The following is a 144,179-nucleotide window of genomic DNA, read 5'->3' as shown; positions in this document are numbered from 1 at the left end:
TCAGTTTATATCATTAAACATTCTGTGATGACAGTTATGAATCTAAAATAGGAGGTAAGGTTATATAAGTTTGTGCTGAGAAGGTCATAGCCATTAAAGAGTTATTTTATAACAATTTTTGTAAGTGAATGTTTTAAATTCTATTACAGTATTTTATCTTTTTGTTTGATTTAAAATTACTTATGACTTTTCTGTTTGCTTACCAAAAAATCTTTTTAGGTGATCTGTGAAGCTCTAAAATGTGAAATGAATGTTATGATTAAAAGTTCTCCGGCTGATTTGGTAACTGCTACAGACCAAAAAGTTGAAAAAATGCTTATCTCTTCCATAAAGGAAAAGTATCCATCTCACAGGTATTTCTTATATCAATTTCCAATGATAATAAGAAGCCTAGGTTGGAGTTAATATATTAGACAAAAATTTTAATTCTAGACACAGAACCTGACTTTAGTTAATTTAATCTGAAAAGGAATTTATCTTGAGGGTTTTGGGCAGCTCAGGCCAGGACTGTGGAGAGGGAAGAAGGCATATTTACAGATAACACAGCAACCATTGTTTAGGGTATCTCTGGTGGCCTTACCCTTGATTGATGGTTTTGAATACTTTCTACCCAGTCTTATGTCTTTACCTCATTGGTTTAAGATTATAAATTCTGGGCAGCAGCATGTGATTATTAAGCTTAGGTTGTTTGTGCTCGAAGTGCTAGAGATCAGGGAAAAGGGAAGAAAATTTGGATTCTTTCAGAATAAGAGGAACATTTGAATGTTAGGAGGCAAAAATCTGCTATAGGCATGATTTTAAAGCTCAGTTATATTTTCTATATTGTAAACTTCTTTATATGTTATAGTAGTGGTAGCTTGTGGGAGCTTAAAAGAAAATCCTAAAATCAGGGCTTTCAGGTACAGAAATATAGTAGAGACATTTTCATCATTTTTAAGTTATAGCACTGTATTTACTTTAAAGTCCACTGTGCTTCTGTACTTTTTCCTAGTCATGCCATTGGCCTTTCCTGGTCTCTTAAACATTAAAGCTGTGGCTGAAGATAATGTCTCCAGTAAAAAGGTTTACAGTTAACAGAAAAAGATTGAAAAAGAAAACATGACAGACAAGTGATTGTTAGGATACTGAAGGATCCATTCATTTCTGTGGTTGTTGGCAGACTTCAGCGCCTTGTGGTTTGTTGTCTAGCAGCTTCCCTCAGGTCCTCACTATGTGGGCCTCTTCTCTAAGCAGCTTATAACACAATAGGTTTGTCCTCAAAGATGGAAATCACAGGGCCATGTTGTGAGAAGTCTTCAAAGTTTTTCACTGTCACTTTTACTTTATTCTGTTAGTTAGAAACAAGTCACTGTGTCCAGCTCACACTCAAAAAAATGAGTAGAGAATTTATGGACTTAATTGTAAAATTATATTTCCTGATGATTTCTCATTTGCAATAAATGTCCTTTTTAGGTGCTTGTGTGTGTGTACAGGTGTGTGCCATTACATACCCTTCAATTTTATTTTAGAATTTTGAATCTGTAACTTGTTTTCTTTTTTAAAATTTGTTCTTTATAGATGTACATGGCAGTAGAGTATTGTTGGACATATTATACACACATGGTGTATGTCTTCTCGTGGTTGTAAATGATGTGGAGTTACAGTGGTTGTGTATTCATATATGAACCATAGGAAAGTTATGTCTGATTCATTCTACTGTCTTTACTATTCCTATCCCCCCTTTCTTCCCTTCATTCCCTTTTGTCTAATCCAGTGAACTTCTATTGAATCTGTAACTTCATATGCCTTTGCTCTGGGAGAAATAAAGCTTTATCACTTTTATCAGGTTTCACAGAAAGAACAAAGAAGCAACAGTGGAAAAATAATGTACAGATTTTGGTTATGTTTTATAGTCCATTCTTGTGCTAAAGAAATATTCTTGTTTGATAACTGTTGGAAACAATGTAGAGATTAGAAGTTTGTTTTTCTTGCTTTTAGTTTCATTGGTGAGGAATCTGTGGCAGCTGGGGAAAAAAGTATCTTGACTGATAACCCCACATGGATCATTGACCCTATTGATGGAACAACTAACTTTGTACATAGGTATGTTTTTAATTTTTTAATATAATTACTGTTTGTATATTAACTGGGTGGAACTTCAGAATATTCCAAGAAACATACATATTTTAGGGAGTTGTGTAATTTGTTTATGCTTCTTTATTCTAAAGAAATGTATATGTTAATAGTAGAGCAAAACGTATTATGTGGACTTTTAATCATATATAGAGGAGGTGAAGAAGCAGTAAAAATGTTGTAGACTTGTAGAAAGTGCAATGTAAAAAACTAATGAAAGGTCATTAATGGAGTGTTGTCCGTATAGAATGAATTCAGTTCAAGAGGGAAAACAGTGTTAAAAGTGCACAAATTTTAGAATCAACAGACTTGGACTTGAATTCTGGTGCTTCTTAAATTCTTTTTATGACCATAGGCAAGTTAGTTAATCTTTGTAGGCCTCAGTTTTTAAAAGATTTCTTTTAAATCTTTCTTAATCTTTGTAAGCCTATTTTTTAAGATTTCCTTTTTTATATTAATGGCACCTCTTTGTTGTTGGGATTCACTGAGTAGCTCATTTATATAAGAATTTAGTAAATATGTTGCAGCTTAGTGTATTATCATTAGAAGAAAGCCTGATGAAATTGGAGAGTTAAAGTTAGTACCTAGTTTGATGGGATTGCACATAAATGTTGTATTTGAACTTGTCTTGTAGCTGCTGTATGTGTCTGTACCACATACAGAATCTTCTTAAATATAAAGTAAAGGCCTAGAATCTAAATGTGATAGAATGTTGTAGCTTTAAAATGTGGAAAGCAGCTCATAATATATTGTAACATAAGAAGATAATACAGTGCTTACAGTGGGATTCAAGTATTTAATACTTGAGAGTTTTTATTTTCAGTAGTTACATTAAACCTATTTTGTTATTAATTCTGATTCTCTTATGAATAAGATATTAGAACCCCTCTGTTCAAACTGTTGGCAGCCATAAGTAACCATTGTGGCCAGCAGTTTATTTTTTAAATGTGAAGCTCTGAGCTTGGCATTGGATTACAGATAAGCAACAACTATTTATTCTGTAGAGTTGGTTTTTATCACAGGTTCAGGCTGTGAGGGAAATGAACAAAAAAAAAGGGCTGAGCATACAGCCCCTTCTTTTAGCCAGGATCAATTTAAACTTTTTTCCAATTTATTTTTATTTTATGAAAATAATATTTTACATACTTACTATATTCATGATATTTGACCTTCATCAAATGGAAAATGGCATGCGGTACAAAGTGTACTTCACACTTTATTCCCTGGTTTCTCAACATCTGTTTCTGGAAATGACAGTTATTATCAGTTTCTTGTGAATCCTTACAGATATGTTTCATGCCTGTAGAGGCTTTCTGTATGTATGAATATAAATATATGTGTATATACTGCTTCTTCCCTTCCTCCTATTTACATACTCTATAAACTTAATTGGGGAAAGAGGGATGAGCCTTTGTATGAAAAACTTTGTAAGCACTTATGAAAAAGGTGGATTTTATTAAAATTAAATTCTGTCTTGGTAAATTTGTGGGTTTTGTCTCTTTTTTTAAGATTTCCTTTTGTAGCTGTTTCGATTGGCTTTGTTGTAAATAAAAAGGTATGTTGTTTTAAATGTACCATTCATAAAATGCCTTGCTATCATATTCTGAGGAAGAGTAAATGTATCTCTTTAATAGTTCAGATTTGTCTCTAGATTCAGTTCATGTAATTGTTTAACTTTGAATGTAAACTATAGAACTATTAAAATTTTCATAATCCATTTCCAGTGAAGAAAATTTAATGTTTTCTGAGAAGCAGGAATTGTAAGGAGAAAATGGACACAAGTAAATGAAATTCAATTTAGTATCTAATCACCATTATATATGTGATAGAATCAGATAATGATAGCAGTTGATGTGATCTTAAATGCTGCCTGGAAGAGGTGAGGTTTGGGAGCTAGGAATACTTTAGTAGGTACTAGTGAATAGAGATATTCAAAGTCTAGAAAGGAGCAAGAGCCAAAGCATGGTTGGAAAATGTGGACCTAAACATCATTGAATACCTACATCCAGAACTCAATTGAGTAAAATCCATAACTATAGCCTTTCTTTGCTGATTGACTTCTTAACTATCCAAACAGTAAAGGATGTGTACTGACATCTGTCTTCAAGGAGCTTGTATATTATATCAGCTTGTATAAAACAGTTAAGAAATTTCTGAAAATAAAAACACAAATTAGTTGAAATCTTAGCTACAGGATTGTATTAAAAAGTGAGAACATCCCAAAGGAACTATTTGAGCATTGAGCATATAATTAGCTTTGGGGCTGTATGCTGACCCTGCTATTGAACTCATACTTCAGGGCAGTGGGACACACAAGAAGATATGAACAATTCTGCATATTGTGGGTTGGGGAAATATTTCTACCAGAAGGGGTCTTAGAAGTTAGTCATTGAGTTGCTACTTAGAAAATTAAAAATTTGCCAAATAAAAAAGAAAAGGAAAGCATTTCAATCAGAAACAATAGTTTGGAGAGGTTGAAGAAGCGATTTTTAAGTGATTTTTGACCCCTGCGGAAGCATATGCTCTCAGTCTGTAGTGATGGGTTGATGGGAACCAAAGTTTTTAGTGGTAGCTGAATTTGTCAATTGAAATGGACCAGTCTATAAGAATACGGAGAGCTAAAAGGGCAAAGGAAGTAATGGAAGATGGGGAAATACCCTAGGTATGGAAACACCCCAGTTACACAGCTTTTAGAGAGAAGATTATAAAATCATGACACTGGGATGGATTTGTGAGTGAGGTACAAACGAGAGCCAGGAGCACACAGGTGTCAGACTAAGTATCGAAGTATTGATGATAGCAGCCTCCAATTCTGTAGATAAGGCATTTGGTCAGTAAAAATAAGATTAGGGATCAGTTGATTAAGCAGTTTTTCAGAGAATGGACAAGAAAGTGGAAACACAGGAGAGCATTTTCACCCTAGCAAATTGGAAAGAGCTGTCTGCATTTAAAACTAAGGGAGAGAGGGAAAGTAGGGGCTCTGTCTAGACTTGGGTGGAAGGAGAGTTGAGGATTTCAGGCTTGATAACCTCTTTTTCTATCTAGACTGGAAATGAGCATTTTAAGTATTCCACAGTTTTGTCATTTGAATACATTGTTACACTATACTACAATTTTTCAGTTCCTTTTTTTAGAAAAAAAATACTGATTTAATAAAGAAAAATACTCAGGTTGATAAAACTGTTTTTTCCTCCACAGATGGAATTTGGAGTTGTGTACAGTTGTGTAGAAGATAAGATGTACACTGGCAGAAAAGGAAAAGGTGCCTTTTGTAATGGCCAAAAACTGCAGGTTTCAAAACAAGAAGGTAGATTTGTCTTCTAATTTTTGGTGGAATTGATTTTGTGTACTTATATTTTTTAAATGTTTATTTCAGACCCATATGTAAACTGGTTATATTCTATACATTTTAGGTAATAGTCTAAGAAATTAGATTCTGTACTTATTAAAATCATCACTTGAAGATAAGTATATCAGTATTTTAACATTTAAGGCTTAGAAAGACATTTGATAAAGCTAGGAAGAGGTATTAAAATGTCCTATTATAGTTTGGATTGCAAATGTCACATTTTTGCTAGAATTCTAATATTAAAATCTAGTGATTATCTGAAACATTTCCTTTTCAGATATTACCAAATCACTCTTGGTGACTGAGTTGGGCTCTTCTAGAACACCAGAGACTGTACGAATTATTCTTTCTAACATGGAAAAGCTTTTTTCCATTCCCATTCATGGGTAAGCTCTTTTCATTTTCCAGACAATGTAGTATTTTTTTAAATAGTGCTTTTCTTTAGAAATTAATAATTTTTATTAAAACACAGAATCAGTACCATAATTCTAATTTTGTAATGCAATTAAAAAAAATTGTAGTTCTAGATGAACAGCATGTCTTTATTTTATTTATTTTCCTGTGGTGCTGAGTATCAAGCCCAGTGTCTCACACATGCTAAGCAAGTGCTCTGCCACTGAGTTACTGCCTCAGCCCTTTGTAATACAATTTTGAAAGCTTTTTGTAATATAATTTTGAAATTCTTTTGAATAATTTAAACTTACCAAAAAATAGTAGAAGTAAGATGGTACAAAGAAAAATAGTATACTTTTTACCCAGATTCACCTGTTAACACTTTATCCCTCTTGCCTTACATTTTATCCTGAGAGAGAGAGAGAGAGAGAGTGTGTGTTTCCTTGAAACATTTCAGAGTAAGTTACATACATTGTGGCTTTTTACTCCTAAATTTTTCAGTTTATTTCCTAGGAATAGGTATAGTTACTTTCTTAATAAATACATTTTTATCTAACTAGGGATCCAACCTAAGGCTGCTTAACCACATCCCCCCAGCCTTTTTCTTTTTCATTTTGAGGCAGGGTCTTGCTAAGTGACTGAGGCTGGTTTTGAACTTGTAATCCTCCTGCCTCAGGCTCCAGAGATGCTGGGTGTACCAACCACCTGGCATGGAGTTATATTGTTAAATGTCCATAAGGAGAAGGTTTTTTTAATCATTTTTAATCTGTAGCTTTATTGAACTGTAATAATTTTTCATTAAAGAACCCACTAGAGTTCTCTGTGCCCTAAATCTGTGATCAGTTTTTGTGAAGATTCCATATATACTTTTAAAAAAAGTATATTCTCTATTTTCAGGGTATAATATTTAATACATAGCCAAAGGTCTATCTTAATCATATTATTTATATTTTTGTCTATTGTCTTATATTGAGAGTATTGTGTTAAAGCCTTCTGTTAGTGTGTGTCTGTATTTCTCATGACTCTTGTGGCTTTTATATAGTTGGAAGATGTTATTTGATGCCTGTTTGTAATGGTTATACCTTCATTTTATAATTTTAATATTGTATTCTTTGTCTTATTTTATGCTTTTTAGCTTGAAGTCTACTTTGACATCAGAATTGCCATCCCTGCCTTTTTACAGTTCCCATTTGCCTTTTAAATCTTTGTAAACCACCCCCATTTCTTTTTAGCCCTTTTAAATTCCTGCATTTTAAATGTATCTCTTCTATACAACATAAGTGGAGCTTTTATTTATAAGTCAATTTTAAAATCTTTTGAATAGACAAGTGAGTACTATTGGTGAATTGATAGGACTATTTTGTTTGACCTCAATTCTACTGTATTATCTAATGTTGTAATTACTGTGTATATTATTTATAGTTACAATGTTTATTTGGTAAGTTCTCTCTCCTTTTTTTTTTTAACTCTCTTTTTGTATTTGTATAAAATTAAATTTTATTCTAGTGAACTTCTTGGTCATTAAAACTTTTTATGGTGACTTTAATATTCTTTTTTTCACTTATCCACTAACTATCTGTATAGGTCCCAAGATTTTTTTACTTCCATTTGTTACATATATAACAGAAATTTATTTTCTTTTCCCATTTTCTCAGTTTCTTCCCATTTTTAAGTTGGAATTCTTTCTACTTTGTCAAAACATCAATTTTATGTATTCTTCAATTCACAGTTCCATAAAACTTGGTAAAGTTTTCCAGTCACCTTTTGATTGGATGAAGTGCATCCTGTAGTAGATTCCTTGGAGAGGGCATGTATGCAGAGTATTTCTTGAATTTTGACATTTTCCGAACTCTTTTTCTGTGGCCTTGAAACATCAAAGGCAGCTTGGCTGGATATGAAAGTATGAACTAAGTTATTTCTTGAAAATGCTATTTCACTGTTGCCTTGCTTTTTTATTGTTTTTGAATAAGATGTCAATCTAATTTTCTTGGTTTTTAAGTTATTTCATCTCACTGGAGGCTCTGAGAATCACCCTTTCCAGGCCCCCCCCCCCAAAAAAAAAAACCCTTGAAGGCTAATATTTTTGCAAGGATTTATCTTAGAATAGCTCATTCTGGATTAGTTTTCTGTTTCAGTGTGTAGATTTATGTCAATTGCTGTGAAATGTCTATTGAAGTGAAATGCTATTTCACTTCTGCTGTTCCCATTTTTTTTTTTCCAAGACACCAGTTAGGAATGTTACATCCTTTGTGTCTTACATTTCACCATTTTCTCTGTCCTTTTTTAATTCTTTCTTATTTTACTCGCTAAGTTTTTCTTTGGGAACCTTGTAATTTATTATTTGGTTCTTATATAATTTGTGATCACCCCACTTTTTTTCTAAGTTTAATCATCTGGATTTAAAAAAAAAATTTATTTATTTGGGTCCATTTCTGTTCTTAGTTTCTGTTTTTATGATTTTCTTTCATATTTATAAGTATTTGAAGATATTGATAGGATATTTAATTCAAATTGAATTGATGTTTTAGTTTTCTAAGATATTTATTTTTATATTTTTTCTTAATATTTTGGGAAGATCTAGAGGTTTGACGTTCTTTAACTTATTATAGGTTATGACTATATTAAGTAGCATTTCTCTGACATTTATTGTAGTTGGCTTTTTACACATGATTTTTCATTCAAACTATGGAATAATAGTATGTTTTTATGATTTTATTTTACTGCCAACTGTTCCTACCTTCTACCTTTTTTCCAAGAAAATATTGTTACTAACTTATAAAACTCTTGGCACTAGTCAAAAAGATCATTAAATAAGCCATTATTTTGTAGGTCTAGTTGACTGAGGCACAGTGAGATGAAGTGGTTTTCTGAGATCATACAGCTAGATGGAGATAAGACTACAACCCTAGCCTCTAGATCCTTTCTTTCTCCAAAATTTGACTTCTCTTTTAGGAGTCTAGACATTAAAAGTATAGTTTGACCATGGTACAAACTGTGATTGTAGGCTGTAAATCTGTGGTCCATAATTGTAATGAGTAAAGTAAAAGAACACTGTCATGTGGCTGTAGAATCTCCCAGAATGTTTTCCTTCAGGCAGGAACACTGTGATTTTAAAAATCTATTGCCACAGCTCTTTTGAAGGAAGCACTTTAACATTGTACACTAAAATGTCTATGTTAGCCACGAAAGAGCCGCAAGTGTTTATAACTTTGACCATTTATTTTGCCATTGGCTTAAGTAAAATACAATTTTCACTTTAGGATGTTTTCAATAGTTTAACCAGGATATATATTGATTTACCAGGGATATATATTGATTTCTTTATTTTTATTTTTATATTTTTAATGGTCTGTGGATTCAGCTGATAATCTTAAGTTTTTGAATGTGACTTCAGAATTACTAATACAAAACAAAATGAGACCAGGAGAATCATAATCTGGTTGAATGTCTTAAACAAAAAGAATAGTCTAATAGGTCGCTAACTAGAGAATACTGTTTATGAGAAATAAAGTAAAATGACTGTGCGCCAATTGCCTTTATTTAATTTTGAGGAATTCATTTACTGTGTCTCTTGTAGATTGTGTTTGACAATGGTTTGGGGAAAGTTTCTTCATAAACATAACTATTTTTCACTAGACCTTTTCTGTGCTAGGCACTCTGTGAGAGCTTAACTTAGGTTATTTGTAGTCATTACAGTAGTCATCCAAGATAAATTGGTATTGTTGTTTTGATATCCAGAAAGCTAAAATCAGACTTTTTCACAATTTTAGTTTTTAAGCAGCTGGGCATGAGAGCAAACTCAAATCTTTGTGATACCATAGACAGTCCTTACTCTTTGCCATAATACCTCTACCGGAGGGTCAGACTAAGGATTCAGACACAAAATTAAGAATTGGGGTCATGGCCTTATTATTTGATAATCATGTAACCTTTTTGGTAATCCTTTGAAAATATTTGTCCATAGAAGAATATGCTCTTCTTGACTCTTAAACTCCTTTCTTGAGAACTCAGATGTTCACTAGAAGAGGATCCAAGATTTACTAGTAGCCATCATAGCTGTTCTTCTAACTTAGGGTCAGTCCCTCAATGGAATATCAAAGGATTATTTGTAAAAGATCTTGGTGTGTTCTTTTCAGAGCATGAGATAAGAATACCTTTACTATGAATTATATCCCATGTGAGAAGGGGGAAAAAACACCTTTATGAATTTTTTTTAAATTAATATTTATTTTTTAGTTTTCGGCGGACACAACATCTTTGTTTGTATGTAGCACTGAGGATCGAACCTGGGCCGCCCACATGCCAGGCGAGCACACTACCGCTTGAGCCACATCCCCACCCCTATGAATTTTTTTAAAAAAGTTTTTTTTGAAAGATTTTGGTGAATAGAACTCACTGCCTTATTTCCAGATGTTAAATGATTAAAAAAGAGTTTTCAGTAAAAAAATTTGAAAGTAATTTGCAGACATGATGAATCTTTTTCTAAATACACACAAACATATCCATTTCTTTAATAATAAAAGGAACATTCTGTAACATAAAAATGGTATTTTTATAAGAATCAGGGAATTTGGCTGGGTGTGGTGGTACACAACCTGTAATCCCAGTGGTCTAGGAAGGTGAGGCAGGTGAGGATTACAAGTTCAAAACCAGCCTCAGCAACTTATGGAAGACCTAAGCAACTTAGCAAGACCCTGACTCAAAATAAAAAAAATAAAATGGGCTAGGGATGTGGCTTAGTGGTTAAGCATTCCGGGGTTCACCAGTACACTCCCCGCCCACCTCAAAAAAATCAGTGAATTAACTTTGATACATAACCTAATATAGAAGTCTTATTCAAAATTTGAAACAATTCAAAACCAAGGTCCATTTCAGGAGCATGCATTGCATTTAGTTGTCCTTTCTCTTCAGTTTTCTTTAGTGTAGAACATTTGCATAGTCTTTGTCTTTTTGATCTTGAATATTTTTAGAATTATAGGCCACATGTTTTGTAGTTTGTCTCCTTGCTTGGGTGGGTTTGATTTCCTCTTGTTTAGATTCTGCATTTTTTGGCAAGAATGCCACAGAAGTTTTATGTTCTTTTCTTCTCAAGGCATCTTATCAGGAGGTACATGGTCCTGTTTTCCATTATGAATGATAACATTGATACCTTGGGAACTGTAGAACATTATAAAAATGATATTTTTTCCTGTTGCAATTATTATGTGTCTTGTGGGAAAATACTTTGATACTACATAAACAACAAACTTGCCCGTTAATTTTGGCATAGTTATTCTTTTGTTTAAATTTAATTTTTTTTTTTGTACTGGGGACTGAACCCAGGAGCACTCTACACTGAGCTATATCTCCAACCCTTTTTATTTTTTATTTTGAGACAGGGTTTCACTATGTTACTCAGGCTGGGCTCAAACTTGTAATCCTCTTGCCTCAGTCTCCTAAGTCATTAGGATTATAGGTGTGCTCCACTGCTCCTGGCATTAATTTTAGCTTTTTTTGATTCTGTCATGACTCAGTTAATACTACAGTGGCTATCAAGTAGTACCAGTACTTATCTTAACTTGGTATATTTCTAAGGAAGAGTTACTGTGAGAAGACAAACCCAAAGTAATCTTCCATGACAGGCCGAGGTCTCTGCAGATCCCAGACAAGGCTAATATTATTCCTTCAGATACATGTGTGATGCACACCCAGTTGGGATGACCAATAGCATGATGTTTTATATCTCCTAAGGACTATTTACACTATAGAGCAAGTGTGTATATGTGTGTGTGTGTGTGTGTGTGTGTGTGTGTGTGTAGACTTTCAGTATATTCTTCAGTATTTTTTTTTCTGAAAAAAATTCTTGTTTTTATCTTTGTCTTATTAAATGATTGCTTTGTGAGGATTAGTTTTTTGATTTATATAGTATACCAAGATAATTAAATTTTATGTCTTTTATTTCAAAATCAGAGACCACTGTTTTTTACTTGTATCCTCTAGATTGGTTCAGGTTGTCTGTCAACACTTAAAGTAAACTGAAAGTAAGGAGGAATACATTATTTGAGAGGACGATTTTTCCAATCTTATTTTCAAATGTTAGAATCCGGAGCGTTGGAACGGCAGCTATTAATATGTGCCTTGTGGCAACTGGAGGAGCAGATGCATATTATGAAATGGGAATTCACTGCTGGGATATGGCAGGAGCTGGCATCATTGTTAGTGAAGCTGGTGGAGTGCTAATGGATGTAACAGGTAAAATTATGGGACAATAAAGCATTTTTCTGTGTAGACTTTCCTCTCCATATAGGGTTTTTAAAAAATGTTTGATACATGTTAAATTTTCAGCTTTTAAGGCAAAAAAAAAAAGCTATACAATTTGATGCAAAGTCTAAAAAACAGTAGATAGAAGCAAGGATAAGAAATAATGGTAATGTTCGACTAACAGTGACAAATGGCTACACCCCTTCAAGTGTATCAGGAATTCTTGAGAGGCTGTAGAGAAAGTCTAGGCAGTCATTGGATTTGAGGCTCTACCAAGAGCTTTCTGAATGGTGACCATGGTGGTAGTTGACAGTAGACTTCCTTCATTATCATTTTCTACTTTGGGCCTAAAGAGGTTTAATAATACCTCCTTTGAGCTGACAGCAAAATGTTTAAGGAATGAATTTGGGTTTAAGGAGTTCCCCAGTGACCTGGGGAAAAAAGCAGCAAAGAAATAGGAAATGAGAAAGGACAATAGTATGAAAATGTATTGAAGTCAGATTCTTTTCCATAGATCTCAAACAATGAAAAGGTAATAAGCATGCACAAAAGAGAAAAAGAGAAAAGGACATTTTTCAGATTGGTCTGAATTGAGATCCACCTTTACCCTGGTATTTACTCAAAATGTTTAGAGATTCAGTCATATACTGTTAAGTTTAAACATTATAATTATCTGATAGTAGATTTTTTTTAAGAAAACTGAACATATTAAAATGTTAAGGTTGTTCATGACACATATAGCTATACTTGTTTTTTTTCTGAATTATTTTTATACAGGATATAACTGTTTTCTCAATCTGATTTTAGGTGGACCATTTGATTTGATGTCACGAAGAATAATTGCTGCAAATAGTAAAGCATTAGCAGAAAGGATAGCCAAAGAAATTCAGATAATACCTTTACAAAGAGATGATGAAGATTGATTACAATAGCCTTGTATTCAGTCACAATTGCTTTCCCCAGATTTGCTGGTGCACTGATGGATATCTGTTTCGGATATAGGAGGATATGATTGATTAAATTGTCTTTGATGTTCTGATTTAAAAATGGAAACTTTTTCCATAGAATAAGTATGCAAAAATAGATGTAATATTTGTTTCATTGTTTTGAACAATTTTGCCTGTAAGAATATACTTTGGGAAAAATAAACAGGATTTTAGTTCATGAACTATCAATTAAAATTGTCAATTAATAGTGTTGTTTCTAACTATGATCCTCTTGTTACTTAGACTGACCTCAAACTTGCAATCCTCCTGCCTCACCTTCCTTAGTCACTGGGATTACAGGTGTGTGCCATCATGCCTAGTTTGAATTACTATTTGTATATATAAACACTCAATTTAAAAGTTACCTTTTTGGAAAAAATTCTATTTGTTTCAAAAGCCATACCTTAAGAATATAACAACTACTTAGATTAAGGTTTTGTTTCTTTCTTGGCAGAAAACCTTGTTTTATCATCACTGTACCTGTAGTACTTAGCAAAGTACCGGTCAAATATTAGCATATCCAAAATAAACATCGTAAAACGTATATTTAACTTTTTTGGTTGGTACTGGGGAATTAATCCAGGGATGTTTTACCTCTGAGCTATATTCCCTGTCCTTTTTACTTTTTATTTTGAGATGAGGTCTCATTAATTTGGTGAGGGTCTTACTAAGATGCTGAGGCTGGCCTCAAATTTGTGATCATCCTGCCTTAGCCTCCCAAGTCACTGGAATTTACAGTAGTGCTCCACCATGCCCAGCAAGAATGAATGTTTTTAAGCAGCATTTCCTTGTTATAATAGATACATAAGTAATGAGCTGATTGTTTATTTTTGCTTCAAGTTGGAGTAAAAATTATTATCCTGTTTTATATTTCGTATTACTACATCAAGAAACTTTAGAAAGCTCTCATCAGGTATCCGAGTAGATATAGTATAACATTTTACTATATTTAATATTCTTATAAAGATGTAGACACCAATTTGATTGTGCCAACAAATACACTGTTGATACTTAATTATTTGATTCCTTCCCAAACTCTGTATTTAATTTCATTGCTTCTAAATATTTAATAGCCTTTAGCCTATCAAACTCAACGAGAAAATTATATTGGTTCATAGACATATTTAAAGGATTAATTTATTGTTTAGTTTTTTTTTCCCTTGACATTTAACAGATTGTTACGTTTTGTTACAGGTGCATATGAACCTTGTAATTGATAAAATGAGAAGTGCTTGTATACAATTTTCAAGATAGGGCCTAATCTCATTGTTGGGTACATATGATACATTAAATCTGTATGCTACTAACATTTGGGTATTATAATTACTGTATTTGTACTGTTAGTTACATGCACTTAAAACATCTCATACTATGTAATTCTGAGACAGGTTGTTTTTTCAATTATTTTAATTAAAATGACTTATAATAAAACTTTAAAGATGTAGTTGATATTAACATTATTAAAGTTTATAGTTTAAACTAATTTTAGGAGTTCTGTGGTAAATTACAATTATTTGAAATTTGCCATTATGAATGAATGTATACTCTTAGTGACTAGAAGTTTTTAGATATTGAAAATGGATTGTTTGCAAGTGGATTATCCAATAATAATTGGAAGATGTTTTTGAGTAGCAGAACTTCTTTGATGGACCTGACATCTATGTTACAAGCAGGGTATATTACCTATCTGTATTTTTATCTTCCAATGCATCCATTAATTTTTTTAGGTACTTTGTTCTTATTCACTGATTGAATGTTATTCTTCATAGTATTTTTTTATAATATAAATATTTTGTCCTCTCCTTTTTCCTTTTCAAATTACTCATTTTCAGATGTTTTTAATGTATGTTTCTTTTCTTGGTCTCTTACCTTTTTGGGGGTGGGGGAGGGATACCACAATTGAACTCAGGGGCACTCGACCACTGAGCCATGTCCCAACTTTATTTTGTGTTTTGTTTAGAGACAGGGTCTCGCTGAGTTGCTTAGCACCTCTCTAAATTGCTGAGGCTGGCTTTAAACTCACAATCTTCCTGCCTCAGCCTCCCAAGCCGCTGGGATTAACACGCCTGGCATTCTCTTATATTTTTGAGCCATCTTCAACTTTCTGATGATGGTCCCTTGTCTTGAAATATATATTCAAATGAGTGGGATGCATGTAAGTTTTATTTATAAGGAGATCTATAGCCTTAAGTTCAAGGCAGGGAAACTAAGTAAAATTGATTGGTAGAAATAAAATTACTATGTAGTCATTTTTAGTCTATGTAACTAGAAAATCCAAAAGAATCTACAAGCAATCCCTTAGAATAAGTAATGTCAATATAGATAAGGTTACTACAACTGCATTTGTGTAACTAGCAAAACATAAGAGAATTTAATGTAGACACCATTTACAGTAATATAAAAAGAAGCCATCAGATACTTAGCAGTGGTGCACATTTCAGGTCTGCACAGAAAAACTAGCAAACATTACTGAGAAGAAAAATTTAAACATATTAAAAATAATATGTTTATGGTTTGAAAAACTCCACATTGCTCAAATATCAATTCTTGCTAAATTGATCTAAAGATTCAGTACATTCCCAATCAAATTCTCAATAATGTTTGAGGGAGTTAGGTATGTTAGGCATCTTTCAGTCACTAAAACAAAATAATCTGAGATAATTAGCATCAAAAGAAAAGGTTAATTTTGGCTCGCAGTTTTATATGTTCAATCTATGAATGGTTGTCTCCACTGCTTTGGGCCTGTGGCAAAGCAGCACATGAGGGAAAAGGATATGTTGGAGCAAAACTGCTCACTTCTGTGGCCAGAAAAAAAAGGAAAGGGGAGAGTCCAGGCTTCCAAAATCCCCTTTGAGAACACATCTCCAGTGGTAGAAAGACCTTCCACTAGGCCTCACCTCTTGAAGGTTCCTCCACTTCCCAATAATGCAATCCTGAGGACCAAGTGTCTAACATGGACCTTTGGGAGACAGTCAACATTCAAACTAGCAGGAGATAAAATAAGACTGTTAGGGCTCGGTTGTGGCTCAGAAGGAAAGCACTTGCTTGGCATGCGTGGGGCACTGGGTTCGATCCTCAGCACCACGTAAAAATAAAATAAAGGTATTGTGTCTACCTACAACTAAAAAAAAAAAAAAAAGTAAATACTTTTAAAAAAATGAGAATAACTGAAAGCAAAAGAGCAAAGTGAGAAGACTGTTACATCTTATACAAAAACACCATTTCATTCTAGAAATGTTATGACTGCTGTTTTTATGTTTGCTTTTCAAGACTCAGAACTCTAATTAAAATAGTGACACTAGCACAAATCTAGATAAGCATGTCAATAAAATACAGAAAAATAGACCCAAGCATACACAGCTACCTAGTTTATAAAAAGTGGCCCCACGGTGCAGTAAAGAAAAGGCTAATATTTTCAATACATGGTGTGGATGTCCATATTAAAGGAGGAAAAATATTGATCCTACTGCACCATGTATGCACATCAATTCTAGATGGATCATAAAACCTAAATATCAAAGAGGGAAAAAGCTACGTACAGTAGTGTGTGCCTGTAATCTCAGCTTTGCAAGTTTGAAGCCAGCCTGGACAACTTGGTGAGACACTGTCTCAAAATATTAAAAAGACTGGGGATGTAGCTTAGAGGTACAATGCTTGCATACTGTGCCCAAGGCCCAGGGTTCAATCCCCAGTGCCAGTTAAAGATAAAAACAATACTTCTAAAAATGTTTTTATTTCCAAAATATTTATTTACCCCTAAAGGACTCCTAAAGCTTCCTGACCTTGGTAGGCAAAGAATTGGTAAACAGTAAACACAAAAACATGAAAGGAGGATTAAGATGGGTATGGTGGTCCACACCTGTAAGCCCGGTGATTCAGGGCTTAGCAAGAGGATCTGAAGTTTGGGGCCAGCCTTGGCAATTTAGGGATACTGAAAAAATAAAAGGAGGGAGAGAAGGAGGGTTGATGATTTGAGCTACATTAATAATTCTGTCATCAAAATAACACCATTTAGAGAGAGATTCAGAAGCATAACCCACAGAGTTTGCAATATAGAGACAAACTACTGAATGTATGACCTCCACATTATTAACAAAGATAATCCAATTCCAGAGCAAATATGTATTTGATACATAAAATACATATAGAGTATGTATTCATACTCTATAAAACAATATATTAAAATAATATTATCAGTCATAAAATCAAAATAATAAAGTTATATGACTACATACACAAGAATGGCTAAACTAGACAAAATCCCAGCAGCAGCACATAACCCCCTGATGACATCAAAATCAAGGCGCTTCACCACATGAATAGAGGTGATCTTGCCCCATGATGCAGTATCTTCACTTCTTGGTACATACCTAACATATACATACTTTTGTCCACCAGCTATATTCATGCAGCATTATTTGTAATGGCCCCAAACAGAAAACAATCCAAAAGTCCATCAACAACAAAATGGATTTAAAAGGGTATGGAATAGTCACATAATGAATGCTATACAGCATTGGAAGATGATGACAGCTACACAATAATGTGAATGAATTCCAAACTGGTTCAACCTCTTTCTCCAATGGTTCTACTCTTTTTGAAGTCATCAGTGATGTCTTTGTTTACAGAAGCCAAATCTTTTCTGCCTTTAATTTAATTGACCTTCTGCAGTTTTTCCCATTTGCTTGTCTCTTTGTTTTTTAATTCTTTTTTAAAAAATGTATTCAAATTTGTTATATATGACAGCAGAATTCAATTCACTTCATATTACACAAATGAGCACATTTTTTCATGTCTCTAATGTACACAAAGTAGAGTCACACCATTCATGTTTTCATACACTGTACTTAGGGTAATGATGTCCCTCTCATTACACTGTCTTTCCTACCCCATGACCTCTCTCTTCCCCTCCCTCCCCTTTTCTATATCTAAAGTTCTTCTATTCCTCCCATGCTCCCCACCCCCATCCCCATTATGAATCAGCATTCATATTATCAGAGAAAACATCAGCATTTGTTTTTTGGGGATTGGCTTACTTCACTTAGCATGACATTCTCCAACTCCATCCATTTACCTAAAAATGTCATGATTTTATTCTCTTTTATTGCTGAGTATGTATGTATATATGTATGTGTATGTATGTGTGTGTGTGTGTGTGTATGTATGTGTGTATATATATATATATATATATATATATATATATATCACATTTTCTTTATCCATTCATCTACTGAAGGGTATCTAGGTTGGTTCCACAATTTAGCTATTATGCATTGTGCTGCTATAAACATTGATATGGCTGTGTCCCTGTAGTATGCCGTTTTTAAGTCTTTGGGTTATAAACCAAGGAGTGGGATAGCTGGGTCAAATGGTGGTTCCATTCCCAGTTTTCCAAGGAATCTCCATACTGTTTTCCAGATTGGTTGCACCAGTCTGCAGTCCCACCAGCAATGTAGGAGTGTACCTTTTCCCCCACTTCCTCACCAACACTTATTATTGTTTGTATTCTTAATAGCTGCCATACTGACTGGAGTGAGATAAAATCTTAGAGTAGTTTTGATTTGCATTTCTCTAATTGCTGGCGATGGTGAACATTTTTTCATATATTTGTTGATTGTATATCATGTTCTGAGAAGTGTCTGTTCAGTTGTTTGGCTCATTTATTGATTGGGTTATTTGTTTTTTTGGTGTTAAGATCTTTGAAATTTCCCCCTTTGTCCTCTTGTCCATCTCCTTTGTTGACTTTTCTTCCTCTGGCAGTACCATTCATAGTCTTCATCTCCAACTATCTGGTCATTCTGGAGAAACTCACTCATGCCCATGTGCTGGGAGCCATCAGCCAAGTAGGTATGACAAATTCCTTGCCAGCTTACTCCCATGCTGTCTAGTGGAAGGACTTCTGAAAGGTGACCTTGCTCAAGGACCAGGGCAGGATCCGTGTTTAGGGTGTTCCCCCTTTAGAATAGGGCAGTTTAGCATAATAGGAGAGTAGGGTGTTTCCCCTTTAGAATAGGGTGGTTTAGTAATAGGAGATTAGGGTGTTCCTCTTTTGGAATAGGGCGTATCCTGCTGCTGAGTTCCTCTTGAGTGCTTAGGGTCAGACAGTATTTTTTGAGAGACAGAAGCCCATGCGGTGTGGATTTAGGCAGGAGAGGATTTGGGCAGAGAACGGAGTGGATTTGGGAAGAGAACGTGGATTCCCCCAGAACGTGTTTGTAGACGGCCGGTGTGAGTTCGGGAATAAAGAATTGCTGTTTGAATCTACAAGCTGTGTGGAGACTCGTGATTTGTGCCCAGCAAAAGACTGCGGCACCCATGACTTTGACCATCACATCCTCTCTTTTGACTCAAATTTCAACCCTACTGTCCTTGTTTACCTTCTGAATTTTTGCTCTCAATCTCTAGCTCTTTCCTGGCTGCCCTTTCTGAAAGTTCTCTATTTTATCAGTCAACATGTCTGACATCAAACTACTTTAATTTTCTACTAAGAATTTTCTCCTTCTCTTGTGTATCCATTCCCCCCATAGGAACCTGTCATATTTGATATTTACCTTTCTCTATTCCCCCACATCCAATTTGTTTTAGCCAAGTAGTTTTTGTTGTTGTTGTTTATAATATGACTCCAACTAACATTGAAAAACCAGGTCTTCACCAAACTTCTCTGAGCATTTACAGACAATTTGCCTGCCCAAAACAGATTGCATAATACTAGCTTTTTTTTTTAATGACTGTAAAGAAAATTGTAAGTCATAATGGTTCTTTTCCTCTTGAACTGCCCGGGGCTGTGTCTACTGTCACCACATTTGTAGATTGTATTCTTCTGTCCCTGATTAATTTAGGAGAGTACATCACACCCAAACAAGAAATTTTCTAAGGAATTGGGAATTTTAAACCCATGATTCATCACTGCGAATAACTTGGGAATAACTTACTGTGTTATAAAGTGATTTAGGTCAGTATTGGATAAGAAATACTGTCCTCTTAGGAGTGGCAGTCCTCAGATTGAGCAGGCATTCAGTCCTATATGTTTTACCTGTTTAAAAGGAATAAAAATATGCCACAGAAAATGCCAGGTACTGTGTTCTAATATCTAATACAGTCTGTGTAATAAGCTCATATCTTTTAAAGTTTATTTTTTTTAGATAGCTCATAAAATATTTTCCTTAATAATAACTAGTTATTCAATAATGTTTATCATTTATTGAGAACAATGTGCCACTTATGCTAAGCACTTGATATTCATTATCATATTTAATTCTCACATAAATCCCTAGAGAAGTTGTCATCCTCATTTTACAGAGGCACACAAGTGTTATGTAATTAGCCCCATTTCCCTGCATGAGGTAATGTGCTAAGTGATGAACTCCTGTAGAGACAAAGCTCAGTAGAGTCCACAGTCTGAATCCACTACTCAGTGGCCCTGAACCTGGCTACACATTAGAATTGCCTGGGAGCTTTTAAAACATCCCATTGATGGGGTCCCATCTGAGCCAATCTGATTTCCTAGGTCTGGAGTATGGCCAAACTCTCTATATATTTCTAAGTTTCTCAGAAGTTTTATCATTACTGTGACCAAAAGACCTGACAAAGACAATTTTAGAGGAGGAAAAGTTTATTTAGAGTTTCCTGTTTTAGAGTCTCAGTCCATAAACAGCCAACACCATAGCTTTGGGTTCAAGATGAGGCAGAATATCATGGCAGAAGGGCATGGTGGAAAAAAGCAGCTCAGGGCATGACAACAAAGAAGTAGGGAGAGCTCTGCTCATTAGGGACAAATATAAACCCCAAAGACTGCCCCCCAATGGCTCAGTCCCTCCAGCCACTTCCCACCTGCCTACAGTTGCTGCCCTGTTTGTTCATATCAGTGGATCAATCCACTGATTAAATTTCTCACAACTCAATTAGTTCACTTCTAAACTTTCTTGCATTATCTTACATATGAGTTTTTTGAGGGACCTTATATCTAAACCATTACGCCAGGTAAAGTGATCAGGTAGCCAGGATTGAGAAGCATTTTGTTTCCCAGAAATAACTCATTTCTTAAAAGTAGCCCACTCGCCCATCCACCCACTCATCCACATCCTCAGATCAGAGCGTTTTGTGGTACAGTTTGATATCTTAAAATCGAATATGACTTTGAGTGGGCCCTTTGCCACTTGGTAATCCTGCTTGGGAAATTATTGTTATTAGTCTTTTTTAGTTCCCAAAATTAACACTAGATGGCAAACGGCACATAGGAAATAATTTTATGTTCAGCATTTTCATTTTCAAAACATTTTATGTTCCTCTCAAATAACCTCATGACTAAATACTTAGTTTAATAATATTGAGTGCTGGGGGTATAGCTCAGTGATTGTATGTGCTTAGAATGGGCAGGATCCTAGGTTCAATCCTACTCACTGCAAAAAAAAAAATTAAAAATTAAAATCAAGGTAACTCTTTTTAAATTGTATTGTGGATCGACTCACATTCCCCTAAGCAGAGCTATATGTACCCTGAATGTGTTATGGCCTGGGTTTTGTCTCCTAGATTCAGTTAGTAAAAGTGGTTCATTAATCATAATGAAATGAAACATATATATAAAATGAAATATTTGTCTTTTTCTATTATACTTGAGGATATTTTTCCTCTAACATACTTCAACATTCCTGCTAAATAATTGATCCACTAAAAATAACATTAACCCAATATCTTGCTTACCTCTCAGGAAGTCTGTGGCATTTCTAGCAGTTTAAGGCAGGGGGCACCAAGACACTACCATGTGTCTGGGTTTCCTTTTCCTTTTCCTTAGAAGCTTCTTGAATGATGGAGAGCTAGAGGTGGGGTATGTGAGGAACAAAATAAGTATACAACATACTACTCATGTTGAGGGAAAGTATAGCAACATTATTAGATTTAGTCTCATAACCCACAAGGTGCCTTCATATTTCAGACCTCCAGGTGGCCACAGCTTGTCCAGCCACCCACGTTGGCATGCTCTGGCAGGCAGGACCAGGTGCACCTGTGCAGCTGCTTGGGCTTTTCCAGGCTGCAACAGCACTCTCTGTTCTACATGTCTTTGATGTCCTTAGGTTTTCGAGTATTAAATCCTTCACAGCATGTATTCAACTTTACACAAGATGACAGATAAGGTCTGAGAACACAGGTGCTCAAGGCATGCAGACAAATATCACCAGTTTGCTAGCTGCTCCATTTTCTTAGAGTCCAGCCTCAATTTCTTCCTATGGATTACAAGGCCATTCAAGATTTGGTCCCCTCTCCAGCTCTGTCAGCACCTTCACCTAAGCCTCACATATTCTACCCAGAGTTCAGGCTTTCCTTGAGCTTCGTCAGTGCAACCTCTCCCCCACCCCCAATTCTTTATTGGTGCATTATAGTTGTACACAGTGGTGGGATTTGTTGTTACATGTAAGCACATGCACACAATATAACAATATAATTTGGCCAATATCACTCTCCAGCACTTGCCCCTCCTTCTCCTCCCAACTCCTGATCCCTTTCCTCTATTCTACTGATCTGTCTTCTTTTTTCATGACATCCCCCAACTTTTCCATTTTCTTTTCTAGTTTCCACACATGAGAAAAAAAAATGTGTGCCTTATTTAACAACTTAATGGTCTCAAGTTCCATCTGTTTTCCTGAAAAAATGACATAATTTTATTTTTTTCTTTATAGTTGAATAAAACCTCATGTGTGTACGTACCACATTTTCTTTATCCATTCATCCATTGATGGACACCTAGGCTGGTTCCATAGTTTACATTTCTGAATTGAGTGCACCTTCTTCTATAATCGTTCATGGCAATCGGTCTTTGGTTTGTTACTCTCTCCCACTTTCCATTGTGAACTCCATCCAAACTCAGGCTCAATCCACCTTCACATGTTTAACTTCTGCTTGTATATTTTCTACATATTTGATTTTAATTCATGTGCAACTTCATCCAAATAAGCCTTTCCTTGACACTCAAGTGTGGGTTTATTTCCTCTCCTGAGGGTTCTGTGGTTTCTTCAGAATACAGTAACTAGCCCTGGGTTCCATACACAGTCTGCGCGCACAGACACACACACACACACACACACACGGGCTCCAACACTTGGCATGCAGTGTCATATCTGGAAGGATGTGACCATAAACTCACGATGGCAGTTGTTACTTATTACTGCACTCTCATCTGGCACAATGCTTGGCAAATACAAAATATTCTGTAAGTGTTGGTTAAATAAGTGAATGAAAGCTGAATATCCAATAGCACCTTAAGCAATTTTGTACTCGAGTTTGAGAGCAGTAACTACATACCTGCACATAACAGATTGTCTAGAACATTGCAAACTGTTCCTTTCTCAGTAAAGCAAAGGGCCAGCCATCTAGTAATTGATTTGCTAAAAAGCAAAAACAGCAAACACTAGGGAACACCAAGATCTGATAGATTTAATTCAGATTCAAAGTGGAAAGATAGATGGAAAAAGAAATCATGTTGAAATTTAAGTTTCTTCTGCCACAAAAGTGAAATGAATGAAACTTATGTGATCATGCAAAGTTTGTGTATATTGAGAAAGTACTTCACCAAACTGAGAACTTCAGATGATTTGAGCCCACTGAAAACAGATTTAGACCTTCCCAGAGAGCAATTTCCAGGGTGAGGATGAGTCTCCTTCCATTCCTGCTCCCTGTGCCTTCTCCCTCTATCAAAAGTGAAGCCTGGGAGAAGAATAAACTTTACAGATAAGATTAAGTAGATTACATTTCCTCAAAACCACATTAGAGTTGTAGATAAACCTCGGTACTTGTGAGACCCTGAATCTTGTATACTCTGCTCATCTATTTACTATGGGGCTTTTACTTTTTTCTTGGTTTAAAAATATTGAAAGACTAGAAGTATAGCTCAGTGATGGAGTGCTTGCCTAGCATGTGTGAAACCTGAGCTTGATCCCCACCACTGGGGAAAAAAGAAAAAAGAAAAAAGAAAGAAAGAAAAAGCAAAAATCCCAAACAAAACAAAAAACATGGAATTGAATAGAATTCTTTTTAATTCCTATCCTAGGTCAAGCCAAATTGGCAAAAATGAGTTCCTGAAGAATACTGTTATTATATTATTATTATCAGTTTTTTGACCCTTCCCAAATTTTTTACTGAATCTCATAACAACATAATATATAAGTCTGTAAAAACCTATTTTGAAGTTAATAAAAGCAACCGCCTGCAGACCTTTGAAACATCTTACGTCTCTGTGAGAATGTTTATTGTATGAGGTTTTAGCTGTCACTTCCTAGAATGTCTGATTTTAATATCAAAATTAACTGTTCTTGCAGGCATGGTGGCACACACCTGTAATCCCAGATGCTCAGGAGGCTGAGGCAAGAGGATCACAGGTTCAAAGCCAGTCTTAGCAATTTAGCAAGGCCCTAAACAACTTAGTGAGATCAGTCTCAAAGAATAAAATGGGCTGGGGATGTGGCTCAGTGGTTAAGCATCCTTGGGTTCAATGCCTGGAATCACACACACACACACACACACACACACACACAAATTGTTCTTAACCTGAATATTTCCTTAGATTTTTGACTGAGGGAATCAGTGGGAACAGGAATGTGTTAACATGATCTCACCTTATATTTATATAAAGAACCTCACTTTTACATTTTACAAAATTTGAAAAAGCGATTCTAGTTTCATAAACTCTTCAGATGATTCAGATGCATACGAAAGTTTGGGAATCCCTCCTATCGACAGTAATTAAGTAATTGACAAGTTTTCTCATCAAACTTGGCTACTTACAAAGCTTAGAGGCAAATCTGTGGTTCAAGGAAGCAGTCATGTAGACCATTATGTTTTTCGTTCTTTTACTATCTCCTGTGTTTTTATCTTTGGTTTGTTTTGGCTTCTTTGACCTCACTTCCAATTTAAATTCTTGTCATATTACATATCCACATCTTTTTTGCCACATAGCAAGGAGCAAGTAGATAACCACACAAATATGTAAGTAATTATTACACACACACATTCTGTAGAGAAAAAAATTCTTGGCAATTGGTACAGAGTAAATACCTTTGGCTTACCAGAAGAAGGCTGTGTGTGTGTGTGTGTGTGTGTGTGTGTGTGTGTGTGTGTGTATGAGAGAGAGAGAGAGAGAGAGAGAGAGAGAAAGGGAGGAAGAAGTCACGCATGTGAATTAGAGAACCATTGCACTTATTTCTCAGTGAGTGACTTTTTATATCAAACAGTAATGGTACCAAACTGGGAGTGAGGCACACACACAGATACTTAGGAGGCTGAGGGAGGAAGATCTCAAGTTTGTGGCCAGCATGGGCAACTTAGCAAGGGCCTATTTCAAAATAAAAAATAAAAAGATCTGGGGATGTAGCTCAGGGATAAAGTCCCCCTGGGTTCAATCCCCAGAACCACCACCACCAAAAAAAAAAAAAAAAAAGTAATGCTACTTCTCTATTTCTCTTTATTGTACTCAGGGTACATGTACCAAGTGTAAAAATCTCATCTAGATAGTGATGTGGATGCTTCAATGGGCTGTTATGGTTTGAATCTGGATGTTTCCCTGCCGCAGTCCAGTTGGGCCAAATAACCCGGAGGTGACAAGCAACTTGAAGGTTGAAGTGGGAACTACTTTATTGCAAGTGAACTCAGCGAGAACTCAAAGTAGTGAGCTTCTAAGGTAGCGAGCTCCTAAGGTAGGGGAACCGCCTCTCCGGGGACAGCAGAGGTATATATACCTAACTAATTACACACAGCTTGACTCAATTAACATCATCTAGATACAGCAGTCAGCCAATAAGGAATCCTCATCATCTTAATGGCTCGCTGGCTTGCTTCACAAACCACTCCTCCTGGCAAACTGCCAGGCGCCATCTTGACTTGATTTGCATCCCCAACATTTCCCAAAGGCTCATGTGTTGAAGGCTTGGTCCCCAGTGTACCAATGTTCAGATGTGGGGCTTTTGGGAAGTGAGTTGGTCAGGAGAGATCTGACGTCATCAATGGATTAACCCATTGAAGGATTCATAGCTAAATGAACTGTTTGGAGGTGCTAGAAGCTGTAGGAGGTGGAACCTAGTTAGAGGGGGTGGATTCTTACTGGCATGCCCTGGAGGATATTTTGTCCCCAGACACTCCCTCCTTCATCCCCCTCTCTACTTCCAGGTGACCATGAAGTGAGCAACTCTGCTCAACCACACCATCTCTGATGCCATGATGCTCTGCACCACTACAGGCCCATAGCAATGAAGCCAGCTGATCAGGAACTGAAATTTCTGAAACCATGAACCAAAATAAAATTTTTCTCCCTTAAATTGTCTTTCTCGGTTATTTTGTCATAGTGATATTAAGCTGACTAACACAACTGGATGCTACTTTTCTTCTTTTGTTTCCTTTCTTGCTTAGCTCCAACATTTCCACTTACTCCTTCTTTGGTTGACCATTGCTTACTGGCCAATTCCCACAAAGTCATTCATTTTTAAGAGCTTTAGAACATGATCGTGTGAATTACTGGGAGTCAAGAGGACCTGGAGTTTCTTTCAAATGCTTCCCTAAAAGGAAATTCACTCTCTGTCCTCTATCCATATTACAGCCACTCTGCCTGTGAAAAATCCCTCCAAATGGATTTAAGCCTGAGAATACACCACAAAGGGACTATTTGTTTTCTTTATCTGATGACTGTCATATGTTATGCTGAGAATTCCATACTTTTCTGGCTTGTTTTACCCTTTCCAGTCTTTTTTTTTTAGGAAGCTCCAGTGAGATCAGTTTGAGATTTCTCAACTAAATGACCTCAGGGACCCATCATAGTGTGTAACCTGAGGCCATTTTCCTCATAGAAAACAGGATTGAGACTTTGAGCATCAAGGCATATGTTGGGTTTTGACTGTGTGGATACTTACTTGTTACGCAACTGTTCTTCACCTGAAACATAAGCAATGTTTGGACTTCATCATACCAGAGGCAACTTTATAATAATTATATAAGAATCAGGCCAACCTGCACCTCAGATAGAGCATTAATCTCCAGGATATATAAAGAACTCAAAAAATTTAACACCAAAGAATATTAAATAACCCAATCAATAAATGGGCAAAGGAACTGAATAGACACTGCACAGAAGAAATACAATCTGCCAAGAAATATATGAAAAAAAATGTTCAACATCTCTAGCAGTTAGAGAAATATAAGTTAAAACTACACTGAGATTTCATCTCACTCCAGTCAAATGGCAATTATCAAGATTACTGGTAACAATAAATGTTGGTGAGGTGTCGGGGGGAAGGTACATCCATACATTGCTGGTGGGACTGCAAATTGGTGCAACCACTCTGGAAAGCGGTATGGAGATTACTCAGAAAACTTGGAATGGAAGCACCATTTGACCCAGTTATCCCACTCCTCAGTATATACCCAAAGGACTTAAAATAAGCATATTATAGTGACACGTGCACAACAATGTTTATAGATGCTCAATTCACAATAGCTAAACTATGGACCCAACCTAGGTACCCTTCAACAGATGAATGGATGAAGAAAATGTGGTATAAAAATACACAATGAAATATTACTTAACCATAAAGAATAATGAAATTATTGCATTTTCCAATAAGTGGATGGTACAGAGTACTATCATGCTAAGTGAAATAAGCCAATCCCTCCAAAAAACAAAGGTCCAATGTTCTTTTTGATATGCAGATGCTAACACACAATAAGGGGGCAGGTAGGGAACAACAGAAGTACTTTAGATTAGACAAAGGTGAATGAAGGGAAGGGAGGGGGAATAAAAATAAGAAAGACAGTAGAATGAACCAGACATTACTTTCCTATGTTTATATATGAATACCTGAGCAGCGTAACCCCATATCATGTACAACCACAAGAATGGGAAGTTATATTCCATGTATGTATGATATGCCAAAATACATTCTACTTCATGTATAACTAAAAAGAACAAATAAAAAATTTCTTTAAAAAGAAATCAGGCCATTTTGATCCAGCTGAGAACCCAGGTGCCTGATAAATCCAGCTGGGAAATATTCTTCAGTGCTCTGTAACTGAACACAGTGTTCAATCATTACTCAATTTTGAGGTATTAATAGGAGGGATCCACTTATAGACAAGGGAGGTCCTCAGTTTATCTGTAAGTACGGGCAGTTCATTACTAGAATTTGGGGATGGGAACACTTGCTCGTCCTCCTGATAATTATAGCAAAGAGGAGCTAGCATTTAGTGAGTACCTGGTAGTTAATGTCCATCATTTAATTTAATTTGAAAAGGTTGTGTATTACTCCCTTCTTACAAATAAGGGTTCTAAATCAAGAGTGGATAAGGACACAAGTGGCTGTACACATTCAAAGCAAATGCCTTCTCCTAACTACTGTGCCATCCTCTAACATGGATTGGAGTGTGTGTGTGTGTGTGTGTGTGTGTGTTTGAAGGGAAAATAAGAAATGTATATTAACAACTATATGCCAAGAATATGAAGATAAGGAAAGTATATTGGAAATGTGACCAATAATGTGCTATGGAGATTTGTAGGGAAAACTCTCTGGAGGAACTGAAAAGCCATTGTTTAACTCCAACACTTGAGATCAAGTATTGGGCTATGACTCAGACCCTGGGAAACAGATTGGGAATCCCAGTGCGTGAAGAAAGATGGGAGCACAGTTGGGATAGCAGACATGCTTTATTCAGAGGTGGCAGCAGCCCCCCATCCAGTACCCACTCCCCAGTCCTTCCATAGGCTGATTTTATATGCAGGTCACACACAAAAAAGACACATTGCCAACACATCACATAAGGGAACTCATGCTCATAGGCAAATGTCTATGACCTTGAGTACCTATGCTGAATCAGGATGTTCATGACCTGGACTGCATTCTGAAAACATAGCTGGCTGGAAGCCTGGGCAAGGGAGCCTAACTCTAGCTATCTTGGGCCTGCCCTACACCAAGGGGTCTCTGAAATAAAAGAGGTTAGTACAGATGCATTAAAAGAGAAAGCCAGAAAGAAAGAACCGGTCCTGGGACAAATTTACACAAACAACCAGCAACCAGGTAGCAGTTAGATAAACGTCTACCAGACATCAAGCTAAGAGTATTTTTATAAACTTTGGGGATGGAAAGCATTAGTTGTTTACGTTGAACCTATACTGTCTACGGGCTGGGACACGATAACAATAAAAGGGAGGGGAATTTTGGGACAGCCCATGAGGGGTAGTTGTTGCTTCTGACTGGCTGGGGTAAACTGTCCAACCAGAAAGGGCTTAGTGGCCCTGGGGGAGGAGATGCTCCTGGCAGGATCTTTTAAAAGTAGATCCATCCTCTCTAAGACAAGTTTATCAAGGAAGTTGCTATGCATAAAATAAAATAGTAACAAAACATTTTACCCCTATCGGAAACTGATATCTTGACCTCTCAAAATAGGCTGTTGGTTATCAGTTATAAGTAAGTACAACTGGTGGAGAAAAAAAATATCTGGGTGCAGTGCAGAACTGCTTAGAATCAATTGGCAAACATCTTATGGAATCCATCACACACAAAAGACTTAAGGAGGGAGAACCACCATGTGATTTTAACAAAAATTGGATAAACACAGGTTAGGCTTCTCAATTTGTGATCATCAGGATTCCCCTGTTATATAATTCCCCTTTAAAATGAGTTAATTGAACAACAACTGGAGCTAATGACCAATCCCGTGTATTTGAGTGTTATATAACAGGGGAATCCTGATTTTTCACAAATTGAGAAGTCTAACCTGTGTTTATCCAATCTTTGTTAAAATATATACGGAAGGTGGAAGGTGACCCCACCTCATTACCTAGTAATTACCTGGGCAGTGCTACAACCTGAACAAACATTTATTCCAGCCAGAAGCAGTTCAAATGGCAAGATGACTCTTTCAATATTTACTATTCGGCAATCGGCAGCTTAGGCCAGAACACTGCTAATGACTTTCAAACACACAGAGAAATGTTAATAGATGTGAATGATGGCTATCACACTCCTGAGTCACTTGGTTAGTGGCAAATAACAGTAGAGAGAATATAATGACTGAAGAAATAGGTACTACAAAAATAAATAACGAAATAATACTGTGGAACTTGACCCCTTTTTACTGCCATTAGATTCTACTCAGCAGGTTCTGCCACACAAAAGACAGCTCACCTAGGTCCATCCCCACCCTTCACTCCCAAAGCACAAGTGGCCCCTGGAGAGGAATCTGCATTCAGTGGAGGCTGCTTTGACGTCTCCCTGTATCCTCCAGTAGTGAAATTCAGGAGAGATGGCAAATAAGAAACTTTTGAAAGATTTTGAATCTTCTAACCAATCAGATTTCATTCATTTCAGGTTTGTTTTTTCACCTATGCGTTAAGAAAACCAAGAAGACCAGTGGCTCCAAAGTAATTCAATTAAGCCCACCAGTGCGGACTTGCTTCTTATTTTCTGGACCCTCATGGGGGCGGTAGAGTACACCAGGGAGGACTTTGGTGTCAGATGGTCCTGTGTACAGTTCTCTGCTTACTTACTTCATTTGGCCAAGTGTTTCTGGAGCCCCAACTTTAGGTGCTAGCTGCTGGGGTTATGGAGGTGAACAAGCAAATCCAGTCCCAGTTCTCATGAAATCAACACTTGGGTTTCAGGGGACAATTGAAAAAAAAAATATATCACGATGAAAATCAAAACAGGCCATGAGGTTCAGGGTCATTGCAGGGTCTGACTGACTGTGTGGTCTGGCTCAGTGAAGGGTTCTCTCATCTCTCACTACCTATGATCCTGGGCAAGTTTCTTCGTTTCCACAGAGTTGTTGGGACAATCCAGTTAAATAATAATTGCCTATCACTAAACTCATAGTCTGGCATGTAGGAGGCACACAAAGAATGGTGACTGGCAATGTTTCAATTTTCCCATTGACAGGAATGGTTTTGTTCACTCACTGCTGTATTCCTGGTGCCCAGAGCCATGCCTGACACAAGGCAGACTCTCAATACATATTTGTTGGATGGAAGATTTTAATGATAAAAAGATTCATGATAGGAAAAGCATTTTGTAAAAAGACAACAGCCAAAATAAAACTATACTTCAGGCGGGTGCGATAGCACATGCCTGTAATTCCAGTTACTCAGGAGGCTGAGGCAGGAGGATCACAAATCTGAGGCCAGCTTCACCAACTTAGGGAGATACTGTCTCACATTAAAAAAAAATATATAAAAACAGGTTATGAATGTAGATCATTGGTAAAGGACAACTGAGTTCAATCCCCAATACCAGAAAAAAAAAGAAAAAAATTAAACTATAAAGAAAACTTATACACTGTTTGATAGCACCTTTGTAAATTAAATATATGGAAGTGTAACATTGCGGAGGAAGAATAGAGTTAGTTAATGCTCAGAAATTGTACTCAACTCATCTTCAAATAGAGTCAAGTACTTCTGTCTTTATCCACTAGAGGGAGTATAGTACTGAACATGTCAGACTTTGCCAAGCACATGTGACTCTCACTCAGCCCCTTTAAAATGAGTTGATTGATCAACAACTGGAGCTAATGACCAATCCCGTGTATTTGAGTGGGTTAAAAAAATGGTCTCAGATCAAAATAGGTGGTGGGCAAAAGAAGTGGATCAAAACGTGATTCCTATAGTCTTTCAAACTTTGTACCAGAAGAATAAAAATCAAAGGAACAAAATCATTTTTATTTCATTAACAGCAAAAAGAACAAAATTTAGTACAAACAAGGAAAATATCTGCTTGTTTTGGAAATCTTTCTGCATTCACACTATGGAAACGTTATCACTTAATTGTTTCAAAATCAAAGTGTGCCAATTTGCATTTTTTTGGCAATGTTTTCTTGCATACTTGATTGAGACAGTTGGAAGATCACAATAGTTTGCTTTTCATTAAAGCCCATTTTTTTCTGTCTTATATTCTTGGGCATATTTTGTAAAATATAAATGGTCACAATAAACCCTGGGTGGAACATATGTTGAAACAAGGAGACAGGAGATATAAATAGATCAGTAATCTTCTCATAGAGCCTGAAAATCCTTTAACCTCAGGGGATTCTTGGTAAGTACTGCCTCTGCATAATGTGCGGGTAAAAATCTGGGATTCCTTCCTTAGGTGACTTTAATGAGACTTCCTGGAATTCTCAGGTACGATACACTATAGCTTAAATGCAGGTGGTTTTTATCATAATTAGACCAATTTTAGAAATGCCTTTGGAATTTATTTTATGGGAATAACATCACGTTGCATGGAACTGTTCATGTTTGGGGTTTCAGAGGCTCTCGATGCTATGCACAAAAGTCATGCTATGGTTCAAATAGTAAATTTGAGGAGGCACCTGTGTTTCAAGCCTCCTGCCTCCCAAAAGACTAATTAGAGAAGACCAGTGAGAGCTAGCCCTCTCCTGGGGCACATGACTGTCTGCAGAGAGGAGAGAAGGCAGTCCGTCTTAGAAAGTACAGTTTGCAGAGAGAGAAGGGATGCTTTGCTCCCAAGCAACCCAAAGAACCAGAGGGGCCAAGAAATCTTCCTAAGGCCTGGTGCTGCCCCCAGGAAAGGGAAACAAGGTCCTTTTCCCCTTAGATGTCTGCTTGGTCAGGGGCTTCTTGATTGTCCCACTCTCTGTAGCAGGGGAAAGCTAGCTGGACAACCTGGCATCTCAGAGGCTGCCAGGGAAGGAGGGTCAGGGCTGTTTGTGGTTTCTGGAAGACCAAGGGCAACAGATCCCTTGTGTCCTTGTCAGCCCAAGAGCTCTCTGCAAAGGAGAGGTGAGATTGAGAGCTATGAGTTTGCTGGGAATACCACAGCAAAGGGAGCAGAGGGATCCAGGCATCCGATGAAGGTCACATGAGGGTGCCAGCCGGGGAATGGTCGTGGAGGTGACCTTAGTTCACTTCAGAAGATGCAGCCCAAATGTAAAATGGAAAGGAGAGGCCAAATTCCTCATCCATAGACTAAATATGGCTGGGTCTCAGGTAAGGAAAGGGTGCATAGGAGAGAGGTGGGTATGGAGCCCAAAGGAGAACCTTCCACGGGAGAATTAGAAGCAAAGCCAAAGAAACATGGAGAGTGAATTGTCCTTAAATCTAAATCCCCATTGCTATGGACAAGCAGTTGAAGACTTTTGTAAGCCCTCTCTCCCCAGAGAGACAGTGTGGGTCTAACGCACCCTGGGTGAGGACGGAGGCATGAAAGAAGTAATGATCCCTGGACAAGGGAGATCTGAACAGCCCCTCTTGGGAATTTACATCTGAGCTGGGACAGAGGTGGACATTTTTCATAATCACATAAGTAAATGTAAACATTTCTGAGATATGTACTTAAAAGAGGCATAAAAGATATAACAGGCTCCACGTGGGAAATCACTAGATAACAAGAATGCTGATAAAGCAACAGTGATACTTCTCTGTACCCCTGGACCCAGCTCCTCTGTGGGGCACACTCTGATCAGCCCACAAATGGTCTCTCCTCTCTGGATTTCTCTTGCCAACATGTGTTCGGACCACACAATTTTTCTCTCTAATACCTTCATGTACATTGTTTACGATGTCGCTCGGGCAAAGGCTTCAACTTATGTGCCTTTTGCTTTTTTTTTTTTTTTTTTAATATCCCATTATTTGGGGGAAGATACTAGTATGTGCTAGTATCTTACTATGTGCTTAATAAATCCTTATTATTGATTATACTTGTCATCTGATTTCCACTGGTAACTTCTCTATAGACACCATTTTGATAGGGGAAGTAGAATCTGATTCCTATTGTGAATTCCTGGTTCATTCAGTTCAGGGTTTGGCACCAAGTAAATACTTATGTTGAGGGGCCTGGAAAGGTTCTAACGGCTCCATAAACATCTACTTCATTCTTTGAGAATGACTAAGGCATGTGAGGAGAAGAGTTGACTAGGTGGTCCTGATAGTTAGCAGCAGTTTCTAATCACACTAGACATACAAAACTGTTCACTGATGGGAGTGGTAGCTCTGGTCAAGGACACTAGCGAAGGCTTCATGGAGGAATTTAAAAAAAAAACACACACAAAACAGTAACAATTGGAGGTATAAAGAAAAGGTAGATAGAGACAAAGAGCAGAACTCTTGGTGTGGGAAGCGAGCCAGTCTGGAGATTTGATGAATGACAGGTGGTAGTAAAGAGAAAGGAAGGAAGGTGAGCAGGTAATAGATGGATAAGGACTTTACAATCCGAGATTTTATACTTACATTTGAACGTGATTCCTTTGGAATCTGAGAAAACACACAAAGGGACTCAGGAAACAGAGAAACAGTTTACTAACTTGGGAAACTAAGTAAACAAGGTAAAATGTGTGTGTAGGGGGGCACACAGGAATTCACTTAATTCGATAAAACTAGCATTGTAGTAGGTGATTCAAGTGGAGAGGATCTCCTGAAAACATTCTAATCATGATAAAAAGCAACTATAGATCAATAGAGATTGTTCTGTGGGTCAGTATAGTCCGAGGAATTATAAACATTCTAATTTGGCCCTCACACTCACTGTTCTTGGAGGAAACAAAGCAACCAGAGGTAAAAGCCTAGAGAGGGGGTCAGAGGCCAGGTTTAAGGGCAGCTCTTGGAAATGTGATCCACATGTTCAACGAAAAGGATGTAAGAACGGATATGCAAACTTGGCAAAACTCTCAGATTTCCTCCCATCTGATAAAACCCTTAGTAATCTTAATTATAGTACAGATGACGAGAAGGAATAATTTAAAATGGACAGTTTTACACACAGACTAAAGTGCTGTGCTCGGGGAAGGTCCTGATTTATTTAAAAGTTATTAATAGGAAATGAAGCATGTTGGATCAACCTGCAATTCCCCGTTACTTAGGAGGCTGAGGCAGGAGGATTTCAAGTTCAAGGTTAGCTTGAGAAACTTAGAGAGACCCTCTCTTAAAATTAAAAAATAAAAGGTCTGGAGACATAATTAGTGGAAAAGTGCCCCAGGGTTCAATCCCAGTATTGAAAAAAATCATATATATATGTACATATGTATGTACATATATATACATATCCCTCTTCAAAGGGATATATAGATGTAGATATAGATATAGATACACACACACATACACACACACACACACACACACACACACAAATATTTTACCAGAGAATGAAGAGGGCAAAAACAGTAAGAAAATACCAGGTGAAAGTGGCTTTATGCCTTTGAAGAGGGTTATTTTAATAGAATTTATACAGCACAGCTAACTTACCTTTGCTCCTTTATAATGTCCATTTAAAAATTTTTTTTTAGTTGTAGATGGACACAATATCTTTATTTATTTATTTTTATGTGGTGCTGAGGATCAAACCCAGGGCCTCAAACATGCAAGGCAAGTGCTCTACCACTGAGCTATAACCCAAGCCCTAAATTGTCCATATTTTGATACTGGGGATTGAACCCAGGGGAGCTTTACTACTGAGCTATATTCCCAGCCCTTTTTATTGTTTTATTTTGAGACAGGGTCTTGTCATGTTACTGAGAGTCTCACAAAGTTGCTGAGGCTGGTCTTGAATTTAAGAACCTCCTGCCTCAGCCTTCCAATTTGCTGGGATTACAGGTGTGCACCATCTATTTCAGACGATGGGGAAGGTGTCTTTTTAAAGAACTGCTCTCAAACAAACTTGGTCAGCACTAGAACAGTCCCAGATGTGGTTTTTTGGACCAATTTTTTCCCTAAATTCTGAGTGTATGGGAGTAACATATGTGTGTGTAGATAAATGTATTTGTTTAAGATAATAATATGTATTAATGTCTCCTGGTCTTCTCTGTGATGTGAAAATCTCCCTCTGCCTTTCTCTTATGAAGAGACATAGGATGGCCTTCAGCATCCACACAGATCAACCAGGAACATCCCCTCACCTCAAGATCCTTCATTTAATCACACCTGCAAAGACCCTTTCTCCTGAACCATGGTGTTTGTGTGTGTGTGTGTGTGTGTGTGTGTGTGTGTGTGTGTGTGTGTTTAAGTAATCTTTTGCCATTCAGTTTGAAGAGATCCACTTCCTAGAAGTAGAAAAGAGCAACCCCCAGCTGTCATACCGTCTGGTGACTGCTGACCGTCTGGGTGCCTCAGTCCATCACCTTGGGCTTGTCCCTCATCCCTCTTGCTGTGCTGTCAGCATCTGTTTGGTGACCTGAAGCCATAACTCTCATTGCTAACTCTTAGATCAGCAACCAAACCAGAAAACATCAGCTTGCAAATTTCAAACTCCACAGCAGCCCAGAGCCCCGCCCCAAAGGTCCTTTAATGTTATGAGTGGATTTCTGTGGGTGCTGGACTCTTGACCTCTGAGACTTTCTACTGCCGGAAAGTCTGCAGAGACAGGATTTCAGGAATCTTCCCCAAGGAGAAGCCAGCTCTCCTTCTTTGGTAAACAATTGTTCTTATCTTCTGCCGTGGATGGCTATTTACCAAGCAGGATTTTCACTAACCTCACTCAGAGGAAACAGGAGTTCATCTGCCAGAACCTATGAAAATAAACTTTGTCAATATTGCAAAATTCAATATGTGAACTCCGTAGCCTGGTCTTGGGATTATTATGATGATGAAAGACTCAACCTCCATTGAAGTCAATTGTGGAGTGAGTTCCATCATAAACATGCTCAGTCCAAAGTAAAGTTCAGGTAATAGAAGGGCTGGACTGCATTTGACATATCTATCTATAGAGAGCCCAGATGCACTCAGCTTCTGGAAGCTCCAAAGACTAAGTCTAACTAAGATTACTCCCTTCTAGCAATGTGTATCTCACACGAATGGCCTGAAATGATGCTATATCAACATACAACTGTGGCATTGAAAGTTTATATATTGAAAAATATCTATACAGTGGGTATTTGCACGTGAATAATTTTAACAAGATGATAGATTTCTTAGGCTAATTTTTTTTTTTTTTTAATCAGAGTACACAGATTTTATTTTGGCTTGCTCACATAGTCTCCAGTTTAGTTCATCATTTCAAACTAAACACCATTTACTTTGCTATTTGGCAAAATATGGTAGCGTATGCTCTGGATTGAAAGTAAAGTCACTTGTTTTATTGTCTCACCTTTAGAGAGTAATTCCCAACTCCAGAAAATTCACAAACTTTCGTTCTTTTTTTTTTTTTCCTGCAAATGGGAAAAATCATGGCTACATCAAGTGCATAGAATTATTTGAAAGAAAAGAGCAATTTTGTTCTGAAAAGAGCAAGGATTTGATTCAAGATATTACTGTTTTTCAAACTACAGTATTCTAAATAAAAGATAATGAAATAATATATTTTCACTGTATGGATAAGGAAATGTCCACCTATGGGAGAAAACATATGGAAAATTTTATAGTCTTCAAAATAATTTAACAATACTTTTTCCAAGAACTTCTAACCTCATGTTAGGAAAAATTAATAAGCAAAAGGAATTTATTTGCTTTTGAAAGTAAAACACTTTTGGTTGGTCCATTTTTCTCCTCCTAATCCCATGTTAAGTAAAAGGATCAAGAGTCTTTATTGCTCCCTAGTCTCTGCTCCCTCCCCTCCACATTCAATTTCATCTCTTTCCCCTTCATTCTACACTGACAAGTTATTTGTATTTCAGAGGAGAGTTTAAGAACTTGATTCTGGGGTAGTGTCTGAACTTACCCTTCTTAATTAGAGGCCCTCAGGACATCTCCTAATCTCCCTTTTTTTTTTTTTTTTCTGTGTTCTGCTCTATAGAGAGAAACAGAAGTGAATAACCCTATAGGGTTGAAGTGTGGATTAGTGTTTGATTCATTGAAAGCTCTCAATAAATCTTAGCTGGTAATATTATTTTCTTTTAATATATGACAGATTTTCTTGCATTAGACCAATTTGTATTTGTCTTCTCTTTCCTATTAAATTTTGAGCTCCTGAAGATGGATTCTTTTTTTATATCTCTTTTTAAAATATTCTCTTTTATATCTCTCCCAAGTATCTAGCACAGTGCATTGTGCATGGTAGATACCTAATAAGAATTTAAGGAATCAAATTATCTCAGGCTTTTGACATATCTGTGAACATAATCCTATGAGGTGTTAAATAAATATTATATGAGGCCATTGTTTTAGACTCTGCTCCTGGACTGGGCCCCAGGCTAAAAGTCAAAATGGAGTCACTCACTCATGCTAAGTTGTCACCAGCCTGAAACTAAGGTTATTGATCTGAGTTTTGAGAAAACAAGATTAGAGGAATAACAGCCAAATTTCCCAGACAGGACAGTTTCAATTGGCATGATAATAACAGTCCCTCTGCTTTCATCCTCACTCAGAAGTAACTGTAATGTTAACCAGTCAGTTATTTTTCAATAGTTCTGTCTCCTTTGAAACGACCAATGTGTCTTTTGTTCTTTTGTTTCTGCCTTCTTACCCTTTCTCTCTAAAACAAACTCACTCAGTCCATTAGAACACTTGGTCTATTTTGTGGAATGAAATGTTGCCTGATACTCCAATTGAAAATAAAGCCCATTAAGATTTTTAAATGGTTGTGATTTTGTCCTTCACCAGAGATTTCAAAGTACTAATCAGACATTCGGTATATTGCAAAAAGCTGTTGAAACATTATCTTACAGATCACACTTGAATAATTTCTTCCCTCTTGTTTGCAGGCTCAACCCTAATCCTGGCTCAACCTTAATCACTTCTCTGGTATTTAGGTTCTGGTTTCCAGACACAGCCCATGAGCTCAGCAATCTTGCCCATCCCACTGACAACAGAGCTGATCTCCCCTTGGGGCTTACACTGGGCCCTGTCTTCCTATGTTCTTCACACATTTATGAAATACTCCAAACCATCCTTCTGCTTTGATTCATATAGATGAACAATTATAACGTCTCAACTTTCTGAGAACCTTGTTTCTGCCCAAAGTTCAGGGGGAAGTACAAAGTTTAAATCCGATGAGTCCCATTCTATGTATCAACATAAGCAAGGAATAATAATGCTGTTAAACAAGATTGAAAGTTCTCTTAGCTTCCCATTTTAAATAGTAACCTTTGCTTAAAAACTTTATTTTTTAAATGTTCTCCTCTGGAAACATCTAACTGAAAACTTGGAACAGCTGGAGCAGTTGAGGCAGATCATGTGTTATAACAATGGATTTTCTGAGAGACCCTTGGGTCTAAGAACTATAAATTCCCTTATTTTAAGATCAAGCTAAGTCTGGTTCTGAGTTTTATTTCCTCAGGGTACTAAGAAATTCAAACTCAGTCAAATTGTAGGAAATTCCTTCCCCTTCATGTGGCTCACATAAGACTCTTGAAAGTGGGAGGGTGTTTCCATAATTAAGGATGTTAGGAGATAGGCACTAGTGATCATGGTCAAAGTCCTTCCTGTCTCAGTCTTGTGGGTGGCCCACATTGGCCTCTGTGCACTAAGCAAAGGCTTCTGAGCCTTTCAGAGTTGACTCCACTTTCTGCCTGAATTCAGCCTTCATTGCTTTCCTGTGGACTCCTGTTAGAGCTCAGCATTTCTACCTGTCCAGACTCCAGACCTTTCTCACTCTTGAAAACCCCTTCTCCCACCTGTTCCCTTTCCCGAATTCATCCTCTTGCCTTGGTCCTAGAGGTTTGCTCCAAGATATCTGCCAGGTCCCCCCCAAAAACCCTGCTCTTTCCCCAGGAAGTAAGAGAAGGCTCCATTACAAAACTACTTGGATCAAAATATTACAGAGAACAACAACAACAAAAAAAATGTTTCCAGTCTGTGCTGAGCCTTACACAGTAGGAAGAATAGGATAGGATGTAACATCTTTATCAGCTGTCCTGTAGCACAATTCATGAACGTCCCTAACCTCAGCACACCTTCTCTTACTGGACAAACTGGGAAATATGGACAGGAATGCTGTCTCAAGGGGACAGCTGGAAAGGATGGGCAGAAGCCAGGCTTATGCTGATGTGCTTCCGAGAAGCTGATAGCATTTTGCTTTTGGGAGGACAATGGAAACCTCTGAGAGGCTGTGGCCAATAACTGAGTTCTCAAACAGAAAGTATGTGCTTCCTTCATTCAGTGTGTCTGAAAACATGCAGGAAGACTTGATGCTAGTCTCTCTTTACTTTTGTGTGTATGTATGTAATTATGTGTAATGTATGTAATTTAACTGACACATTGAATTATTTGTCTACTTTGTATTGCTGAGAACCAAAAAAATCCCATAAATAGATAACCGGCCTCTTGAATGGAAAGAACAGTTCCCCTTAATGGACTGACTTTGTTGACAGTGTTTTCAGAGCAAAGATCTTATATACAATATAACTTCACTATTTTGTCTAGTGTTCAGGAATTTCTATAAATGAAACCAGAGATTTTCTAAACATACATAATTAAATTAGTTTTTTCATTTTTTAAAAATTTTAGTTTTTAATTTATTCTAATGAGTTGTACATGACAGTAGAATGCATTTTGACACATTGTGCATCAGTTTTAATTTTGATTAACAGTAATGCATTTGACAAAGGAGCACCAAACTTCAGGTTCTTAAATTTTTTTTTCTTTAAAAAAGAAAGTATATATAATGACAGATATTAAGCATATTTATCATTAGAAACTGAAAATTTGCCAATGTATTAAATGTCTCACCCTAATGTAAATATTACTGGGGATTTGAGTTAATTCAGTTAATTAATGGAAATAAAATAGAGGCTTCTAGATTTTTCATTAGGAATGGAAACCCATTTTTAGTCCCTTGCTGGTAGAAATGTTAAAAGCTTTGACTTCAAATCATCAAAGAAATTTTCCAAGAAATTCCTCTTCCAAACTTTTGTCAAAGTCATTTTAGTTATATTTAAACTAAAGATAATTCAACCAAAATGTATTTATGAATACCACCATTAATAATATTAATAACATGCTTAAAGTCATTATAGTAGTAACATGAGAAAAAAAAAGAGAGAGAGAATCTTTTTTGTAGATGGAAACAACACAATGCCTTTATTTATTTATTTTTTTATTGTGATGCTGAGAATCGTACCCAGGTTGCGCCTGAGCTACTCGAACTGTCAACTGCTGAGCCACAATCCCAGCCCACAAGAATATAATTTTGTGTATGAAATAAGCTTAGCATGTGCCAAAGAGGAATCAAGTAATTTTTTCATCCAAATTACATTTGCTTCTTAAAATTTAATTGTCCCTAATATTTGAACATATTTATGCTTTTAGAGAATTTTTATTTTGTGATTTATCTCAGAGCAGATTTTTCAATCTAACTATTTTATATCATGGCTGAAAAACTTAGGAAATTTTAAAAGTCAAAAATATTTACATACTTTTCATTGGAAACTTTTCCCTAGAGATTGTTCCCCTCTTCTCTGTTTAGTAAAGGGTCTTCAATTGTGTGAACCATAGAATACAATCTATTTACAACTTATTTTGCTCGTTGCTAAAAGAGGAATCTAGAAACAGTAAAATAAGCCTATGAATCTGCTGAGATAACATTTATTTTCTTAGAGTTTCACTGAAGAACAATTTAGACTGAAAAAAGGTATTCTTTATGCTACATATTGTTAAAAATAAAATGGTGATTGGACACCCAAACAGAAACCTGAACGGAATAAGAGTGTCAGACACTAAATTGAAAATCAGATAAATCTTTTGTCTTAGTGATAGGGGACAGACAAACGAGAGTGGTGGGAATATGAAGTTAAGGGAATAATTTTATAAAATGGGGCCATTGTGCTGACCCCCACAGGCTTTCTTTTCCAAGAAGCAATTTACCTGCAGCCCTGCCTGGCTTAAGTGGACAGGATATGTCACATTGCTCAGCCAACTACCTGTTATCTGCAGGAGAAATGCAGGCCTGAAATAATGTTGGTAAGAGGAACCCAAGTTACCCTGAAGGGGAAGACTTTTGTGTGAACCTTTTCACAGACCAGATCCCAGAATCCAGGGAGAAAAGGATAACTATAAAATCTACACAAACAGGTTCTAATTAGAACCAGTCAGCATGGGCCAAAGTAACCTGGAATGGTCATGGCCCTGGGGACTTGAAAATCTGATGTCATCTGCTGTCAGTCAAAAGTCAAGGGGTGGACCTGGGTGGGACTCTCTGGAAAATTCCCTGGGACACCAATAAAACTGGAGTGCAGGAGAGGCACGCTGTCCCTCTTCTCTCTGAGAGGACCCACTCTTTCCCCCGAGAGTGTCCCTTTTCTCTTTTCCTATCCATTCAATAAACTCCAAGAGACAAGTCTGAAATCTTTCTAACTTGATGACAAGAATTGGGGCTTCGTGTTGCCTCAGTTTCTTAGAAAGTTCCAGCTCTGTAACATTGGAAAAATGTTTATTTATATTCTGTGTAAATTGCTTATTTATATTCTATGTAAATTTCTTTTTTTCCCCTTCTATTATTTCCAAAAAGTCTGCAGACTCCTTGAAATGAGGACTTTAGCTCACTTTATGTAATCACAAAATAATTAACATGGAGTGAGCATGTAATTCATGCTTAATAATTATTGTTGATTCATGGTTTTAATGCCGTAAGCCTATATTTCCCTATCTTCTGTTGAGAATTAGGCTTTCTAGAAGGAATCTCACAAGGTAATAGCTCATAAACAAATACCTTTGAAAATTTATCTAGTATATTCTTTTATTGGGAATTTATAGTTTCTTTGACTATATTAAATTAGGGCTGAAAAGTCCCATGTTTAAAAAGTTAGCTTTGTTTAACCTGATGTTTCCCAAACTAATTTTTATTATAAAACCATGATTTTGTATAACAATTCAACCTGCCATGGGGCTATTGGGAAATCTAGTAAAATAAATAACTAAGGGCTTCCAGCTTCTAAACCAAGTCGGCAGTGCAACACCCCAGACTGTGATTCTGACTTGATCAAAATTTAAAAGTAATTCATGCAAATGCTGAGACTTAGAATTAAAACAGAATTTTGTAGTTATTCCTGTTTACTGTTCTAGCTCAAAGAATGTAATTAAGACCTATAGTACACTTGGAAGATTTCTAAAAGAAAATACTTATAGTAACTAAATCTACTAATGTACCTAAAGGCCAAGATGTATTTCTTTATCTAATGCATTTAGTCAAAATTATACAACCTATTTTGGGGATATTTGAGGGAATACCTCCATTGAAATATCTCTTTGCTTTCGCCTCCCAGTCCAAAAATGAAATCGTAGTTCTCTGCTCATCAGTATCATTACAGTTCCCAGATGATTCCGTTCCTTTTGGACCATGTCAGGCCTTAGCTGGTCAGTTTGTCTATCATTCCTTATCCAACATTCCCTATTCCTTTTTCTATTCGTCTGGCATGGAAATTTTTGAGTGTGTGCATTTTTTTACCTTCTTCTCAGATATAATTAAATTTGCTTAGAATAGGTAATTCTGTGATGTAATTAGGGTCACCTAATGTTTTACAAACATCATCCCAAGCATATTGAGTTTAGAGCAAGGTATAATTTGAGGTATTAGCCAACACTTAGACACATCTGAGGTCAAGGGCTCCTACAGGCACTCCAGTGCTCTCTGACACACATGAGCTAACTGGACCAGTCCTCAGCCCAGTGTCCTCGCCCGCCTCCCCACCAGGTGTCCCCGAATAACCCTATGCTTATAAAACTTATGTTTCCAGTCAAGAGATAGCACATATACCTGTAACTAATTTTTGAAATTATTAAACAACATTGGTCATACAGAATTTTTTTTTAAATCACTATAGTGAGCAGACTTTTGAAAATATGACAGGTTTAAGAATTTTTACAGGAAAATAGGAAGTGAGCTTTCAAATTGAGGCGATCTCATCAAATCTAGAATAAATGCTTTCTGTAAACTAACCATGTTGCCTTGTATTTGTTAGCTGTTTCACTGAATCCGAAGCAGTGACTCTAAATAACCACAGCATTTTGCCAGTGATATTTACAAGGACCAAACATAAAAAAACACAGATGAACCTTTGAAAAAGGTTTAGATTCAAGTTTAGCCTCTACCAGTTACTAGTTATGGACTTTTGTCTCTCCAAAAGTAAGTTTCTTCATCTCTAAAAAGGAAGTAACCCTTTCTCTCTCACACATACACACACAAAACCACAGGATAGATATTTAAGAGCACTTTGTAATAGTAAAAAGAAACTGATTATTACCTGGATGGAATGTTTCTTAGGCTAACAGGCATTGCTAGGTTTTTGTTTCACTTTTTAAGTCAAGGGTCAAAAAAGCCATTTTAATTCCACAAACTCCTGGAAACAAATTGAGGCCTCTGTATGAGCCTAGTTTAGAACTGCCTATTCAGTTTGGGGCAGGCATGGGCTGTATTTCGGCCCCTTGGTGGGGGAAATAGAGTCTGAGGGAGGTGTAACCATCGATCTTCATTCTTTTTTTACATCAAAGAGAAAATGAACTACTAAGCAGAACTACTAGGTCACCTACTTTCTCCAGAACCCTGCATGCCACTCCTCTTCTGGATGCTAGCTCCTGTGGCCTCAGGGTTTATGGCTATGCATCTCTCTTTGACTTCATCATTGCTTAATCTGGCTACACCAGAGACTCACCATAAACCACAAAAACCTGTTTGACAACTATCTTGGTTTTTACCCAAAATCTCTTTGTTAAATCAGTATTTTATATGGATTTTGTGTACAGTACATACCAACAGGGGAACAAAGTCCTTTCTGCAACCACAATTTTTGCCCATGGCTTCAGGGTGATTAATACCGATTTAACTTCTGGAACTTAAACTTGGGTCAGTATAGCCCTTAGATTATTGTCCCAGTTATGAAATATTTTCATATCCACTATCATCCCTTGATTTTTCTCAGGAAGAGTGGGAAGCAATCACTCTACTTGAAAGACCTGGAACAGAGAACAGCCAAGACTTGCTTAAGATTTCACAAGGACTGAAAGAAGACTGGGATGGGGAAGAAAAAAAAATTCTGGAAATTTCCACCAAACTTCATTACTTGGGAAGGAGAATGAAATGTTCTTAGAAAAGACATAGGTCCAAATGTGGAGCAAGATGAGGAAACTTGTGTATTGGGAAGGCGACCAAGGCTCTGTTCCTGCCTCAGCTCAGTGACACCCACAGCAATGTGGCTCTTCCAAACCACAATGACACCCTGCGTGGGTTCATCAAGGAGAGCTGCTATTGTTTCTCTCCTTAAGGCCTTGAAGCAGCACAGCACAAGGATTAGGAGTACCGACTTTAATGTCACAGTGTCCTGTCCTAGCTTTGCCCCCTCTTGGGAAACTCACCTAAGTCTGTGTTTCCATAAAGTCGAGGCAATGATATCTCAATTATTTTATTACATTATTATTTGTTATTAGATTGCTGAAGAGAATAAATGAAATGATGACCTTAAAAATGGACACAGGGTTTCATGAGGAACAAGGAAAAAATGGAAGATGGGACAGAAGGAATTTATAAGGTACTACATGGGTGGTTTGGACTCGAAAGGCCACATCCTCTAGCTGAATACAGTTCACAGAGGTCCTTTGCTTGGTTGATGGGGAAGTATCTAAGATATAAAAACCACTTATCTGAGGCATATGAAGCAGGGCTAGGAGTGCCCTGAATATGGTTTAAAGGTGGACTTGTTTTTGTTGGGGCTTCATTCCTTCTCATGAGCTTGGAGGTAGAGTGGGTCACTCTAAATCCTGTCCCCTCAACATAGGTGAGGTACCAGGACTGTGGAGAAGAGGAGTGAGTGAGTGCTGGGTGGGGAGAGAGTGGGGAACTGATGTCCAGTTGGTTATTTTGTTCATTTCGTTGCATTGACATTCTTTATTGCCTTTGTTTCATAGGACCAGGAAACACTGCTAAAGCCAGAGGTAAATACAGCTGAGGGTGTGATGAGAAACAGTGTGACTGGGAAAATGTTTTTTATGAATATTTTTTCTCAAAGTTAATTCAAGAATAAAAGTCTGTCTTGGTTGGGGAGGAAGAGAGGGGGAAAAAACAAAGATTTGCTGTTTTCCCGTATAGTGATGCCTGAATCTTACATTCCATCCAAGAATTGTTTGAAACATGTGGGAGTCCTCTCGCTTGTGAATTAAGGTTTGGTAGTTCAGAAATTAAGTGCTTCCTCCTGGACTAGACTGCAGAGGTTAATCACTTCTCCTACATACATTTTAGAGTACTTAGGGGCTTAAGCCTCTCCAAAGTTCAGGGAGCAATAATGTTGCAATGTCCACCCAGACCCTTCCAGAACTCCCAAGAAGAGAGCAACAGACACTGAAATGTCTGCAAAGTATAGCCTCTGGTACCAGGGAAGACTTGCCTTGTAAGTCTCAGAAAAGGGGGAAAGAGTCAAGGGTCCCCCATATTTATTTATTACATTTATTATAGTTGAAGAAAGTAAGGCACATGGCAAGGGAATAGGGCTACATGGCAAGAGCACTCCATAGCCAGGCACGGTCCTGCACACCTAAAATCCCAGACATTCTGTAGGCTGAAACAGGAGGATTGCAAGTTTGAGGCTAGACTGGCAAGTTAGCAAGAACCTGTCTAAAAAAAAAAGAAAAAAAAATTTAAAGACTGATAATGTAGCTCAGTGGCAATGTGTTCCTGGGTTCAAAATCCAGTAATGATGGGGCCAGGGGGTGGGGAGCTCCATTTCATTACCTCACTTTTGACTTCATTTGAACCAGACCCCTTATTATTGCCTAGGAAAGGAAGTAGGGTCTAGATTCACATGAAAAGAACCTAGAGGCTATGGTTTATGGATCCCATATTTGGTCAGCAGCCAGCAGGGCATTTCCCAGGACACTAGTTTCCAAGGTCATAAAACATCAGTGAGAGTGCAACAGGATGGAGAGAATTCCTTTGGGGGGCGGGAGTACTAAGTACTAAAAGGAATATTTTGATAAACTGCTTTCATAGATAGAATTTGGGGGTAAGACTCCAAAAGGGAATGCTCAAAGAAAAAGATAAAGTGGCTAACCTGGTGGTTTCCAAGGAGAAAGGCCTTTGCAAGCCAAGTTTGTGTTTGGTTGAGAAAAGTCTGCAAGTTTGCAGTCAGAGCAACATGGTCAAGACTTTAGAGAGCCGCCCCTTCCACTACAGGCCAGAAGTACCTTGGCACGTGATTGCTGAGGGCAGCTGAGGCTTGGCCAACACTGCCTTCATCTGGAGCAGGCTCAAGGCACAGCTGACCTGAAGGGAGAGAGGGCAGGCCCCAGCCCACGTGGTACACAAAAAGTGGAAGAGTTGGGTCCTGCAGATGTTGACCCCTTCCTAATGTCTGCCTTTATCTTCCTAGAGCAGCAAATAGCACCAATGCAAGTTACTAAAGGACAAATTGGCAGAATTCTTATTCTAATCACTGTGCAGGCTCTCAGGTAGGCACGGGAGAGGCCTCCCTCTGTGTATCCCATCCAGCCTCAGTGTGTGAGGAGGGCAGGGAGAGATGTGTCTTTATATGATTTTATGGCTATTTATTCTCTTTCCCTCTTCTGGGGCAGAATTCTAGCATTCTCCCTCCTTTCAGAGCTCAAGATAGAATAGAAAGGGCACACCATAGGAACTGGTTCTCTATTTGCCAATAATAATGTTCATGCAATCCTCGTATCCATTTGGCCTAGATGGAAACTTGGGCGATTTCATTCCACTGTGGTCCAGTGGCCTCTTACCTAGCTGGCTTCTCAGACTCCCCTCACCAAGTGCCTTGTGCTGACCTGGAGCCTCCCCAAGCCTCCTGCCCAGGGGGGCCCAAGGCCAGGAGCACCAGGGTATGCTTACAGGGCTCAGCCCCACCACAGAGAATAATGAGTGTTTATCTGACGAGGCCTGTGTAGGACTTCAAAACCTAAATAGCTTTAAAAAAACTTTGTTCTTATAATAAATGCTTCATTTTTAATCCTTTGGCTAATAAAAAAAAGACAAGGTGCTCAATTAGTTCTGGTTTTTGCCCCAGCAAACTCAAGAGAAGGTAGGTAGCCATAGTAATGAGTTTTTAGTCACTGCAGCTAGACAGGTCAGCCAATCAAATTATTTTTAATCTAAGCTTTCTTTTCATACTCATTACCTTTCACTTCACTTTTGGTTTATTTGTACATTTAAGAACATCCCTTCCATATCTTCATTCAAATCAGTGGAGGAACTGTTAAGGAGAATAGGAATCCGTGCCAGGATTTCCTGCTGGCTTTCCATCCAACCATTAATCAGTTACTGTGGAAACTTTCTAATTGTAGTGATACACATGAAATTTAAAATCTTGTAGATAGATATTATGAAAGATTTTAGGAATTTACTTTCAAATATCAAGGAACTATGTTTGTAACATGCTTTGTTTTGCACATTGAAAAAGTATTATTTATTATTAAGGCACCCATTTGCATTTCCTACATTCTCATAAACTGTACTGAAGAATTCATTCTAGCATTTTTTCACAACCCAAACTAACTTTTAAGAACTTAGCACATCTTCTAGAGTCCTTAGTCATTTATTTTATTTTATTTTTCTTTATGACACTGGGAATTGAACCCAGGAGTACTTTACCACTGAGTTATATCCTCAGCCTTTTTTATTTTTTTGAGATAGGATCTTACTAAGTTGCCCAGACTGCCCTTGAACTTGCTATCCTCCTACCTCAGCTTCTGATATCATTGGGATTACAGGCAAGGACAACCATGTCTGGCTTGAATTCATTTCACTTTAGAAATTAATTTTCATTTTCAAAGGATATTGTTAATTTAAAAAGAAAAGAAAAAAATTAAAATTAGAGCCACTTATCTAGCATTAAGGTTTGGATTTTTAAAATTTCCAAAATTATTAAAATCAAGTTTTGTGAACTCTAGGATAAATGTTCAACATTTATGTTTATTCCCTCTTGTCCCACATATATGGGAATACTATGTTTCTGGGGGGATGGGACTTTATCTTTCCCTCCTGTGCCCAAATGAGACCTAAAAGAACGTCTGAGTTTTTAGTTACTACAGCTAGACAAGTCATCCAATCAACAGAATTGGGGATAATATTTTGCCTAAATGACTCAAAACTTTATTCTCTGACTACTTAAAAGTTAAGTCAGAATTAAACTTGAAATAGCAGTTTTGCTCTTTTTAAATATTTTTCTTTGTAAAAAATGTTTTAAACCTTTATTTTATTTATTAATTTTTAATGTGGTGCTGAGGATCGAACCCAGGACCTCGCACGTGCTAGGCAAGCACTCTACTGCTGAGTCACAACCCTAACCCCTACTTTTTAAATATTTTGAGAGAGAAATTTGTCACCCAAGCAAGTCATAGAAAGAAAACACGAACAGTGTTTGCCTTGACCTTGCTCCATCTCAAACTCCTGGGAGAGAAAGTTAAGACTATGGGCCAAAGTTGGTATAACGAGACAGAGGTGGGTGGTTATTTTATCATCCCTGAACAAATAGAAAGTGGTTCCTTGGAAAATATAATGTTTTACATCCTATGACTGAGAGATCAGCATGAAATTCAATGTCAGTTATTTCAATTTATCATCCTGAGAAGAGAGCTGGTTTTGAAATCAGACAGATTTGAGTTCAAGTCTGCCATTTATGGACTATGCACTCTTAGGAAGATGACCCCTAATCTCTGATTTGTGGCTTCTCCACCTCACAGTCTTTGTGAGGATTGAAATAAGGTTGGAGGTTAAGCCAAGTGGATCACAAGTTCAACGTCAGCCTTGGCAATTTAGTGAGATTCTGTCTCAAAATAAAATTTAAAGAAAAGGCTGAGGATGTAGCTCAGTGATACAGTACCCCTGGGTTCCATTCCCAGTACCATGCCCTAAATCCCTCCCCACAAAAATACATCTAGTACCAAAGAAATTTAACCACCTGCAGCTTTGACACCAAAGCTATACACTTGAAGGAAATGTGCGGTTGTAAGGGAGTTGTCCATTTTGAACAATTACCTGGGGCCTTCAAAACATTGGCCCCAGGGCTCGTTGTCTTCCCTACATCCTGAGCACAGGGAGATCAGGAAAAAATACAACAGAAATGTGATCTCTGCCTTTGAGAGATTGCACAGAACTGAAAAATGTAAAAGTTCGAGGCATGGAGTGGACTGGTGGAATTAACATGGACCGAGAACTAGAAAAATCTGTGATCAAGCCTCTATTTTGCTTCTAGAGTTCTGGGTAAGTCACAAAATCCCTTTGTAAAATAATAGATATTTTCAGAGGGTTCCTCCCTTTCTAAATTTTATAATTAGGCTCTATAGAAAAAGTAATAACAATTAAACTGAATAATTATGAAAATCTGTAGTGTGAAATATCATTACCCTGTCAGATGACAATATAGCATAAATTGGTTAATTAGAGCTAAACTTTTGTTGGGTGTACTGAACTAAGGTAGAGTTTTAGAAACTATAGAGGTACCCTCTCTCCCTTCTTATGTCAAAGTCAATCACACAAGAGTTCCCAGAACAAGTTTAGTGGCATATTGTGAAGAAGAAAGAAAATAGGTTTTGAGAGAGAGAGAGAGAGAGAGAGAGAGATCCCTGAGATCCCTTCTTCTCTAGGTCACTCACCTCTTAGTGTACTCAGGTGTACTCTAGACATTCCCTGTGGTCACTGTACATTCCTCACGTGATCATCTCAGCCATGATCATACTAAATATTATATTGATCATTCTAAATCCCTGAAATTCATGTGAAAGACTCACAGATCCCCAATCCAGAATTCTCCTGAGTTTTCACTATCTACCTTGCATTTCTACTTGGATGTCTCAATATCAAACAAAACCTATAGAACATGACCAGTCCCCTCACTCCTCCTCAGCTTGCTCACCATGGCTTATCTCTGTAAACAGCACCAGTACTTTCCAAGTTTCTCAAAATAAAATTGGGGCAATATTTTTAACTCATTCAAAGCTGGGCCTCTTTATCCATGGGCTTCACATCCACAGATTATTTGAAAAAAATTAGCATTTATACTGATCACAGGACTTTTTTCCTTGTCATGATTCCCTGAACAACATAGTTAACAACTATTTACATAGCACTTACATTGTATTATATTGTAAGAAATCTAGAGATTTAAAGTATACAGGAGGATAGGCTTTAGTAATATGCAAATATTACATTTATTTGTTTACAGTACAGGGATTGAAGTAAGTAGAGAAGCAAGGCAAACACTCTTTATCACAGAGATACATTCCCAGATCTTTTTTTTTTTTTTTAAATTTTTGAGATAGGTTCTTACTAAGTTGCCCAGGCTGGCCTTGAACTTGTGATCCTCCTACCTCAGTTTCTCCAGTAGCTGGGCTTATAGATGTGTGCCACTGCCCTCGGCAAATATTATCTTTTATATAAGAAACTTGAGCTTATGAGGATTGGGGTATCTGCAGAGAGACCTGAAATCAATCCCCTGTGGATATTAAGGGACAAATATCCAATCAATTCACACATGGGTCTTCTTCTGTATGCCAGGCACTATTGAAAGCATTTGATATGCACCAGTAAACAAAATAGACCAAAAAGTTCTCCTGTCCTTTGTGGAACTTCGAAGCATTAGTTTCCTCAATTCTTTAGTTTCTCACAAACCCATCCAGTTTTCATTACCTCACTATTACTACCTTATTTCCAAATTTTATCCACTCAAAATTCCTCCAACAAGCTAACAAACATCCTTTCATCCATCTTCCAACTCCCTCTTCACTCAGAAGTGAACGTCTTGAAGTTCAAGTCTGATCAAATCACTCCCCAGTTTAATCTCTTCAACAACTTCCCATGCCTGAGGGTACCACCTAATCTCTTTCAAACCACACCTGTGGGCTGACCCTCCTCATTTCTGGTCTGTTGGAACACTCCCGCCTTGGCACTGACTGTCCCTATTACACTGAACTTCTTCCAACTGCCCTAAAGGACCTGGCTCTCTTTCTCACACCCAGAGATGTAATTGTTCTCTCTGCCTGGAATACACTTGCCCACTCCCTCCTTTTCTCTTGCCATTTTCCCGGTTACTGCTTAAATGTCATTTTCTCAGGGAAGACTTTTTCTGAATCCCACAGATTGTTTCAGAGGCTGTGTTGAGATTTCCTGGCAACCCCCTTCAGATCTGACCTTGCCTTTATCTCAGATTGTTGTTATTGCTTATTTGCTTGTCTGTGCTCCAAACTGGATTACAAAAGTTATATCACAGGGCACTTTTTAAATTTATTCTCTACTGTATCTTAAGACATTTCACAGTGCAGGATCCAGAGTCCTGCATGAATATGTCCACATACATACAAAAATAATTGAATGTAGTGGATATTTGGAGGATCAGTACCCAGACACCAACATGACAAGTAGGAAACTTTATGGACATTAAAATGATTTAGTGAGATGAAAAATGTGTTTTTCCCCCTCCTCCATTCAAAATAATTAGAATAATTATAGGAATAAAAAGTAATTTAGTTGCATAATGTATTTCTTCATCTCATGTGATTCCTAGGGCACAAATGTTAGATTCATTTCTTCTACCTTTTTTGGAAGAGGAAGAAAATGTCCTTATCGTGAAACATACCTCTCAGAAATATTTCAACTTAACTTTTTGGTTCTAAATATTGGATGTCTCCAAAAGAGTAATCATTAGAGAGTACACTGAAGTAAGTAAGTTATGAAGTAAATTGTGTCCCCTAAAATTCATATATTGAAGTCCTATGCTCGGTACCTCAGAATGTGACTGTATTTGGAGACAGAACTTTTAAAGAGGTAATTAAGGTTCAGTAAGGTCACAAGGGTGGGCCCTAATGCAATATGACAGGCATCCTATGAAAGGAGGAGAGACTCCATAGATGCTCAGGCACAGAGGAAAAGCCACATCAGGACACAGAAGGAAGATGTCACCTGCAAGGCAAGGAAAGCAGTCTCAGGGGAACTTTGATCTTGGACCTCCAACTTATGAACAGTGCAAAAATAAATTTTGGTTGTCTAAGCCACCCAGTCTGTGATATTTTCTTATGGAGCCCTACCAAACAAATACGATGACCTCTTCATTTATATAAGAGACAAATTCTTCCACAACTTGTCATTCTCCTAGTTGAGATATATGGTATGAGGAGAGCACTACATTCTTGTCATGACATATTTTGCCTGAAAAAAAAATTGCAGTGTTAGTTCTAAGGAAGTGTAGAAACACTCACTCTGAGTTTTATGAAATATTTAGAAGAGTGTGTTAAGATCTTTTTCCAGGGACAACTATAAGAATTGATTATTTATTATCTTCATATTATAGAACAGGCTCTCCACAAAATTTTCAATGCTTCACGTTGTCTAAATATCTCGGGCTTAAAACCTGCGAGTAATTTTGACTCATCTCTCTTTTCTTTACCACCTACATATATAAGTCACTAACAAATTCTTATTGATTCTTATTGCAAAATGCTTCTTTCATACATCCTTATCATTATTTTTCTTTGTCCAGTCATCAGGAAAGCTTGTCATAAACTTACAGGTAAGTTATGACCAAATCTTACTACATAGTCCTCCTTCCTCCAGTCTTTCCCTTCCATTCTGCAACTACCAGCAAGTTAATACTCACAAAGCCACCTTATTGATGTTCTGCTTAGGACTTTGGAGCCTTCTTACAGTTTAGGAATTTGAGTATTAAAAGCACATCTTAACAAGGACTATAGTATATTATCTTCTCTTTGTGTGCATTGACATCCAACTTGAATATGGCTTCCCCATATGGCAATGGATCCCATTGTATTAACCTCGCTTGCTTTCCCAGGGTTCCACACCATCTCATCTAAATTTCAGCTGGCCCGCTTCCTCACTGTTTCTTGAACCCCAGTGCTCACTCCCCACTCTGCAACATTTGATTGTGCTCTTCTCTTTTTGTCACATTGCCCACCTTTCCTGGCCCTTTCTCTCTATTGCACCACACTGTGCTTACCTGTTAGGGTCAGCCTAACCTCCTCGGTCATCCTAATGACAAGCATGTAGTGATGTTCCCATACCATACCTCAGTTTGGAGAATTACAAGTTCAGGAGTAGTTTTCAATAGTATAAATGAAGAGGTCACCATATTAGCTTGCGAGGGCTCCTCTTAGATCAATTCCCATGGCTTATGTAATTTGCATTGCTCATTTGTGTATTTTCACACTGGATAGTTATGTGTGTGTGTTTGTGTGTGCAGTTGTAAGATAAAGACACTTCTTTTTATTTCTTTAAAACTTAATGGTTTTTGAGGATTCTTGAGTTTTAGTATACCTAAAGAATTACATACATATTTCTTATACTTAAGAATTACATAGCTTTAAGGATCATAACCATAGTTTAGATATAGTTGACTAGAAATTTAAATTCTCATTATTCTAGTCTAAATTTAGAGTTGCTTAAATTACAAATTTTGTTTTACTCTAAGTGTCTATTGACCTAAATGTGCTTTTCCTATATAATTCACCCCCAGACTGTGTCAGAGAGCCCCACCTTTAGGTACATTTAAAATTCAAGCAGTATTTCATTGTATATCCCTAAATATTCTCTCTAAACGTTTCATAAAACAAGTTTTTAATCTCTGAAACTAGTTTTTAATCATGATCAATCACATGCAATTGGCATCAAAGACTTTGGATTCTGAGACCTCCCCTGATAAACTCTAAAAAGTGCAAAGTGAACTCTAGAAGTGCAAAGTGAAGTCCAACACTTGCAGACTGCAAAACTCTTGAGAATAACCAGAAAGACCACTCAAAACATCTTAAAATATGGACAGATTTGGAATAACAGTTACATTAGCATTGAGCACTGTTCCCCAGTGGTTGGCAAGTCACAGATTCACATCAGGATCTTTGGAGATCTTTTTAAATCCCAATTAAGTCAGATCCTCTAGCGATGGGACTCAGGCTCAGTATTTAAGTTCCCTAGGTGATCTCAATGAGAGCCACTTCTGTAACCCACAAGATGAACATGAAATGGCTCAGCAGCAGCAGCTTGGACTTCCACACCCAGAGGGACACTTAATATTATAGTAGAGAGTGTCTTCATTTTCAACTCAAATACTACTTATCCACTCAAAGGGAAGAACATCCATCCTTATAATCATGCAATTGAGTTGCCAGGTCATGTAAATAAGAATGGGACCTCTTCTGGCATTTTTAATAGTAGAAATTTGGTAAAGCACCATTTTAGAGAAAGGAATTACATTATTCCTAATATTGATTGAGACTAAGTGCACAAAGCAAATACTTGAATAGAAACTCTCTAATTTCTGTAAATGCAAGAAAGGTACTTATGTTTGGTGATTTTTCTGGATGTCTGAGACTAAATGAACTTCCTCTATCATCTCTAAGTGCCTTTCAATCATTGTCATTGTACTTATTATAATTAGAATTTACATGGGTTTGTGTGTGTGTGTGTGTGTACACGTATTTATTCCTGTCTTATTTCTGCTCTATATGGTAAACTCTAGGAGTGCAAAGACTGTGTTTTCACTATCATACCTTGGCCAAACCTTGTCCACAGTAGAGATTCAAACATACTTATTAATAAAAAAAAAGGAGAGAATGAAGAAGTAGGAAAAAGGTTTCAACTAGTTCACATTACCAGTCTCCTGGCTAAGTATTTTATTTCTGTAAGCATCTTCATTTGTGAAAATTCTCTAGGAGGTTTGTAGAAATCAAGCACCAAGAATGTCATTGGGATTTTAATAGGAATTACATTAAATATGTATAATAGTTTTGGTAGTTTGGCCATTTTGACTATATTAATTCTGCCTATCCAAGAGTATCTTTCCATCTTCTGAGGTCTTCTTCAATTTTCTTTCTTTAGCGTTCCATAGTTTTTATTGTAGAAGTCTTTCATCTTTTACCTATTTTGTTAGATTGATTTCCTTCCAAGTATTTTTTTTTAGATCATTGTGAATAGGGTGGTTTTCCTTGCAAATTCTCTTGCAGTGGATTAATCACTTATGTATAGAAATGCATTTGATTTATGGGTATTGATTTTATATCCTGCTACTTTCTTTCTTCAAAGAAAAAAAAACAACAACAAATCAAGCACCAACAAAGAACACATGTTTGTATAGCCAACACAATCTATCAGATATCTGAGTCAGTATCTTTCAAAATGTTTTTTCTGATTTATCTTTTTCATTTTGAAGCCTCGTTCATTTCAATACATCATGAAATTATAATAAGAACGAAATCATTCCTTTTTTCTTGGTCACCATTGTTTTCCCAGTACCCAACACCGGGGTGGCTGGAAATGTACTCAGTACATACTTACTTAATACATGTTGAATGAGAGGAATGAGTAGATGAAAGAATGAAGGGATATTTCACCAAGACTAAGGTAGAATACTGAAAAAAGAACTGTCAGGTTTTAGAAAAATTAAGAAGAAGAAAACCTAGGCTGGTCTAGAAGAGAGAAAGTTTGCTACATAACTACAGAACAGTATAATACGCATAAGTGATTGCAAAACACTTTTTAAACAAATCCATGTTCAGTGTTTTTTCCAATCCTTCTCCTAACATTAGGGACACAAGATGTATGTGATCAGACATCTTTGAAAATCAAGTTAGGACTGTAGATTATGAAATTGCTACTATTCTTTGTTTAAACCCTGAAGTCTAGCTTGGTTTGTTTTCTAAAACTCCAGGATAGTTTGTCATGGTTATTACTTCAAAAGAGTACAGATTAAACATCTCACAAAATGACAAAGGAACGTGAGACTGGTACCTGTGCCAAGGATTGGCAATCCACAGCCTCATCATTCAATATCTCATGGTGTGGCCACTCTTGCTCCCACTGATGAATTGGGCTATTTGGTATAACAATGAAGAAAACTCTCGGTTTAGCAATCTTTTCAATCCTGTTCTAACAAGTTCTATGGTTTCAAATAGCTCCTTCCCTTTCTGTGATGTCAGGTTGAAGAGAAGGACAGTAGAGATTGACTCACACTGTGTACTGGTGTTCGCTGTTTTCTGTGAATGTCAGAGACAAAACCTACACTCTGAAGACTCTCCTAGTGTATCTGAAAACATCTTCAGTCCTGGTCAGATAAAGACAGGTCTTTGACTTGTCCATCAGGCCTTCACATATTCTGTCTTTTTTTCTAACTTTTCTTTCTGTATTAGTCAGGGTTCTCTAGAGAAAAAGAATCTACAGGGGCAATGTGTGTGTGTGTGTGTGTGTGTGTGTGTGTGTGTGTGTGTGCGCGCACGCGCTTGCGCACATAGATGCATGTACTAGAAAAGGGGTGGTGAGTTGGCTCACACAACCGTGGAGCTAAAAACCTGCAGGGTTTGGCCTGCAGGCTAGAAGCCCAGGGATGAGCTGCAGTCAGAGTTCCCAAGCAGTTTGCTGACAGAATTCCTTCTTGGGAGAGGTCAGTGTTTGTTTTATGAAGACTGTCAACAGATAAGGATGAGGCCCACCACATTATGGAGGGTGATCCAATTAACTCAAAGTCCCCACAATTTTAAATATTAATCTAATTCAAATAAAATTCTTCCATTCTAACATGTATAGAGGATGTGTGGAAGATTGTGACTGTATATCACATAATTTAATAAATGAACGTTTTCTCAATCCTACATAAACTTTAGGATGATTTTGTGAACTTAAGTCCTTATGCTTGGTTTTCACTTTCAGAGATTCTGATTTAATTGGCAGAGGTGGACATTGGCCACTGGTATGCTTTAGAAATTACCTGGGTGATTCTGGTGATTTCTCTATCAGGACTGAGAACCATGGTTACAGTGGAAAGACAGGAGAGGTAAGGATCGTTGTCTATTTTGGTATCATGGTGTATCCCAGATACCCAGGCCAGTGCTAGACATATAAGAGGTGATCAATAAATATTTGAATGAATGCATCATATCTTACCATTTTTAGCTCTATGAATTCTGTGGAAGTGGTTTTGCCTCTGTAAATCTCAATTTTCCATGTTTCTAAAACGGGGGTAACAATACGTATGGACAGTTTGGAAGAACACATGAGATGACAAAATAAATGATCTTCCAAAGTGAACTCCTGAGTTGCATGTGGTGGCACAAGCCTATAATCCCAGCTACTCAGGAGGCTAAGGCAGGACAATAGCAAGTGTGAGGTCAGTCTGGGCAGCTTAGCAAGACCTTGTCTCAAAATGAAAAATAAAAATGGCTGGGGACGTACTTCAGTGGTAGAGTGCTTCCTTAGCATGAGTGAGGGCTTGGATTCAATTCCCAGTAACATACGTACACACACACATGCATACACATACACAAATTGGGTTCCTTCCCCATCAAAAAGTTCTAATCCTATTTCTGACACTGATTAGAATACTATGAGCACAGAACTCAAAGTATGTATGAAATGTGTAATGAATGGGTGAATGAAGGAGTTGTGGAAATTGAAAGCCACTGTTACAGTACAGAGTGATTTAAACTGGGACTAAAAGCTGATATTATCAGATTTTAACTGTTGGATTTTGGGGACCCACTGTCCCACTCTGGGTCAGGGATAAGACAGTAAATGTTAATTGCAGGATATGTTGCAATTACTTTTGCTAAAATATTTCTGCCAGAACCTGCCAAATGAAGAAGCAAAGCAGTTATAACTTAAGTGCAATCTCTCTTATTAAAATGAACACATAGTAATTAAGAAATTGGAATATGATCAAATGCACTCATTTGGTCTCAAAACTTACTTGTAATAGCACGTTTGGTTTTCATTGACTCCCAGAGACCTTAAAAGTTGTAGTGCAGTGCTTGGACTAAATGAGGAAGGAGCGCGAAACACATTATTAAATCGTCCCTTCCTTTGTCCGTGGTGTGCAGCTATTCATACACACGTGTGCTTTGGCAATATGCTTTTGGACATTTATGATGTTAAAGTAAACCTGGTCCACGTGTCAGGACTCTTTTAACTGGTAAAGGCTACTTCTGTTTCTAAATTGTTGCTAACTGTTCATTTTCTCCTTTTCTTCTCTCATGCTACAAATCCTGGGAAATTCTGATCCCCCCACGCTCTCTTCCTTACATTATTCAGAAAAAGAAGAAAAAAACACCCATAAATGGAGCAAGTGAGTTTTTGCAAAGAACTCTTGTGACTCCATCTGCTTGCTCTGTTTGAGCACGTAATCATAGCCTGAGGACAACACTACTCCAAGACTCTATTTTCAAAGGAAACCTGGGTGTTCTGATTTGAGGAGGGCTGTGGTAACAGGTAGCTGTCCTTGTTGGATTGATTTGATTCAACAGTAGCTAAGAACTGGAAACATAAATCATGGATCACAAAATATGTAAGGTTGACATTTTCTCACAGAAGACAGCTTGAGTGAAAAATGAAGCCAGAAAACCAGATGCAGAGCTGCTGTATGTTGCACCCTAGATGTTAGCTTTCCTGTAGATATTGTTTAAACCCATTAAAGTTAGCTGAGAACACTTCCTGTGAGGAGAATTTGTTTCTGGATCATTTTAGCATTTTGTTTAAATGACCAATCTAGAGAAATCATTCTAGCTCACCAAAAAATGTCTTTTCCACACCTACACACGGCACACACTGCTCCCAGCAGGACTTTTTCATTTTCAATACCTCAGATGCAACTATCAAACTGGACTTTTTACAGATGCAAAATTTCCCCAAACCCTTAGGTGTTGAAGTCAGAAATATCAGCTTTTAGACATTTTTCATGTCTGAAAAATGTAACACGAGGCAGCCACCATGGATCATGGGGGCACCTTGTAATCAGACAGTATTTCCTCAGCAAAATGTGACTTGACTCTCAAGAGGGTGAGGAAGGATTATGAATGACCTCCTTTCATTCAGATTAGGTTTGCCACCAAGGGGGCTGTGCCAAGTTACTTCTTTAATGTTAGCTTCCCAGGACTGTTTAGATCTAAAATTGTGGTCAGGGAATTGTAAAGTTGAAGTCTTTTATTCCGTCTCAGGGGTCACTCTCTCTGACAAGCTCCAAGTCATCTTTGTTTCTTGTCTCTCCTAGAGCCTCTTTCCTGTGTCCAACATGTTGACATTTCTGCTCTCTGCTATTTTCTCTCTAAGCCACTGCATCAGCCATCCCTTCTGACAGTTCCTCCTGTTTCTGGTCTCCACCTTTCCAAACTGTCCTTCTTTCAGAAATATTTCCAAAGCCCGTGTTCACAATATATCAGTCCCAACTCTAAGAGCCCCAAACCATTCTTTAAATTTTCAGCAGTGAATGATATTATTTGTTTCCTATGTTGATTCTTTTCTATCTTTCTTTCTTTCTTTTTTTTTTTTTTTTGAACATGTAGTCATGTTTTGGGCTTTTTCTTACATGGCTTCTGGCACCAGAAATGCTGTCTCTTCATTGGCAGCCCATCCAAAGAACAATCCTCACTTTCCACAGTGGAATCAGTTTCCATTTATCCCAGGAATGTGGGTTTTTTCTAGCCCATGCTACTAACCTCTCTCTCTCTCTCTCTCTCTCTCTCTCTCTCTCTCTCTCTCTTTCTCAGCCCACCCTGACTTCCAAAGCAATTATGGTGAGCATTTTATAGCTTAGCATTAATTACTCTGTTGCTTAATGTGGATAATTTAACTTTTTTTTTCTAAAATAGAGTAGAAGCTCTTTAGGGTTAGAATTCATTTCTTTACTTTTTTTGTGTGTATCCAAAATCCACAGAATAGATCAAAGTAAATAATCAATGTTAAATGAGTTTGATTTCACATGAAGTCTGAAATAATGAATAACTTAATATCCTTATAATACTGGACCACATTTTTAAAATGCAACAGTAAACAAATGAGTTTCTCTATTGTGGGGACCTAATCACATTCATCTTTATTTTCCCCTAGCCCAGTACCAATACCCTATATCTATTAAATAAATATTATTGAACTGCATAAGTTCTGGACTTATGAAAACTGTCTTTTAAAACTCCAAAGGTAAAGATTGATTAGATTTGTGTGTGTGTGTGTGTGTGTGTGTGTGTGTGTGTGTGTGTTTTATAGTGGTGATTGAACCCATGCTAATTAACTCTCACACTAATCAAATGCTCTATCACTGAACTATATCCCCTACTCTTTTTATTTTTTATTTTATAACAGGGTCTCACAGAATTGGCCTGGCCAGCCTCAAACTTGGAATCCTCTTGTCTTAACCTCTCAAGTTGCCTGGATTACAGGTGTGCACCTCTGTGCCTAGCTTGGTTAGACTTTGAATCTGACCTTTTATAACATAACAGACAAAAACCAAGATGAGAAAGTTCAGGAAGACAAATTCCACGTTTTATAAGAAAGAGTTATTTAACAATTGAAACTGACCTGAGGTGCACTTCCCATTGAGGCAAGTAGGAAATTGAAACTAGATTTTGATCACATAGAGAAATTTGTTCAAAAAAATATTTCTTGGGCAGCTATGATGTGCCAGCTATGAATCTGGATTCCTGGCATATGTAGTAGACAACCAAGTCCATCCTTTCACAGAGTTGATTTTTCTATTGCAGCGAGGGAGATTGAGGATAAGCAAGTTAATGAACAATAAAAGAACATTACTGGTGAGTACCAAAAAGATAGTAAAACCATGTAACACTTTAGAAAGTGACTGGGGTAAGGATTGCTTCAGACAGGTGGCCAGAGATGGCTTCTACAAACATGCAACAACTGAGCTAGCATCTAAGTGATAGGGAACTAGCCCCCTGGTGATCCAAGGAAAGAGGGCTCTAGGAAGAATGACATGTGATTGTAAAGGGTTGGTGCTTAGAAAAGCCAGAATATAGTGAAAAATGGGGGTGAAGGTGGTGTGTGGCTGAACAGAGATCTCACACAATGCAAACAGGTAAGGCTCTGTGACCTCCAAGGTTTTTATCAAGAGGTTTTAATTTTTAAGCTTTCTGAAATATTAGTTGAATATATATGGAAAATTAAATAGGAAATTATTTTAGAATTTGAAACACTATAGTTGGAACTAGTGTTACAGCATTAGTTAATATTCCTATAACATCATTGTAGAAACTAAACTAATGCTGCATTAACTCTATTAATTTTATGAGTAAAAAAAAATCACTTGTTAATAACAACACACTCAGCTGGGCTTGGTGGCTCGCACCTGTAATCCCAGTGACTTGGGAGGAGAAAGCTAGAGGATCACAAATTCGAGGCCAGCCTGGGCAACTTAGCACGACGCTGTTTCAGATCAAAGCAACAAAAAACAGCTTACAATAGGGCTGGTGCTATAGTTCAGTGGTAGACTACTTAGTGTATATTTTCAATTCCCAATATTGCAATAAAGAAAAAAAATTTTTGTTTTGGTTTTCATCTTTTTTTTTTTGATAAATTGGTAAAAATCAAATCTTGGTGTGATTTTGACTGAACAAAAATATTCTAAGAAACATAAGCAAAAGCATGAAGACTTGCTAATGAGAACCAATGTTGTTCCAATAAATCATCAATAATACTTGTTTTGGGTGCGAGGAGTTATGATCAAGTCATCAATTGATGGGGCCGTAAAACACTCATGATGTTTCGTCTTGTGCTGAATTATAAGATCTTGGTGCCTAACTAATTGTTCCTTAAAATTAAAGGAATAAATCCAAGGCTGAGAGTGAGTGTCATTCAGTTAGAGAGTCAACCTACAACTTTCTTTCTAGAGGTTTCCAATGGTATAGATTTTGCCTGTGGACTTTAAGGGAATTTTATGGGAAGAATGAGTGACCTGAATGACAATCTCTCTCTCTCTCTCTCTCTCTCTCTCTCTCTCTCTCTCTCTCTCTCTCCTCTCTAGGTAGTATGGATTGAACCCAGGGGTGCTTAACCACTGAGCCACATCCCCAGCCCTTTTTTATTTTTTATTTTGAGATATGGTCTCAAAATAAGTTGCCTAGGGCCTCACTAATTTGCAGAGGCTAACTTTGAACTTGAGATCCTCCTATTTCAGCCTCTGAGCCACGGGATTGATTACAGACGTGCACCTCTGGGCCCAGCTGAATGAATCTCTTGATTAACAAAATCCCTATTATGGTCTTTTCTTTCGTTTAAGTCGCAAATACTTTTAAAACATAATTTGGAATCTTGGGAAATAAAAAGCCAGTTTCCAAATTAACTAGGAACAATTTTTATAACATTTAAAAAGACAAGGAAAATAATTGAGGGTTGTCCTGTTGTCCTGTTATACTGTGAAGGGTGAGTGCCACATGCATTTGTAGAAAAGTATATTACATAAACTCAAGCAGTCCCTTATTAGAAAAAAAGTAGGACTGCCTATAGCCTTTATCAATTTTATATTTATTTGAATAGAGATCTTTTCATAAAGCATTACATTAATTCGTTTTGAAAACTGCTACATTACATTTCTTTACACTGATTGGTCCCTCAGACCCTAGTTGTCATTTTAGTCAATACTTCCCATAAAGAAATTTTTCTGCACCAGAAACCCAATCATATTCTTCTCTGAAAAGGACATCCCCTTGGTCCCCAAGGATGACATAGTGTCCAGATCTGGATTAGAGTGGGACACAGGGTACTTTGTGTTCTGTTGCCAGCCCCAGCTCTATCCCACTTTGTTCACTTCTCCCTGAGACTTTCCTTACCCACAGGTTACCCAGACTCTTGTTCTTCCTAAGTACTTTATGAGCATTTCCTGGCCTCTAAGCCATTGCTCACAAAAACCTCTTCCTGGAATTATTCTTCCCCTAACCTTCCTTTTTTTCTAGAGTATACTCCATAAACTCTTCTTTGAGCCCACAAAATATGCCTTTTTAACTCTACCCATGCTTCCAAAATACTTGAGACATTTTCTGGCTTAGCACTTAAGCAATGCTTTGTGATTTTTTTCTCTTTCTCACTAGCCTCCCTGAGGGCCAGACTAGCTCATCTTTGTATTTACACTGAGAGAAGGGAGTGCCAAATCCATTTGCAGAAATATGTGTCATACAAAATTAAGCAGTTCTTTCTCTTTCAAACTGCAGGAATTCCCATTGTCTGATCCATAAAAGAGGCCCTGCTCTCTCGCCCGCCCCCCCCACCAGTTCTCACAATATTTTGGCCACCTGGCCCCTACCTTGGATTGAATGGTCATACCCTAAAACATGGGCCTATATTCTAATTGGTGGATCCTGATAGTATTTGAAAAAAAGTTTCTTTGAAAATGTAGTTAAGGATCTCAAGACAAAATCACCTTACATTCAGCAGAGGGGCCCTAAGTCCAATGATGAGGTTTTCTATAAGGGTCAGATGAGAAGACACAAATAGAGGAGAAAGCTCTGTGGAGACAGGAAGAGACTGGAGTGACCGGGCTACAAGTCAAGGAGCATCTAGAGCCACAAAGAAGCGTTCTCACTCAGAGCCTTCGGAAATGTCCCTGATGATATGTAGTTTTCAGACTTTGGGTCTCTGGGATGATTTTCTGATGTTGTGAGCCATCAATTTGTGGTCATTTGTTACAGCAGCCCTAGGAACCTTCATTTCTCAGTCCCTTCCACTAGTTCTTGTTCTAATGCCTCCATTGATGTTAATTTTGTCCATAGCTCTGTACCTGTTCCTGTTATTTTATATTCTAATGACCTCAGCTCTTCCAGATCACCAGATGTTTTTTGGTTCTGACTAGATCTTTACTTTCTATATTCCAGATTTGCCTATCCAACTTTCTTTTTTTCTTTAATTTTTATTATTAGTTGTTCAAAATATTACAAAGCTCTTGACATATCATATTTCATAAATTTGATTCAAGTGAGTTATGAACTCCCATTTTGACCCCATATACAGATTGCAGAATCACATCGGTTACACATCCACTGTTTTACATATTGCCATACTAGTGTCTGATATGTTCTGCTGCCTTTCCTATCCTCTACTATCCCCCTCCCCTCCCCTCCCATCTTCTCTCTCTACCCCATCTACTGTAATTCACTTCTCCCCCTTGTTTTTCCCCTTTCTCCTCACTTCCTCTTATATGTAATTTTCTATAACAATGAGGGTCTCCTTCCATTTCCATGCAATTTCCCTTCTCTCTCCCTATCCCTCCCATCTCTCGTCTCTGTTTAATGTTAATCTTCTTCTCATGCTCTTCCTCCCTTCTCTGTTCTTAGATGCTCTCCTTATATCAAAGAAGACAGTGGCATTTGTTTTTTAGGGATTGGCTAGCTTCACTTAGCATAATCTGTTCTAATGCCATCCATTTCCCTGCAAATTCCATGATTGTGTCATTTTTTTAGTGCAGAGTAATACTCTGATGTGTATAAATGCCACATTTTTTTTTTTTATCCATTCATCTATTGAAGGACATCTAGGTTGGTTCCACAGACTAGCTATTGTGAATTGTGCTGCTATGAACATTGATGTAGCAATATCCCTGTAGTGTGCTCTTTTTAGGTCTTTAGGAAATAGACCGAGAAGGGGAATAGCTGGGTCAAATGGTGGTTTCATTCCCAGCTTTCCAAGGAATCTCCATACTGCTTTCCAAATTGGCCACACCAATTTGCAGTCCCACCAGCATTGTACAAGTGAACCCTTTTCCCCACATCCTCGCCAGCACTTGTTGTTGTTTGACTTCATAATGGTGCCTATCCAACTTTCTATTAGACATTTTATTTTTTTAATTATTTTTTGGTTCTATTTATTTATTTATTCTTTCTAGGTATACATGACAGTAGAGTGTATTTTGATATGTTGTACAGACATAGAATAAGTACAACGTGTTCCAATTTAAATCCCTTTCTTGTGGTTGTACATGATGTGGAGTCCCAATGATGGTGTATTCATATATAAGGACAGGAAAGTTATGTCTGATTCATTCTGCTCTATTTCCCACTCTCATCCCCTCTCCCTTCCCTTCATTCCTCTTTGTCTAATCCAATGAATATCTGTTCTTCCCCTACTTTATTGTGGCTTAGCATCCACATATCAGGGATAACATTTGGCCTTTGGTTTTTTTGGGACTGGTTTATCTCTTAGACATTTTAAACGACCATCTTATTGGCTATTCAAATTGCATTCCTATTTCCTTTTTTTTCTGGTACAAAATTGCTTTTCTATGCTCTATTTTTGGCCTGGTAATGTCATCAGGAGGGCACGTTACAATAATTTCTGATCTGAACTCCTACATCCTATCAGTTTCATAAGATCTCATTGAATATACCTTTTTTTTAAGTGATAGAATTTATTCTTCTAACTAATAAGGAATTTTAGGTAAATTGAAATTACTGTATCAGGAAGAAACAAAAGGAAGGAAGCAAGAAAACAGTTTCATTCTTTAAGACAATCATCATTAACAATTTGGTGCATTTAAATTTTTGGTCATTTTTATTATGCATATTTTAGTATGTGTGATTAGAGTGTGTATAATTTTGAATACTCAGAAATGAATGCAAGAGTAAATCTCTGTTGCTTTTCAAAATTAATTAGTGTTTGACTTTAGGAAGACCTGGCACATAATTTCTCATCTGCTAACAACAGTTTCCTAAATTAATTTCAAAATAGTACTTGCTTATCATCTTCCCTTTGACTTGAACCAGAGCCCAGACATTACTTTTCTTCCTTATGTTCTTTCAAAGCAGAACCATCATCATTAAAATAGCGTGAGCTGAGGTATTTTCTTGTGACAGCTATTCCCCATTGCCCAAACCTGCTGAAGAATTATCATGTGCAATTGTTCCTGGAATGTCATCCCGTACTTGAGATTTCACGGTCATTGTTAACATGGGAGGAATAAATGACTCATGCACTGCCTAGCCTGAAGCTAATTCATTTCATAAAGCACATGGGTGATGCTAAAGCCAAAGATGGAAATGTTCTGCCTTCTATGAGACTCTCTGTTATTGGATATTTCACTGTAAATTTAAGTGTCAAAAATTTTATCTTCAGTTGGAAATGATGTCAAAACATTTCACCAACCTATTGATAGAGTCGTGTGGACTTCCTTCCTACAGTTGACACTGAATTCTGCCTTTTTACCTGCAGGTGCAGATTGCAGCAGCCAGGGACCAATGTCCTTAGTAGACTTTGCTCCCTTCCTCCCAAGTTTTCCTGTCTCACCAGGTTTTGCAACTGTTTTAGTCACTGACGCTGTGAAAGATGTTAATCTCTGTCTATCCTGTTCGAAATGTGGGAAAATCTTTTCTCTTGTTCCATTGGCAATAAGGTTAGAGTTTTTCAAAAGAGGAGATTAAAAGAAGACACATACAGGTTAGAAATGGGTACATTGGTGGGCTGGGGCTGTTGCTCGGTGGTAGAACACTTGCCTCGCACGTGTGAGGCGCTGGGTTCGATCCTTAGCACCACATAAGAATAAATAAATAAATATATTGTGTCCATCTACAACTAAAAAAACATTTTAAAAAAAAGAAATGGGTACATTGGTGTCATATGGATTGTGGCCCCAGTGCATGTCTCTAGCTTGTTGCAACTTGAGCATGCTCAGCCTGTCAAGAGAGTTACATATAGATTATCCCTGACCTACCAACCATTTTTGGGAGTATTTGACCCCATCCAAGGCTCTTTCATGACACAGTATGGTATGGAATCTCATAAACTTCTCCTTTGGCCCTCATCATGTAAATTCTAACTTTCAGATCATTGTAGGCTTGCCTTGGCTGCTCCCAAGTCTTTTGGGTGCTGGTACTCCTATTCCCTGAAACATCCATGTGCCATTGTATAATTCAGGTATTTCTGAAGATGACATTTGCCAAGGTGCCTCAAGGTGATTGCCCATGGTTACCCTGCCAAGAGCAAGAAACCCCAGTCTCCTATATGACAGACAGCCAGGAATATTTTCAAGGCACATCTCCTGACTTTTAACCATCACTTCATTCCCTTTCCTCTAAAGAAGAAGGTCAATGCCAATAGCTCTGGGGGACTTCCATTTTTTTTCCATTCTAGTTGGATTATATAACACGCCATCATCAAACTGTCATTACAGAATCAGAAGGTTTCCCCCCCAACACACACCCCCTGGGGCTTCAGTAACACAAAAGTGAAAAAGGTCTGGCTACAAAAGAAGCTGTTTACCTTTCTCATTTTATTGCCTGGTGTCTGGTGGCTGTTAGCTATTACCACTGATCTCAAATCCTGTTGAGCTCTTTTTTTAAGCACTGGGGGCCCTGAAAGTCCTGTCCTTGTTGTTATACTATTAATGGGAAAGCAAGTTCTCTACATGTTGTGTTATCTCCGGATACTTCTAGGCATATTTGAATCTGGCAAGTAAATTACAACATTTGAGATTATACTGACAATAGGTGGAAATCCTTGTGCTAATCAGCATAGGAGATGCATGGAACAATGTGATAGGAGACTTCTAGGAAGCAGTACTTAAAACTACCAGGCAGGTTGGCCATCAGAAAGAGGGAAGTCTTTGGCAGGTAGCAGAGCCCCACGTAGAGAGGGATCAAAGATAAGACTGCAGCCTGTTAGGGAAGAAAACTTCCAACAGATATGGTTTGAAATTTATCTGAGTTGTTAACATACAAGGCTCAAGGGCAAAGAAGTGGTGCAGAAAATTTGAGGTCCAGAATGAGTTTGAAAACTCACGGGGCCCTTAAAAGTAAACAAGTGTCCAATAATCAAAACTTTTGCATATTGTAGGCCTAGAAAGGGTTGGGTAATTCCATGCTTATAGTAAAAAGCAGGGCTTCTCACATTATCTATCTAAATTACTTACCTGGGGGCCTTATGAAAAGTATGTATTCGGAAAATCTGGTATTAGTTATGCTAATCCACTTGGTAACAAGCTTCTCATGATATAGATGCCGTTAATGTATAAACAATTCTATTTTTATTTTTTATTTTTTGTTGTGTGTGTGTGTGATTTTAGATTACGGAGAAGTTGCAGATATAGTACAGTTAGTTCCCATATACACTTCGCCCAACTAGATATAGTACAGTTAGTTCCCATATACACTTCGCCCAACTTTCCCTAATTTAACATATTATGGTGCACATTTTTCAAAGCTAAGGAATGAACATTGCTTTCATACCAGTGAATAAACTATAGACTTCATTCAGATTTATCCAGTTGTTCCACTAACATCCTTTCCTGTTCCAGGATCCAATTCAGGATCCCACATTGCATTTAGTCACTGAGTCCTGAGGGAAAATTCCAACAAAACCTCTCAGTTCACTTGCTTTTAGGAGGGGGCATGGGGTAATTAATGATGGTTGAATGTGATATCATTATTATCCAAAGTACATGTATGAAGACATGAATTGGTGTGAATATACTATGTATACAACCAGAAATATGAAAAATAAAAAAATTTGTTTTAATTAGATATACATGACAGTAGAATGCATTTATGCATTTTGATATATCATACATAGATGGGGTATAATTTCCCATTTTTCTGATTATGCATGTTGCAGAATTACATTGGTCATACAGTCATATATATATACATAAAGTAATAATGTATGTTTTATTCTGCTACCCTTCTTATCCCCACATCCCCTCCCCTCCCCTCTCTTTGCTCCCCTCTACCTAATAAAAGGTAATTCTATTCTTCCTTAGTCCCCCCACTCACACATACACACCTTCACCTATTGTGAATTAGCATACACATATTAGAGAAAACATTTGGCCTTTAGTTTGGGGGGATTGGCTTATTTTGCTTAATATGATATTCTCCAACTCCATCCACTTACCGGCAAATGCCATAAATTTATTCTTCTTTAAAGCCGAGTAGTATTCCACTGAATATATATATATATATATATATATATATATATATATATATATATAGATATAGATATCTCACATTTTCTTTATCCATTCATCTATTGAAGGACACCTAGGTTGATTCAATAGTTTAGCTATTGTGAATTGAGCTGCTATAAACATTGACGTGGCTGTGTCACTGTAGTATTCTGATTTTAAGTCCTTTGGGTATAAACCAGAGTGGGATAGCTGGGTCAAATGGTGGTTCCATTCTGAGTTTTCTGAGGAATTTCCTTACTACTTTCCATAGTGGTTATACCAATCTGCAGTTCCATCAGCAATGTATGAGCGTACCTTTTCCCCCACATCCTCGCCAACATTTATTGTTGCTTATATTCTTGATGATTGCCATTCTGACTGGAGTGAGATGAAATCTTAATGTAGTTTTGATTTGTATTTCTCTAATTGCTGGAAATATTGAACATTTTTAATATATTTATTGATTGAACTAATAATGGAATGGACTCAAACTAAAAAGATTTATCTCAGCAAAGGAAACAATCAATTAATGTGAGGAGAGAGCATACAGAATGGGAGAAAATCTTAACCACATGAACCTCAGATAAAGCATTAATATCTAGGATATATAAAGAACTCAAAAAACTTAACACCAAACAAACAAACAAACAAACAAAAAACACCAAATAACCCAATCAATAATTGGGCCAAGGAACTGAACAGACACTTAACAGAAGAAGAAATACAATTGACCAACAAATATTTGAAAAAATGCTCAACATCTCTAGCTTTTAGTTATTTTATCACACTTTCAGAGACTGACTAAGCAGTATGCTTCCATTATTAGCTTTGCTACAGATTACCTCTGGTATATTGATCATAATAGTGATGGTTGCTTAAGTTGGTTTTCAGGAACTTGGAGGAAGATCAGACAGGTTGAAACTACCAACCTTTGACCTAGGCCTATGCAAGTGTTCAGGGAGTGACCATTTGACATCAGAGGGACAAAATTCCACCCTCAGAGCACATGAGTACCGCCATTTGTTGAACACGCATTGTACAGACAGTCATGAAATTAGATTACACATACTCAGACCACTGATTACTTCACTTTTACTTATCCAATCATCTTTCCCCGCATCTCAGGTCATCCTGCTTCTTTACCCCATAAATACTCCTAAGTCCTATCCTTGGGCAGGCAGATTGGTGACTTGAGGTTCCTTCTTCCTCACACTTGACTGTCTCCTGAATAAACTCTTTTACAAAACTCATTTCAGTGATTTCCATACTGTGAGGAGGGCAAAAGGGGCCTCCTCTGGTAACATGCTCATGTTTCTTTAGTTTACTGTAATCTGTGACAGTTTCTCAGACTTTCTTTGTTATTCATTTTGAAGAGTATTTTGTAGACTGGTCCTCTTTTTTTGTCTCTACCTATTATATTACATCATCATCAGGCTGGAGTTATGGTGTTTAGGGAGAAGACCACAGAGGGGACGTGCTTCTCACTATATTGTTATCAGGCTACATGATGGTCTGACTGAACACTGGAGAAGTTAAACTTGATCAGTTGGTTAAGGTGATGTCTGCCGGGTTTCTATCATGACTATATTTCCCCTTCCATATTCTGTTCTTTGGAAATGAGTCAAGTGTGGGGGATGGCTCTCAAACAGGAGCATGCGTCAGAATCACACCTGAAGAACTTGTCCAAACACACATTTCTAGATCCTTTTCCCAGAGTTTATGATTCAGCAAGCCTGAGGTGGGCCCAGCCCAAGAATTTACATTTCTAACAAGTTCTCAGATGATGGCAACATTGACCAGACTTTGAGAAACACTGGTCTAGGAAATTTGTCCTTAATTGCTGGGCCTTATATTTGAGTCAAATGACCTTTTAGAAATTTTAAAAATACATATTTTCAGGACAAAGTTCCTGGCAATCAGAATTAAGAAGACTTAGCATGGTTCACAGGAATTAGCTTTGTTTTTCCAATCAATTTTTGCAGTGCTGGGGGTTGAACCTAGGACCTTTGGCACGGTAGGTAAGTGCTTTACCACTGAGTTATATCCTAACCCTTTTTAAAATTTTTATTTCGAGACACAGTCTCATTAAGTTGCCCAGGCTGACCTCAAAATTGTGATCTTCCTGCCTCACTCTCCTGTGTAGTTAGGATTAGGAGAACAGGAGCCCAGCAGGAGTTGGGCATTTTTGTTAATGCAAATCATTCTTGGGAACCACTAGGGTTAATGTTACTCTATAATAATCTGATGAAAGTGTAATTGGCAGAGAGCCTGGGGAAATCAGGCTTCAGGCAGGGTCCCCACAGCTCCAGCTGTAGGAAGCCAGGGCCAGAGAGCGTGGGAACCCCATAGGTCTGAATCAGAGGCCTCCTAGCCTCCAGGCTCTGACTTTGCAGTCTGCATTCATCCCTCCAGGAAGTCTCTCTATTATTTTGATTTGCCTGAAATCACATGATTTCTTAGAAGCAGACAGCACTGGCCAGTCAGCACCCAACTCTGACACCAGCCTGCCAGGAGCCATCTGCTGAAACTCTGAAACAGGAGAAAGAACAGCATAGGACTGTTTACTGGCAGATTTATTTTATTGTGTAAATCAAGTCTTTCAAAGTCCCTCCCCCCAAAGGAGGTTGCATGATTCCAAACATTGCAAAAGAAAACAGCAGGGGAGGAGAGAATGACAAGTTTAGATCTAAGGAGATGATTTTCTTATATGAACGTTAAAAATTAAATTTTTAGTAATTTACGTCATAAGGTTTGCTGTTGTTATTCAGTTTTTATTCTATTTTCATAATTACTTATTTATAAAAGTTACCTCTATTTTTGGTGAAATGATGACCAGTATTATTACTTGTCCCTGAAAAAAAAAAAAAGTTGAAATAAAACAATTCCAAACGAGTTTAAATGGCATTTTACATAATTACATAAATTTTAATTTAAAAAGAAAGAGATCTAAAAGTTTTAAGAACTAATTTCTTCCTGTGGTATTTTCCTAGGGCCACCACAACAAATTGGCACAAGTTTTGTGACTTAGAACAGAAAGGGGTAGGGGTTAGGGTAGCTCAGAGATAAAATGTGTGCTTAGTGAAACTAGAACCTGGGTTTGATCTCTAGCGCTAGGGGAAAAAATAAAACCCAGAAATGGATTTTCTTACAGTTTTGAAGGCCAGAGGTTTAAAATGAGGCAGCCTGCAGGAGGCTGAGGAGGAGAATCCACTCCTGTCCGCTCTTCCCTGCTGGGGGCTGCTTGGCAGTTCTTGTGTGTTCCTTGGCTGGTGGCTGTTTTCCAGTCTCTGTGTCAGTTTTTATGTGACCTTTTCCTCCATCTCTGGGTATTTCGAATATTTTTTCTCTTATTAGGACATATGTTATTGGGTTTAAGGTGTGCCTAAGTCCAGTAGAATCTCAAATTGAGATACTACCGCTGCGAAGACCCTGTTTTTAAAAACAAGGTCACTTTTACAAGTCCTGGGCATTAGGACTTAAACATGCCTTTTGGGGGGGACACAATTCAACCTACAGAAATTTCCATCCCGACTAGGAAATGTTGAACAAGAGTGGAAAGAAAATTGGCGTGAAGCAGTGTCATGTTATGCTGATCTGGACGCCCATGTGACTTGGGGCAGTTATTCAGTTCCAGCTTCTGGCCTGCTGCTCACCTCTGGCTGCCTTTTTGGACAGAGTGGCCAATGAGAACCACCCTGAGCCACCTGGACAGGCCACATGGCCACCACTTTCCTCTCCTCCTTAACAAATGTGCAATTGGGGATGACAGGCAGGGCTGCACTATCCCCAAGTTCTATTAACACCCTTCCTACAAAGCAACCAGTATAAGCAGAGAGCTCTATAGATATTTAGATTGCTATTTTTTGTTTGTTTTTGTTTACATAGAACCTAGTTTTGCAAAAGGACTTCTCTCCTTTTTTCTTTCTTTCTTTTTTTTTTTTTTTTTTTGGTACTGAGGATTGAACCCTAGCTGCTTTACCACACTTTTTATTTTTCATTTGACACAGGGCCTCACTAAGTTGCTAAGGGCCTGGATAAGTTGTTGAGGCTGGCCTTGAACTTACGATCCTTTTGCCTCAGCTTCCCAACTTCCCCCACTTTCAATGTATTTTTTTAAAGTTACTATAAATTTTTTTTTTTTTTTTTTTTTACAGCTTAGTCTTAATCTAAGCCAAGTAGAACTACAGGAATAACTTGAGGTAACATCCCTAAGGGGACTAAAAAAGTGGGAGAATTTTACAGAGACCCAGGGCTATTTCTGAAAAGAACTTTATAATTTAACAGGCTCATTGGCTGCTGGGAGTGGATTCAGGAAGAGGCAGACAGGAAGACAACATTTTTACCCTGTTTCTTTCCTTATATCTGTCTGCCTCACAATACTCAGAGCAATTTTTAAAATATCCCACCTATGTTTGACTGATAACCATCTCTCATGTGATGTTTCTAAAATGTCATACTTTGACTCCTTATAATAAATTTGTTATCCTTATTCATGGCATAATTATAAAAATGTCCTTTCTTGATGAAAAATCTATATGATGAAAAATGTTCTCTACTACTCTTCTAGGCAAAGAAAACCTACAAACACAGCCATGGTAGGTTATACTCCCCAGGTTAAATAATCAGACATAAGATTCTGAAATAGGGATTCAGAAACTTTTTTTTTCCAACAAGCCAGATAATAAATATATTGGGCTTTGTGGGTTAAGGGATGTTTGTTGCAACTACCTGATTTTGCTATTGTAGCATGAGAGCAGCCATAGATAATATGTAAAGGAACATGTGTGGCTATCTACACGCAACACTTAGATTTTGTATATGGATCATAGTTTGCCAATCCCTCCTCTAAAATATCAATTTCTTCTCCAGCTACCTATGATGTTGCTAGGTATCCATCTGGAATCATTAGGGAATTTATCATAGTTCCAGATCCTCTTTCATAATGTTGAAAACATTTTGGTTGTCATTTTCAATAGTTCCAGATCCTCTTTCCTAATGTTGAAAACATTTTGGTTGTCTGTTTCAATCCCCACTCCGTAGTGGGGATCTGTTCAGTAGGCATTCAGGTGATTATTGAATGAATAGCAAATGAGTAAGACCTGAGTTTCTCTTGCCAATATCTTCAGAGGGTTCAGTGTGACTTCTCCAGCTCAATTATACTTCAAATTGTTAAGATGAAATAACTCAAGTTCCATATGCCAAAAGGCTGGAAACTCTTATATAGTGGGGCTTTCCTTTTCTTCTTTGTAAGAAAGTTATGAGATCTGTACCTCTGTCATTGGTCAATAGAGTCAAAATATCTTTCAGGAGAGGGAGGGGATGGAGAATGGTACAATCAGATGATTATGTTCCAGAAGAGAATCCCAAAGATACACCATTCATCAGATCATTAGAATGCATGGTGAGAAGGGCAACAGTAAACACCAAAAGTCTCATGCTTGCGTGCTTGCTCTTTCCAGGTGGCCATCGAGTTTGGCTTATTGATAGCAATGGGCACAAAGAGGAGTCTAAAGCAGTGTGGGCCAGATAGCAGCACTTCCCTGCCACAGGTCAGAGTACTATAGTTACCATGATATGCGGCAAGATTGAAGGCACAGTTAAGGGGGTTGACCTGGAGGGGGCTATGTAGATGATTAAAAGGACATTGAATCCATGGAAGCCAAATAGATGGTAATGTTTAATATATTCAACCTCAAGTAGGCAAGATAAGCAATAAGCTGGGAGTGATTGTCCCAATAGAAAAATCATCCTTTGCTTAGATGTCATACAGAGGCCAATTTCAGACTCAGAAACTGGCAACTAAAGAGGCAATAAGTCAACAGGGAAAAGAATACTGAAGTACCAGGACAATACTACACTGTTCTCCCCATTCTCCTCCAAAGAGATATGTGATAATTTACTTGAGAAAACATGCAAAGGGGGAAAGAAGAACATCCAGATACTTTCAGGGCATTGGGTCTAAATTAACAGAGTCATGATATTCCAAAGCATTATGCCAAAGTAAAGTCATACAGGGACAGGTAATAAAACAGAATCCTGACCAAAGTCTCGCTCTCAATAAGTCCTGCAGGTCAGTGAGATCATCAAGCGGTCATTCCCTCAGTCACTGAGTGTATAACTGGGATTGACAAACGTTGCCATTGAAGTTACTTACACTTGAATTCTTCTACATGGGAGCTGCCATAATGGGGAAAACAAATGGGAAGCTCCTGAAACTGTACTCCCTACATCCCCATGCCCTAAACCCTCACCCTCCTCCACCCCTGGCTAAACGGTGAATCAAAAATTATTGCCTTTGGTGGTGGTGGTGGTGGTGGGAGGAATGGCAGAAGTCAGTGCTATCCTGCAGAATCTGAAGAATGTAGAGTGGTGGGCCATATGCTAGTGCATTTAATTCACCAGAATGACTACTGCAGAAACCAAGTGAATCCTGGAGAATGACTGCTGGCCTCTGCAGACACAATAACTCCGATTGCGGCTAACTGCTAGATGTGTTATCCTTGATAGTGGAGACTGGAGACTCCCCCTTAGGTACACGGTATGCAGACCTTGGTTTGGCATTCTCTTCTTAGGAAACATCAGAAACTGTTAGTATTTACATGAAACAGACACCAGTATGTATTTGCAGTTTTGACCCAGACTGTGTGAACTCCTGCTTTCTGTCATCATCTACTCAGATGAGGTCCTGTCTGGATATGTGACACAGTATTGTGTTCATAAGGCAGAAGGAGTGAGAAGTGGCTAACGTTCTAGAGGCCTTGATTGATAAGGACGACCGTGTCATACAGAGCGCAGGAGTAAAAAGTTGTGATGATTGAGGGGCCTTTGACTCTTGTCCCATTTTTAGAGGTCCAGTGAGTGAAGTCAAGCCATGTATGGTATTCTCCTCCAAAACACATTTATTTTGCCTCTTCTACCAAAACGTTCCTAGGACCCTCTGACTTACAGTGCTGCCAGGTTGCTTATACAGGAGTGTGCTCCAGCCAATATACTTACTGGATGCAATGAAAGCTACCTGCCTTCAGTGGGGCCTGAAGCAGGAAAGGCATCTCCATGCCGAGAGGCTACAGTACAAGCAGCCTTACTGCTTGGGTCATATAACTGGTAAACCCTGTGTTGCTGGAGGTGTTAGTGGTAGGAAAAAATGTGGTAGGACATCTATATATGAAGCCCCTTGGGAGTACCATAGCACAGACCCCTGGGGTTCCAGAGCAAGGACATCTGCAACAGAGATATAAGCCTTTTGAAAAAGTTCCTGGTGTGTTACTGAGTCCCAGTAGAGATAGAATTCTTGATTACAGAACACCAAGGAACAATGCAACCAGAACTCTCCATTATGAGCCAGGTTCCATTTGACTTACCCACAGGGTTATAAACTCTGGTAGTTCTGGTAGCAGTCCTCTGGGATCAAGCCTGAGCAAGACCGGAAGTCATAAGGTAACCTCAGGAGCAGACAGCCCAGGTTCCCAGGTCACCTACCACAGGAAGCACCAATACCCCACCCTCTGATCATGCCTAGGACAGCATGGGGGTCTCACATAACCATATGAAGGAGGAGCAGGAAAAACATGAACATGTTTATGGGTCAGTCAGCTCAGAGTTGGGGGCAGGCTGAAAGTCAGCACAGCAGTGCTTTTACTACTCCTGGGTTGAGAGGGGCTTGAGAAACTGGTATAGGCAAATCATCTCAACAGGCAAAGCTCAGAGCTGTGTGTCTCTTACCCATTTTGTATGGAGGGAGCAGTGACTTGAGATGGGAATATACACATAGCCATGGATGAAGGCAGATAGTTGCCTGAAAAATTGCAGGCAAGGAGGTTTTGTGTAGAAGACTGTGGATGCCCATATGGGAGTGAGCCTAGTGTGTGGAGATATTTTACTCACATATGGACACCAGAAAGCATCCATCACTTGGACAACTGAGAAGACAAAAAGACTTGGCCAGTGGGCAAGTCTTTGAACTTGACACGACGGACACATGACTGGAGGGGGTCATAGTGGCAGAGCTCATACAGAGGCTCAATCTTAGGATTCATCTACTGACACCTCTCCAAGTTTAACTTGTCAGCAGCAGGGAGAAATATTGCTCCCGACATAACATCATCTTCAAGGATCATCATCATCTTCAATCCGTGATTTCCTAATGATGGGAATCAATGGGTGTCTAACATATATGGCAACATGCTGAACATTCTTTTGAAAAATTGTAGGAATTTCAGTACCTTCAGTGCCTAATTTTAGTACCCTCACTAAGGTATGCCCTCAGTGGTGGGTTATTTCCTGGCTTTACCCCCATGCCTATTGAGTGGTCATAAACTTATAATTGGTACACATTAACATGAAATGGCCTAACTCAGGAAACGAAAGCCAACCAACGCGTGGGGTATCTTTACCAATCATAACTGGGATATTTAATCAGTACCATATGAAAAAAAATTCAGCCTTGTATTAGGCATATAATATATAATATATAATATATAAACATTTTGTTCCATAATGTTTGTTAAATAATTAGTAATAAAACTATTGACTTGGGTAATTGCCTTCACAGATGTTAGAGTTTGGACATTTAACATTTTAATGGGAATTATAAAGTGTTGTATCCCCTTTCCTATTTTACAACAATTTATGATGTCACTGTTTCTTAATGACTTTATGCCAATAAGTGAACGTCCTACACTGCTGAGATTGGGTGGATGCCAACGCATCAGGCTGAGTTTGTCCTCCGACCTGATGTTTGATATATTTGTATTATATTCTTTGCCCCGTTCTGATTTTTTACAGATATCAGTAGTCAGCAGTGTGTCACAGTCAAGGTTGAAAGGTACAGAAATCATCCTAAATTAAGGAAGGTTTACCAAGAAGATATTCGGCAATCTCATGACGATGATGATTAAGGTTATGAGAAATTGAGCCGGCACCTGGAAAACCATCAGAAACAAGGCCTGTGTGTGTGTGTGTGTGTGTGTGTGTGTGTGTGTAACACAATCTCTTTCTTCTCTTTTTCCCTCTGTTCCAGTCTCTTGTTCAGTATACATGTCATTTAAAATGTTTGTTCTAGTCCTGACCAATCTTTTTACTTCAAATGCGAAATACCATATATGTATTAGTTCAAATTATCAAGAAGGAGAATATAAAATCACCAAGCAGCCAACAAATTGGTGTGTTTGTTGTTGTTGTTGTTTGTTTACTTTCTGAATCATCCTTGGTCAGAGAGAAAGAGACCTGGGGCACAGCAGTCTATAGCATAATCAGAGGTGCACAAACACCTGTGTGAGTGTGGCCGATCCTAAGAAAGGGAATGGCATCTAGCTTTGGTCCTTTTTTAGTGCTAGAAGTCCTGGTAAAACTACCATGTTTCCACTTCCATCCTAATTTATTTATATTTAAGAGAGTTTTTCTGATTTAAATTGTATTAAGGGAAAATCACAAGGATCAAGAGTTTCTCAATTTTTTTCCTCCTGATTTTTCTCATTGCTCTTTCTACCAAGAATTGTATTAAAAACAGGTTCCAATACTATTTCAGGGAATACCAACACACATCCATATGAAGCCATTTTTCTTTGAGATCATCTTATCTCAGACAAAATGGTGGATCAGCTCCAAGGGAAATGGAAATCGATTTCTTGTGAAAATTTCGAAAAATATATGAAGGAAATGGGTAAGCCATGTTTATTTCTATAGCATATCTGGTATTGATGGGAGTTTTGATAGGACCTAATTTGCTCTTATTAAATATGATTGTGGCTCCTAATTTTTCACAAAGGAAAAATGAATACTATTTCTATATTAGGATGCATATTTGTACAAAATCAGGTTGGAATTGTAATCCTCATGTAATGTCCTATGGTTGTATATAAATGAAATATGTATATATTTCATTTACTAAACAGCAAATGATATTAATAAACAATTTAAAACAAAAAACACAATTACTTTTAGAAACAAAATGTTTATTTTATAAACATCTGCTCTAATGTTTAGGGGATCTTCAAAAGAGATCTTATTTTCCAGCTTCCAATAGCTATTGGTTTTCCTTTGTGTGTGGTCACAACATCCCAATTTTTGCTCCCAGTTTTTACTTTGGATCTTTTCTTCTGTTGTCTAACATTTACCTTTTCTTCTCATACAAGAAAACTTGTGATTACCTTTAGGGTCCATTCTGATAATCCAGGATAATCTCCCCATCTCAAGATCCTTAAATTAGCTAAACCTGCAAAATCCCCTCTAGCTTATAGAGTAAAATTCATAGGTTCTGCAGATTAAGATATAAATGACTTATCATATCCTAATATTCAACCTATCATATCTTGTGATAATATTTTCAGCATGAATTTTGTGAACCAAGTTATAATATTTCCCCAATATATCTTCCCTTAGAAATTTACCTTTAATATTACTATGTAAAGAATTGTATTTCTATTTGAAATATTCTCACATAAGTTGCCATAAAACTATATGTGCAAAGATATTTACTGCAGAAGTATTTGTAATAACAAAAATGGAAACAAACCAAGTGATCATCAATGAGGGATAGAGAAAACAAATTTTGATATGTACATGCTGTGGAATATTATGTCACTATGAAAATTTACATCTATATGTACTTATGTCAATGGTCTTCAAGACATAGATAAGAGGAAAAGGAAAGTTGAATAACAATATATATATATAATAATAGCAATTATATTTTTAAAAACCTTATATACATTGGGGATAATTGAGGTACTTACAATGCCTGAATTATACATTTTAAATGGTTAAAATGTAAACTCATGTTGCATGTATTTTAATATAGTTTTATTTTAATCTGCATACATAGTAGAAAAATCAAACCCTATATATGAATGTTAAGTGAAGAACTAAAGATCTGGAAGAATCCATACCAGGGTATTTTGTTTATATGTGAAATAGTTATACTTTTTTAAATAGGGAGAAGGTTCATATCTTTAAACAGATATTCAAAGGGATCCTTGCATCAACAAGATTAATAACTTCTCAATTAGAGAAACAAAACAATCACTAAACAAAAACTGGAGACTGCCTTTTCTTGGTCAAAATTAATGGATTTTATTATGTAATGGTGGAGCTGCTAACTTTAGATATTTGCATTCATTCTGCACTAAAATCTGTTTCACTCAGCTTTAGGGCTGGGGCAAGACCTGGTTTTGATCTCCAGTACTGAAAAAATAAAAAATTTAAAAAGGAAGGAAATTTTGTTTAACTCACACCCCCCCCACACTTCGTAAAGAATTATACAAACAATATGAGTCACTGAAACCAACAACAGATTTAACTATATATTCACTTATCTGTTTCCCAGGAATAGGAAGAGCCAACCGGAAATTGGGTCGTTTGGCAAAACCCACTGTGACCATCAGTACAAACGGAGATGTGATCACCATAAAAACCAAAAGCATCTTTAGGAATAATAAGATCTCCTTCAAACTGGGAGAAGAATTTGAAGAAACCACACCAGGTGGCCATAAAACCAAGGTGAGGCCTGCAACAGTCTTTCCGATAATTTTCATAAAGATGCTTAGTAGAAATCATCCTAAGTAAGCAATAATAGCAAACATAGATAAAGTCTTATTAGATAAGCTCTGGATAAAACCTAAATCTGAAGATGTTGAATGTTAGTATACATTAAAATATCCCAGGATACTTGTAGAAAATGCTTTCTGCTCAATCCCATCCCAGGGGTGCTGAAGTCTGTTATGGGCACCTGAAAATTGCGATTTAAAAAAACAATTCAGATGCAGATGCCTAGCAGAATCACATTCTGAGAATCATTTTCCTAGATTAATATTTAGTTCTGTCAGAAACAAAAGCTTTCCCTTTCCATTTTATAATTTTCCATAGAATCTCAATGGATGAAACTTGTATTAGTTGGTACCAGCAAGGTTAGGCTCCTTTAACAAGAGAGTCACTAGCTCTCCATGGCTTAACACAGTGCAAAATTATTTCTAACTAAGAGTACATAGGCAATGCTGGGTGGGGGCGGGGAGTTGAGGAAGTGTGTGCATGTGTGTGTATGTGTGTGTGTGTAGTCGACGGAAAGAATATCTGCCTCTCTTAATCTCTCAGGAATTCATGTGAAAAGATGTTCATCTACCTCATAACTGCATGATCTGGAACTTGTGGTCTCTTTGGTCAAGACAAAGAGACTCTGAGCTTTTTATTGTCTCAGCCTGAAAGGGACAGTTTTTAGTCATATCTCATGGGTTCCAATTGAAACATACCATTTACTTATAATACATATTTTATTGTTTGGATATGAGGTGTCTCCCAAAAGGTCCAGTGTTAATGCAGGAATATTTGGAGATGAAATTATTGGATTATGAGAACTGTCACCTCATCAGTCCATCCTAATTTGAATTGTGGGATTGGTGACTGTGGGCAGGTAAGGTGTGACTGGAGGAAGTGGGTCTCTGGGATCCTGCCCTGGAAGGATTCATCTTCCCTTCAGCCCCTTCCCTTCATGCTCTCTGCTTCCTGGCCACCATGAATGGAGTGGTACTTCTCCATCTTCCCCTTTTGCCATGATGTTCTGCCTCACCCTGGGTTCAGAGCAATAGAATTGGTCCACCATGGACTGAACCTCTGAAACCATGAGCCAAAATAAACTTTTCCTTCTCTAAATTGTTCTTTTCCAATATTTTGATGACAGTGACATAAAGCTGACCAACACAACATATTTTACCTTGTTTATTGTTTGTTGTCTGATTCCCCACCCAAGAATGTGAGCATCTGGAAGATGTTTCTTATCTGTTTCACAGAACCCAGTACTGGGTACACAATAGTTGGTCAACAAATACTTGTTGTTGACTGAATTAACTCAATATAAGATTATTAATCTCGGTGGAAGTCAATATCCTGATAGAAGGGACTGCCATACCTTTTTAAAATTAATAAATATGAGACTTAATTTCTGTACCATGTAAAGTGAAAGAATTTTGAACTAAAATGTGGAGTCAAGATGTGGGTGATAAATTTAAAAAAGAGAAATTACTGTAATTTAAAAAAAAAAATCTTTAAAATATTGTTGAGGTAAGAAAAGGAAAGGGGACTTTTCATCCTTAGGAAAGCTCTTACAATGGGAGTGTGAATTAGCTTCATGTATCTTTAAAGTTAAAACTTAATTGGAATTCTTTACGCAAAAAGATAATACCATATGCAGTAAGAGATAAAGAAAGGGTTCAAGTTATTGTGTTTTTACTTTTGTAAAGCATTCCGCCACTTTCCGTAGAATCATTCAACAGAATTGTTGCTGAAAAAGTCTTAAATAGAATTGTAAATACCATCCTAAAACCACTGGAAAATATCAATAGCTGAAGAGAATTGGGCACTTGGTCACATGTTAATGTTCAAAGGTGACAATTGGATCTGAACTTGGTTTGGCCTGTTTTTCAGAGTACCGTGACCTTAGATAATGACACCTTAGTCCAAGTTCAGGACTGGAATGGCAAGGAAACCACCATTCGGAGGAAGCTGGTAGATGGCAAAATGGTGGTGGTGAGTGAGCTCTTCCTTCCTGTTCTCTCTTACACCTAAGATGAAATCACCCAAGTAACTTGTTCTAAGATGATCTAAGACATTTTTCTTGTTTATTCTTTATAAAAATTGATGGAAAACATTGACAGATCATAAACAGTATAAAATGTGTATGCTTGAGGTACTAAAGAAACCTAAAGAGTTAGAAAATTGTGTAGCTCAGTTTTTTAACTCATGGATAAACTAAAGCAAGCATGAATTTGTGCAATAAAGAATAAAACAGACACTAGCATTGCTGTGTGTATATACGTGACTGCATGACCAATGTGATTCTGCAACCTGTACACTCAGAAAAATGAGAAATTATATCCCATCTGATTCAAATGTATGATATGTCAAGGTCATTATACTGTCATTGTAACTAATTAAAAGAAATTTAAAAATTAAAAAAAAAAAAGATTTCAATGGGGACTAAGGTTGTTGCCAACCCTCCACCCTATGCCAGAATTAATGCCATACTGTTTTTCCAAATCAACAACAAACAAAAACATGAAAGGGACATTTGAGCTAGGATTGTGCAGCTGAAGGTGAGGTCTTCTTGGCACAGGGAAGAGTCAATACTGGTAAGAACCAACACACGCTGTTAACATGTCACCATGATTTTAGGTATTATTTATCTAATCCTCACAATAATCCTGTGAAGTTAGATTTATTAGTCCTTTGACAGATGAGGAAACTATACAGTTAGAAAAGTGTGTTGATGTTGGGATTAAAATCCAGAACACTTAAATCCAAAGTTTGTGCTCTTGTGTGTCTCTTCTGTTCCTGCTCAAGATTCTCTGGTCGTCTTTCTTACTTCTACAGAGTGGAGGAGGGAAGAATGTCAATGACTCTCCTCCTCCAAATCCCACCTCCACCAAAATAAATTAAAAAGATAACATTGAGCAAAATATAAAATAGTTTAAAGGAAAAATACAAAATTTGTGTGGTGGTAAACAAAAAAATCTAGACAAATCTTAATAGGGGATTTTTTTTTCCTTTCTGCAACAAAGACTACAATAGAAGAGAAGGATCAAGAATGACTGATTTTATTAATTCTGATAATGATATTAACCAATGAACAGGCAAATAAATAGTTCAATAAATAGCCAATAAACAGAGTTCATTAGAAAGAACAATAAACTCAGAATCCAAGGGCGTGGATTTTCATTTCTGCCATTCAGTATGTATGTGACTTTGGACAAGTCGTTTATCCTTCCCAAAATTAAGATTCCTTGCCTTCAAGATGTAGACAGTACCTTCACAGGTTTTCTGGGAGCATTAAATATCATCATGTACATAAATCCGTGTTCTGAAACTATAAAATGAGGCATTGATCTAAATTGGTATTATTATCTGAAAAACACCAAACATGTAAAATAGCAAAAATGCCTCAATGTAGGCATTTAAAATATTTTAAGTAAGACTTTAGATTCTAAGTGTATGCCTTACTTTTTTATATGTATACCAATGTATATAATATACACACTTTATATATGATATCAATGAATATCACCTATATATCTCTTTTCAAGATTTTTAAGAAATGGTGTATATGGATAGCACCTAGTTTTTATTTTTCCAGGTGTTCATTTCCTCAACAATACTGAGATAATTCTCTCTCCTTTTGTCTTCCAGGAAAGTGCCGTGAACAATGTCATCTGCACACGGACATATGAGAGAGTGTAAACATACTCAGTCTCATGCCCTTGCCACTCCCAAACTGTGATCGAACTGCTGAAGTTGTTTGAATCAAACTCCAAAGTTAACTGTTAATATGAGTGAGACTTTATTTGTACAAATATCAGTGATTTTGGTTACTCTGTTAAGAGTGTCTACATTATATAGTATCTTGATATTGGCGCAGTTATGAGAAACTAGGATGCTATACCTGTTCAATGCAGGGTTAGGATCATATATTCACAGAAGCACTTTATACTGATTTTTTTTTCTAGTTAGGCATATCATGTCCATCTTTCAAATTCAACACAATCTTCATGACATTGAAAAAAATCATGTTATTTTTTAATCACATTGAAAAAAATCATGTTATTTTTAATGAACTACTTAGATCATAATGTTCTTCACAGGTTATACAACGGTTGTATCTGAAAAGAAAAAAAAACACACAAGTTTAGAGTAAGGCAATAACTGACACTCCAATGCCTAATTATTATTACAGAGAATACCCATAACCATTCCTACCATCACTAAAGCCACCCGGACAAAAGGTATATTGTTTTATTCACACCAAACCTCACACAGTAGATCGATCATGGGGAAATGTGTCCTAATCAGTTAACTTTTCAATATTACCCAGAGGGTTTCAGAAAGAACTAGAACCAAAATTCCTGTTTTCCCATTATTGGCCTCAGAACCATAACAAAGTGAATTTAGATGGGAGCCATTAGGTAGAACCAAGTTCTCAGTGTACGACAATGAATCAAAGGTAACACCGCATCAAAGAAATGAATAAACAAGCTTCCCTTTATCTTACAATGTGTGGCAGGACATGACTGCTCAGTCCCAGTGAGGACACAGGGTTTGACCATTTGAACCTGTGGCTGGTCACTGCTTATTTATGTGAAATAGTATACAGGGACATCTTGTATTTTGGTAGAAGTGAGAGAAGCTTATTTTAAGCATGATGAAATGATAAAGATGATACTAGAAAGCATAGAAAGACGTTGTCCCCTTGAGCTTCTTGGACTGGACAGAGGATTCCAAGCAGGGGTTAAAGGATCTGTTTTCTGTACCCTGTGTGTGGTGGTGGGCATAAGCAGCTCTGCTGCAAGGGACCAGGTAATAGCTTGCTGTACAGAGAGGAAAAAGATGCTTTCTCTCCTACCAGAATGGAACCCAGAGTTGCTTGACACCTTTAAGGTCAGAGCCAATGGTGGGGGGTTGGTTCAGGACAAGGTGCTCTCTTAACTTTAGTATTAGGGTATCCTGGCTGCCATGGTAACAGAGATAGTCTTGTGGGCAGCAGGATGCAGTCTGGGAAGCCTTAGAGAAAAGGATTCGTTCTATGAGAACACAGGAGAGATACCTCTAATAATTCACAGGACACCTAAGAACAGGTCGAATTTGCAAGCACTGGAGTTCTTCATGAGCAAACGCAAGCAAGAGCCTGCTCCAAAATGACATAGTTCAGGACTCGTGGCACCATCCACCATGTATCAGGCTCTGTATGAGAACTGTTGAAGAAAGAACTAACTTCTGTTTGGTGCCCTTGGACTCAGGAATTAAGTTCTATGCTGAAAGTTAATCAGCCTTCTGTCAATATAGCAAATACTGGAAATAACTTAGAAAAGTTTTATTTTGGTTCACAGTTTTAGATGTTCCAGTCCACAATCAGTAGGTCCCATTGTTCTAGGTCTGTGGCAAGGCAATGCATCATCATGAGAGCACATGGCAGAGCAAAACTGCTTGCTTCATGGCTGAAGCAAGACAATGAGAAGAGGAGGCCAGGGTCTCTCAGTCTGTTTCAAGGGTACAGCCCCAGTAACTGAGAATTCACACTAGGCCCCACCCTAAATGTTCCACCAGTTCCCAATCAATAGTGCCACCTCAACAGTCAAGCTTTTATTACATAGGCATTTAGGGGGACATCCAGATCAAAACTTTAGCAGAAAGGAATCATGGGCATGCTAATCTTAGATGATTTATAAGCAACAGATGATGTTTCCACCTGGAGAGAAAGAGAGAGAGAGAGAGAGAGAGAGAGAGAGAGAGAGAGAGAGAGAGAGAGAACTGACATTACTTTCTTGGTGAATAAACCTTGCCCAGAATGGAAGGTAATTAGCAGTAGGTGGACAGACACAGCAACTGTGAGGACCTCAGTTTGGCCAGAGAAGCACAGATGTATTCCTGCCAGTTCTTTTTTGCAACATTTGTTTTAGAGAGTTTGTCCTCCTGTGCTGCAGCTTTGGTGCAGTTCACACCATTCAGTTTGAGTCAATAATCATTATTCAGGATATTAGGAATATAAGATATACAAAGATATATACAAGGAGATTTATTATAGCAATTGGTTCATGTGATTATGGAGGCCATGTCCTACAATTCGCCATGTTCAAACTGGAGACCCACCCAAACTGGAGACCCAGGAAAGCTAGTGGTATAATTCTGCCGCAGTCTAGCTGGGCACAAAATAACCGAGCCACCACAAAGCCTTGTAGATTCAAACAGCAACTCTTTGTTCCCGAACTCTCACCGGCACTCTACACGCACGTTCTGGGAAAATACACCCTCCGCCGGGCTCTGCATACCAAATACTCTCTGAAACCCGCGAGAACTCAATGGGAACTCAAGGAGCGGGTGCCTGAGGCAGCAGGATATGCCCTATTCCCAGGAGGATCCACCCTAAACCTGGAACTGCCCTATTCCCAGCAGGATCCACCCTAAACCCGGATCCACCCTGGTCCTTGAGCAGGGTCACCTTTCAACCAAAACTCTCAAACATTCATGCAATGTCACTGCAAATGACCTGGGTCCAAGGCAAGCCATTTCCACAATGGAGAGTCCTCCCTCTAAGCAACATTGGGTAGGCTGACAAGGAAATTGTCATGCGTCATTCCTACCTGGCTATGGCACTCAGCATAATTCAGTCCACGTCCAAAGACCCAAGAACTAGGGGCCCCAATATTCAAGGACCAAAGATGGATGTCCCAGCTCAGGAAGAGAGAATTCACCCTTTTTCCCCTTTTTTTGTTTTATCCAGGCTCTCAATAGATGGGATGATGCTTGCCTATAGTAGTCAGGGAAGATTTTTTTTTACTTAGTTTACTAATTCAAATGCTAACCTCTTCTAGAAATATCTTTTCAGACATACTCAGAAATAATGTCTGGCCAGCTATCTGGCCACCCTTAGTCCAGTTGACATAAAAAAAATTAACCATCATAATATCTTTCTCCACATACTTGAACATTTATAATGTAACAAATCAGTTACATGCTTCTACCTAATAAGATGCAATTATAGACGATGCAAACTATAGTAGAAACTACTATATTTATTGATGAATTCAATATGGAAATTTTGGTTTTAGAAATATGTATTTCATTAACATTATGACTTACATATTTACTGAAAAACTAATCAGCAAGATAGAACACATTGAAATCATCCCTCCAAATGTGGCTAATTTGTTTATTTAGAAAGCAACAGAAGCTGGGTGTAGTGTGCATGCCCATAATCCTAGTGAAGTGGGAGGCTGAGGCAGAAAGATCACAAGTTCTAGGCCAACGTGGGAAACTTAGCAAGACCCTGTCTCAAATAAAAAGAAAAATGGCTGGGGTTGTGGCTCAGTGGTTAAGCATTCCTGGGTTCAATTCCGGACTAGAAAGAAACAATGAGGAAGGGAGGAAGGGAGGAAGGAAGGGAGGGAGGGAGGGAGGGAGGAAGGAGCTAGAGACTTCCCTTTCTGGTCAGGATGGAGTAGCATGGCCCATATTTACCCTTCTAACTGAAACAACAACAACAAAAAGAACAAATTATATGAAACAATGGCTTCTAGACAGAGAATATTAGGCAAAAAAACCCCAGTGATCCTGAAGAGAAGGAAAAAACACATTAGGTCAACCCAGTGATTGCCCCAGCCTCTACACATAAACTTAGGAATACCATATACCAGCTTAGTAGTATGCTGTGTCTTCAGAAATAAGAGTTCTGCTGTTATTCTCTCTGCTCTGCCTCCATGTAACTTTTCTAGTTCTCTTGTATCAGTCTCAACAATTTTTATATAACAATCTCTCAAATATTTTAATTTTTGAGTTAGTATTTTCATTTTGTTAGGAAAAATATATAATAGGAGGGGGCCAGGGTGAGGGTCAATTCTATGAGTAAATAGAAGAGTTGGCTGGGGACCCCAGGAGTGTTTCCCAGGTATATTATTAGAGCTTTATGGTTATATATAGTAGTTGGGTTCATCCTGACAAACTTATACCTACATGGAAATCGATTTCAGTTCATGATACTCCCTTTTCCTTCCCATGCTTGTTTTTCTACATTTCTAAATGCTATAGAATGTTAAGAAATGTACTAGGTCACTTTTGCTATTTTTAAAAAATAAATCTGGTATGGTAGATTAAAAACATTCTCATTTTAAAATCAAGAAATTTGAGCCTTGGAGAAGTTAAATAGTTTCCCTCTAGGTTATGAAGATGTTCATGGTACCTTCAGGAAACAAATACATATTAAAGCAAAGGCCTTGCTCTCCATCACTAGTTGGACAAAAGACTTTGAAAAAAAAGTAAGGCTTCTAGCATTACTCCTAGGAATCATGGATAAGGCCAGGATTACTTCTATTATATTTCATATTAAATTATTTTATTTTAACTAGTTTTTACAATTAGAAACATACTCATTAAAATGTGTTTTAGCAATCTTCTCCATGATTGGATAATTGGTCCATATTTTAATGAATTATAAATATTCATCTATACAACATAACACACTATTCATTTAGTTCTATTAGATATTGAAGACTGGCGAAGGGTCAGAGAATTTGACCTCAAGAATTTTATAAATATTATTTCAAATACTTATAATAAAGTATTGGGACTTAATGTTTAATGACTCTTGAACACCAAGTATAAGTTTATCAAATGTGGAATATGGGAGCTCTTACATGCAAAATGTAACATCCTATGTTTGGTGGTCTTTGTCTACTCCTTTGAGGACAGTCTAAAAAGTGTTTCAAAATTAGCCCTGATAGGTCCCACCTTTTGAACACTTGATGTCCTAAGATTGCCCCAATTCCTATGTAAATATAGAAGTGGAGAGAGTTGCCATGTTTTGGCAACAATGGATACAGACATCTCAATTTCCAACACTCACCTCCATTCTTCTTAAGGGATTGGTTGAAGGAAAGAGCTTTTCTTTTTTTAACCTTCCCATATTATGATCCCAAGCACATTTTTTAAAGGATGAGATACAAATGGAAGGTATGAATTACTGATGTTGGCTTGTTTTAATGCTATATTGCATGGTAGATGAGATCAAAAGGAATTTTGGAACTTGTTTATAGTTGTAATCACAAGGATTGGGTTTGCCTTTGTGTAATAAATAGTGGGGATACTGAACAGAATACTTGAAACAGCTATTTTCAAGTGTTGGAGTATAGGAAATGCAAGACTGTGCCTTAGGAAAGGGAAATATTTTTAATGAGTCCCCACCATCATCTTTGCCTAGGGACACATCCCACATGGCAGTGTAGGAAGAGGGTCACAAGAAGAGCACTCTGAATTGAGAGATATTGGAAGGTAGGGATTTTTATGGCCACTGGGAGTTGTGGGACAGCAGAGGTTCTGGAGAAAGAGGGAATCTATAACAAACAGAACACTAAAAAATCTGTAAATTTGGAGATTATGGTGCCTTTTATTCCTGACAAAATCCTTAGCTGTGCAAACATAGAGTGAAACTTAAGTGCGGTCGGGGTAAAGGGGCCAGAGGGCAGTGAATTGAGTAATCTACGGGCCCCAGAGGGGGCAGGGAGTCATTTAAGTTTAAACCAATTAGAGTGAGGTGTCTCAGTACTCAACTAGGACATCAGAAGGGACCCTATAAGGGCCTTGTTACCAGGACCAAGCCATCCCTAGTGTAAAGGCTATGCTAGACTCTAACAAAGCTTAAAAACAAGACTTGGAAGGTGAAAGCTGATCTGCAAGTAGCTTCAGTATCTGTAGGCACATAGGTCAATGTTCTTTAAAGAAAGACTACAAAAATTTGGACACACAATAATATTATGCATGTGATATTCATGCACCTAATCCAAAACTGTTACACATGACAATAAGCAGGAAAACAGGATCTATAATTGGGGTGGGCGTATTTGCCGATAGAAACAAAGCCAGAAACAACAGAGATAATGGAATTAGCAAACAGACTTCAAAACATAAATATGTACAAATGCTCAAAATTTTAATGAATTTGAACATAAAATTAATGGAAAACAATATTTCTAGAATCAAAAAATACAATATCTGGTGTGAACATTTATGGATAAGATGAAGAACAATTAGAAACTACAGAAGAAAAGATTAGTGAACTGGAAGATATAGCAAATAGAATCAATCCAGGCTCAGCTGAAGACTGAAAAGTGCTTTGGCTAAACAGAATCCCCTTATCCAAGTGTAAACCCCTTGCTGAAGGGAGGGACAGTCACACCCAATGACCACTGTGAAGGCACAGTCATCCTGGGATGAGGTTAGTTCTGTGACCTTCAGAAGCTCACCTTCTGGCACTTCGAGGGACATGTGCCTCAGTCCTGAACGTGGGATAAAGGAGTAGGCCACAGCATTCACTATGCTGATTTTTGAACAGTTTTAGGATTGACTATGGAATGATACAAACAAATTCTGGTTTATGCAAGCCCCTTCTGTAAAGACACATTTTAAAAAGAAAGTTCCAATGGTTGTTTTAATATTTTTTGATTTAAAAATCCTTTAAATTCTTACTACACTTTTAAAATGAATTGTATTGCTTACAAAAACCCAAACTACTTTTCTGCTTTTCTTTATAGATAAGCTCCAAGAAGTGAGGGTTGTTTCTATTTTCAGTTTTGTTCGTTTTGTTGTATTCCAAGCATCTAGAACAGGGCTTGGTGTACCAAGAAGGGCTACGTTAAACATGAAATAGTATTTCCTATTATTTTCCTCAAGGTGGTGCTGTGTACAGTAGAAAGGGTCACCTAAGGATTTTTTTTTTCCTAAGATAGCCTTTATATCTGATCAATTTTCTTCTAGTATGTAAGTTTCTTTCTCTCTCTCTCCCTCCCTCCTTGCCTCCCTCCCGTTTTCTCTCTCTCTTTCTTTCTTAACCTTATCTTTCTGGCTTCCTGGTCTTTGAGTTCACATTTTTTACTGGAAGAGATTAATAAGGTTGTCAGAGGTGTTGGCTTTCTTGCTTTTCCTCCTTCCATTTATCACTCCCTAATTGTGCACATAGATTTTCCTTTGAATGCTTCTTGAAAATTGTTATGTCTATGCTTAATCTTATCTGCTCAGTTTATCATTTATTATAGAAGAATTTATATGACAGATTTAGGTACATTTAAAGCTATATTTTTCAATCTATTTTTCATTTATTTTATTGTATTTCATGTATAGATATATCACAATCTGAGAATTCATTCACTTATTGATGTACTTTTGAATTTTGGCTACTGTGAATAGAGCTGCTCTAAACAATCGAGCATAGACCTTTGTGTGGATACTTTGATTTCTCTTAGATAAACACCTAGGAATGGAATGGCTGGATCATAGGGAAAATGGTCAATTTTCCAAAGTTGGATTTATTATTCGACATTCCCATCAACTGTGTATGACATCTTCAGTTTATTTGCAGCCTTGCCAACAGTTGGGTCAGTTTTAAATTTTAGCTATTCCAATATGTGTATAGCAGTGACTGGCTTTTTTTTTTTTTTTTTTAATCATCAACTTCCTAGGTTTAAATACATTTTCATCTTTTTTAATGAATTCTAAAAAGTTTGTAATGTTCAGAAATAAAGCTAAAAATGTATAAATGAAGATAAGTCTTTTCAGGAAATGGAGGAAGAGTAAAATTATGATTAATTATTCTCAAAAAAAGATTGGCTCTGAACATAAGATCCATCTATTTGGAAGAATATTTAGGAAGAATAACTCGACAGCTAACGAGAAACCCTATTCTCATTCCACTTTCACCCCTCTGATATCTCCTGTCAGGAGTCTTAGAATGGCACCATTTATTTTCTTTATCTTTATGAATTCCCTTTTAAAGCCAAGTGCTGCTGAGAAAAGGACCATGTTATCTCAGATATTTCCTAACACTGGATGAGCTCAAGGCTTTCTGATGGGATGGAATGCAGATGAGTCAGAAAGGGGAGTAGAGCTATCTAGGGGTACAGCTCTTAACTCCCACCCTCAGGGGAGTGTCTCTCCTCTCTGCCCTCCTACAAAACTAAAGATTTCCAGTCACTCATAACTGCAAACAGCTGAACAAGCGCTGAGGCGCGTGAACCTGCACCATGCTGTTCCACCTCTGAAGACACACCACCTCACCAGAGACATTGTGCGTTCTTTCCCAGTGTTCACAAAATGTGTAATCCAAGCAGAGATCAATGAAAATATAAAACAATCATAACCAAAGAAGGCCAATATTTGTCAAGTCCATGAGTACCAATAATCTTTTTTTAAGGAAAAAAATCATCCTTAATTAAATCCTCAGAGAACTATTCTTTCCTGATTGTAAATAAATCATTTTTATATTTTCTATTTGGTTGATATTTGAATTCAGGAGATACATAGATTCAGGAGGCACACACGAAAGTGTGATATACACAAATGAAATGCTAATATTTAAATCCTGGGGCTGGGGTTGTGGCTCAGTAGTAGCGTGATCGCCTTGCATGTGTGGGGCACTGGGTTCGATCCTCAGCACCACATAAATTAATAAAATAATAAAATAAAGGTATTGTGTCCATCTACAACTAAAAAATTTTTTAAAATATTTAAATCCTGCTTTGTCCCTATTTAATTTGGAACAAAGGTTTTCTACTCATTCAGAAGAATAAAATTAGATGTGAATACAAGATTTTTCACCCTTCATAACTATAGGCTTGAATTCGCCAGAGAGCACCACAGGTAAGTCATCTTGTGACGGATCTCATGGGGCTGTTGATGGGCTCTGAAATAGGAGTGTTATAGAACCCTGCCCTGAAATGAATTCGTAGAACAAAGTCATTGGCAATGCCTCTCCTGACTGCAGGGACCTCTCAGCAGCGTCTCGTGGATCTGTGTATCAGTCAGCCCACATAGCAGTATTTTCTGTCTTTTAGGAACAATGATAGTCTCTTCCACTGACACTCAGGTTGAAGTAAGGGGACTCTGCTGCTATGCTCCTGGGTCACCTTGATCAAGTTACCAAACATTCCTATATCTCAGTCTACCCAACTGTAAAAATGGGATGATGATGTTCATATTTAGGGTTGCCAAAATTGGATATTTTATTTTACATAAAGCTGGTACACAGTAAGCCCCTATGTAAGTATTGCCTATAATTATGATTAAGGAGTTGGAACTCCAAAAATATTACCTCTACACTTGAAAGAAAATGCAAGAAGCAAAAAGGAATAGATAGCTGGAGATGCCAAACTAACCAATTAAGATTAAAATTATTCCTGTCTCAAAATTAATCTTAACCACTTAATTTTGAGAAAGGAAAGTTTTTATTAACTTTTCAGTCCTTATTTCTCACTGTTAATCCACAAATGTCATTAGCATTTATACCCTATTAGCAGTCTTCTACCTATGTGCTGAGACTTTATTGTTTCACTCTGTTAATGCCTTGGCCCTTTGCAATGTTATTTTTAGTTAGGTACTTGGCTTTTCTCCTGGCTCTCAGTGGGCGCAGGCAACATTCAGGACCTTTGCTATTTGATGGATTCATCCATCACTAAATTTTTGGTTCTAATACTTTTCGGATGGTGAATTCTAGCAACCTCCCTAGAAGAACAGCACTGTCTGATGTAACGTCCTGATTGTTTTCTGGTTATTTGCTCAATGTTAGCCAGTGGAACATTTTCCAAGTCACTTGCTGTGCTAGCTCTCCTGTTCCCCAGTCCCCACCCTTTCCTGCTTTCCCTTTCCCTACAGAACACACTCTGGAACACTCAAACAACGTCAGGTGAATGGTCAAGAAAACTGGCTATAAAAAGAGATAAGAAAGCTAGTTATGGGGTCAAGTAATTTATAGTCTCAAGTTTCATTAAAACTCAGTCATTTTATTTAAGCAGTCTTAGAAAACCATAAAGTTAAGGTAATAGTGGGCCACTAAAGGTCGGTTATCTTTGAGGAAGGTTTATGAGATTCCTTTCTGTCTGCGACATTTGTTTTTCTTGAAGGGACACAGAACTTCCAGAAACACCAGGGCCCACTCCACACATGCTGGTGCCTCTAGTCTTGTCCTTTGACTGGATTTCTCCACCTAATTTCTTATTTAGAAGATTATTTTTCTCGTTTCAATTTCAAACCTGAGTGCCACAATTTTTAAAAGTTGGAGTTCAAAATAAAAAAGAAAAGAGATACTTGAAAAAAACCCCACTAGATCCATTAAATCTGACAAATAATATTTCAGTGGCTTCTGGTGCCAACTTTGGGAAGAACAGAGATTGGTTACTGCAATCATCCATCAAGGGAACTGTTAACCAGAGACTTCCAATACACTTCAGCTGTTTTAAATAGATGGATTTTGTCCTGCTACAGAGGTCTTGTTTTGGAGGAAGTTGGATGCTGCTTCCTTCAATGTCACAAATATAATCTCCTGTTCCCATCCATCCTCAGGGGACCTTGGGAAGGTCTGACTTGCTGGTTACCTCCCTCTTCTCAACATTATATTTCAAGCATATTTATTTTCCTCATAAACCATAGACTGGTTATTTCAACTTAGTGAAAAAAAAAATTTGTAACTGAGTTAAAAATCTCCTGGTAGTTAAGACATAATTTGTACTCTTTCTGAATTGAAATTTTGGATACATAGGTACTGGACAGCTAACTGCATGTAGCTAATGAAAACCAAATTCCTATGAGTTCAGGCCTATTCGAAACTATTCTTGAAGTCTGTTCATAACAGGGTTTTTAGAGGGTCTATACCATGATTTTTGACCATGCATATGAAAGTGATAATAAAGCCATTTCCAAATGATAATTTACATGGTATTGGTGAACATCATGGTCATCAACAAGAACAGTCCCTGCCCTGAAGACAGGAGTCATAACAGACTCAGCAGAGTTTGTCACCACAAGACAATAGCTGTCTCATCAGTAATTGGACCTAAATGTTTCAAGAGAGCCAAGAATTGACAGGTAAATCTCAAGTGGGAAAAGCTGAGGACAGGTTTCACAGAACAGATACATCCTAAATGAGAGCTGAGGTTTTAGAAAGAAATTTGGGGGGAAGGGAACTGTGTAGACACAGAGAAGTAAGAATGAATTACCAGTAATGATTAATGAGAAAAACAACTAATTGAATGGTAGGTTCAGAACCAGGAGGTGCAGGAAAAGATAATTAGATCTAGCCTCCTGGCTGTAGGGAGGCAAGGTCTTATTATCTTGTTTTGCACATAAAATAACTGAGGCCAAAATGCCTGGAAAGGTTAAATTAGGTGACTAAATTCTTCATCCAGTGATTTTTCAAACTTTACTGCATAATAGTTTTTTTCCTCCAGGACTTTCATTTATTCAAACTATATTTGCAATAGAAGATTTTGGTAACATAATTTGTGACAAAATAGATAATCTAGATAACATATATGAAAGATCTATTTTTAAATTTTTGCATTTTATTACTTGTAATTGTATTAACCTAAACAATAAACAACCATTGCTATTTCTTTGAATGTTGCTTTCTGCAAATGTTCAAGATAAAACTAAGGGTTTCCAGGTTCTTTTATGTATCTTACAGTTGAGACAGATCTTTCTTCTACAAAATTGTTCTTCTGCTTTTAATTACTGATAGACTGGTTCTGCACTTATCCTTAAGTATCACTTCTTCTCTTATTTATTCTCCTCTAAGAAGATCTTTAAAAATGTAGATGTCAGGATCAAACTCTAGGAGGTCTGACTCAGTAGAAAAGGGTGAATCCTGGGATTCCCATCTTGTACAAGACCCTCAGATGGTCCCCAAATGTGGGGACATGAGAGATCTTCAGGGATCAACCTGTGCCATCATCCTATGTTAAGAATAAGCCTGTCAAGTTTTCTTCAGCTCTAGGTTGATGGACAAATATTTGGTTTACCTCACTACTGGTGCTCTTCAACGATTTTTCCAGTTTTCAAAACTCCTTTCACAGGAAGTGGCAGTCTGCTATCATTCACATTTGCAAAGGTCTACACGAATCTGAGTCCAGGCTCCTCAGACCCAACACTAGTGATAATGGTCTCAAGGCAGACCTGGGAATGCTGGAGAGAATACCAAGTCAAAGCCCTGGGTTTGAATCCTGTGTTTCCTCCTTGTAAGGACTGAAGTTGGATTAAGTACTTTAACCCACATTTTAGATCACAAACAAGGCCAGTAAGACCTTTGTCCATAACATTACAGGGTCATGGGCAGAAAGACATAGTATAGAATTTCTCTGAAACTATAAAGACCAGTACAAACTTAAAAAAGATTATCATAGGGATTTTAATTCAACATAATTTATTTAATTACTACTAAATACCTACTATAAGTAAGCCACTGTAAAAGTGACAGGGAAGTAGGTCCCCAGTCCTCAAGAAGGAAAAGTCCCATAGATGAACTATATTCTTCCCACATTGCCATCATCTTTTGGTCTCTGACATTGATCAGAGAATGGGGCTCCCCAAAAGCAGAATCCTAACTTACGCTTCCTCTAAGAGATGGGCAACTCATGGGGGAAAGGTTGAGAGGAATTATAATTAAAAAAAAAATTTTGCTCCCTCTTTTTATTTTTTCCTCTGCAGACTTAAGAGGCTTGGGTGCTCATGTTTCTTCCTGGAAAGTACTACACTTAGAGAAAGTTTGAGAAAGGCCTTAGTGTAGGGATCTAGAGAAGCAAATATACAGAGCTTCTGATGTACCTTGCTCGGAATCAGGCTCTTTTGGAAAAGAAGTAAGGGATCTTTTGGAAGTTTCTTCATTTCATAGTTTATTTCATCAAAACAAAATTGTAGTGGATGAGGAGAAGGCATGTTTAGCCTGAGCACCCTACTTAATGTATGTTGGGGAATCATCTGTAGAGAAACAACCAAAGTTAGATTCAAAGCAGGGGAGGAAAGCCTATCTTCAACAAGTTTACAAACAGTGCACGTCACAATGCAGTTAGTGCAGTGGTATTTCAGAGAAGCGACACCCTATCGGCAGTGTGGAAATGGGAGATAAAAGGCCATATATTCTTGAGAAAAGCAAATGATAGCAAACGACAATACAGTGGTAAAGAGAGCTGAGCACGAGAAACCACAGGATTGCAAGCCAGGAAGCCTGCCTTTGCCATCCTAGGCAAATCGTTTTTAACCATCTGGGGCTCCTTTCATCCTTGCCCCATTCACCCTCCTTTCACTTCATTGGTTTGTTCTTTTGTTTGTTTGTTTTAGACAGTTGTAATGGTTTTCTAAGTTGGTCCTCTGGTCACCTTGCCAGAAACTCAAACCAAGCCACTCTACCACTAGAATCATCCTGTTAGAACTTTAACCTGTTTTCAAAACAAACTTCTGTCCCGAAAAGATTTCTTGCTGACAAACGTCTTTGCATGACCCGCAGCTCCAGAGCCAACCCCTCAGGTCTTCCTTCTCCAAACAGAGACACTGAATCCTGATCTTCAGCCTTCAGTTCTCTTTTAGCATGAAAACCTGCTCATTTCTTTCTTACACACATGCGTACACCAACTCTCCCCTCCCCCCACCTCCTCTGCCCGCTGGCTAGCTAACCCTCATCCTCCTCCTCTACATGACAAAATCTTGTTCATCCTTGAACATTCAGCCCAAGTAATACTTTGTTGGTGCAGTCTTTCTGGACTCTGTGTTGTCCCTTCCCCAGGAATTCCACCCCAAATCTAAACTGCAGTGGGATTTTTCTTTTGAAGGATTTTCTGGAATTTCCCAAATGAGTGAGCTGCCCTGTTATTGGCAGGTCCATGCTTCAAAGTAAAATCTCCTGTTGTTCTGCTTGGAGGTAGAAAGGATAGTTCATTTGTGTTCTTGCACTGTTCTCTTTTCATGGAAGTTTCAACAAGAGAGATCATAGAAAGGCTCACATTTTACTGTAGGAGGAAATTCATCCTCCTTTCTACGTGCAAGTGCTCCAAAGTTCTCTTGCTTGGAAGTCTGCTTAGTTCATCCTTGGGGGTTAAAGCAAAAGCTTTGAGCTGTTCTCATTACTCCCATGAAAAGTTTTCCAAGAATTTTTTTTTCTTTTATCATCTTCACTTAGAAACCAGTAAAATCTCCCTCCAATAGATCCCAAAGAGTTTCTTATGGATCAAAAAGCTGTAATATGTACAACCACGAGGGGTTCATTAAACCAAAGAAAAATAAACAATGATAACTTGTGGCATAAGTTTTCTTTAAGTTATAACTTAAAGAAATCTTTAAGTAATAACTAGTGGCATAAGATTTGTTTCTGTAGGATTTTCCCCTTTTACTTCTTTTTTTAATTTTTTTATTATTAGTTGTTCAAAACATTACAAAGCTCTTGACTAACTTAATCTAATTTTAAATCACATAAAAGATTTCTAGTGTGACCATTAGATTTTAATATGGTGGAGGAGGACCAGGAATGTGTTTTGTTGCTGTTACAGTTTTTTAAGTTCTCCAAACGATGCTGATGTGGAGCTGTGGAATGAATAACTCTCATCTGTTTAAGCAGCTTCATCCAAATTTTTTTTTTTCTGCCCCAACTCCCACCCTCATCTCTCAAGCAGGTCCATTATTGGATTAGGTCTTTTCCAGATTCAATAAACCTCCCTGGCAGGTGAGCTAGTGGAAAACTGATGATCGTTGCTTTCTGAACTGGAAACACAGGCATTATGTGGTCAAAGGGAGTTTCCCTAGATTTCCGAGACAAATGAAAGAGGAGCTGGGAAAGGGCTCTGATGCAATTGATTAGATCAAAGGCCATTCTTTGTCCCGTGTCAGGCAGTTTTCTACATAATGCGCACCTTGTAATACATGGAGTTAATAAGGGCTGTGGTCATCGGTAGCTGTTCCTCTCAAGGCCATTCCTTAAGAGCAATAAGCTGTGAGAGGGACCTTCTCCTTTCATCTCAGCCTCGTTGTTTTTCAAAACTCTTTCTGTGGTTAATTCAATAAAATTGCAACTCAGGCAGCCCTTTGTAATTACAGCAGGAAAGGTTTGATGACTAATAATTTGATTTATTCAAGCAGCAGAGGATAATTTAGTAGGAAGACAATATTGGGCAATGATTCCTAAATCTGACTACGTGTCAACCCTTAGGGATGTTCTTGCTGCGTCAGGACTCCCTGTTCACCCTGAGCCTTCATGTATTCAGAGAGATGGAGCCTCCCAAGCTATTTTTTAAAGTTGCATGATCTATTTAGGTGATTAGTTCAGTGAGTGTTAAGGATCACTTGTCTAGGAGTCCCTTGCAGGGATTTTCAAAATTATTCCTCTCTAAGAAATTATAAAAAGTCTAGCTTTTATGTCCAACTCTAAGGGATTCTGATTGCTAGTAGGGTCTAGGAATAGGCATTTTTTTTAATAAGCCCACAAAGTGCTTCTGAAACAGGTGGCCAGTGTATCTCACTGCTCTTCATGGCTTGTCAAAAGTGAGTAGGACAGAGAAGATGTCACACATCAGTGAGGCTTGGCAGTCATCTGTCCTAGGCCAGTTGCAAGGTCCTCCCAACACAACAACTACCTGATTCCCAACAGTGCCAGAGAGAGCAAGGGTCAGAGCTGACTTAGGGGCAGGGCTGAGCTTCTTGTGCTTTGAAGCTGAAAGGCCAGAACCAGACAGATGCTTATGCCCTCCCTCTGGAGCAATTATTTGTTCAATAGCAAATCTCTGGATTGAACAGCTCCTAAATGAGCTTCATGCAGTTGGTGTCACCCTGGCTTACCTGCTTCCCCTTCCCCAATTTGACTTCAGCTTCAACTTCTCTGTTTTTGCTAGAATTACTTTTATAAAAGATCATTTTGGTTCTCCATGATACAACGATCCCCAAGAGTGCATAATCATTTGCCGGGTACCAGATCCAGGCCCTTCTACAAAGAACACAAGGCTGTTTCTCCTGCAGCCTTTTGAACACCGAAGGTTCATCTTCCATGCTGATTCATGAATGATCATCTGACACACATGACAGCACGAGGACATGCCTCTGCCTACAACATCCCTGCAGTGACCATTGGGTCATGACCATTTGGTGGACTCTTCAACTTTCAACCTTAAGCTAAAGCATGATTCATTTTGTAAAGACTTCTTTGACTTTTCCAAGTAGATCAGTCTCTCTGAATCTTGCATGAGAACCCTTATTACTCTACATTACCTTTATTTACTTTAAAGTGTGGTCTCCACAACACAATTGTATTTTATTATTATTATCGTTAATAAGATTATAATAGTAGCAGCTATTTCATTGTTTATTGCAATGTGCTGTATCTTATGCTAGAAATGAATTATCTCCTATAGTTCTTTTAAAACCTTAATAAGTAGATACTACCTATAGAAAACAGCAATCCAGAGTTGGAGGACAGGTCTGTCTTACTTGAGAATAAATGCATTGCATTCACTAGGCACTTAGTTAATATTTGTTGAATGTGTAAATAATTGATGAATAAATGAAAGAATGAATGTGATGGCAAGTTTTCAGGAAAGTTGCTAATTAAAAAGATGACTGTTTCTGCTTACAAAGTGGTCACAGAGATTCCTGGGCAGCATTTATATCTGTGGAGAGAGACAAAAGGAAGTGATAGAAGTGGCTCTTTTTTATTCTGAAAATTATTTGTTCAATAGCAAGTCTTAATAGGAAATCTTGAAGGTAGATGTTAAAATAAAATATATATGTCAAGAGACCCACAGAAAAAGTGACCTTGAAAGCCAAGTCAGGGGAGAGAGGTTGGAACCATGCATGGTTATCTTGATCTGTTTATCCCCTGATCATTCAGTATTTTCTATGCATCCCTTCCAGAGACCCAGAATTGCCTCCACCTCCAGAACAAGTCTTATTCTGAGAAAGTACAGCTCTGTCTAGGTCCTTGCTTGGAGACAGTATTGTCTTGCCCATTGACCTTGCAGCCCAATTCTCAGTGCATTAGCATCCATCCAATATTCTAGTCCTGATAATTGGACTTTCTTCTTGTTTCTTGCTCCCTAGCACTTACTCTATGGACCATATCCAGTGATGACATTCTTATCTTACTCCAGTGACTGGGCTTGTATTATTAGTCAGCCTCTTGACCAATTCCCAAGAAGTAGCATTGGAATCCTTCTACCTGTCTGGGAGGCCCCACTGACAAACTTGCACATCCAGATCTCTTCCAGTGAAGATTCCACGTCTAGCACACCTATTTTGACGAGGGATATCACCTGGTTAAGTTGATGGTCGTTCTTCAGTATCTGTCATGATCCATCTCTTCTTTACCAGGTCTAGACAGGTAAACTGAATAGGGGTGTGGTAATGGACCAAAATCCTGCATTTCTACAATTCTCTGATGGTGACATTAATATCTACAATCCTTCTAGGAATGCAATATCATTTGTGACTGTCTTGGCTGCTGTGGAGGCTGTGGCAGAGGGAAAAGTTGGTCTAAGAGACACAACATCAAACTCTAAGGAGATACTTATTTATGTCCAATGCAGATGGTGAGAGTTATAATCACAGTTCTTCTCCTGCGTCTGTGATGGATTGGTTCCAAGACACATACTTACACCCACCACGGATACCAAAGTGTGTGGATACTCAGTATCTTATCTTGGAGTATCTGTAGATTATCTACACAAATCCTTCAATATACTTTTCGTCATCTCTAGGTTAAGTATGACACCTAATACAGTCTAAATGCTATGTGAATTGTCATTCTGTTTTTTTTTTTTTTTTGTTTTTCATATTTATTTTTTAGTTGCAGTTGGATACAGTACCTTTATTTTATTTATTTATATGTGGTGCTAAAGATTGAACCCAGGTCCTTAAGTGTGCTAGGTAAGCGCTCCACCGCTGAGCCACAACCCCAGGCCCATGTCATACTGTTTTGTTGAGAGAATAATTGACAAGAAAATAGTCTGAACATATTCAGTAAAGACACAAGTTTGTTGTTTTTCTTTTTTTTTCCTGACTATTTTAAATCTTCAGTTGGTTGAATCCATGGATACAGAACCCATAACTATGGAGGACTGACTGAACTAACCAAGTATACTTGGGGAAAATAGAATAGCACTGGGAAATAAATGTTCAATATGGAAGAGGGCATGCACATAAAATGAAGTGAATTTTGGTTAAGTTGTTATCTATGAGATATTGGTTGAATTGGTATGTAGCTATGTAATTTTAGACAAGTCATACATCAGAAGGGGCCTTATTTCCTCATCAATAAAATAAAGAGAATTCATTATAGGTTTAGCAGTATAACCCATGATTTTTCTAATTATTTTCTGGGTGTCATTTTAAAATTGCAGTAATTAAAGGAATCCAGGAGAGCAAGAAAGAGTAGTAAATTTATTAACAACAATATACCTTATACTCCATGAAGAAAAAAGAACATTTTTGGAAAAAACAATTTAAAAACATCAAAAAGAGCTGGGTGCGGTGGCACATGCCTGTAATCCCAGCAGCTCAGGAGGCTGAGGTAGGGGGATCACCAGTTCAAAGCCAGCCTCAGCAAAAGTGACATCCTAAACAACTCAGTGAGACCCTGTCTCTAAATAAAATACAAAATAGGGCTGGGGTATGGCTCAGTGGTCAAGTGCTCCTGAGTTCAATCCCTGGTATACAAAAATAAATAAATAAATAAATATTAAAAACATAAAAAAGTAGAGCCTATACACAATTATTATATGTCCTTTTCTATCTTTATTTTTATTTATTTATTTTTTATGTGGTGCTGAGGCTCAAACTCATGGCCTCACATGTGTGAGGCAAGTGCTTTACCACTGAGCTACAACCCCAGTCCCATATGCTTTTTTCTATATATTATTTAGATTTAAAATTATTTTTCCAAATCCTATTATCAGACAAGTATCCAACAATGTAAAGGAACTATGTACATTTAAAAATGTCTGCTCACTAAGGTTTTGTTTCACATATTTCTGAGATAGCTCTGCTGTACTGTGACTACTCTGCAGTAAATGTTATGTTTTATTTTAACAAAGACAATATACATACTTTAATAAAAAACATATATGGGAACTGAGAGTGTCTCTCATTGACTTGATCTAAAATAGTTCATGTTCTGTAGTTCAGAGGAACTCAGAAGTATGTCAAAGGACGCGGGGGAAAAAAGCCATCCAGGAAGAATTGAGAACAATGTCCCTGGTCTGATTTGTGAGAAAGCAAGAATTACATTTGCATAGTTTGGCAAGACTACTAGGGGAAAGAGCAAGGGCTAGGATAACTGCTTCCAAGTTTGAAGGCAATCAGCAATCGAAAACCCAGGGGAACCTGGGTGCAGGGAAATTCCACTTTGGACTCACTGAGAATATTTAAACTCAATATCAGCTTTTGCCTGCTGATATTATTGAAAGGATGCAGATTCCTTCCTTTGGCTGAACCAGGAAAGGAAAAGCAACACATTTTATTAAACTCAGACACACCGTAGCAAAATAAAAGAAAAATACCTTCACATTAGATGTTTCCCTTAATTCAGAACTCTTTTCTTTGAGGATTTAAGAAATAAATATTTAAGAAACTCCTAAGGAATAGAAGTAGATTCTAGGGTATATCTTGGAGCAACAAGGCACATGTTTAAAATATCGTTAAACTTCAATGAATATTTGAAAAGGCATAAGGCTTCAATGTACAAATGACCTGAAACCTCTACAATTTTTTTTTTTTTTTTTTTTTTGCAAAGATTTTCCCCAGGAAAAAAGGAGGTAAAAGAAATCTGTGGGAAAAAGTTAACTCATGTCAATATAATACACAATTCTTAACATACATACACAAGGGTGTATATACTTAAAAACAATCAAAGAAATAACTTCATTTGCTAACCAGAATTTTTAATAACCAACATTCAACACTAGAGACTGAGTCTCTCTTATCTGAAGTGCTTGGAACCAGCTTTAGGATTCTTTTTTTTTCAGATTTGGAATATTTGTATAATATACATAATGAGATATCTTGGGGATGGGATGCAAATTTAAAAAGAAAATTTGTTTTTTATATACTTTCTACAAATAATCTGAAGGTAATGCTATATGATATTTTTAGTGCGCCTAGATTTTGACTGTGAGCATCACATGAGATGGGGATGGAATTTTGCAACTGCAGCATCATGTTAGCAGTCAGAAAGTTTGGGGTTTTAAAGAATTTGGGATTTATGATTTTTAAGTTAGAGATCCTCAACTTGTAACAGCACTTGTTTATTAGAGATGTTCAAAGAAGTTTTTCAGCATTTGCATTTATTGATATGCCTTTGAAGAGTGACTGATGTCTTTGTGTAGGCAAAACAAATTACTTTTGGTAGAATTCCTTGCTCTATGCACTACTAGTGATCGGGAGGCAGCTTCATGATGTACACACCATGGGAGGGTTGTGAAATGGGTAAATGGTCCCAATGGTGCCCTTTTTGGCAAGGAATTCATAGTGTTAAGAAATACAATCCACAGTCTGAATGTTAAATCAAATCTTGTGTTAAGTTTTTCTCTATTTTCATGTTAAAGGAATACCTATATTATTTAAATGCGTCTTTAATTTATCACATATTTACTGCAGATTTGCATTTAAGCCACTTACTTTCCATTCATGTGAACCAGTATATAATACACGTAAGCCACTCAAGCATTTCTATACTTATGAGAATAAGCACTCTAAGAGAATAAGTATCAGCAATCTTTTTTATTTCAGAAAAATATAATATTTCAAATTTGTTTGCTATCCTTACTAGGGAAGAAAATCATTTCCCTTGGGAACTGTAACTGCAAATTCTCAACCACCCAAAGGCACAAAGGGGAAAAGCCATACTTTGTAAGGTCTTGATTGGTCTTGAGAGAGCAGTTATGACCCAAGTTTTGTCTGCAATCTTCATGCCTTATTATTTGGATGGAAGATGAAAATATACAATTGAATATACTCCACCTCTCTCTGACTGGAATTTGAAAGGGTCCAACTCTCTGTCAAAGTCTTTTTGAGAGAAGTTGCTTCAAATTCTACATTCACACTTGTGAACACTGATATTTGTCTATAACATTCCTTATTTCCTCATTCAATTATTTTCCTTTCCTAAGCTGAGCTCCTGATGAGTTTAGTTCCACAGCAAGATATTAAAACATGTGTAGAGTGACTATTGATTTCTATGAACCAGGCTCTCTGCAGGCTTCTGGCTCATGGTTTAATACTCAAGCTGGTGTTTTGTTGTTGTTTTTTTTTTAATCTAGTATTTACTTTGTGTCTATGTTGACTATTTCAAATAATAGGTACTATTGAAAGAAGGTTTCATTTTAAGTCAATTCCACTGAGGAAATAGGTTGTCTCACTTACAACTGGAGAAAACTAAAAGAGCATGACTTCTTAGGAAGGCAATTCCTTAAGGCTCATCAACAATAAATGTATGTAACTATTAGCCCATCAATTCTACTTGTAGGCTTTCACTATTCAGAAATATTTATGAAACTAGAGAAAGCTATAGACATACAAGAATGTTTGCTAATTTTTTTTAAGCAAAGAAAAGTGAAGGTGCTGGTTAAAATGTGGCACATAGAAATGGAACACTTGGTGGCAATTTAAAAAATGACATGTATTTATATCCTGAAATTTTTAAAAAAATGACCATGGTATATTACTAAGTGAAGATGAAGAGTATTCATGTGCATTGTCTTCACATATTACCCAAAGTCAAAAAGTTTATTTTCATATTCAATATGTATGTTTGCATATGTATAGGAAAAGACTGAAAATATATTCATAGAATTATTAAAAGTTAAGATTAACAGAGAGTAGAACAAGTATTTCCTCTTCTGTGCAATGTAGTTTTAAATTTTTTAGCAAGCATTCTTAATTATTTTAACATTGAAAAATAACCAATTTGGGAAGGAAATTTTTTCCACCATGAGAAGAAGAAAGTATTAGTCTAGTATTGTTTCTTGAGAAGAAACTTCTTGCTCCGAATCATGAATATCAAGAAAATTCATTTTGAATTTCATGAAGGTCTACACTGAAATTGGTGTCTAGAATGCACTTTCACTGCAGAATCATGGCTAGAGAAAACTCAGCCTTTTGAGAGTTAGTTCTAAGATCACAGATCTCTCCAATTCTTCCCAGCCCATTACTCACATTCTCAAGTAGGTGATTTGTCTTTTGGGACCCTGTCATTTATTACCATTGCTAATATTATAGCAACTACATGGTAAGTGAGGTCTAGGCTAGGCAACACTCAAAATACTTGACATATAAGATTGCTGATTTAAACAATAACCATAAAATATAGTTTTCCAATTTTACAGATGAGAAAGCTGAGTATCATAGAAACTAATTAGCTTCCAAAGGTCATAAGCCTGTGAGCAGTGGAAATAGTATTTCAACACATCTAACTCTAGAGTTCATGGATCTTTTAACCCTATAACATAATTTGTAAGGCAACCACAAAAATGTCACAGGTTTATTAGTGTCCACTGAATAAAAATGTTAATGCAGTGGCAACATTATAGAGTATCTTAGGAATATAGAATCACCATTAAGAATCTTGTAGCCAGAGAAATAATATCTAGATGTGGAAGATCTTGGCAAGCCACAGGATAAATTCAGGAATGCACATTTCACCCAGTGAGAGAGGATATTGTCGTCAAGAGGGAAGTTAACACCCAGATGGCAAATATAGTTCGCAGATGCCTGACATTTGTGCTTTCTTACCCCATCAGAGTTCACTGGTGGAAGTGTCACAGCAAAATTGACTCCCAGAAAGAATGCTCAGCGTTTCCTTGTAATCAAAATTGTCCCTGGGTGAATAGCTCCTGTCCTGTTTCTTCATCAGCATCGAGTCTCAGTTATGCTTCTTGTGGCACCTGCCACTGTCTGGTGTGTTTTTTTTTTTTCTATCTTTCTTTCTTTTCTTTTCTTTTTTTGTGGTGCTGGGGATTGAACCCAGGGCCCTGTGCATGTGAGGCAAGCACTCTACCAGCTGAGGTATATCCCCAGACTTGGTATTTTCTTTCTAGTACGTGGTTCTCATATTTTCTGCAACCTCAGGTATCACCATGATCATCCTGTGTTTGTACTCTCTATCCTTCCTCCCTCCTCTTCCTTTCATGTCTTTTTTCTTTTTCCTTTTTTATTCCTTCTCTCCCCCAATCTCCTCCTTCTTTTTTTCTCTCTCAAACATTATTTCTTAAGTATCTACTATGGACCAGAATCTATGCCCACTGTTTTTTAGAACCACTCTGGATATAGCTTCAGGAAGCTTGCAGTCTAGAGTCAAACACACACACACACACACACACACACACACACACACACGGTGATAGTGGGCAGAGTGTTATGAGGTCTTCAAAGGATCATGGCTCTGAAAAGGAATCAAACTGAAATCTCATGTTCCTTAAATCCAGTTCTGTGTTATACCCATATAAAGTTTGTGATTAAAATCTGCTTCGCTTAGGCTTTCTGGACAGAAGAGCAGAAATTAATAGAAAGAGTACTGAACTCAGAAAACCTGTGTAAAACTAGTTGTGGCTGTGCACTAGTGGTTGTTCCTCAGCTCCCTCTAGGCACCCACACTGGCTGCAATGGCACCACGAACACCCAACTTAGCCCAGCACACTAATGCATCCTTCAGCCTTATTTTGGATGTCAGTTTTTGGGAAATCTTTGCCAGCCCCCCTCTCACCTGGTCAAGGCTGCATGGGGTATCTTGTTCTCAGAGCACTCTGTGATTCTTTACTTACAATCCTCTGATGCCATCCTGATCCTCATGTACCTTCTCCTGCTTGTTTTATTCATTCTTGTACCAGGACATCAAACACTGTGACTGGCACTTATTAGGCATCTAATAAATACATGACTGAATATCTTCCTTGCATTTAAGGTCTATTCATGTAATTTAAATTATACACATATGTGCAATTTGAAAAAAAAACATACAAAATATAAGTAGGCTGAGATTAGTAAAGGTGAGTATATGAACAGAAGTTTGGAAGAAATAGGATGTTCTTGTTCTTTGTGGATTGAAAGAGCTCTAACAAACACAAGTAGCAGTTTGTGTCAATTAAAACTTCAAGGCTCACATTGATTCTTCTGCCCCATGTGTGAAATGTTTCCTTCATCGTGTCACAAACAATTTGGGAGGACAATCAGGATCTTTTTTATAATACAAATACTTCAGGTAATATGATGTTATCTGTCATTTATACCTTAAAATGATCTAAATTAATCTGATTTTCTCCTGACTCAATGATGAACTATACAAACTTACCACAACTCATACATCTTGCTAAGCCTGAGGTACACAAGGACAGATAGGTGAACACAAAGAAGAGAACAAATTCCACATGTCTGTATGTGTGTGCGTGCGTGCATGCATGCATGCATGCTGCCCCTCTGGATATTATTTTGGTGACTTCTGCTGATATTGTAACTACTTGTATATTCATTTCTGGTTTTTCTAGTTAATTTTTTCATTTTTGCCTATAGTCAGTTCATACTTTATTAAATAAAGGCAAAGTAGGTTATAGTTTATATTTGGAAAGTGCTTCGCCAGCTCTTTGGTTGGTTCTCACTTGCACCCACTGAACTATGTGTGAAGAGTCCCTTTTATGAGTAAGAGGACAAGTGGAGAAGTTTCACAATAGGCTTCTGGGCACAGCACAGTCTGTAATTAGCCACTACCCTTTTAACTGACGCATAGCCTGTGGCTTACTCCCTCTTGCCAAAACTGCTACCATTTTGAAGTCAAAGAGTCAAGAGTCAATGATCAGTCACTGTGAACATGTGTGCAACAAATAATATACAAACTCACACACGACTTTGACTTTGTCTCTTAAACCTAGGATGGGAAATACAAGACAATTCTCATATTACGTGTTCCCACTACTACCTGGGGAGTGAGAGTTAAATAAAATATGCCTAATTTTGTGGTTAAGGTTGCATCTTAAAACTCAAAAAAAAAAAATTCCAAAGCGTTTAATAATCATCTGTTAGTAAAGGAACTTTTCTTCCAATAAAAGGAGAGCCTGGGCATGAACCCTCACCTACCTCTCTACCCTCACATTGGCTTTGTCCCTGCTCTTTATCCAGAGAGAGGTATGTTTCCTCTTCAACTTAAAAATTGTCCAAAAATTGCCCTCATTTCCTCCAAAAGAAATAAACAAAAGGTCAGAGGGATGCATTCCATGGAAGCTGCCCATAGGAGAGCAAAGTGCAAGGCAGACGGCCTGGACCAGAGAGTGCCTTCCTGTCAGCCCTGAGCATCTGGGGTCTTATCCCCCGGCTCTACACTCCCAAGGAAAAGCGGGGCTCTCTCTGCTGCAGTTCCCATCCCCATAGCTCTAAGGAACATTCTGGCCTGGCATGTGTGCATTTCCATGCTCTATTAATGCCAAAAAGCATAGTCATTCCTGCAGGAATTCTTTTTGCAATCAAAGGCAAACTGTCTGCCATGTGCCTTGTTTGTGGGTGTTAGATCCCTCCAGAAGGAAGCAGCATCCTTCACCCTTTCCATCCCATTTCTCGATTTCTTCCACTGCTTTCCCATTGTTCTGCGGCCATTTTCTTGCTTGTCATTTTTTAACTCTTGCCTTGTGAGCAGATTCACATCTGTCTATTCTACCCTTTATAATCTACTTTTTTCTAGGGCTACTATGTACATGCTTTTAAAATTCAAATAGGAGTCCCTGGCTTTCTTCATTTAAAACACATTCAAGGGGCTGGGGATGTGGCTCCAGCGGTAGCGCGATCGCCTGGCATGCTTGTGGCCCGGGTTGAATCCTCAGCACCACATACAAACAAAGATGTTGTGCCCGCCAATAACTAAAAAAAATAAATATTAAAATTCTCTCTCTCTCTCTCTCTCTACCTCTCTCTCTCTCAAAAAAAAGGTCCATTAATAACAAAAATATTAAAAAAAACACATTCACAAGTATGAAGCATGATTATGTGGCCAGAACCCATATCTCATTCATTTGTTAATTAATTCATCAATCTAAATATTCAATGAATGAGCAACGTGCTAGGAACTTTAACTCATAGATGGGAAAACATTCAGGATAGAGAAGGGAAGTTAGGAATGAAGAGAGTGGGATGGGATGGAGGTGTCTCTTTGTATATATTCTGTGTTAATAAAAAATGCCAAAAATATTTTTAAAATTAGGAAATCAGCCAATGCATCTTTTTTCAAAAATTCCCATCTTAAGGTAATTATCAGGCCAGTGGCGGCTGCACACGCCTATAATCCCAGTGGTTGGGAGGCTAAGGCAGGATGATCAAGTGTTCAAAGCCAGACTCAGCAATGGTGAGGTGCTAAGCAACTCAGTGAGACCTTGTCTCTAAATAAAATACAAAATAGGGCTGGGGATGTGGCTCAGTGGTTGAGTGCCCCTGAGTTCAATCCCTGGTACCCCTCTCCCACAAAAAAAGATAATTATCCAAACAAAATCCTTTAAAAAAGGCTCTGTATTTTACTTTGGTCCCAGGCTGGTAACTAAAATGGGAACTTGGATCAGTGAAGGCAGACATAAATCTTGTCTTATTTATTATTATATTCCCTTACCCCCATGTAGAACCATGCCTTGGACATAGCAGGCTTACAGTAAAATATTTTTTGAAACTTATTTGCCAGTGTAAACTTTGTATAATGAAACTATATGTGGAAATGTGACTAATTTCTGCAAGTTTGCAAGAAAGAATGACAAACTTTTAGTTAAATTTTAACTTTTTTTTATTAGTTGCTCAAAACATTACAATTATCTTGACATATCATACATTTGATTCAAATGGGGTACATAATCTTATTTTTCCACGTGTACAAATTGCAGGATCACATTGGTTATACAGCCATGTTTATACATAGGTCCATACTAGTGTCTATTGTATTATGCTACCCTTCCTATCCCCGCTTCCCTTCCCTCCCCTCCCATCACCTCTTTTAACCCAATCTACTGTGACACGTTTCTCTTTCTTCTTCCCCCTCACACCATCTTTTATGTAATTTTGCATAACAATGAGGGTCTCCTACCATCTTCTGTGCAATTTCCCTTTTCTCTCCCATTCTCATGACTCAAATAAATTTGAACTCTTTCTTAATTCTGAGGTAGGATATTCTTCAAAAAACACTATGTCCAAGACCATATAATATTCAATTTTTTTTAAAGCATGATTCTCTTTCTTTTGTACTACTTCTTTCACACAGAATTCCACTGATATTGTGGTGAAAGATAATAATGATTTGATGAGTGAACATTTCATCTTAAGGGTTGAGGTGGAGATAATCTCTGGAGGAACCAAGCAGTTGGGTGTATTTCTGTTTATACTGTGACGCATAAGGTATGGGCCTCTGTAGTAAGTTTCTGGCCTATTTATTGTATAGAAAGAGTTCCATACCTTCCATCAGATATAGCACGCTAGTCTTGTACATAGTTAAAAATATTAGTATTCCACAAGATGGTCCATATGTTGGAAACATAAACTGAGACGCTTCTAAGGACAACATCCCTTCAGGTAAGAAACTCTGCCAGGCCTATTTGTTACTTTCCACAGTGATAAAATAAAGTTTCTTCATGTGAACTCAACTACTCTCTCACATCTCAATTCTTTCTTTGTAATTATTTAAGTTACCCAGGTCCTTTATTGTAAATTACTACTATTTGTATATATAAAATCATTAAAGGAGGTTATTTCTAGAAAATCTCAGCTCTGCCATTTGTCCAATGATGGTCAGGCATTAAATATAAGAAGATGATGCTGTCACACAGAAATATTCTTGAAGATTTTTTTAGAAGAGTGTCAGTGGACTTGTACTAGCTAGCCCACCTAATGAGAGCTTCCTTCAGGTATTTCATTGAATATTTAATTGCTTGGTATCTAACAGTGGATAAATCTGAACAAAAGACCCCACCTCAATAGCCCTTGGCCTTTGCTCACCAAGAATGCATATCCGTATGTTTGTCAAGGTTTGTAGGTACTGTCGGTGACCAGATTAGATGCAACTGTATTGAAAGGGAACCAAAACCGCAATTCCTGATGTTCCCTATGGCCAGACTACTTCTTCCCCGATCTTCCTATCGCTGTCTTCTCATCTATTAGGTGATAAGTCAATGGTCCACCTCCTTCAGTGGGTTCTCCTGGACTGCTCCCTCTGGTATTGCCAACAACAGTCATTACATCAAATGACCCTGCTCTCTTTGCTCAGAAACAAGCTGTACCTATAACTGGTGTCTTTGTCCCCTTGCATATTACCTTCTCCCGTTCTAGACTATAAGCTTCACAAGAGGAGGCAAATCCTAAGGCGGCTTCTCACTGTCGACTCCTGCACTTAGTTCAGTGCCTGGTTCATATATTGCATGAACAAATGAACCTTGGTGTCATGATGGTACTCGAAAATAGCCTTGTTCAAGACAACGGTAAGGTGAGCCACATATATAATATTAAGTTTTCTAGTAGCCACGTTAAGAAAGTAAAAAAGAAACAGGTGAAGCTAATTGTAGTCACACATTTCATTTAATCCTATGTGTCTAAATTATTGTCTAAATTCAGCATAGAATCAATTTAGGAAATTTTAATAATATGTTGTACATTATTTCATAAAATTTACAGTTGAAGGTATAGATTGACATACCCAAATTGCTCCAAACACATTTAAAATTTCTCCAAGAACCAAATTGGAGATCATTTTTTATGTTCTTACTGAACGAAATTCAGTTTCACAATCACACCAACCACACTGCAAGTGTTTAAGCCACATGTGACTAGAGACACAAGTCTTGGATGGTTCATCTCTAAAACAACATGGTTAAATAGTAGTGTTACAACACATGTGGTATATATTCAAACATGATCATCATTTAAGATTGGTCTGAAGCACCTTGTTACTACATATCAGGAATCAACATATATGCTAAAAAGAAAACTATAATTAATTTAGAACATTATCAAAATTATTCCTTTACCAAAAATAGTTATATTTACTTACTTCACATTGTAAAGAGCTTATTGAATAAGTAACAGCTTAATCTCTATCATGAACTACCATGAACTGAACATCACCAGTCTATGGATCTATGTAACAGACCCTAATGGATGAATGTTATTATCATGCCATTAAAAATACAGCAGTTAAAAAATTATCATTGTAATTTAACTTACATTCCTACAGAAAATCCTATTATTTACAGAATTCCTTGTCCCAAACCTTTCTGTGAAGCCCCAGGGTATGGACACTGGCTCACAAGTCAATCACGTGCTCTGCATGTTCTGCTTAGTGAGATCCACGGGATCAGAACTCATCTCTCCACAATGTCCTAAAATCTAGATATGTTCATAGGAGACTGTTCTACATGTGAAAATCTGATATGGGGTGAGAAGATTGAAAGATTGAAGATTGAAAATCACTTTCAAAAAGTAATTTCACAGGTCAGTCATCATGTAAATGAAAAAAAGGTTTTGATAGCTTGTGACAACATCATTTCTGATCACTCAAGTAAAACAGCATCATCTAGAACGGGTTAAATTTGGAGTATTTACTATAGTTCAGGAACAGAATGAAGAGTATATCTTTAATTTGAGCCTATTTTTAAAGGAGTCCTTAGAATTCAACACCATGTTGTCATTACAGGGTGGAAAGACTAAGAGGTTAAATTCTTATTTTAACAAAATCTACAATTGGGATTCCTGGTGGATTAAATGCTCTTTATATTCATATAAAACATTGGAAATTAGAAATCTGGGGTACTTTAAAATGTCAGTATTTATTTTGTTTTAATTGCCAGGTTTGTTCTGAGACAGTTCTGTCACAAAGAGACTGCAATTGTTTAAGAATCTCCTAAGTAGTTTTTAATGTTTCTCCATTCAAAAGAACCACATAATTGCAATTTTAATAAAATGAGAACTCAAGAAAAGAGGGTCAAAGTTCACCCCAAGATAATTGTTCCACTCCGCAATGGGTAAATATGTATGGAAATAATAGGGGGAAGTTCAAGCTACTAAGCATTAAACAGGCAAAGCAGGAACATTTAAAATATTCTGTTCGTTGTTAAAAATAATTTGTACTCCCAGTCCAATGACCATTTGCCAGGGAGAACTAAAGTTGAGAAATTTCTATTAAAAACATGACTCAGAGGAAAAAATACAAGGCTGGTAATGAAGGAAACAATCTGATATCCTTCCCAATTGGTTACTCCTATGATCACATGTTCTGAGCATCTTTAAAAGGGCATCCTCTGGACTCCAGGGGGTCACAGCACCTTCTGGAATCCTGCAGCCTCTTTCTCACCTGGAAGAATACTCCTAGAAACCTGGCAAAATGTGTGATGCTTTTGTAGGTACCTGGAAACTTGTCTCCAGTGAAAACTTTGATGATTACATGAAAGAAGTGGGTAAGTAAATGTGCTGTGGAATGATGGGATTTTTAACTTTTTTTCTGGGGAGAAAGAGCTGACAGCTGGGTTTTCACCCTGGAAGCGCTGGTCTCAAACAAAAATGCTATTTTTCTATATGGAGGCTGTACAAGCAGCAAGTGAGAATCTATTTCTAGAAACATTCTCAACCAAAGCTATAACTAAAGCTTCCTAAAGGTGAACCAAAGGGTCTAAATGAAATTTTTTATAATCTATAGAATGCCAAGATTTTACTCTAATTACAAAATTTGGGTGTCTTTGATTTACTTGGCTCTTTGCTTGTTTTTCTTTCATCCTCTTTTGCATATTAAATGTGCAATACCTTAAAAACATATTTCTATCGTAGCATACAATAATTTCCATTTGAAACTGAAGCCACTGTATTTCTCAGCTTAGCAAATTAATTTTTTTTTAGTAAATGTATGTTAACAAATTATTTTCTTGTCCCAGTGTCAATGCATTAACATATGTAGTTATTTTCTTGTAGACAAAAATATTAATTTCAGAAGATATGTTCTGTAAAATGTTTAAATACTTTGACTAGAAACAGGATGCCATAGATTACTGAGTAATTCAAAAGGAGAATGTTGCGTATGTCACCTATAGATTTTTAGACTTTGTTAACACTGTCATTATGTTGTGTATGAATGTTCATCAGATAATTATGGCAAGAAAGTAATAAATGTAAATTATAAAAGTATCTTCTCAGGTCACTTTGGCTTTGAAAGCTCTTTCTATCCCAAGCCTCATACATGATAAAGTTAGATCCAGGATTATCAAAATGGGGAGAAATTTTATACAGTTATCGTTATTAGGAGTTAGAAGTGAATTCCCTAAATCTCAAGACTTGATCTTCTCCTCAAGTTTATATAAGCAGTTTTTTTTTTAACTTGTTTGAAACTACTGGTTTTTTTTTCTTGATTATTGATGAGAAAGAAATAAAGAATTTTAGCACGGGAAAGATCTAATTTTCCAGAATATCAACTAGTTGTGATTCAATACACTGATCAAAATGCACCGATATAGAAATGCCAGGATTGGAAGGCATTTACCTCTCATTTTTTGGAAGCATTTTACACTTTTAATATTCACATATAAATTCTTGTGACACTGCTTAAATTATAAAAGGCTGATAAAGACAATAAGATACCTCCTGAATGAAGCTGGCTGCATTAATTGAGGCTGGGTGAACAGGTTTTGTCTTCTGAGCAGTCAAATAAGGAGAGAATGAAACAAGTAGAGATTTTTTTCCATAGTCGGTCCTTGCAGAATCCCTCTGTGTTGCCCTATCTGTTCTCTCTGCTGATTTAATACATACATTTAATGTATTTCGCAACAAAGCTGGGACTTGAAGCAATGTCTTCCCACTGTGCCACTTTTTGAATAGGCAGCTAAATCTGAGCCTCAGTGTTACTTATTTCACATCATATTTCTCTCCCAGTTTCTTCCTCTTTCTAGCCTTTGGTTGCTTTTAATCAAAGAGAGAACCTACATTTATGTGCATGTGTCAAAAAAAAAATTCAACACATCTATGACTCTCGTGAGTTCTGTATCTGTAGTGATGGCAAGTTACCACAGTTCATATTACGTTGTAATTGTTCACCTCATACTTTATACAAGAAAATACATTGCTTTTTTTAAATAAGAGTTCATGACTTAGGTGATAAGGAATCAAAATATTGTTTTTGTGAGAAACAGTGAAGTCTTTTCTTCCTTTTTCTTTCTTTGCTTTATTATTCATGTTTGCTAGGCAAACACTCTACCACTGAGCTACATACCCAGTCCTAGAATTAATGATTCATTAAATTTTGATATTTTCACACACTTGATGCCTAGTTTCTCCTTAATATTTCCTATAAATTTCTGGCAATTCTATCACCATTATAAAATGATATGTATTTACAGAACATTTTTCCCCCTTTCATAGGAATTAATCCAAATCCTCATTCCATTGGGGAATAATTTGGGAAAGAAGCCCAGAATATTAGACTTGATAGTAAATGCTAGGTATTGTGACTTTTGTACACTCAAAATAGATGATCTCTTACCTGAATAACTCTATAATAGCCCACAAAGTCCTATTTAAAATTCTGACTGTGGATTTTTTTAATAAAATTTTTAAAAGCTAAGAAAGAATGAAGTGGTTCTGTTGCCTCAAGTATTTCCATATTTTATAAATAGAAAATAATGTTAATGGGGATAGATATGTGTCTGTATGTGTGTGTCTGTGTGTGTATGAACATGTGTGTGTGTGTGTGTGTGTGTGTGTGTATGTATGTGCCATAAAACTTAATTTCTATAAATATTTTTGTTGAGAATTAACAGTGGGTCTCCTGAGGAGTTATGTCCAGAACTAGAGAAGGAGAAGTTTTAAGACTAAGCCTCAGAATTTTTCTTATGTTAGCCTAGTGTGCTTATCCTCAGGAGCTATCTAAGTGAGGCCTTAAGAAACTCACGGGTCTCTCTTTCCCTCTTTCCTCTTACACCACACTTCTCTGACTTACTGATGTGAGAGAAAGTGTCAACCTTACATTTTTCCTTTCCTAACTGCAGGAGTGGGCTTTGCCACCCGGAAAGTGGCTGGCATGGCCAAACCCAACATGATCATCAGTGTGAATGGAGATGTGATCACCATTAGATCAGAAAGCACCTTTAAAAACACTGAGATTTCCTTCAAACTGGGCCAGGAATTTGACGAAGTCACTGCAGACGACAGGAAAGTCAAGGTGAGGAACAGGGTATTGGCAGAGTGAACACCTGGTTTCTAAATTGCCATTGCTTGCAAGAAACGGTTTCATAATAAAAGCAGAAAGACTGTTCTCTCGTGGGCCAAGACCCCTGAATTCCACCATCTACACCATGTTGCCTTCAATAAGTAGTTGGTGAATTTTTCCCCTTTTTACTAAGTGGACCTCATATTTTTTTTTTAAAAAAATGATTAACATAATTTATATGTCACATAATACATAGTAGTTGGTGAATTTTTCCCCTTTTTACTAAGTGGACCTCATATTTTTTTAAAAAAAATGATTAACATAATTTATATGTCACATAATTCATAGAATATTTGAAAGGAATTGAAGTAATAAAAACATGTTAGAAAAAGCTTATAGAAGAATGGAAGAAATAAAGAAAAATCACCTATAATCTTACCATCTCAGTATAAATTTATGATCTATATTCTTCCACAATATTTTTCTCAAATGCAATTTTGCATATTCTAGTCATTACACACACATAATATATTCTATGCTGTTATTTTTTTAAATATTTATTTTTTAGCTGTAGTTGGACATTATTTTATTTATTTATTTATTTATGTGATGCTGAGGATCAAACCCAGGGCCTCGCTCGTGCTAGGCAAGAGCTCTACCGCTGAGTCACAATCCCAGTCCTGTGCTGTTATTTTTAAGACTCATTTTTTGAATACATTCTTGTCATTTAGAATTACTAATGACCTCAAAGTATATCTTTGAAACAGGGTAATATTTTAAAATTTTCTTTTCTGCCTTCATATTCAGATTATAATCACTTTTTATTGTATTTTCAGAGCATCATAACCTTAGATGGGGGTGTCCTGGTTCAGGTGCAGAAGTGGGATGGCAAATCGACCACCATAAAGAGAAAAAGAGAGGATGATAAGCTGGTGGTGGTGAGTATCTTCTAGGTACTTATTCAAGATTCTACTACTAGGATCTAGAATTTTGTATTTATAAGCAAGGTGAATTTCCTTAAGTAGAATAATGATCATGAAATAACCTAGTAATTTTTATTAGGATTATCTTCCACCCTGGCTATTTTCCTTTGTGATTTTTGTGATACTGGGGATTGAACCCAGGACCTGGTAGTTGCTAAGCACACGTAACACCATTGAGTCACACCCCAGTCCCTCTGTGCTTTTAAGCTCAGCCCAGGCATGCTATCTCCCAGAAGGCATTTCCTGCCCTCTCTCAGGCACAAAAGCTTGTCTGCAGCAGTGCCCCCACCACAACAAATGTCTTTTGAATGAATATTGCTTCCTTTCTAACATTAAGAAACACCATAATTAAACCCATAGTGTAGTCCCAGTGAGTAACGGAGAATTCATTTTGTTGTGTTTTGCATGTCTAGGAATGTGTCATGAAAGGCGTCACTTCCACCAGAGTTTATGAGAGAGCATAAACCAAGAGACATGGCGACCTGGACTGAAGTTTGTATCAAACTCCACGACATTCTGTTGGATGAATTGTTCAAAAAGATATTATTATTTTCCCATAATTACCAAGCAACTAATTTTCTCCCGAGCTGGATTTTGCTAAATATGGTTGGTTTGGTTAAATAAAACTTTTTAGATTTAGAAGGTGATATGATGGATGATATATTTATTGTGCTTTGTAATTTCATTTACTCATAATTGAATGAAGAAAACAGGACAATTGCATTATTGATTTGTTTCTCATATAAGTCATAAGATCTTTCATAATAATAATGCAAGGTAAAAAAAATTAATATCTGTGAATTTTCTATTTGCCTAGGTAGGAGGCAATATGTACCATGACTGAATATTAGGTCCCTTTCTCAGTATATCTAATTAGGAAACTATCTCTTGGAGACTTAATGTAGTTTTAAATAGAGTAAAATGTCTATTGTCAGCTGGTATAAATGCATATGTTTCATACCTGCTCTGTCCTGGATCTTTGCAAGTGAGTTGTACATTCTTGTTGCATGTGGTAGAAAAAATCTTTAGTCTGTAATTTTTAGTTGGTGGGTACACGCCTATAATCCCGGCAGCTTGGGAGGCTGAGACAAGAGGATTGCAAGTTCAAGGTCAGCCTCAGCAACTTAGTGAGGCACTAAGAAACTCAGTGAGACCCTGTTTCTAAATAAAATACAAAATAGGGATGGAGTTGTGGCTCAGTAGTTGAGTGCCCCTGAATTCAATCTCCAGTACCCCCCGCCCCAAAAAATATTGAAGAATCAGGTGTCTTAGTTTTCCATTGCTATAACAAAATTCCCAAGGCTGGTGTTATAAGAAAAAAGTTTAGCTCACAGTTTTGGAGGCTGAACATCCAAGATGAGGTAGTCACATAAATTTAGCCTTTGGTGAGGACCTGATGACAAATTACATCATGGATGGAGTGCATATGAAGAGAGATCATGTGGTGAGACAGAAAGCCAGAGAGCAGGGACAAATCAGTCTTGCTTTTTTGTAACAGCCCACTCTTATAGGGTCTATCCAGTATCTCCCTAATTCTTTGGGGGAGCTATGTCCCCCATTGACCTAACTACTTTACAGTAGGTTCCACCTCTTAAAGTTATCACAACATTACCACCACACAGGGAACCAAGTGTCTAGTACATGAGCCTTTGTAGGACAAACAACTTCCAAACCATCGCAGTCTATTTCTGAAAGCTACAGACTTCAGTGCAAATAATTCCATAGTGTATTCCACAAAAGTGGTGACAGTTTTGTCCATGAGTAAAAATTCACGTCATTGTAGTAGTTTCACATTAATTGTTTTCTTACTAGCAAAACTTTTTATTCAAATATAATCTCCTTGTAATCTCAATATTCAAAACATACAAAGTATACTGAGGTTTCCCAAGTGTGTGTGTGTGTGTGTGTGTGTGTGTGTGTTTCTCCTGTGTCCTGTGAAAACCATGAAGCACTTCTACAGATTTTACAGATTATTGAGTTTTCACCAATATAGGGCAAAATTTCTAAATCACACAGTTACATCTTACAGTAAGACAAAAATCTTTTCAGGTATATACCATAGGGGACATTATGTTAAGTGAAATAAGTTATATACAGAAAGACAAGTGCCGCATATTCTCTCTCCTATGTGAAAGTTAAAGAAAAACAAAAGTCAATCTAATGTAGAATAGTGATTAATGGAGGTTAGGAAGGGAGGCTGGATTCATCAATGAGCATTGTATGCATGTGTTGAAGTATCACATGGAACCTCAGTATGTATAATCACTATGTGTTAATGGAAAATTAAAAATAAAATATATACTGCAGTTGATATCATTCAGTTTGTATGTTCGCTTTAAAAATAAGTCCAATTCTGAGTAGCTGTCATATATGTAACACCATGATGTGGACAGAACAGAGAGGTTGACTCGGTCATAAGAGTTTGTTTTATTCCAAAACAAAGAGTATGACTGTCAGTTGGGGCTCACTAGAGATGTGGAGAACTTATATAGATATTTGGGAGGGTTGATTAGGACAATTTTTTGTAAACCAATATTTACTAATCGCTAACAATGGTTTAGGCAATCTGCATAGTTCATGTCATTTATCATCAAAACACTGAGAGAGGATTTCGGTTTTCTGTTTACAAATGAGGTGACCAAAACTCAGAACTTAGTATCATAAAACTAGAAAGCAACTTTTTTGTTTGTTTTATTTTCAGTCCTGGGATGTAACCCAGGACTTTATGAGTGCTGGCCAAGCACTCTAGCTGAGCTACATCCCCAATCCCCATAAAACTAAATAGAGAATAGGTCTGGGAATCTAAAATTTAAGAGAGATATTCTGGACGGAATGTAGATCTGGAAATCATCAGTGTCCAAATGGTAATTTGATTCATAAAATGTGATGAGGTTGATTTTGAGAGGATCCTAAGAAGACAGGGACTAGGAAGCACCAGGAATATACTCCTTACCTAGACAATACTTGCATTGGAAGAATCTGTTTGATGGAACTATTTTGAAACTCTAGAGTCTACTAGATCCTTGCAACATTCAGGGAAAGTCCTAGATGATAAAACTGACATTATTTTTTGTTAATTTCAGCTCCTGCCATTGTAGCAGACACTCACCTCCATCCCCAGCCCCATGGCACACAGTTTGTAGGAGCCAGGATAGGCAATAAGAACCCTGTTTTTTCCAAATATTGTGCATCTGTGTTTTAATTGATGATGGCTGCTTATGATCACAGATGTGCATTCACAGATGCCAACAGCCACTGTCACACTACCCTCATTGTTGCGAGTCCCTCTCCTTAGACTGAAGCAAGCTCAGGGTTTTTAGAGAATTGGCTCCTCCCCACTTCATTTTCTGATTTTTCCCTTTTGGCAACCAGTCATTAAACACTAAGACATTCAAAAGAAGCTACGCATGTGGGCAAATTAGAAAGTCACTGTGTATCCGGACAGAAGGTTCAGAAAAGACCTTAAGTTGGCTCTTCAGCCTGATCTTTAATACAGATAGTGGACAACAACCAAAAGATGAAACTGAACGAAGCAAAATTCAGTTCTCAAAATCTAATCATTTCACTTCTGAACATTCCTGCATTAATATAGGAGATTTTGGGGGACATCTCACATCCAAACCATATTAGAAATGGAGTCAATTTCTCAGCTTACTCTAAAATGGTTCAGAAAAAAAAAAGTTCTCTGTCAGAGAAGAGGGGGGTGGGAAGAGAAGGAGAAAAGGAGGTGGGGCAAGTGCATTAAAATCTTGACACCTGGGAACTCTAGGCAAAGAGTGTGCTTTTGGTATTTCTCTTTCAATTTCTTCTTTATAGCTTTGAAATTATTTCCAAATTGAAAGGTAACAAAAAAACCCAAATTATTAAAAATATGAACTACTACTACAGCAAAAAAATCAACAAAAATATAAGGTAGGTGTGGGGTGGGGTGAAGCAATAGAAAGTACCAATTGTCAAAAAAAAATAAATCCATTCAAAAAATTCTTTACCCATTAATAAAATTTTATACTTAGCTCTTTAGAAAGGAGTTCCTACTTTTATTTTTATTTATATTTTAAATAACACATAGTAGATAAGAGATGGGCTTATTCTATACTGCAGAAGAAATAAATTGGAAGTTTTCATTTTAAAAATATATTTGCTAAGAGTTAACTTGGCATGATTATTTTGAGTAAATTTATGTTGTAAGCAAGGTAATACAGAAATCAAAACTTAATATAAAAATTCTTCTCAAAGCCTCCAAATGTATAAAAATTATTAAAATAAGGTTTACAAAATATGTCATTTATTCTAAGCAAACAGTTCTCAAATTTAACACCATTTTCTCCAAAGTAGAACATACTAGCAAAATGAGGACTGAATTTTTTTTTCAACTGCACATCTCACATTTGAACCAGTTATTACCAAAATTAAATTTCAAAATAACTGTTCTCCATATTGGAGAAGAGAATATCATCTTTATATTTATAATGCTGAATTACTTTTTAGTTTTTTATATTAGTATACATTTTTTTAAAGAGAGAGAGAATATTTTAATATTTATTTTTCAGTTTTCAGTGGACACAACATCTTTATTTTATTTTTATGTGGTGCTGAGGATCAAACCCAGTGCCCTGCACATGCCAGGTGAGCACGCTACCGCTTGAGCCATATCCCCAGCCCGTATTTTGAAATATTATTGTTATAAGTATGAACTACTTCTACAAAAACAGACAATTGAGGGGCTCGAGTTGTAGCTCAGAGGTAGAGCACTTTCTTCATACATGTGAGACACTGGGTTCGATTCCTAGTACCACATATAAATAAGCAAATAAAATAAAGGTCCATCAACAACTAAAAGATAAAATAAATAAATAAATAGACAATTGAAATTTGAATAATAAATGTAGTAACAAAAGTGATATTGAAAAGCAGAGAACTCTGTCACTTAAGAAGGGAGACCCTATAGTAATAATGAGACACCAGAAAAGATGACAGGAGTCTGGGGATCCATTCATAATCCGAAGACCACCAGCATGAAAGGCCCAGCTTAGGGACAGGTCAGGAGAGGACAAAGTACAAAAACCCTGCCTTTAGTCATTATTATAGAGATTAAAAAAAAAAAAACACACTGAGAATGTCAGTATAACACAATGGCATATTACTCAGCCATAAAGAAGAATGAATTATGTCATTTGCTGGTAAATGGATGACGCTGGAGAATATCATACTAAATGAAATAAGCCAATTCCAAAAAACTGAAGGCAGAATGTTTTCTCTGACATGTGAATGTTAATTCACAATAAGGGTGGGAGGTTTTAGGGAAGAATAGAAATACACCAGATTAGAGAAAGGGGAATGAAAGGAAAGGAGGAGGATTGGGAATAGGAAAGATAGTAGAATAAATCGGACCTTAATATTTTATACATGATTACACAACAAAAGTAATTCTACATCATGTACAACCAGAAGAATTAGAAGTTATACTCCATATACATATAATATGTCAAAATACATTCTACCAATCATGTGTAACTAATTAGAAAAAAATTTTAAAAAGAAAAAAAAAAGAAAGAATGCTTATTTCTTTTGCCACTCATTTGTAAAATATTTATTAAGCGTTTATTATTTGCCAGGTACTATCTTAGGGATACACAGATGAATAAGAAGTATCATCCTTTCTGGAGGTACTCACAGAATAGTTCATGAGACAGCTAAGGGAGAATTCGTCACACTAGTATGAGTATGTTCTCCCAAATACTTCTGTTAAAAGCAGAATTGTATCACATATTATTTTAGCATATAGTAGGGATCAACCAGCTCTGAATCAGCGTTTCAGAGGAGATGTTAGATTTGAATGCTGTGCTCGAAGCCAATGCACGGGACACATGTAATTGGCTGCTGTCAAGTCCAAATTAACCATTTGGTGAAGCTATTAACAAAGGCATATCAATTATGAAAGCTTAATCTGCAAACAGCAAATACTCAGGCACAAAACTGTTTAATAATGAAGTTCATGAACTCACATGATAGAACTTCTGGGAATAAAGCATTCCTCAGTTCCTCCCACCTTTCATCTCTACCGTCATTCATTCTGGCTCTGTCTTTGAGTTGGTACTTCAGTGGATGTAACACTGCAAATATCATATAAGAAAGCAAAACATGCAGAGGAAGACTAGCGGTGTCTCTCCTTCTAACTCCCTCTCAGGGATGGGGAACTTTGTAGAAGCCAGAAATTTGACTTTCATTTTTTGTCACATGGGCCAAGTGACTTCTAAAATGAACCATCAGATTGATTTCTGAAATAATCAGTGACAGAAGATTCACAACAACAAGGTTGGTTACACCAATGGGAAACTTTTGTTATACTACCCTACTGGACAACTTGCATAGACATTTATGCTCTTTCAAATAGAGAGTGCATACACTTCTAGAACCGGTCAAGCAAGCTCTAGTAACTTGTTCTCCATGGGAACATCACATCTGAATACATCTTCAACTTCTCAGGCACTTACTTTGAGTCTGAGTCTGTTTCCTAAAATTGACTCTAGGATTTTTACTTCCCCTATTTTGTCCTCCAGATACCTTAATAACTCTTCCACCTACAAAGACATAACATATACATCTTTTATGTTTTCTTCAAAGGAAATCCTTTATTTTACTAAAGTCCTTGCTTTGTGGTGCCAAATCATTAACCTCTTTTTTGCTTTGTCCACATAAATATCACTTGAACAGATATTTCTCTGACTGGAAGGAATATTTGACACAAAGCAGATAAAAGTGTGAATATCTTTCTTCTGGTCCCTGACTCTCTCTCTGACTTTTCACTAATTTGAAAACAAATAGTGTTCAAAGCTAGGGGTAAAACCCAGCCCTTGGATTTAATTCTTCTTAGTAAACTCAATATCCACAAAGTCTACTTCCATTACTTGAGTTGCCTGAAATGACTTCAGGACTATTTGCACAGAGATTAAATTTACTTGCTACCTTTGTTTTTATTTTAGCATATAGATTTCAAGCACATTTTTCTTCCTAAAACTTCCAAAAATTTACCCTCACAATTTTTTTAAATTGGTTCTCTTTGATTATATATGACAGCTTTCAATATTACTTTATAAAACTGAAATATGAATTTTCCAGGAATAAGCTCTACCTTTTTTTTAAGGTTGAAACTGCAAGTCACTACTCAGTGATAATAGTCACCTTTCTTGCCCCATCCTCAATTACCCTTGATTAACAACAATGATAGTATTAATAATGCCCTACCCCTCCCTCCAAGCCACTGCAGGCATTGTGGTTACATTAACTAATATCAATACATCAACCCTGCAAGGAAGGGAAGGGATTATTTTAATGAAGAGAATGTTCTGGCACTATGACTTGCCCAAACACGAAACAGCTGATGTAGATGCCCTTGTCTTGGATGGAAAAACATTCCAGGCAGTTGTTCATCAGATATTCATTGGGACACCCCTCCAGGGTAACAGCATTTATTGTTCAAAAGGCTGATCTCTATTGAAAATTGTCTCCATTCCACAAATAGTACTTATCAGGTGACTCGGGTACAAATCTCTTTGCTAGAAGCTGTAATCGTTGACCTGAATTAAACCTCACACGTTAATTTTCTGCCTCTTAATGTGGAGGTAAATAAAGTGACTCAAATGCTGAGTCTTAGTCTTGCTGCTGCTCATTGGCCACACCAGGAGCATCACATGATGAGGACGTTCTTTAAATCAAGCTCCTGGTGGCATTGCAATGCCTGCATTTCGTTGGTTTTCCTGTGTGAGTGGCTCTTCTCAGCTCGCCTTCTGACGATGGAGCCCTTCTTGGGAACCTGGAAACTGGTCTCCAGTGAAAACTTTGAGGATTATATGAAAGAGCTGGGTGAGAAATGCCTTTATGGGATGGGGGAAACTAGCAAAGCACTTTGTGATGTGTTGTGTTTGCACTTTACAATGAATTTTCCTACAATTCTCTCTCTCTCTTTTTTTTTTTTTTGATTCTGGGGTATATTCATTTGAGACTAACATAGTTTATGATCCTACTTATTATTACTACTACTTTTGCTTTTCCTTAGTATTAGTAATAAATTGTCTTTTTTAAAAATATGAGGTTCATAGATACCTCCAGTCAAAATCCATGTATAAGCCCATTTATCCTTTTGATAATACTTCTTGCTAACCTTTAGATTGAGGATCTCTTTTGCTTGGTCACTTTATTGAACAGTTTTTTCCAGTTTCAAATTTATAGACAGTAATCACCATCTATAATTAAACTTATCTCAGAGTTTGCTTTAAGTTATGAATTTTGAAAGGTAGTAGCAACAAATAAAATTTCTAGGCAGTTAATTTTTAGAGTTCTCATTCATATAAGTGATCGGTAAGACATTACTTTGAAAAATTCCTTTGGTGGGAGAAATAGGACACTTTTACTCATTGAAAGTCTAGTGATGGGATGTTTCTCAGAAGTATAAATCCTACCTATCCTTTCTCTCAAGTTAAATGGTCAAACATCAATTATAATGACTTGGGTCTATAATAGCTGCACAGATTTTTTTTTTTTTTACGAATGCTAGAAGAATGGTAATTACTTATTTTTTATATTTAATTAAGAGAAATCTCTTTTATGATAAATAACTATGTATAAAGCCAAGAATCTTCTTTAGTTTTTTTTTTTTTTTTTTTTGTAACTTGTTTGGAATGATCAGTAGATGCTTATTGTTATTAACAATATGTTTACTCATTCTAGACAATGAAACAACCATGCTTTATCCTGCATAATAAGTTAGTGTACTTATAAGTGTACTATTTGGCCAGGTGCAGGATCCAGGAGGATCTCGAGTTCAAAGTCCTCTTCAGCAAAAGTGAGGCACTAAGCAACTCAGTGAGACCCTGTCTATAAATAAAATACAAAATAGGGCTGGGGATGTGGCTCAGTGGCCAAGTGCCCCTGAGTTCAATCCCGGATGCAAAAAACAAACAAACAAACAAACAAAAACAACAAAAAAAACCCCAAGTATATTATTTGTTCCTTTTATCTCAGTATTAACATTCTCAGGGAGCAATAAATAGGTTTCCTTACCTATGGATTTAAAGATGCTTTTATTTTGAATAAAATTTGGAGGTTTAATTAAACACAAGGTTTAGGGCCAGAACAATCCTCATGGGTTTTTTATTTGTTTGTTTGTACATAAAACAATTTTTTTAGTACCTTACCAGGGCACTTAACCACTGAGGCATATCCTCAGCCCTTTTTAAAAATTTTTTTTAGAGACAGGGCCTCCCTAATTTGCAGAGGCAGGCTTATGAACTTGAGATCCTCCTGCCTTAGCCTCCCAAGCCGCTGGGATTCCAGGTGTGAACCACCATGTCAAGACAGTCCTTGTTTTGACTAGGAGCTGGGTTAGATGTGTCTCAATAACAGCTGAGCTCCTCTATGTGAATACCATACTAAGTCCTTTAGCTCCTCTTCCAACACACCTGTAAGGTTAGAACCACTTAAACACATTTTACTACCAAGAGAGTTGAAGGGTAGAGAAGGTACATAACACACCCAAGCTAGCAGGTGGCAAAATTGGAGCCAGGCAATTCTGCTTGTGATCCTTGGATTTAAAACTGCTACTCCGCTGTGAAGTGCATCACATCCATTCCCTAATTTGAGTGGGAAACAGTCTGATAATGACTGAGAGAGACAGAGAAGGAGTCAGCTCTTCTGCCGACCTTTTGTAGGAGTGAAGTTTGACAATGGAAATCCCCAGACTGAGGATTTCTCTAAGCCAAACTCCTCCTATACTGTGTAGCTTCTGTGAGGTCCAGAGCCAGCATCTGATCACCTGCAAGGCACCCTGCAAATAAACATTTTCCAGGAAGCTCAATAGCTTCAGAGAGTGAATTTAGCTTTTCAAAATATCAGATGGAATACTAGCCAGCTATACATTCTGATTGGGAGGATCTGGCTCAGTCCAGATAACAGAGAGCATAAAAGACCACAACATACATTATCCAAAACTTGAATGGGGGAAGAAATTGTTTTTTGGTTTAGGAAATTCCTTTCCAAAATGATTGTTAACACATCTGTCTAAATGTCTGAATAAAGTGTGATGCTTTCTCTGCCTTCCAGGAGTGAATGCTGCAGCTCGCAATGCGGCAGTGTTAGTGAAGCCAAACGTAATTATTAGCATGGATGGAGATAAGGTGAAGATGCGAACGGAAAGCTCTTTCAAGAATACTGAGATCTCCTTCAAACTGGGGGAAGAATTTGATGAAACTACTGCAGACGACCGAAACGTAAAGGTCGGTCAGAACTAAATCTTCCTGGTGTTCAGCTGTTAGAAACAAACCTGAGGTGGCGAGGCATGGTTTGTGCTATGTAATTTGACTTATTATCAAGTTGGTTTGGGCATGTTTTGTTATATATATCTGCACATCTCCAAAGTCATTCCTTTTGCTAATTACTCTGAGGACTGAGTGAAGCTAAAAAAAAAAAAAAAAAATGTTACTCTCACTTTTTTTTTTTCCTGATCTCACTTAGTCATTATATTAAAGATCAGATAGAAGGGAGAAATTAGGCACAAATAGTTTAGGAATTATTTGCCTAGAAGAGAAAATTAATTAAAAGGGTCTCTCAAACCTTCTAGTTTGACAGTATTCAATTATGACAAGAATTAATGTGAGGATTTTGAAGAACAGAATTTCAAAACACAGATGGAAATGTGGATGTCTAGTCCTGTGTCAGATAGAACATAGCGAATTCTACTTCTAACAGATTTTCTTATACATTTATAGAGCATCGTAACATTAGACAGTGGCTCGATGATTCACGTCCAAAAGTGGCTCGACAAAGAGACAACCATCAAAAGAAAAATTGTAGATGGAAAAATGGTGGCGGTGAGTTTTTTTTTCTAAATTTTAATTCTTATGTCTCTTGTTTGATACATGCTTGTCAAGCTACCCCTTGGTTTATGCACCCTGCATTGAGGGTCTGGCCTGGGGAAAAAGGAGCTGAACAATCTGTCAACTCCCAACTTTAATCATTCCTTTTTGCTTTTAGGAATGTACCATGAATAACATTGTCAGCACTAGAACCTATGAAAAGGTGTGAAGAAAAAGGTCCACATCAAGGAGCACTTGTCCACCAACAGGAAACTGGTACTTGAAGAAAATATGCCCCAAGGCCTGTAATTTTTTAATAATCTAATATAATCTTGCTCAATAAAAGCATCAAAGTAAGTACAGTTTGGGAGCTGTTTGATGATGAGGGTTAGGGAAAATCTGATGAATCAGGGAAACAAGAAGATACTGGCCTATAGTGTGACTCTATCAGCTTTAAAGTCTCCTTTGCCCTGTGCCCACTTGATTTCCACAGTCCTGGACCCATTCTCACAATGCACCCCTTTCATTTTATCAAATCCATGTGGAAACTGATGTGACCACAGGGGAGGTATATTATATCTTTGATACCTACTTTGGTCAGCACAAACCAAAAACCAATATTGATAATTTTTTTTTATTTTTACAAGATCTGTCAATTGCTTGAGGAAGACAGACAATCACAGCACTGTACACACAAAATCAAAGATGGATAGATTAGAAGATAGTGAGAGATAGATGATAGATACAGGAGTACAAAATAGACTTCACATACTATGGTTGAGTTGTGACAGATGAGCATTTAAAACAGTCATTTGACGCCCTTCTTCACAAATCCATTCATAATAATTAGGCTAGTGCATCTGTCACCCTGCTCACAGCTTAATCCTCGCAGAATGGAGTGTTATTAGATATCAGTTCTGAATTTCTGAATGTCTGGTGAGAATTAATTGTTTGAATTCCACAAGGTCCCCTGATAGTTTCACCAAATGCTGTTGTTAGATATGAGGGCTCTCAGAACTCAGAGCAAAACACAGCGGTGGGGGTAAATGAAAGAATAAAGCTTAGAAAACTCAGCCCATCTGTAGCAGTGGGAGGAGAAAAAGAAGAAAGTGGAGAAATTATGTAGATAATCACGTTGTACCTTAAATTTAAAAATGGGCAATCCTTGGTCAAACCTAAGTCCTAATGTAGCACAGAGTGTGATTCGGTGAGTTCTTTGACAAATTTAAATAAAATCCATGGACATGTAGCAGGATTTGTTGAAGTAATAGAAAGAAGAGCTTCTAAAGGGCAGGGTTTGCCAGAGAATGGCTACTGGAGGTCTGGATCCTAAGCAACCAGTACCTCACTATCAGTTTTTCTGCTAGCACAGGAATCAAGCTGACCTTGAGGATGTCTGGCTTGTGCTTGTAGTTTCTCAGACTTGCCCTACAGAGACCTGACCTGGAAGAGGCCCGGATTTCCTTTTTGCCTCTTTTAACACTTTCTCCTGCCTTACTAAGAGTCATACTTATATACGCCGGAGTAGAATGAATGCCCATGCACTTTGTCATCTAAACTGGGTGAGAATTAAAAGTGACAAAGGGGCACTGTTAAGGACTTAACCATAAATACAGAGTTCCCTAGGCAAACTGAAGGACATGGTCAACTTAGGAAGGAAACTGAAGAGTAATGAACAACAGGACTACAGTTTGGGGCTAGGCTATGAACTGATTCCCTGGCTAAGGGTAGGAACTGCCTGGGCTGTCATCTTAAACCTGAAGACCTCTGAGCATTTGGCTCTACATCAGAGTGGTAGCCCTGGTTCTGGCTAGGTAACCACCAGGGGGGAATAATGACATTTATGCCCATATGATGTCCTTCTGTTTCTTAAAGGACTCAGGTATATACAAAACATGACCACGTTTGTCTTCAGAGGTTAAAGAGGCTTTCTCACCCTGATGGTGTCCTGGGAAAAAGGGATCAGGGCAACCCCTCCTCAAACAGCCTCCATAGTGAGCTGGAGACCACAGCTGCTTTAGGGACACCTCAGAGCAGGAGCCAGAGCGTTTCCTACAACCATAAGGAAGAAGAAATGTCATTCAAATCTGTGTCTTTACAGAAGCATGATTTTTTAAAAAAGAATAATGAATTTCTCAACTTTTAAAACATTTATCTTCTCACAAATATCACCATTCCAAGTACAAAGAGCCTGAATGAGAAATAAGACCCTGGTGTTGAGTATGTTATACACAGCATCAAATGTACTACTCTTTAGGAATCATTCACTCATTCATCCAAGTTCTTCCTTGGTGACCACTGTGTCTGATACTCTCAGGTGCTGGAAAACAGTGCCAAGTTAGCATGAAGGTCAAATTGCATTTTCTTTTTTCTTTCTTTCTTTCTTTCTTTCTTTCTTTCTTTCTTTCTTTCTTTCTTTCTTTCTTTCTTTCTTTTTAAGGTACTGGGTGCCTCTTCCACTGATCAACATACCCAGCCTTTTCTTTTGTTTATTTTTATTTATTTATTTTTTAAATTTTGAGACATATTCTCACTAAGTTGCTTAGGGCTTTGCTAAGTTGCTGAGGCTGGCCTCAAATTTGTGATCCTCCTGCCTGAGCTTCCCAAGTCACTGGGATTACAAATGTGCATCACCATGTCCAACTACAACTACCTTTTGATGTTTCATGAGGCAGAGCCATCTTGAAACACCAAACCTTTCCTTTTATCCTCAATTAAATCATGTCAAAATTTTTGTTATGAAATTATTCAAAATTATACTTAGACTGGTCAGGATTTAGTAAGAACTTTCACACAATCAACCTTTGGGTATATCTAACTTGCTTTTGAAAATCATCATCTCTCTCTAAGAAATGATAACATATTTGTCACATTGCATTGGGTTTTAAAGGAGAAAGAAAACAATGGAACTTTTCATTATAGTGAATTCATCAATCATTTATTCACTTTCCAAGAGGTTTGAAATAAAAGAAATGAGAGCAGTTTTTATAAGCCACACTGGAAAATGTATTTTGTTTTGAAATATTTTAGCCTGAAAAACTCAGTAGCAAATCATTACACTTCAGATTGATACTGAAGTTTGTAAGACTGTATTAATTATCCCATTATGCCATCCTTAGTATTATTATTCAAGAATAATTCACCAGATTTTCTTTTTTGCTACCTAACACTATGTGGTAAATCTTTGACAAGAATAGTTTTGAACATTCTCTATAGTATTTTACTGTCACACTTTTTTGTACCCAAAATGCCATAAACATTAAAAGACAATGGACTGGTCCCATGAGTAACCAAAAGTAGAAAGAACTATAGGATGGAGTATTGGGACATATTCTAATTCCTAAATGATATGTTCTTGAAATTCCTACTTCCAACATTTAGGGGGAAAATATGTCTACTTTTTTTTTGATATTTGGTGTCCAGGCCCTTTGTCTTGTTTTGTTTTGTTTTTGTGAGAAAGTCAGAGAGAGACCATCTAACCACCAGCTCCACCAGGAGAACAGCAGTTATCAGTTGCCCCATAGGGGGCAAACAGTGAAGAAGTAGAATGGGGTTTGATGATCCATCAGAGCAGACTTGAATCCTGCTTCTACATCTATGACTACATGAGAGCCTGTTACCATCTAGGAGTGCAGGGTTCATTCAGCAAAGAATTGAAGAATGGGACACAGAGATAACAAGCAAGTAGCAGGTTTATTACAAAAGCAACAGAGACAGATTTCTACGAAGAGAAGGAGCCTAGGAGACGAGAATCCGGTGGGGGAGTTTTGGCTTGTTCATTTTATGGTCTCTGGAATTTCCTCCTTTCCTTATCTCTTCCCCTGTTCATGCTCTCCTCACTATAATTGATTGATGCTCCCTTTATTCACACATCTATTTTAGTTTTTTTGTTGGATTCCCCCACTTAGGAGCATGGGTAAGGAAGTATCTAATTAGGTCCCCTGTTTGTGTCCATGAGCACTTTCATCAACCAGGAAGTTGACATCATTAGATGACCATCTCCATACTCCATTGTTCTGAGTCTGCCCCCCCCCCCCCCGACATCCACTTGCCATGCCCTGGTTGCCTACGCTCTTCTACATCTCCCTCAAGTCTGCAAGAGCTGCTTGACCAGTTTGTTTCTTTGCAAAATGGACACTGACTTATTTCCCAGGGTTGTGGCAAGAGTGAAGGAGATTTTCTAAAAAGGACCAGCACAAGTATTGCAGTTTTCCTGAGCTCTCTTCTCAGAAGACAAAGCAGTTAGAATGGGAAGAGTGGGAACAACATAACTGGTGGGGATGTTTACCAAAACAGTGAGCAGCAGAAGAACAGGGAAGAGTCTCAGCAGAGTTTAGCTTAGGGAAGAGACTTGAAGCAACCAATTAGAAATCAGCTTTCAGGAAAATGGATTGTGGTTTACTTTGTAAAACAGAATTCAGATTTCTGTGGTTACTTATTAAAAATAAAAACTTTCAATAAGTAAGTTACAAAGCAACTTCACAAGTTATCTTTCTTGATCCTCAAATAAATTTGTGTTTTGACAGATGATAAAAACAGATGATCGCATCCCAAATGCTGCCCATTTAGCAAATAATAAAGCTAGGTGAGAACTTAATACAAACTCACTACAGCATTTCATCTTTTTATATTAAAAAATAATGACATGGGGACTGGGGATGTGGCTCAGTGGTAGAGTACTTACCTAGCATGCAAGAGCCTCTGGGTTCAATCCCCAAAACTGCAAAAGCAGACGTGAGAAAAGAAACAAAGAATGTCACAAATCTGTGAATTATGATTTGAATGCCAATAAGACAGATGATTAATTGCCCCTTGGAAACCTGAGGTTGCCCTTCCCTAGCATTGAGTTACTACTTACAACAGCCTATAATCAAGGTGTGGCACTGCTCAGTGCATTGGGTTTTATGACTACTTCTTTGCATGCAATCTGAGTGGAATTGATGTGTGTCACTTCTGAGTCAAGACGGTGAAGAAGCAAATTCTTGCCTGTCGGCTAGCAGGTAGACTGTGAAACTCTGGGGTATGGTAGAGAAGAAGGGATCCAAGACCTCTGAAGGACCTCCTAGCTCCATACACTAGGAGCCCCTACACTGGACTGGGACATCAAACAAGAACATCTGGGTCTAGCCACTGGAATGTTGGAGTTTATTGCATCAGCTAGTGTTCAAATAAAATTCAAGAGTTTTCATTGTGTATCGTGTCACAAGCCTGTTATTGGCTGAAATGTAACCACAAATCTAGCTTTCAGTTGTTTAAGGGAATAAAGATTGGGTTGGTTGAATGAAAGAAATCACAGTTTAGACATGAATTTAGCTGATTCTCTGATCTAACTTTACCTAACATGAATTTAGTTGATTGTCTGATCTAGTTTTACCTGAAATCTCTTGCTCTGGAAAAGACTATATGTAAGTTAAACATTCTCTCACAGTATCTCAGTTGTGTAAAACATTTGTAAGGTACAATCAAGGAAATAAACGATGTAGGCTGCCTGGATAGCACATGATTTAAAGATTACTCAAATGTCTATCAGTTTTTATTGGTTCTTTATAAAATCACACTACACACACACACCACACACACACACACACACACACACACACACACACTTTTCACTATGTTTTGTAAGTGAATAATTTTTAAGGAATTCTTTTCTTCCATCATCAGTATCACTTTCTGTCCTAGAGAAATGTAAAGGGAATAGAAAAACTGTGGGAGTCCCAATGTATACTACAATGACCAGAGAAAGAAACTGAGATGCATAAATCCTTTCTTATATTCCCTCCCCAGTGAGAAACTTCAATACTCAGGTGTACTATTAGTACTCAGACTAGCCTTTGGAAAAAAGACCATACATGTTAGCTTCTAATAAAATGCCAAGCTAATTGCATTATTTGGAGGAATCAAAAACTACTTCTTCATTCTCTTTATTGCTATTCAACACAAGAAAAGCTATTGACTACCTTTGGGGCAGAATAAATGCAATCATCACCATAGTAACCAAAAGTCTAACTATCCAGGGGTAGCTGAGGAAGTCACAGGAATGATTTGCTCTAAGAAAGCAATTTTTAATCATTAAACATGGAGAAAACATTTATTTGAAACCTGACAGAGGAGGTTAGGGATATCCAGAGCAAAATGGAATCTGCAAGGGTACCAGATACTCTCCTGAGTTCTGACCATAAATCTGACTATCAACTCTTGACTAAAACCATAGGATTTATTAATGTTCCTTTGTTGTTGTTGTTGTTGTTGTTGTTGTTGTTGTTTGTATTGGGGATTAAACCCAGAGGTACTTACCCACTGAACCACTTCCCCAGACCTTTTCATTTTTTGTTTTGAGATACAATCTCACTAAGTTACCTAGGGCCTGGCTAAATTGCTGGGGCTAGCTTTGAATTTGCAATCCTTCCCTCAGCCTCCCAAGCCTCTGGGATTACAGGCATGAGACATTGTGCCAGGCTATTAATGTGCCTTTTTTTATTTTATAATCAGTAACTTTAGCCTTCTCTATTTTTAATCCATCTTGCAAAGACTTTATCAATTTTATTAGTCTTTAAAATGTTTTTGGGTTTGTTAGTGTTTTCTATTCTATATTCTTATTTTATTAATGTTTGTTCTGTGAATCATTTATTTCTACTATCGATTGTCTCTTTTTCTCTTTGACCATATTTTCTTCTCCTTAAGAGATTTATTTTTTTATTAGCCATGCATACAAAAAATTATATAGATAAATTTAGACCCGGGGTGACATTCTTTTTTCAGAGAGGTTTTAATTAGTTTTTTCTAGTAGCTATGCTGTCTTCAATCACATAAATCTAATTTTAACACCTGAATTGATACCAATACAGTTTATTTTCAGATCATTCTTACAATGTCATAGCCCTTCAAAGTTTCAAGCCCTAAGTATGATGGTTAGCCAGAACTCTCCCTTACTGTAATATCGTCACAAATGTTCCTCAGATTTTGCCTGTCACCTGGATATTACAAATTCATAGATCCCTGGAGAAGCAGCAGCCCTAAATACTGTATTTATCCCTCTGGATTTTCCTTTATCTCCTAACCCTAGACTCAATTTTTCTCTTTTTATCTCTCTGGTGCCATGGAGAATTTTCCTTTTAACTTTGTCCCTCTTGATATAGCAGTTGGAAAGTTTTTTTTGTTTATTTGTTTGTTTTGTGATACTTCAGACTGAACCCAGCAGTGCTCTATTACTGAGTTATATCAATCCAGTCCTTTCTTATTTTTTATTTATTAAAAAAATTGGGGGGGGGAGGGTATTGGGGATTGACTCAGGGGTACTCAACCACTAAACCATATCCCCAGCCCTTTTTTTTTTTTTAATATTTTATTTAGAGACAGTTGCTTAGTACCTCACCATTGCTGAGTCTGGCTTTGAACTTGTGATTCTCCTGCCTCAGCCTCCCAACCAAGATCATAGGCATGCACCACCACACTCAGCTCTTAAGTTTTATTTTGAGACAGGGTCTCACTAAATTGCCCAGGCTCACCTTGAACTTGTGTTCCTCCTGCCTCAGCCTCCTGAGAAGCACATACCACCATACCTGGTGAAAAATTAGTTTAATGTCCTCATCTCTCATCTATGAAAGTGAAAGTTCCAAGCCTATGTTTATTATCTTCTCAATTGTTTAAAAAATAATGATTCCTTCTGGTACCATATGATGTGCATTTTTGTCAACAACTATTATCATGGTATTTCTCTTTAATAATAATTTAAAATTCACTGAAATTAAAATGTCTGACCTCAAGCCTTGATGGAATCATGATTGTAATGTAAATTCCACAAGGGCAGGAAATTTTGTTTAACGGGATTTAACCAGCACCTCAAACAGTAGATGGCATTTAGTAGGCTTTCGGTAAATAATTTTGCATTTAAATGAATGACAAAAAAAAAAAAAAAATGGAGTTGATTCTTTGGCATCCAAGTGAAAGATTATGAATTCTTTGTTTATTTGCTACATGATGATCCATCTTATCCCTTTCTCAAATATACAATTTGATGTAGCTTGAAAACTGCAATTAAGGGACATTTCTATGACATGTTATGTAGAGCAAGTTTTTCTTATCATTTTCTTTGGATCTCTGGTTGTCTTTTTCAGAGTATGATTTAAATAACTCCCCTGATTAGAATTTGCATGGGCAATAAGTTACAGAAAGGAAGAGGAGTGAATCCACACTGTAGATAAAATATATGTGTCTTACTAACATTTCCAGCCTAAATGCATGCCTCTGTTACCAAACGGTTCTGGAGTTTAGTATGCCTCTTTTCCTACTAGGATATGATGCCTTTCCGAATTAGGGAGGACCTAATGGGTTGTCTGGATCTTCCCTCATTGCTTTGATCAGTACCTTTGACCCACACATTGACCTCTATATTTTGTCTTAGTCCAAACTCATCTGGTCAATCCCAGCAGATAGATCCAATTGCCAATAGTCTAAAGTAGAAAATCGTCTTCTTGGTCTAAAATTAATTCAGTTTTATAATATTTCTGCCTTGCCAATAAATGGTTTAATGTGTGTTTTAAACTCCACCATCATTCCTATGTGCCAGTCAAGGACTACTGAAAATTCAAAGCTCTCCTATTGTTCTACCTCTGAATACAGGGCCCAGCTCCAGGGCAAAGGTTTAGAGTCCTTCGTTGATTTAGGCAGGAAACCTAAATGCTAAATATTGCATTTCTTTTTTTTTCTTTTAGTCATCTGTTGAATCTCAAGTAATTATTTTACCATTTCTATACAACTTTAATGTACAGCATCACTTTCTGTAGTTGTGGCTATAGCACAATTCACTTCTTAACAGAGCGGAGCTGACAAAAATTGTTGGAAGTATAAATGTTGCTATTATTTTTATAGTGGTCTGGAGAAGAAAGTAATGTGTCCATGAAACTAAAGTCCTTTTTTAATGCTGGGTTTTCTTTTTCTTCCCATCCCAATCCAATGTCCTCCCTCCAATCACATTCCTTGGGTCCCGGATCCAGTTATTTGGTTATCTGAGGAATTTTCCTGTTCAGTATGTTTTTCCCACTCTCCTCCCCAGGGACTGGTAATGTGGCAGACTTGCATCCACTCTAGATGATTCCACATTTTTTTTTTTCATTCAGCTTGAAACCAGACCACATAACTGCAATGGTTAGGGCACAGCTATGGTACCCAGTTACCTGAGCCTTTGAAGCCGAGGATTTTGCCTGCCCTGAGTAAATTCACCATGAGATATGATATGTTCATTGTTGTGAAGGGTGCCAACTTATGAATTAATTGTTTAAGACCTGGTATTGTCAGTATTTTCATAGTCAAAATTGGTGCTAACATGGAAAAGCTGTTAGGAAAGACACAGCAGCAAGTAGGTCTTCCCACAAGTACCAGTATGTTCCACGTGGATTTACATTTGCTCCCCCCGGTCAAAGATGGGGCTCTGCTGTATCATAGTCATCTGGTTCTCTTGGTTGGCTCCTCTTCTGATTTTTGAAAAGAGAATGAGGGCCTTTAGACAATTGTGGCAATGTCTGTATTACTGGATCTTTGGTGACAACCTATATGCAGGGATGGGGTAAGAGAATCAACCAGAGTGTAGGTAGCAGAGAATGATGCTCCGTCCAAACCCTGCCTCTTCTTATATGAGTTTTGGATGCAATTTTTAACTTCCCTGAGCTCCAGTCTTCCTCACTGGGAAAAATGGATGCATCAACAATACCTAACTCTTATGGAGCTGACAGGATTAAATGAGACAATCTGTATTAAGTGCTTAGCTCGGTGACTGGCCCACAGTGCACTCTCAATATCCATTACTATTATTATTATAGAAAAATCCACTTTATAAAACTGCAGATTTATTTTCAATGACTCAAATTTGTCATAGCAATTAGGAACCTGCTTAACTGGCACTTAAGCTTTTTTAGATGAAAATCTTAGCTTCAGTCAAAGAACGTGTCACAGTGCAACTTCTTGTCCTATTACATGAATACAATTTCTGTACTCCACTGTGCTGCACGGCCCTCATTGTCTGCCCACTCTGCCTGCCTGGGATGTATATGTGAACTATGCCAAGCCTCCCTCACCTCTGAATGCTTCCTCACACTGCTCCCCTGCGTTTCTCTCCCACAACATATTTGAGACTCTTATCACAGTACTCATGAACATTTTCTTCTCTTTCTTCCCTTTCCATAAGAATTCTTAATTGTGCAAACTCAGCATCAAGAGTGACTAAGATGCCTAAACAGCATGCACGCACGCATGCGCATGCATACACACACACACACACACACACACACATTCATTTGCAGTCATAGCATCTGTGGAGTCCTTTCTGAAGCATTAAAAGACTGTAAAAATGTAAGATGATTTATCAATGTGAGACCAGCCAAAAATTTCTTGAAGGCTCAAATAGAACTCTCATTCATTTTTAGATATTTTTTTTTCTTGGAAACAATAGGAAACATTATGTAGGTTTTGTCTTCCTAGGATGGATGGGCAGCTGGTGATTGAAGAGCCATTCATCGACAGTCCTGACACTGCCTCTCCCCATTGGGTCGCTGTGAGAGTCACATGCTCTGGATATCTTTGAAAAGAATCTTCTGAGGCCTGAGCATCTCATCTCAGTCTCCTGAATCCTACCAAGAACTGTGTTCAACTCTCAGTCGTCACCATGAGTAACAAATTCTTGGGCACCTGGAAACTTGTCTCCAGTGAGCACTTTGATGATTACATGAAAGCTCTAGGTAAGAAATGCTCCTTGTTCTGGGTGCAAAGATCCTTTTTAGGAAAACTGCCTAATATTTCCTTCTGACTTTGTTTCTAGGAGTCTGGGGACGGACATTTACACAGGCTGAAGTACAGTCCTGGGATTAATCTTATGTCATTCAGATAATGTACTTGTGTTTTATCCGTGTCAGTTGTACTAGAACTGAATTTAAACTACTGAAATGCCTGGAACTCACACTGATCCAAAGGCAGTTTCATACCAATAAGGTTTTCATTGGAAACCTGGAAGAAAGACATTTTAGAAGCTTAGTCAACCTTGAATTCACTGACTTTTATGATAACTTTTTTTTATAGCAACTAAGGTACATGTAAAATAAGGAGTTGAATGATAGAAAACCTCCATTTAAGCTGGGTACATGGCTATAATCCCAGCTACTTTGGAGGCTGAGGCAAGAGGATCACAAATTTGAGGCTAGCCTGGTCAATTCAGAGAGACCCAATCTTAAAAAAAATTTGTAAAGGCCTGGGTATATAGTGGTAGAACAATTGTCTACTGTGCACAAGGCTCTGGGTTCAATCCCCAGTATTAAAAATAAAACAGACAAAAATCTCTGTTTAAAATTTCGGTATTGAGGCAAACTAAAAAATTTTTCTATTTCTGTCCATTATTAAAGAATCATGTAGGATGTTCATGACCTAGTGCAGGTGCTGAGAGGAAAAAGAAACCAAGTTTGTGGTAGTGAATTCAAACTCTGTTACCCAAACATCAGACTTTCCTGATGTTAGAGCAAAAGATGGAAATCAAAAATCAGCCTTGGTTATAACTATACTTCGTACCATTTATAGAGAATGTTCCAGAAACACAATAGATAAGGAGAGTCTTTGGAAATTTCCAGAATTCTGTAAATATAGTAGAGAATGACGGTGATAACATCAGGTTGCCATGTTTGTCAAAGTGCCTGTAGCTTTATTTACCTTTTGGAAGTTCGTGTATACACTTCTGATTTTAGATAAAGGAACAAAAGCCTGTCATTGTTGCCTAGTAAACTTTGAGAACTTACGGGTATGGGTCCATATTGTGAGACTGGTTAGATTTATGGACTTAACTTCATAGCTGAAGGAAAAGGAAAATTCAAGAAGGTCTCAACGAGGAACTTTCTAATTTCATTGATTTCAAATTACAGAGTGCACAAGATCCCTTGAGGGGGCTTGGTAAATGTAGACTCACAGGCTCTGAAGATTATAGTTTGAAAAACATGGTCTTCAATCACACAAAATTATGAAAGTTTAATCAGAATTAGAAGAAAGAATACCGTCCACATTTATTAGCTACAACTTTTCACTTCTTATTTAGTATAGATAACCAAATTGTTTTTAATGTGGAAAAGTAAAGAATTTTGGCTTCCAACTGGAGTCTTATAAAACTATATTTCTTTTCATTTATTTCTTGTATGACATTTCTTCTTTTCCATGTATTTGATAATGATGGCAATAAGGCTTGAGCCCAATTTTGTTTGGTTTTTCAAATGTAGAAAAGTTTTGAAAAAATCTTTTCATTCATCTCTGGCCATTTGTAACCATACAGATCTTGAAGGTAGGTGGCTATTTTTTCTGACCAGCTAGACTTAGGAGCCACAAAATTTCAGAAATGAGGATATCAAGGATATGAAGGGAATTCTTCTCTATAGCCATAGTATATTATTAATGGGGAAAATATCGCAGAACTGCTGTGTATAGCATAGTCTCATTAAAATTGTACATATACTATTTTTTTGGAGCTACAAAACATCTTCAATGTTTCATACAAATCCTTAATTACTGACTTACATTGGAGAGTAGGATTAGGGCAAAAGAAGACAACTTGCACTCTTTTCCCTGAACATGTTTACTTTTTTAAATCTACAGGTATTAATTAAACTTAAACTTACTTTTTAAATATTTATTTGTAATAATAAACCCTAAAATATATGTATAGCAGACTTTTATTTTTATTGGGTAGGGAAACATTGTTGGAGGCCCTTAGTAGTAAGTGGGCCTACCTGCCTACCTATGCATATAACAGACAACGAGCACTGGACAGGTCACCCTAGCCTCCCCAAGTGCACTCTTTGTCAACACAATGTTATAACACTACCTTGCTTTTCAGGTGTGGGGTTAGCCACCAGGAAACTGGGAAATCTGGCCAAACCCAGTGTGATCATCAGCAAGAAAGGGGACTATATTACTATACGAACTGAAAGTGCTTTTAAAAACACAGAGATCACCTTCAAGCTGGGCCAGGAATTTGAAGAAACCACAGCTGACAATAGGAAAACCAAGGTAATCTTTAACATTTTTCTTTACTGTTGGTTCAAGCAACTGCTTGAGAGAGAGAAGGTTATGCTGCTAGTATTTAACAGAGTTGAAATGATCATGCTTCTTGAGACATCTGCTATGAAATGGTTCAGGACTGAATGAATGGCTTCTTGGATCAGCTTAAGTCCAGCAAGTCAGTGACATGCAGTTGTGTTTGCAGAGCATTGTAACCCTGGAGAGAGGCTCACTGAATCAAGTGCAGAAATGGGACGGCAAAGAGACCACCATAAAGAGAAAGGTGGTGGACGGAAAAATGGTAATGGTAAGAGTATTTCTAATTCTAAATACCAAAGTAATGCTATGTAAATAAGAGGGTTATATTATTTTCAAAATGTTCTTTGTTCTTTGGAATACAAGGGACAAAATGGCAAAGAATAAAGTCAAGATTAATGCTTGACTGATATTTAAATCATAAAAGACTCATCTGCAAAAACTGGATCAAGATTTTAGAAATAACAAAGTTGATTTGTTATTTTTAGAAATAACAATATCTACAAAGTGAGAGTAAAATTCAAGAAAGTATGAATAAATCTCTTACTGGTTTGAACTCTAAAATACATGTCTAAACTTTAATAGCAAAATGCATCCTGAAAGGCTCAATTGTAGAATATTTGTAGACATCTAAGCATTCTGCTTCCAAGAATCTATAGTAACATACACCGAACCATGTTGTCAGGCAAGCTGAGCTCCAGGGAGACCTCTTCTTAGTAGATGAGATTGATGACAAAGGTTACCTGAGATGACCTCTGATGATTTTTTTAAGGTTAAGGCTCCATGCTTAATAATTAACAAATACATCAAATGTAAACTGATTCCTGTCATGTTAGGAATGTTACTTTTAAGAGGTACTTAGCCCTTGCTTCACAACAGGTTAACATAGGGGTATATTCCAAAATGGGGGCCCAATATGGATCAATTGAATGCAGATCTCCTAGGGTGGGATCAATATGTTTAAATATTCTCCAGATAGGGTAAATCATTTTGAAAACCACTCTTTTAGAATATTTAAATGCATACAAATAATGCAAAAACCTTGCCACTTTAAAAAATTCCTTTACAGTAAAAGATCAACTTTCAGTGGTCATCATCCTAAATTACTGGATATTGGCATACTGGGATATTTTATTTCTTTCTAAATTTCATCTTATATGTTTATTTTTAATTTATAATTTTATCATAAATTTGTTGTTCTCTGTCTTGAGTTTTAGATACTTAATCTGTTTTTCTTTTCTTAAGGAATGTATGATGAAGGGCGTGGTG

At 37.3% G+C, this 144,179-nt stretch overlaps 5 protein-coding genes across 8 annotated transcripts in view; all 5 read left to right on the top strand.

Annotated features, from left to right (window-relative positions):
• The window catches only part of Impa1 (inositol monophosphatase 1), an 18,390-nt gene extending 3,827 nt beyond the window's left edge, over window positions 1-14,563 (top strand). For both annotated transcript variants that reach the window (XM_076835596.1, XM_076835597.1), the window contains exons 3-9: window positions 220-353; window positions 1,978-2,082; window positions 3,622-3,667; window positions 5,311-5,419; window positions 5,739-5,847; window positions 11,934-12,085; window positions 12,902-14,563. In XM_076835596.1, the coding sequence (XP_076691711.1) occupies window positions 220-353; window positions 1,978-2,082; window positions 3,622-3,667; window positions 5,311-5,419; window positions 5,739-5,847; window positions 11,934-12,085; window positions 12,902-13,017 (771 nt within the window). In that variant the 3' untranslated portion in view covers window positions 13,018-14,563. The remainder of the gene's footprint in view (window positions 1-219; window positions 354-1,977; window positions 2,083-3,621; window positions 3,668-5,310; window positions 5,420-5,738; window positions 5,848-11,933; window positions 12,086-12,901) is intronic.
• Window positions 14,564-32,170: 17,607 nt separating this feature from the next.
• Fabp12 (fatty acid binding protein 12) lies at window positions 32,171-84,873 on the top strand. 3 transcript variants are annotated; one of them, XM_076836002.1, is made up of 6 exons: window positions 32,171-32,221; window positions 78,349-78,511; window positions 79,091-79,225; window positions 80,888-81,060; window positions 82,978-83,079; window positions 84,736-84,873. In XM_076836002.1, exons 3-6 carry the CDS (start codon window positions 79,153-79,155, stop codon window positions 84,784-84,786), a joined length of 399 nt encoding a protein of 132 aa, XP_076692117.1. In that variant the 5' UTR covers window positions 32,171-32,221; window positions 78,349-78,511; window positions 79,091-79,152; the 3' UTR covers window positions 84,787-84,873. The 3 variants fall into 3 exon arrangements, with proteins under 3 accessions (XP_076692117.1, XP_076692118.1, XP_076692119.1); XM_076836003.1 differs by lacking the exon at window positions 32,171-32,221 and adding an exon at window positions 47,284-47,356 and having other exon boundaries at window positions 78,349-78,388; XM_076836004.1 differs by lacking the exons at window positions 32,171-32,221; window positions 78,349-78,511 and adding an exon at window positions 50,051-50,126.
• A 30,252-nt stretch (window positions 84,874-115,125) lies between these two features.
• Fabp4 (fatty acid binding protein 4) lies at window positions 115,126-121,309 on the top strand. Its single transcript, XM_076836137.1, has 4 exons — window positions 115,126-115,280; window positions 117,855-118,027; window positions 118,852-118,953; window positions 119,412-121,309. The coding sequence occupies exons 1-4, from the start codon at window positions 115,208-115,210 to the stop codon at window positions 119,460-119,462; spliced, it is 399 nt and encodes a 132-aa protein (XP_076692252.1). The 5' UTR covers window positions 115,126-115,207; the 3' UTR covers window positions 119,463-121,309.
• Window positions 121,310-126,791: 5,482 nt separating this feature from the next.
• Fabp9 (fatty acid binding protein 9) lies at window positions 126,792-130,105 on the top strand. Its single transcript, XM_076836138.1, has 4 exons — window positions 126,792-126,861; window positions 129,097-129,269; window positions 129,762-129,863; window positions 130,027-130,105. Exons 1-4 carry the CDS (start codon window positions 126,792-126,794, stop codon window positions 130,075-130,077), a joined length of 396 nt encoding a protein of 131 aa, XP_076692253.1. The 3' UTR covers window positions 130,078-130,105.
• Window positions 130,106-140,476: 10,371 nt separating this feature from the next.
• LOC143382031 (myelin P2 protein) overlaps window positions 140,477-144,179 on the top strand; it is a 3,738-nt gene continuing 35 nt past the window's right edge. The window contains exons 1-4 of the mRNA XM_076835879.1: window positions 140,477-140,581; window positions 142,711-142,883; window positions 143,080-143,181; window positions 144,156-144,179. The exon at window positions 144,156-144,179 is cut by the window's right edge and continues 35 nt beyond it. Coding sequence (XP_076691994.1) covers window positions 140,509-140,581; window positions 142,711-142,883; window positions 143,080-143,181; window positions 144,156-144,179 — 372 coding nt within the window. The 5' untranslated portion in view covers window positions 140,477-140,508. The remainder of the gene's footprint in view (window positions 140,582-142,710; window positions 142,884-143,079; window positions 143,182-144,155) is intronic.

This window comes from Callospermophilus lateralis, chromosome 16, assembly GCF_048772815.1.
Source record: "Callospermophilus lateralis isolate mCalLat2 chromosome 16, mCalLat2.hap1, whole genome shotgun sequence".
NCBI lineage: Eukaryota > Metazoa > Chordata > Mammalia > Rodentia > Sciuridae > Callospermophilus > Callospermophilus lateralis.
This window is presented reverse-complemented; position numbering and strand designations above follow the sequence as displayed.

What these genes read in the sequence shown, in the direction of transcription:
- Fabp12 (XM_076836002.1), top strand. Translation starts at nt 79,153, where the DNA reads ATGGTGGATCAGCTCCAAGGGAAATGGAAATCGATTTCTTGTGAAAAT. An exon ending in CAGGTGGCCATAAAACCAAG is followed by an intron (nt 81,061 to 82,977) that starts GTGAGGCCTGCA and finishes CCTGTTTTTCAG; the next exon opens with AGTACCGTGACCTTAGATAA. An exon ending in TAGATGGCAAAATGGTGGTG is followed by an intron (nt 83,080 to 84,735) that starts GTGAGTGAGCTC and finishes TTTGTCTTCCAG; the next exon opens with GAAAGTGCCGTGAACAATGT.
- Fabp4 (XM_076836137.1), top strand. Translation starts at nt 115,208, where the DNA reads ATGTGTGATGCTTTTGTAGGTACCTGGAAACTTGTCTCCAGTGAAAAC. An exon ending in TGATTACATGAAAGAAGTGG is followed by an intron (nt 115,281 to 117,854) that starts GTAAGTAAATGT and finishes TCCTAACTGCAG; the next exon opens with GAGTGGGCTTTGCCACCCGG. An exon ending in CAGACGACAGGAAAGTCAAG is followed by an intron (nt 118,028 to 118,851) that starts GTGAGGAACAGG and finishes TTGTATTTTCAG; the next exon opens with AGCATCATAACCTTAGATGG.
- Fabp9 (XM_076836138.1), top strand. Translation starts at nt 126,792, where the DNA reads ATGGAGCCCTTCTTGGGAACCTGGAAACTGGTCTCCAGTGAAAACTTT. An exon ending in CAGACGACCGAAACGTAAAG is followed by an intron (nt 129,270 to 129,761) that starts GTCGGTCAGAAC and finishes ATACATTTATAG; the next exon opens with AGCATCGTAACATTAGACAG. An exon ending in TAGATGGAAAAATGGTGGCG is followed by an intron (nt 129,864 to 130,026) that starts GTGAGTTTTTTT and finishes TTTTGCTTTTAG; the next exon opens with GAATGTACCATGAATAACAT.